We start from the raw sequence: 111423 nt of genomic DNA on the forward strand, positions 1-111423 counted from the left end.
ACTGCAAGTTGTTCCCTACAAGATATGTACATCCCTGTTATTGAAACCTAATTAGCCTGGAAAATTAAAACAAAAGTGAGTGAAAAACAGAAAGGAGTGAGCGAGTCACATACTAACATGATGGGTTAACCATCATGTTAACCATAGCAGAGTGTCGAGAGAGGAAGAGAGAGACAGGCACAAAACAAAAACAAACCAATGAAGCCCTGTGGGGCCAGCGAGGCAGACACAGGGACCATGACTTACGTGCTAACACTGAGATATTTTTCAGACTAGACTGAGTGTGTCATTCTAACTAATGTAACCCTGTTATCCATATTTCCAAAATAAAAAAAAATAACGGCAAAGTACTTTTCCTTTCTCAATAGAAGTACATTTATTTTTTATTTTCACAGAAAATTATTTAACACATCTAGCATCTGTTTCTGAATAAACACTAATACTGATGTGCTACTATGTTACTTTTACTTACAGTCCTGTTGTCATACATATAAAACATTACAGACATATGAAATATTATTTAAATCACATTTCTTGTGTAAATCCCCTCTTGCTAGGAGCTAACTTCCTGTCTTGCGTCCGTTAGAGCTGCCAAAAATGACTGAAACACCATATGGAGGGGAAAAGTACATTAAACACTTGAGAATTTTTTAAAAAACCTTTTTTTGACCAAAAATAAAAAAAACCCAAACAAACCAACAAAAACAAACCACTGAAATAAACAGAAATAAAACATTTGGATTCATTTAATGAGCTCAGACTTGTTTGAGATGCAGATGAACTGGTTCAAAACTGAGCTTTGGTGAAACACAACATATTGATATCCACTGTGAAGCTTTAACAAGAAATATGCACAAAAATCTGGAATAATCGTTATAATGAACTTCAACTGATTGAACTGATGAATCTGAATATGTTTCTGAGTGATAGAGACAGAAATATACAGAGTGTTAATCTAACAGGAGGACACTCCTTAGGCTGAAGTACACAGACTTATTGAGGAACCAGAAAATAAAAGTCTAAATCCAGGATAAAGAGGTTCAGTGAATGTGGTGTTGAAGGTGTGGAGGTGGATCAGAGTGTCATCAGAGGAGACTCTGTAGAAGGACAGAGTGCCAGCAGGACAGTCCACATACACTGCTGCTCTGTTAGAGACAGAGGAGGAGGAGCTGGATGACAAGAAAGTGAGTTTTCTGTTATTGTGCCAGACATAACGAGGACCATCATCAAAGCAGCTCAGACTCCAGGATTGTTCATTCCTCCCAAACAAACAGTCGTTAATGTTTCCTCTTCTTGTGATTCCTCTGTAACTCACTGATATATGAGCTTCTCCACTCCACTCAACCTCCCAGTAACAGTGACCAGTCAGACCATATCTACACAGCAGCTGAGGCCAGCGATCAAATCTGTCAGGATGATCAGGATATGGCTGATCCTCTTCCACATGTGTCACCTTCTTGTTGTTATCAGATAGTTTAAGTTCTCTGTGTACTGTGTTTGCGTCGATTGTGAGTTGACAGGAATCTGATGGAGAGAACAAACACAATCCAGCTGCAGTTATTGATCCGTCATCTGTTCATTGAGTGACACTTTGATGATGACTCCTGACATTAGAGATGTGAATAAGTGATGTGACAGTTTGAAGATGGTTGAATGTGTGCCGCTTTGTTTTCATGAATCACATTAAAAACACACTTACACTTCCTCAGACCTGGTCTCAACCATCGGACTCCAGCAGGCTCCACCCTGAAAGGAGGAGGGGGTCAGACCAGCACAGTCTCTTTCAGCATGCACACACGGACATTACATTACTCTCATACACATACTGTTAGACACCGATAAAGGAACAGTCAAACATTTTGACTCATTCAAAATGGGACAATATGCTTCAGTTTTAATGTTCCTGTATAAGACACTTTTTCATTGTTTATGTTGACCCCTGACTGCTTTATTCTCTATCACGTTTGTGGTACATTTATATTTTTTCATCTGTCATTTTTACCTGCATGCGTTATGAATTTATGTAGTGATGCTGATATTGCTAATATATATATATCAGCAATATATATATCAGCTATATATATATATATATATAAATCGGTTTCAAGAATCCTGATCAGCTTCCTCAGGTAACCCCCTATGTTCATCCCTGGTGATATGCCCTGTACTATACTATGTGGTGTTAGACTTGTTGTCATGATCCTGGAGCTTTGATCAAGAGTTTTTAGAGGTTTTCTTTTTAAGAAAATTATTATTTTTTATTTAATGTTTTTTTGGCTTAATTATTGTTTTAGTTGATTCATGTATTTTGATTCGATTTATATTGTGGTTAGAGCTTATTTAGTATAAGTGCTTATGTTATTTTATGTTATTTTTTTATTATATGCAAGCTTTTCCTAGTATTTGACTTCCTGTTTTATTTTGAAAGTTGTCTTCTTTGACTAGCACTCCCCTCCTTGCAAAGAGGAAACTTGAGTCTGGAAATTCATCACTGTGGCAGACCTTAGCTGGCAATTCTCTCGACCTCTCTGCATTTTTTTCTTCTGCTACTCTTTGGACGACCTCTTAAGAGGTCCTTCTTCCCTACTTTGACTACAGCAGGGTTTCTCCTCCAGTACTGGTTCCACATTCTGTCTCTGGAAAAGTCCCCCAGCAGTGATCCACCTCATGGACTGTCATTGTCTTCTCTCTAGCCTCAGGCTGCCTAGGCTATTTTCTTCTAAAATGTCACCTACAATCCTTCACTATTTGTGGTTTTCTTTTGGTAATTTTCAGTGTAAGTTTTTTTTATTTTATTATAACTTCTCTTTATTAGCTACATTTGTTACTGGTTATTATGAAAAATGACTTAACAACACTTTTTCTGACCTGACAATTGTACAATTTGGATTCTTAAGCATCTTCACACCAGAGTCCTCCAGGTTGTTGTTACTCAGATCCAGCTCTTTCAGAGTACAGGATTGGGAGCTGAGAACTGAGGACAGAGTTTCACAGCTTCTCTTTGAGAGGTTACAGCTACTCAGTCTGCGAAGACAATAATGGACAGAAAAATAACATGTTAAAATATCTGGTCTGAACTCTTGAGGTCCAATATTTTCTATATAAAATATCTATACATGGTGAATTATTGTTGGTCTTTTCTAAATAAAAACACAAAAAACCCCTATTTATTTTCACTGCAAAAAGGCACTATGTGAATCTAAACTGTGAAAAAACAATTCTATATGGAATAGCTTTAATTCATAAGTTCACAAGTTCAGGCAAATAGATCATACATCAAACTACAAAGAACATAATCCAACCTGAGTGTCTCCATTTTACAGTCTGGACTTTCCAGTCCAGTCAATAGTAGCTTCACTCCAGAGTCTTTCAGGTCATTGTCACTTAGGTCTAGCTCTCTCAGACTAGAAGACTGGGAAGTCAGGACTGATGAGAGAACTTCACAGCTTTTCTCTGAGAGGTTACAGACATTTAGTCTGAAAAAAAAGAACAAGTACACAAGTAATACTGGTATTAAAACAAACAATTTGGGGTTACGACTAGATTTAGCAATATTTAATCTCATTTCAGGACTTGCTGGAATTTTAATGTAAATATTTTAAACAGATTCAGAGAAATATTTAATATAAATTAATGCATGTGGAAGAACGTCTCCTCATTAGCCATGACTCCATAGGATTATTTTATTTATTTAACTTTATCTGACCTGAGAGTTTCCAGTGTACTGAGTGAACTCTCCAGTGCAGCAGATAGAAGCTTTATTCCAACATCAGTCAGGTTATTGTTACTCAGGTCCAACACTCTCAGACTAGAGGGCTGGGAACTGAGCATGGAGGACAGAGTTTCACAACTTCTTTCTGACAGACTACAGTCACTTAGTCTAGAATGACAAATAACCAAGTGGAAAGAGATTAATGTTTTTCTTGAAAGATATCAGTGTATGACAAATGATATATACAACTTTCAGTATACTTACAGAACTTTGTTGGAAGCCTTGACCACAGGCAGCAGCCTCAGAAGAGCTTCTTCTGAAGCAGAGTATTTCTTCAGGTCAAACACATCCAGATCTTTTTCTGATGACAGTAAGATAAAGACCAGAGCTGACCACTGAGCAGGAGACAGTTTATCTGTAGAGAGACTTCCTGAACTCAGAGACTGTTGGATCTCCTCCACTAGAGAATGGTCATTCAGTTCATTCAGACAGTGGAACAGGCTAATGCTTTTCTCTGCAGACAGATTCTCACTGAGCTTCGTCTTGATGTACTGAACTGTTTCCTGATTTGTCTGTGAGCAGCTTCCTGTCTGTGTCAGCAGACCACGTAGGAGAGTCTGATTTGTCTGTAGAGAAAAACCCAGCAGGAAACGGAGAAATAAGTCCAGGTGTCCGTTTGAACTCTGCAATGCCTTATCCACAGCACTCTGGTGGAGAAACTGTAGTTTAGGTTTATTAAATAATTTAGACCACTTGGAGATTGTATTTCGGTCATCCAGCAGATTAACTCCAGAGTTAATAAATGTCAGGTGGACATGAAGAGCAGCCAGAAACTCCTGAACACTTAAATGGACAAAGCAGAACACATTGTCCTGGTACAGTCCTCTCTCCTCTTTAAAGATCTGTGTAAACACTCCTGAGTACACTGAGGCGGCTCTGATATCAATACCACATTCTGTCAGGTCTGATTCATAGAAGATCAGGTTTCCTTTCTGCAGCTGCTCAAAAGAAAGTCTTCCCAGAGACTCAACCATCTTCCTGCTCTTTTTATTCCAGTGTGGATCTGTTTCAGTTCCTCCATCATACTTGACCTTCTTCACTTTTGCCTGAACCACCAAGAAGTGGATGTACATCTCAGTCAGGGTCTTGGGCAGCTCTCCTTCCTCTATGGTTTTCAGGACATCCTCCAGAACTGTAGCAGTGATCCAGCAGAAGACTGGGATGTGACACATGATGTGGAGGCTTCTTGATGTCTTTATGTGAGAGATGATCCTGCTGGCCTGCTCCTCATCTCTGAATCTCTTCCTAAAGTATTCCTCCTTCTGTGGGTCAGTGAACCCCCTCACCTCTGTCACCATGTCAACATACCTAGGAAGAATCTGATTGGCTGCTGCAGGTCGCGTGGTTATCCAGAGACGAGAGGAGGGAAGCAGGTTCCCTCTGATGAGATTCGTCAGTAACACATCCACAGAGGTGGACTCTGTAGGGTCAGTTAGGTTTTTAGTTTTGTGGAAGTCCAGAGAAGGTCGACACTCATCCAGACCATCAAAGATGAACATAACCTGGAAGTCTTCAAAGTTGCAGATTCCTGCTTCTTTAGTTTCAGTAAAGAAGTGATGAACGAGTTCCACCAAGCTCATCTTTTCATCTTTCAACACATTCAGCTCCCTGAAACTGAATGGAAAAATGAACTGGATGTCCTGGTTGGTTTTGTCTTCAGCCCAGTCCAGAATAAACTTCTGTGTTAAGATTGTTTTCCCAATGCCAGCCACTCCCTTTGTCAACACTGTTCTGATTGGTTCATCTCTTCCAGGTGAGGCATTAAAGATGTCTTCTTGTCTGATTGTTGTTTCTGGTCTGTCTGATTTCCTGGATGCTGTTTCAATCTGCCTGACTTCATGTTCATCATTGACCTCTGCAGTCACCCCCTCTGTCATGTGGAGCTCTGTGTAGATCTGATTTAGAAGGGTTGGGTTTCCTGCTTTAGCGATCCCCTCAAATACACACTGGAACTTCTTCTTCAGTTGAGATTTAAGATTATGTTGACAAACTGGAGCAAACATGTCTGAAAAGACACAGTAAATAAGTTACATAAATTAGTATTAATTTATTTGAAATGTTAAATAAAACGTCTTATAACTTTTTATCTTTTAGGAGGCAGAGCCTTGGGCTTTCAGACCCCTCTTCTGTGGAACAAACTCCCAGTTTGGATTTGGGAGACAGACACTACTGAATTTTCTACTTTTAAGATTAGGTTTATAAAGCATATAGTTCGGGCTGGATCAGGTGACCCTGAATCCTCCCTTAGTTATGCTGCGATAAACCCCCTGGTGTTTTTTCTTCACTCACCTTTCACTATGTTGTTATACCTCCCTTTCCATTTAATCATTAGCTTTTATTAATGCCTGGCCCCATTGCACAGCTTGTCTTTTGTGCCGTCTTCTTCCCCTCACCCCTAAGCAGTCGTGGAAAATGGCTTTCCCTCTCCGAGCCTAGTTCTACCAAAGGTTTCTTCCTGTTAGAACTGATCTTTTTCCTTCCCTTGTTACCAAGTGCGCTGTGTAAATAAAACTGAACTGAATTTAATTCAATCAAAATCACATTTCATCACTCAAAATGGTGAAATTGTTGGTCAGTTTCATTCATTTCATTCCCCTTAAAAAATACATGTTTGAGTACATACTGTCCCATACACTGAGATAATAAATAATTTAATTATCGTGCAGTTTAGAGATATCGCCTTACTGCTTTGAAGATGCTCAGCCAGCTCATCCTGCTTCATTCTCTTCAAGAAGTGAAGCGTGATCTTTACAAATGCCTCTGTGATGCTCCTCCTCTGCTCTTCATCATCACCCTCCAACATGTCCACAATGTCCCTCTGACCCTCTAAATATTCAAGGTCATGTGCACCAAGAACCCTTAGGATCTTATTCAGCTCATTCTTCACAAATGTCAAAATGCTGTCTTCTAGCAACTGTAACAAAAGCAGAGGTGGGAAGTATGTGTTTTGTTATATATATTATATATATTATAATATATATATTATATATTTCTTCTCAGATTTGAAGACAAATATCTGAACTTTCAACTCCTTACAGGCTCTTTGCTTTAGATTTAAGACATTTGAGGGAAGTTATGTTATATCCTATGGTATTCGCTTGTATTGTTTTATTATGACATCAGTATGACATGAAGTCCAGTTTGGTTGGTTAAAAAAAATCCCTTGAGACCTACTTTACTTTTATATTTATTTAAGTACATTTCACATGCTGTTGATTTCACTCCTAAGAAACTGAATCAGTACTTCAACTGTTGGAGTCAAATTGTTAAATGTTGTCATTGTGTTACTTAAATTTGTAAGTCTTAGTTCAAGCAGCATGATCAAAGACATTCCTTTGTCTCTGACCACCTCTCCAGCCAGTTTGTTGGTGGAGGAGGCTGAAGTGTTTTATTAGGGACATCTATGTGAGGGTTGTTTGTTGCTTAGCAAACTTCCTGCTTTTATGATCCTTTTGTGGGCAGAAGGTCACACAAACGCACCCACAATCACAAACAAACACACACACACACACACATTCTCGCACATGCATACACGTACACACACGTGCACACACATACACACATAGTGCCTTATCTTTTGTAGCCATTGGGGGGTTTTACAATGGGAGGTGCTTCTGTGTACTGTAACTGTTTTCAATAAAAGGCGGCAAGCGGAGGCCTAAGGTGGGGTCAGTCTGCGGTTGGATTCAGAGCGCTTTTCTGAGACACCATCTCAGAAAAGCAAGTAAAATCGATTGATCGCTGATTGTCTAGTTTCTTTCGTTAACGAGAATAAGTTTCTAAACCAGCGGGGCCTGTGGAAGCACAGACCCAACATCAACTTTCACCAAACACTATTTTAGTACCTGTACTTCTACCTAAGTGATTGTGATTGAACAGAATACTATATGAATGACTCAGTTGGACTGAATTCATGGAGACAAACATCATATCCATGTTGGACACTAAGACAATTCACTGGTCTACAATGTGTAACATGCAGATGGTTTTGAATAGAACAAATGTAAAAGGAGTTGTTGTACATGTACAGACCACAAATATGGATTTCAACTGTATTTTATGCTGCTGGGCAGACTGACCACAGGGAACCTCCAGGAACTCCTGGCCCACACTGTGGAGGAATCATGAAAAATCTGTTTACATAATCTCTCCACATTTTTTAGCTTTTTCAAAAATATTTTTAGCACAGTTTTTTGTGAAGTCAGAAATTAATCAAACACAACACGGAATAAAAATAAAACATTTTTTTCTGACCGGGAATGCAAGTCAATAACTAATAAAATAATTTGTACATATTTTTTTTATACACACACACACACACACACACACTTTTTACTTTCAGTTTTTTTCTGCTTTTTTTGCTAAACAGCAAATTTCAAAATTCATGGTTGACAAGAACAATTATATTTTAGTATGAAAAATATTTTGATAAAAGAACTTTATAGAACCATAAAACCATCATCAATTTAGGGCAGCTGTGGCAAAAACACTTACATTGGGTGGTGGTCCACTAAATTTGTTAGTCACTGTGCATCATTTGGTTCTGTGTCTCCAGGAAACTTATTTTAGGCAATAGAGAGATTGTTTTTTCTACAAATGGTACATGGTTTTTGTTTTCGCTACTGTAAGATCAATGTTGGGGAGGAACGGAATACATGTACCGGTGTTCTGGGAATCTATCCTACCTCACAAACCATCCTACCCGTTGTTTCTGTGCAAACGCTGTGTATGGGCATAACACAAACCCCTAATTTACATCATTTTTTTTAACCCATTGTGAATATTTCTTATGGTTATGGTTAGGTTTATGGTTAGGATTAGGGGTTGGATTAGTCAGAAGTCAGTACGGGTAGGACGATTTGCCAAAGTAGGACTGTTTCTCAGAACACCGGCGTTACATATTTAAAATGCAAAATATGAGTAACTGTATTTCGTTACATTTACCGGTTAAAAAGGTGATATTCAGAATACAGTTACTTTGTTGAAAAACATAGATTACACGTCTTTTCCTGTTTCATATCTTATGCTATGCCCTCTCTAAGTTTTCGGTTTATTCCACACCGGTGGAAACCCAAACAAAACATACATTAACAGGCTCTAATGCCTGTGTCTCAATCTTGCGGCCCATAATGAGGTGAAGAAATATTTTTAAAAATTATTATTCAAAAATTATTTAATATGAAGGCAATAGGCAGAGTGTTACAGGCATAGCCCTAAAGAATGTGGCCTCATGGGCAGTGTAGTTCGTGCTGCAGCGAGAATGGACTGCCATACCCGTTATGTGTCTGTGAGCGTGAGGGAGGGAGAAAAAGGAGAATCGAAAAGTATGTGCTGTCACAGGCCAGAAATGGGAGATGGAGGCATGTACATATAATAATACACACTGCAGCCAAAAATAGTGCCTGCCTGTAATCTGTTGTGGAATACATTTTAAAAGTAACCTTCCCAACACTGAATAAGATATAACAACCACTGGCTATCAATCCTGGCGATGGGTTTTGCCAGGGCCTCTGCCCTTGACTTCTGCCCGATATACATTGCACCAGACCTCTATGACACCACCTGTGGGTGGTGGGCCTACTAGAGGTGATGTAGGGATCCAGCCAAGTCCTACAGGGAGGAGGTCCTGAGGTAGACCCAGGACACGCTACAGAGATTATCTCTCTTAGCTGGCTGAGAGATATAATTCCTGATAAACTGGAGGAGATGGCTGGGCAGTGTGATGTCTAGGTTTCTCAACTTAGGCTACTACCTCCATGACCTACCCCCAGGTAACTGAAGAAAATGGATGGATGGATATAACAATAATCCTCCCTAAAGACAAACTTCCCAAAAAGACATCAAAAAGTGCTCAGGAAATCATCATGGTTGCACAGTGTTTGAACCAAAAGACAAAGGTGACACCCACTGGTCAAACCGGAGTCCCACTCCTACTCTTTCACTGCTGCATTTTTCCTACAGGTGTCTAATTTACTTGATTAAGGATTAACTAAATGCTGAGATATGCTGAGTTTTCAGCTCAAAGTTTTCTTGGGAATCACCTTGTTGGTGCAAAAGTAATATTTATGTCTGTCAAACCGTGTTATCAGTTGGTGCATTTATTACAGATTTGACAAAAGAAATGGAAATAAATGACATGTTTTTGCCACAGACTTTTTTTTTTTTTTTTTTTTTACTAAACTGTCTGCTATTTATAGACAAAACACGGGTTCACTCTTAGGTGCCTTTTTTATGCTTAAGTAATTTATAGGTCAGTTTTTAACTAAATTAACAAACTAAAAGAAAATAAATTAGGTGAAAATTAACCCTGTACAAAAACTGGACTGAGAATAAGTGAAAAAGCAGCCAATATCTGAAGAAAAACTTTGAAAGAGCCTCAAAAAGCTTGGAGAACAATTGTTCAGCACCACGCTTGTAAATAATTGAAGGAGTCCGTAGAAATAACATATATTAAGAAATGAGGAGTGGCGTTCAAACTTTTGCACAGTGTTGTAGACGTGAAAAATAGTGTGCTGGATGCATGTTACATTTAGACAGACAGATTACCTCTCTGCAGGAGAACGTTGTCCGTTAAAATGAACCTCAAAATCCTTTGAGCTGTTGCTCATTAAAGATGCACAGGTTGGTTCAGGTCCACATTTGATTTTCTGATGGATTCTGAAAAAATATTAAAACTTCTTCATTAAAAATGTCACTGCACATAAATGGATGATAAAACAGTTTTGATAGTTATATTAATTACATTTTATCATTTGACTGTCTTTGTTTAAATTTTGTAATGATACCCTTGGACCGGTCACTCTTTAAGGACACACAGCTGGGTTCAGGTCCAGGTTGGTTCCTGTGAATAATGATGGAGCAGTGATGTAAGTGCTGAGCTGTGACATGGAGAAGAGTCATGGACAGTTAGAGATGGTCATCTCACCTCTGAGCTTTGGTCTGGCTCTCATGTTCCCCACACAGAGTGGTTTTAGAGGAAGGCACTCCCTCCTCTCTGTCCTCACACTGATCCATGCTGCTGAATTCACATCCACATCAGCTCACACACACTTTCTACCTTCACCTGCAGAGGAAACACAAATCATTCATGTGCACATCAACTGAAATCCTCCTTTCCATCATGTGTGCTGTCCATTTATCAGCTGCTTCTTTTCTACTTCATCTCAGTGTCAGCTGAATGCAGTCAGACAGCAGTGTGAGGCAGAGGAAGCTGCCATCAGCGGCTCTACTTCTACTATCAGTCCACTAGATGGAGGCATGAAACACACACAATGCATTCACTGACACATTCGCAGATGTGATTTGTTTTCAGTCTATTAATATTCAATATTCAGTTGTGAATGTGTGTGTGAATGGGTGGATGACTGGTTGTGTAAAGCGCTTTGGGGTCCTTAGGGACTAGTAAAGCGCTATAGAAATACAGGCCATTTACCATTTTTACCAATTAAAGTTGTTCAAACACTGCTCGAATCACAGAAACAGATGGAGACATGGGGAACATCGTGTGACAGAGTTTAGTTTTCTTCTTCAAACAGGTTTAACAGGAGTTTTGAATGATTTGGGATGTTAAGTACTGCATAGTCATCAGTTATTGCAGACCTTCCCAAAGTGTGGGGCCCGCTCAAATCACGGACAAACAGTATCCCACATTCTTGATTTTTAGTTCACAAACACTTGTTGTAATGACTAACTACTCCTGACATTTTGGAGATGTTAGCTCTTTATACAGTAAAGTTACAGTGGGATACAAATAATATCAGGCTGATCCTGCCACAATTTGTTCCCCTGGTTCAAATCACGGACAAACAGTGTCCCACAGTTGTTTATGTTTTTGAGCCATTTGGCACAGAGAGGCATTTTTGAAAAATGTATTGATAGCAATGTTGAATATTATTACACAGGAAAAAAACAACTACACATAAAATAATCACACCGTGACGCCTCTGCCTTTCTAAATAGAGGGACAGTAACTGCGTGTGTATATGTAAGCATGTAAAACCTGCAGATAGTCAGATTAACAGTATTTTGTCTCTGTCTGCCATTGTAGAAATTCATCCCATGTAAACAATAACGTGCGCACAGCGTGACGTGAAAAAAGGCACATACCTTTGATGTTGCGTGACCAACTCTGTATTCCTCGTCCACACGTAAACGCAAAAAAGGAGTTTTAGAAAATCTCCGTTTTCGGTGATTTGAAATGCTGTTTACGTGTGGACAAAACAGCTGCGTTTTCAAAAATACCCGTGTAGGTGTGGACGTAGCGTAAAAGAGTTAGTAGTTTATTTTCTTACTACCTGTAATTTATTGCAGATTACTTGTATTTGCTTAATTGTTTACTAAATGTTTGAGGTGTGAAATAAACCGCAATGGAGCAAAATATGGGTGTGTGTGGTTGGAGGATGTGTGTGTGCGTGTGCGTGTGCACGCGGGGGGACGCGAACATTTTTCTTGTAAAACAAAGGAGGGCCCAGCAAAAAATGTTTGGGAACCACTGGATTATGGGATTTGTTTGTTTTTCAGGGTTGGGGTTCGGCTCCTTAGTGCTGATCCTGTGTTTGGTTTTCACAAAATTGTGTGGTATGACCAAAGGTCTCCACTTTGGTGTCATCCATTCAGAGTCTTGTGGTTTGTTTGGATGCAGCTTTACAAACCTAAGCTGTGCTGTTTTCTTCTCAGAAAGAAGAGCTTTCTCCTGACAACCCTTCTAAATTTGCAATATTTGTTTCTCCTTTTTGTAAATGTACTGTCATAAACTTCAACTCGTTTGCTAGCAGCTAGTGATGTGCGATACCACTGATTTTCTTTCCGATCCGATACCAAGTAATATTCAGGGTGGTATCGACGATACTGATCCGATACCGATACTTTGTACAAAAACTTATTTTATTTATTGTACTTCAAATTATAGCGTCATAATGATTACAGGACATCAGATTACGTGTTCTTATCACTTAATAATGCAGAGTTCATCATATAGAAATAAAAAAACTGAAGTTGTGCGCTATTTGAACACGTTGCCTGCCTGCAGGACTAAAGGACTCCATGAGAGAGGTCTGTCTCGCCCTAGCAGCACCTGTCCCTCTCCTCCTCTTCAGTTCACCTCTACATACGCTTGTCATATTCTGTGATATGATTTACTCTGAGGTGTTTGACAAGGTTGGTGATGTTGCCACAACTATACATGCCAACCCTCCCAATTTTTCCGGGAGAATCCCGGAGCCACCATTCTCCCGAATTTCCTCCCAGACAACAAAATTGAAAAACCATATCGCAGAATTCATAGCGCGGCCCAGCCAATTCCAGTTTCCAACAATGGCGGCAGCTACTTAGTTTTAATATTACTCTTATTTCTCTTTCTGGGTCGCAAAAAAACTTTTAACATATTTTCAGGTGAGAATGTAGCTGTGTAAACTTCAAATATCTGAGCCGACCGACACATCGTCTTCAAACCCCCGCGGTCTTTCGCTACTCGGGTTAAACATGATATATAAGTCACTCTGATAACTTAAAAATGTAATTGTTTGGCTTTTTCAGTGTTTTACCTGTTCGTGAGTAAATCGGTTTGGCTGAGATTAAAGCTATTAGATTAGATTAAATTAAATTTAACTTTATTAATCCCTTGGGAGGGTTCCTCCGGGGTTTTCACACAGCTGAATAAACGTCAAACAGAAAACTAATTAAACAAAGTGTGAGACGGTTGAGAGAGTCAGCGCCCGGTAATATTGTAGATAGCAAGGAGCAGACGGCAGAGTTTCACTCCACCGAGGGAGCTCCACCCCCCCAACAGCCCTTTTGAATATCTCCCTGGTGTGGCCACAACACCTCAGTTTTTTGCCACATGTATCGCAAACCACGTCTCAGCTGTTTGTGGAGGTAAAATACGTCCGCACAGTTACGCTCAGCCATTGTTGTGAGTGCGCACACCAAGGGGCTGCGAGACATTTATACAGCCGTATTTCGCACATGACTATGAAAGGCGGAAGAGGAAGTAGTTCCTTTGAATGTAGACAATTCGAATGTTATAGTTTCTTTCCACTGTGTTCCTGTTAATGATAAACTACAAATTTACTCTAAATTACTAAAATATCGATATTTTAATGTGAGAATCGATTCTAGAACATAAATGACTGGTATCGGAGGAATTGATATTTCAGGATCAATCCGCACATCACTACTAGCAGCTGACTTGATTATTTTCCACTTGTTTTCAACTTGCTTTAAAACTCTTCCCAGATTGATGGGTGTGAATGCCCACATGAATGCAGCATTGAGTGCAAAACAAAAGAAATGGTGTATGCAGACCTGCAGTGCTCAGCAGGAATCTTAACATTCCCTGAGACATTTTCCTCCATCACCAAGGTGATGGAGGAAAATGAAATAAACCGCAAACGAGCAAAACATGGGTGTGTGTGGTTGGAGGATATGAAAATCTGGTGATTCTTTGTTTTTACATTCATGAGGTCCCAATCAGCCCAAATATCAAAGAGAAATTAAAAAATGCATGCCATGGAAGAGTTCGGGTCTTAGGAGGTTAAGACTCTCTAAGTTTCCTAAGTACAGTACAGTGAAATGAATTTCTTTTTTTAAAAAAAAGACTGTGTCCAGGACCTTATTTATTTCCTTCCAAAATGGCGCCACATGAGGACAATCCCAAAAAATATGGAAGTGATTTGCTACTGCATGCCCACACAGCCACCAGAAGGTTGTCTGTTGAGAATCTTTGGATTTCTGCGCTGGGGTACAAAAGTAACAAGTTACATTCTTCCAGCAGAATTCCCTCTATGAGGGGGAGCTTGTTACTGACAAGTGCTGCATACAGATTTGATCCCATTCCTCTCTTGATAAGGTTAGATTGCTCTCTGTTTCCCATCTTGTTTTTACATTTTCTCTATCATGACCCTTTAGATTGGTCATTGATGAATATTATTTTGAGAGAAGTTTTTGATAGGGTGCATCCTTATATGCATTCTCGAATATATGAATAATTTCTTCATTCCCCATCAGTAACTGGATGATTTAATTTTTTATTCAGAAAATCCCTCAGTTGCAAATATAAAAAAAAATCTTGATTTTGCAACCCAAAATTATTCCTGAGGTCCTGGAAATTCATCACTTTTCCCTCTTTTAAGAAGGTACTGTATGTGGCGAGACCTTTATTAGCCCATGTTTTAAATGCCGAGTCAGTCTTACTAAGCAAAAACTTGTATGTGACCCACCTAGGGGGTCCAGCCCCCTGTTTTAATTGATACTTTTTAAGTAATCCATTCCATGTCTTCATCAAGCTTATTATCCAAGGGTTACCTGGGTTTCTCAAACAACTTGACATTGAGGGGTCTCCTATCAGTGCCCTAACAGGAAGGTTAACGCCCAAGGAGTACTCGATTTCCTTCCATCTTGAGTGATACCCAGGCTTACACTAGCCCACCACTGGCTTTATTTGAGTTGCCATATAATAGTCATGCAGGCAAGGAAGGCCTAGTTCTCCTTTATCTTTGGGAAGTTGAAGTGTTTTACACTTAACTCTTGGCTTTTTACCCGCCCATAAAAATCTGGAGAAGATTTTATTCCTTTCTGCAAAGTATTGATCCGGGATTTCTATAGGAACACACTGGAAGAAGTGTAACATCTTTGGGAGCGTATTCATTTTTATGCTATCCACTCTAGAAGAGATGTTTAGATAAGAAATTAATGTCCATCTACTAATATCTACGATAATATCTTTTTAAGTGGAGAGTAGTTAATTTCTTCCAAACTAATTAGATCCATTGATAAATTGATGCCCAAATATTTAATAGTTTTTTTGTCCAAACCTATTTTGTATTTGCTGCGCACATTTTGGGGGGGACTATAATGACTATTGAGAACTTGTGTTTTTTGGACATTCGGTCTATATCCCAAGTAGGACCCATAATCCCTTAGAACTGACATAAGCTCCGTAAATTATTTGGTAGGGTTTGATAAGTAAACCAAAACATCATCTGCAAACAATGCCAATTTCTGCTCGCTTCCAGCTATATTAATCCCTTTTATTGTGTCATTCTGCCTAATCCATTGAGCCAACGGCTCTATAAAAATAGCGAATAAAAGTGGATTCAATGGGCATCCCTATTTTGTTGACCTTTCAAGCTTGAAAGCATCTGAAAGTTCACCACTGATCTTCAATTTTGCGGTTGATCTGGTATATAAAGCCCTCAATATTGTAATAATCGACCCACTAAACCCAAATTTAAGCATTACTCTGAATAGAAATTCCCATCTCACGGAGTAAAAAGCTTTTCCAGCATCTAGACTCAGTAATATTAATAATAATAATAATAATAATAATGGATTGGATTTATATAGCGCTTTTCAAGGCACCCAAAGCGCTTTACAATGCCACTATTCATTCACTCTCGCATTCACACACTGGTGGAGGCAAGCTACGGTTGTAGCCACAGCTGCCCTTTGGACATTCGGTCTATATCCTATTGCCGGTATTGCCGGTATTTTATTTAAATTAATGTGTCAAGTAATTTGCAAAGTTCTCCTAATAATATCGTGGGTTTGGCGCAGCCTAACAAAACCAGTTTGATGTAAATGTATTATTTTTGGCATGATTAGTCTATATGCCAATTGTTTCATATATTTAGTTCCCTGCTCATAATATCTTTGTTTGGTCAACATTAGTTTTGTTTGGACGTCTTGAGTGTATATCTCATCAATTTGATTTCTGTCTTTTGCAATTTTTAATTTTGTCTTAGTATCAATAGTATTTTTGTATGTAGCCTCTAAGTCTAATAGTTCTGACTGCAGCATCAGAAGTTTTGCAACTTTGGATTTTTTAATACTAGAGCGGTGATGAGAGGAAGATATCCCCACAATATCAGTGGGGATATCTTATCTCTATCACTGAATTCCAGGTACTCGGTAATGTCTTTTGTTAACTGTTCACATGTCTGTTTATTCAGTATACTAGAATTTAATTTCTAGTTAGTAATTCTTCTCCTTTGAGAAAGTTTTAAAGCTAAATACAGAAAGTACTTAAAAAAAATCTAAACATGTACAGGACCTCAGGACCTTTAGACTAAGCAGGTCCAAACTTGTAGACCCACATAGTAGAAAGGTTATTCTCTTCTTTCTTCTCAGCTCAATGGTCATTTTTACCTGTACATTTGACACTTGATAAATTTTTTATTTTCATTTCTAAACTTTCAAGTGTAAGACAATTGGTAGTTGGTTGGTGTTGAAAACATCCCCTTTCCTTGTGTTTTTGTTAGAATGTTTTTCTGCAGTTCCAACAGGGACAGTATTTTCTTATCTGTTAGGAGAAGCTGATGAGCGTTGTGTTTATGAAGCGCCTTGAGGCGACTTTTGTTGTGATTTGGCGCTATATAAATAATATTGAATTGAATTGAAATTTATTTTCATGGGTTTGACTGCTTTGTGTCGGTGGCTTAAATTGCTAATTATTCTACTGAAGTTGCATATAGAAGAGCACAGATTCAGTTGTAGACAGATACAGGTCATTACTTTGGAGTATGTTTGAAATAAAGTCAAGTGTGCACAGACATGCACTGTATTCGAAGTTCAGTCAGTTTTTAGTCATGTGATCTGGATCCTCAGTACAACTGTAAGATGTCTATACGACTTGTGAGACCAACTTAACACTTAACACTTAATACTTCTCATATTTAATGTCATCAGTGGCTTCTGCCAAGAATTTCCTGGTAATAAGTGCCCAGAACAATTTTGAAGTACAGATCTATTTAGGATGTATAATTAGCCCATCTGGGATTAATCAGTTGATGAGTTATTCTTAAGTAACATTTCAGAGAGCAGAGAAGACATTTTCTTAGCATTTACACAACACTCACAGTAATTTAATTATACTGTCCTTCCTTCTCTATCACAAGAAATCCTCATATTTAACATCCATTAGTGTTAATATTAATTCAACATTAACACAATTTAGAACACAAAACTTGCTTATTGCAAACTCAATAAAACTGCAGCATAAGTTTGCTTTCTTGCATTATTTGTGCTTGGAGGAGCAAAGCAAAAGAACCAACAGACAGGCATGTAATGCACCTACAGCACTTTTCTAGTCTTAATGAACACTCAAAGCATTACTAGGTACATGTCCCACTTTATCGAGACATTCTTGCAACACTTTATCTCCGTCACTTCAAGGACCAATTTTAGAATAGCCAGTTAACCTAACATGTATGCTGGAGAGATTCAAACATGCAAACTAAACCCAGAAAGGTCCCAGACAGAATTTAAACCACAGACCTCGTTGCTGTGAGGCAGCTTTTCTAATCAGTCCACAAACATTGAGTGCTTTACCACAGAGCACCACCATGTCATCCTGTTTCAGATCTCGTGTCTGTGTCAAGACACTCTCAAGGCACCATGTGACTTTTGCATGAACTCTGCTCCTCATGTGCACTGCATGTGATCACTCCTACTCTGTTTTACTATTCCACTGTTTGGAGATTTCCCCATGATCTTTCAAAGATCAGCAGTGGTGCAAACACCAACAATATGAGTGAAAGTGTTAAGGGACCTCTGGAGGTCTGTTAACATTGTCTCATAAAAGAATGAAATGCACACAGACATGGCATGTAGAGTTTAAAGACCCCCTAAACACACCATTGTGGTGACAGCATAAAATTTTAGAATAGTTTCATTTTGTTTATTTTGAATCAGGTTTGGACAAAGACATTTTTCTGCAGCCAAAACAGGTCGAATTATCACGAGCAGTATGGAAGGGTTAAAGTGTCTTCCACTTTTGTTTTCCCCCTGTAAAAGCGTCATTGTTCTGACATGTTTTTATTGTGCAACTGCTTTAACTTTTAGTTTTTTTGGCTTTGTTTTGGACCAAAAACTATGAACTTCTAATGCCATCATAATAGCAAGATTTCAGAATATTGGAGCACATAAATAAGTAAGTCGTACTTTTGTAACTGGTTGAAGTAAAAATTGTCAAAGCACAAAAAGAGAAATATTCAAAAAAAGGCATAAATACTTTAAGAGAACAGTGAAGAACAGGAATTGAGTAGATGTTAAGTTATAGAAGCAGACCAGACATTTCTAAATAGAGCAAAAACTGCCTCGAACATTTTGATGCAAATGTGAATCATTCTCTTCAAACTCACACAAGATGTCAGACGAGCTGCTTAAAGGTTGCCTCCTTCTCGGGTCCAGCTGTGAGTCAGTCAGCATGATGTATGGAGTGGCAGATTTCTTTTGTTTCTGCTGGAATTAATGTGAACAAAGCTGGTGTTAACAAGAAGAACAACTATTACCATCACATGGAGCTTCACATGGAGAGGATCATCTGACAGCAAGTCCAGGAAAGTGAAGTGAAACTTTACAAAGAAAGAAAACACAGTGAGGAGCTTAGGGAGAAATTGTGAAAGAGGAAAATCAGGAACTGATCAGTTTGAAATGTTTGAGGTTTTACAGAAATCTGCATTTCTGTACTGTTATTGTTTGTACTGAACACATCCTCCAGAAATGTTCTATTTAAATTGTGGTGTGACAGGATACATGATGTTTGCCATTTGACAAAAAATTTGCCATGTTTTTTTTTATTCTTTATGTTTTGGTGTCTGACTGTGATATTTTTACCTGCAGTTCGTCTCTGTGACCACACGAAGACAATAAACACAGTTTTTCCCTGCTGACGTCAGTATTTCTATCAGTTTAATATCTGCGTTTACGTACTGCAACATTACCCCACTGAAGAACACTAGTGTTGAAACACTGCAGTAAATGTGTCATAAAGACAGTATATTGTATTTGAGTTGTAGTTACTGACAATGACCAGTGGAGGGCAGTGAATGGTCCATTTCATCCTCATAAATATGAGGCTGTTGGTATCAGTGTTGTTGAGGAGCCATCAGTACAATTATAACACAATATTAATATAAAATAATTTGATAATTTAAACACCAATGAAAGAATGACTAAAGCAACATCATGTAGTTTGTTCATTTATTTATTTGTTTAGTTTTAATAACACAAAGAAAGCTCCCTGACAAAATGGGAACACATAAACAAAGTTCCTTCAGAGATGGTGGAAATGATCATGTAATGTTGTCTTCACAAGTAAGCGAACAAGAAGAGATTAAAAACATCTAATCAGTGAAAGAAAATCCATAAATCAGTAAATAAAAAAACGAAAACATGTAAAACATGAACAGCTTGAAGTGTTATGCAAACACAGACAGAAAGAGTTCGACTTACAGGTTTGTATGTGATATTTACTCAAAATAAGTCTAAGGTTAACGGTGCATGAATATATTTAGCATTAGGGTTCTCCTTCAAAATTAAATGAGATATTAGTTTTGTTGGAGCTTCATAAAACAAAAAAGTTTCACTGTAATGAAACATTTAAGACTTGGTTTTTTATTTGGACACTGAACAGGCTCATGATAAAACAAAACTAAAGTCCAGAGAAACAAAATAATGTGAAAATGTTTTTTAACAGTTTGTTAATTCATCATTTAAGGCACTGCAGCTCAGTGATTCCTCCTTGATATCACAGTTGGTCACCTCTGTTTCAGAGAAATACAACATACTGATATTTACTGTGAAGCTTTGAGTGGAAAAAGACAGAACAACAACATGTAGGTCCTGGAATAATCGTAGCTTCCATCTTTAAAGGACTGAAGGGGAAGATGTTTACAAGGAAAGGAAAGAGCAGTTTATTAATCTTTTATCGGTGGAGTACCCTCCAGGTCATTGTGAAAATTAAATCCTGTTGAATTGTACTGTATTTATTTTACTTGACAGCCAGTTATTAACTATACACAGACTTTGATCTAACTGTTGTGCTACATTAAAATATATTGCACTAAATTATAATGAATGTGGAATTTTATGATATTCTGGACTTTTCTTGCTGTATTTTCTCTTGCTGGATGTTTAATTTGAATTGAATACCCCTACCTCATCCTAAACTGTACACAAATTCACTGAGGAAGTAGGAAACAAGACTGTAAATCCAGGATAAAGAGGTTCAGTGAATGTGGTGTTGAAGGTGTGGAGGTGGATCAGAGTGTCAGAGGAGACTCTGTAGAAGGACAGAGTGCCAGCAGGACAGTCCACATACACTGCTACTCTGTTAGAGACAGAGGAGGACGAGGAGGAGGAGATGGATGTTTTTTTATTATTGTGCCAGACAAAATAACAACCATCATCTGAACAGCTCAGACTCCAGGACTGATCATTCTCTCCAAACACACAGTGTTCTCTGTCTCCTCTCCTGTTGATTGCTCTGTAACTTACTGATATGTTAACTCCTCCTCTACACTCAACCTCCCAGTAACAACGACCAGTCAGACCATCTCTGCACAGTAGCTGAGGCCAATAATCAAATCTGTCAGGATGATCAGGATATGGCTGACCTTCCACCACACGTGTCACCTTCCTGTTGTCTTCAGACAGTTTGAGGTTTGTGTGCACTGTGTTTGTGTCGATTTCGAGTTGACAGGAATCTGACGGAGAGAACAAACACAATCCAGCTGCAGTTATTGATCCATCATCTGTTCATTGATTGACACTTTGATGATGACTCCTGACATCAGAGATGTCATGTGAGAGTTTGAAGATGGTTGAATATATGCTGCTTTGTTTTCATGAATCACATTAAAAACACACTTACATTTCCTCAGACCTAGTCTCAACCATCGGACTCCAGCAGGCTCCACCCTGAAAGGAGGAGGGGGTCAGACCAGCACAGTCTCTTTCAGCATGCACACATGGACATTACATCACTCTCATACACATATTGTTAAGTTTTTATTTTTAATTTTTAAGTTGCATTATTTAGTTCATTTAAATCAAACTGAGGTTCATTTTCTCTTTTGGAACAGTCAAACATTTTGACACATTTAAAGAAAATGTCTCTAAAGTCCCTTCCTGTGGTTGTCATGTAAGTATCTTCAATCAGACCGTTATGTTTTTTTTTTTGCTTTTATTACTTTTCTTAAATATAACCTAGTCAAATAAGTTTAGATATTGCATAAGTAATCAGATTTTCAACCTGACATTTTGGTATATTTTATTACTGATTAAATGAATCAAGAGGCCTCTCCCTACCTGAGAATTTCCAGTCTTAGCTGCTCTAATAGTTTTACTCCTGCCTCTTCTGGATGATTGTAAGTCAAGTCAAGCTCTCTCAGATGGGAGCGGTTGGCCTTCACAGCTGATACCAGAGAGGTACAACCATATTTTGTGATCAGGCATCCTGTCAGCCTGAAAAAACAACATGTGACAGATACTGTTAGAAAACAGCATGGCAGCTAAATACAAAGTGTATTCTTTATATGGCACTGTTAGGAGAAACAAAGTCGCTTTGATCTAAAATCTAACGCCACCAAGAGCAAGATCATTTGATGGTCACGAAAATGATCAATCTAAGGACAACTGAATTCCAAGAAAACCCCAAAAATCTAGTAAAAAAAAAGCAACATGCTAGTCCATTTTGTTGAAATTTCATTGCAGTAACTCAAAATGGTACTCTGTAGTGTGCGTTTGAGAGCATGTCTGACAATATCAGGTTTTAGATATTTGTTCAGGGGGATCTCCTCCCAGATCTGGACAAGGGTGTCACTGAGCTCCTGGTCAGTTTGAGGTGTAACCTAGTGACGTTGGAGGACCAAAACATAATTTCCCAGAGGTGGTTTATTGGATTTAGACCATACACCAAGAGAACCTAGTGTAGTGTCTGACAGTGGGTCCAAGTGGGTTCATTCTGATACCCAGTACAAGTCATGGTGCCGTTGTCTTGCTTGTAGAGGTCCTTGCATCCCTCAGTGAGATATCACTGACACACCACCTAAATGATCATGCTGAATGATGTTACATGCATAATGCTCTCTGTCATTTCTACAGACCCCTTTCATGCATTTTACACTTGCATAGGGAGAACTTGCCCAATCTACAAATACCAATCGGGCTTCTCATGCACACTTTGTAGGTTCCAATTTGTTAATTTCATTTCTAGCAAAGCAGCTGAAATTGATTAACAACCCCCTCTGCTACTTAACTGACCTGGATTCTGCTGTACTCGAGCAGTGAGTTGCTATGAGCCAGAGAACTGATCAGTATTAACTAGTTCATTTAGTAGGTCTGAAAGAAAATGGTACTTAGATAAAAGAGGTCAGTTTGATTTGGTGAGAAGGCAGTTTCCAGAATATTTAGGACACTTCTCAGTGTGCAAGGGACAAGCTACAAACCAGAACAGCTCTTCAGTCTCTCTTCCTATCCTCAAGAAGTAGACTGACTGAACTCAGGGGAATTGAATCCAGAGAACAATCCAACAGGAGTTGGTAAGAGTGGGTTGGGCTGGCTTAGAGTTGGTTCCAGTTGATTCAGAGTAGTCTAAACAGTTTAAGTACGGAACTTATTTGTAGATAGGAGAAAAGTGTGTCTGCCAGAGGACTCCAGGAAACATGCCTGCCACTGAAAAACATTGGTTGATACCACTCATATTCACACTCACACAGGCAGGGTAGAGAAAAGTTAGAGCAATAACGAAGAGAGAGAAAGAGAGGAGGGGGCTGTACCTGGAGGACAGGGTAACCATGAGAAGTTGTACATTTTAAAATCGCTGACCTGAGTGTTTCCAGTTTACAGTGTGGATTATCCAGTCCAGAAGACAATATGCTCATTCCAGAGTCCTTAAGGTCATTGTCACTCAGGTCCAGCTCTCTCAGAATAGAGTATGAAGCGCTGAGAACTGAGGACAGAATTTCACAGCTTCTCTTTGAGAGGTTACAGTTGCTCAATCTGATTGGAGAGTAATGAAAAAGAAAACAAACATAAACCATCTTACCTGAATTCTTGAAAATATATAATCTATGGACATTATCATCCCTCTTGCATGCCAAGTCCTTCTCAATTTACATAACTGAGAAAATGCTAATGATGAAAAATGATACTCGGTGCTGTACAAATGCAAATAGACTGGTTAAGTTCAAACTACTCCAGACTTTGCACATGTAAAAAACAAAATATGTGAATCTAAATATGCCATTGTAAAATCGAAATTATTATTTATGGAAGGGAAATTCAAACATTTGGCTGATAGGCACATAGATCTGACAAATATGATCTGACCTGAGTGTTTCCAGTTTACAGTATGGAATTTCCAATCCAGCCAACAGCAGCTTCAATCCTGAATCCTGCAGTTTATTGTTACTCACGTCTAGAGATCTCAGTTCACAGTCTTCTAATTTTAGAGAAGAGGATAGAGCTTCACAGCTTATATGTGACAGGTTGCAGCTACTGAGCCTGAAGAGACAACAATAATAAAATAGACCAAGTCATTGCAGTTCAATTCAGCTTTATTTATATAACAGCAAATCACAACAGCAATTGCCACTTTTATATTATAAGGCGAAGACCCTACAATAACACAGATAAAACAGAGAAAACCCCAACAATCATATGACTGTCTGATGCTTTCTCGAGTGGTAAGGAAAAACTTCCTCTTTTCTGTGGTTTTTTTTTAAAGGAAAAAATCCCTTTTAACAGGAAGAAACCTCAGGGAGAACCAGCTAGAGATTGATAATAACAAATTATTAAATGCAGAGTGGTGTATAAAAACATGGTACATGAAAAGGGTTGAAAGAAGGAGAAACACTCTGTGCATCATGGGAATCCCCTGCCAGCCTAGACCTATTGCAGTGTAACTAAGGGAGGACTCAGGGTCACGTGATCCAGCCCTAATTATATCCTTTGTGAAAAAGGAAAGTCTTAAACCTAATCTTAGAAGTAGAGATAGTGAACTATTTCTACTTCCAAACTGTTAGCTGGTTCCACAGAAGAGGGGCCTGAAATCTAAAGGCTCTGCCTCCCATTTTACTTTTAAACACTTTTTACACAAGTAAGCCTGCAGTCTGAGAGCAAAGAGCTCTAATGGGGTGATATGGTACTATTAAGAGAAGATGGGCCTTAATTATACAAGACCTTGTATGTGATTATAAAGATTTTAAATTTGATTCTGGATTCACCAGAGAGCCAATGAAGAGACTCCAATATCAGAGAAACATGCTCTCTCTTTCTAGTTCCTGTTAGTACCCCTACAGCATTTTGGATCAACTGAAGGCTTTTCAGGGAATTTATAAGCAAACCTGATAATAACAAATACAATTTTGTGTTCTGTTAAAGACAGGCATGTGTTTAAAAATAATTGATGATTTCATGATAACTTACAGAGCGTTTTTGGAGGCTTTGACCACTGGCAGCAGCTGCAGAAGAGCCTCCTCTGAATCAGAGTATTTCTTCAGGTCAAACACATCCATATCTTTTTTGGATGACAGTAAGATGAAAACCAGAGCTGACCACTGAGCAGGAGACAGTTTATCAGTGGAGATACTTCCTGAACTCAGGGACTGTTTGATTTCCTCCACTAGAGAATGATCATTCAGTTCATTAAGACAGTGGAACAGGTTGATGCTTTTCTCTGTAGATAGATTCTCATTGAGTTTTTTCTTGATATATGTTTTCTGGATGAACTGTGAACTACTTCTCAGCCGTGTAAGCAGGGATGCTAGTAGAGTCTGATTGGTCTGTGAACTTCTTCCGGTCGTTGTCAGCAGGCCTTGTAGGAGGGTCTGATTGGTTGGCATTGAAAGACCCACAAGGAATCGGAGGAACAAGTCCAGGTGTCCATTTGGACTCTCTAAGGCCTTATCCACAGCACTCTGGTAGAAATGTGTTTTATCAGACCTACTGGAGATTGTTTGTGCTTCTTCCAGCAAATTGACATCAGAGTTGATGAAGGTCAGACTGACATGAAGAGCAGCCAGAAACTCCTGAACACTCAGATGGACAAAGCAGAACACCTTGTCCTGGTACAGTCCTCTCTCCTCTTTAAAGATCTGTGTGAACACTCCTGAGTACACTGAGGCTGCTCTGATATTGATGCCACACTCTATCAGGTCTGATTCATAGAAGATCAGGTTTCCTTTCTGCAGCTGATGAAAAGCCAGTTTTCCCAGAGACTCAACCATCTTCCTGCTCTCTGGACTCCAGTGTGGATCTGTCTCCGCTCCTTCATCATACTTGACCTTCTTCACTTTGGCCTGAACCACCAGGAAGTGGATGTACATCTCAGTCAGGGTGTTGGGTAGCTTTCTCACCTCTGTGGTTCTCAACATTTCCTCCAGAACTGTAGCAGTGATCCAGCAGAAGACTGGGATGTGGCACATGATGTGGAGGCTTCGGGATGTCTTGATGTGGGAGATGACCCTGCTGCCCTGCTTCTCATCTCTGAATCTCTTCCTGAAGTACTCCTCCTTCTGTGGGTCAGTGAACCCTCTGATCTCTGTCACCATGTCAACACACTGAGGAGGGATCTGATTGGCTGCTGCAGGTCGTGTTGTTATCCAGAGATGAGCAGAGGGAAGCAGGTTCCCTCTGATGAGATTTGTGAGCAGGACATCCACTGATGTGGACACTGCAACATCAGTCAGAATCATATTGTTGTTGAAATCCAGAGGAAGTCGACACTCATCCAGACCATCAAGAATGAACATAACTTGGAAGTCTTCAAATCTGCAGATTCCTGAGTCTTTAGTTGTGGTTATAAAGTGATGAACAAGTTCCACCAAGCTGAACTTTTTATCTTTCAACACATTCAGCTCTCTGAAAGTGAATGGAAATATAAACTGGATGTCCTGGTTCGCTTTGTCTTCAGCCCAGTCCAGAATGAATTTCTGAGTTAAAATTGTTTTCCCAATGCCAGCCACTCCCTTTGTCAGCACTATTCTGATTGTTTGATCTCTTCCACTTGAGGCATTAAAGAATTCTCCATGTTTGATTGTTCTTTCTGGTCTGTCTGGTTTCCTGGATGCTGTTTCAATCTGTCTAACCTCATGTTCATCATTGACCTCTGTGGTCCCTCCCTCTGTGATGTAGAGCTCTGTGTAGATCTGATTTAGACGGGTTGGGTTTCCTGCTTTAGCGATCCCCTCAAATACACACTGGAACTTCTTCTTCAGCAAAGTTTTAAGATCATGTGTACAAATTGGAGCAAACATTTCTGAAAACACATAAGAAATAACTTAAGTTATTGTACAGCAAAGAGGAAGTGATGAATATACTAGCCATCAAACACCTGGGTAGTAGACAGAGGTGTCATTACTGAACTTATGCACAAGCTTCATTTGTGTCTTCAGCTTCCAGAATCCAACCTGCAACCTTTCACTTGCTAAGTAAATGTATAAAACACTACACTAGGGAATTATTCTCTTGAACTATTAGAAAATTTCTAATTTTTCCAGCAGATAAGATCTTTAGAGAAATACTCTTACTGCTCTGCAGTTGGTCAGCCAGCTCTTCCTGCTTCATTGTCCTCAGGAAGTGTAGTGCGATCTTTAGGAAGGGTTCTCTGCTTCTCTGCTGTTCATTCACCCCAAACACGTTCTCATCCTTCTTCTGACGCTCAAATGGTTCCATGTAGTCTGGAACCAGAACTCTTTGGATCGTCTTCAGCTCATTCTTCACAAAAGTGATAATGTTTTCCTCCAGTAGCTGGAACAGAATACTCTGTGATTCACCTGATCATACTGAAATCCCGGAGCCAAAAATTGGATCAATGTTAGACACACTGTCCTTACACTAGTCTAAAAGGTGCAGCATAGAGATCACTGTGAACAAAATAGAAAATAGCAAAAGTAGTTTTTGCACATGTACTGACCATAAATATTGAATTAAGTTTTATGTGGTGATGCTGCTGGCCAGACTGATCACTGGAAACCTCTGAGCTCTCCTTGTTCACCCTGTGGGGAAATCATGAAGACTTGGCTCATGTTATGTCTCTCCACACAAAAAAACCAGAAATAAATTAAAACTACAAGAAGCGATGAAACTGACTGTGCCCATTAGATTGTGTATAAGAAAACCAACTACATCTTATTTTGCTGTGTATTGTCTGGATCCAAAATTTTAAATTTCATATGTGATTTTATCAGTTAATATTGATTTCCCGGTGCCTGGAAGTAACATTAAGCATTAGCTAATATTGGCTTGTAGATGTCTCTGGACTCAGAATACCATCTTATATGTTAAATTTGGGATAGACTGGACAAAGTACATTTAAAATATGACAGTTTAATCTGATCAAAGTTTGACAATTCGTTGTGGACATACCCTTCGATGAAAACTCAAAAGCTTTACAATTTAGCATCACCAAAGCCTTTAGATTAGGCTTGTTTATTCATTCCAATCTCTAGGAGAAGTTTGATAAATACAAGACCAGAAAATGGCAAAAATTGAACCAAAACTTGCATCTTAGATTGAAAATGACTGACTTCCTGTTATGTTTAGAATAGCTGTCAATAGATAAAAAAATTAACTAATTAATCTCACAATTTTCTGTAATTAATTGCGATTAATCACAATTACTTGATCAATAGCCTGGCTGCAATTACACTTTTCAACTTTATATTTAAGTTTGTAACTGACATTTATGCAATATAAAGAAGTAAATGGAGAATAAACACAAAGAATGTATGCTGCAATTCAAAGAGAATTTAAATAGTTTTCTTCTGTCTTTTAGCACAGTTTCTCTCCTGTGAAATACAACTTTTTAAAAAACATATATAGTAATAGTATACACTAATATATAATATATATTAGTGCTCTCAAACAATCACAGTTTTTAATCAGATTTATCACAGGGTTACTGTGGATTCATTTTGATTAATCACAATTAAATCTCATTCATTTTTAATCTATATTAATTGCATTTCATTTTCCATGAGCAAAAAAAGCAACATCCCCAGCTAAGGTATGCTTCGCGTCAATGTGATATTTTAAGCTGGAAGTGCTTCGGTGAAAAGATAATTCCTTCCAGCACTATGTGCATAATACTTTATGTTGGTCGACTCTTCCGTCTGGTTATTTTTTTAATACTCAAATTTCCCATCGAGAGGGCCAATGTGTGTTTATCATCTTCCATATTGAGTTGATTGGTTCAGCTGCCCGTCACTACCAGATCAACTGCCCATTTGCACATGTACAAAGGTAACTCTACATGGGCAAACTGTCTGAAATGCGTTGACAGAAAAATTTCAGGGATTTTGAGGCATTCTGCACTCCAGATGCGTTAATAGCATTAAATTTTTTTATCGCGTTAATCGTGATGACAGCTTAATCTGCGTTAATGCGTTCATTTTGACTGCACTAGTTTAGAGTATTGATCAAAAAGGTTTTTTTTTCTTGAGCTATTACATCAGGCTATCAAATTTCATATATGTAGATGAAACAGTTTCGTGGATGCCTCATTGAGATTCTGTAGGTGGTGCTGTAAACCCAATTTAGCATCTCCACCATTAGGACCAATTATCACAAAAGCTTCATCATGTCAGAGGTTTTAAGTTATGATTTTTTAAAGCTTTCCTAACTTCTTAACAACAACTTCCTGTTTCATTGGGGAGTCATTATGCCACCAGGGCAATGAAAAGTTTTAACTTTCATCATTAATTTATTTAGACCACTATTGGGGTGGTTGTGATCAACTTGTGAAAACCCCCCCTAAATATTCCTAGCACTCTAACTATCGATCAGTATTGGCCAGTGTTGGGGAGTAACGGAATACATGCACCGCTGTTACGTATTTAAAATACAAAATATGAGTAATTGTATTCTGTTACAGTTACCGTTACTTTGTTGAAATAAATGGATTACACGGCGGTCTTTTCCTGTTTCATATATTAGGCTATGCTCTCTCTATTTTTGGTAATTCCACCCTGGTGGAAACCTAAACAAAACGCGCATTAAGAGGCTCTAATGCCTGTGTCCCAATCTCGCGGCCCATGTTACCTCTACTTGCAGCCTGCATAGTGACGTGAAGAAATACTAAAAATACTACTAATAAACGGAGCACATGCAGTGTGATCTTTGCAATGTCAGTGCTTGGGCCTTGATGACACATAAGTATCCTGTTTATCTTGCTATCATGTCAAAATGTGAGGCTGCTTTGGGGCTTGATGTCTATTTCTTCTCTAGTTCTTGTGTTGACACTTTTAGAAGATGAGACCAGGTAAGAGAATACACACTTTATGTATTTAAAAAAATGTGATAAGGACAGCTCACATTAAATCTGCCCACACAGAGACTTGAGCCAAAGGTCCATGAAGTGATGTGTGGAAATGAGCACTGAGTCATATCATTGTGGTAGTAAAGGTTTAGTTGTCCTGATGATGCCATTGAGAACCACCAACAGAGTCTAGAGCTGTTTGAAGACTTCAGCTCAGTTTGGTTTATTGACAAATACCTCATACATCATAAAGCTTTCACATGCTTCCCATGCCATGTTTCTGGAAAAAAAAAACCTCACTCAAGACTTCATACTACATTTGATTATAGATACGTGAAAAGCTGATCTGGCATTAACCCTGTTTGAAAGTTTACTGAAAAAAATAAACATATATACAGATTACCTTTCCACAGCAGAGTATTGTCCTTTAAAATCAGCACCAATACTCTTTGACCAGTCACTCTTTAAGGATACACAGCTGGGTTCAGCTCCAGGTTGGTTCCTGTGAATAATGATGGAGCAGTGATGTGAGTGCTGAGCTGTGACATGGAGAAGAGTCGTGGACAGTTAGAGATGGTCATCTCACCTCTGAGCTTTGGTCTGGCTCTCATGTTCCCCACACAGAGTGGTTTTAGAGGGAGGGACCCCCTCCTCTCTGTCCTCACACTGATCCATGCTGCTGAATTCACATCCACACCAGCTCACACACACTTTCTACCTTCACCTGCAGAGGAAACACAAATCATTCGTGTGCACATCAACTGAAATTCTCCCTCTGCATTGTATGTTGTCCAAACACTGAGATGAACCAGAAAACCAGCAGTGTCAGCTGAATGCAGTCAGACAGCAGTGTGAGGCAGAGGAAGCTGCTATCAGCTGCTCTACTTCTACTATCAGTCCACTAGATGGCGCCATGAAGCACACGCGATGCTTTCACTGACACACACTGATTCACTGTGACTGGAAGTTTTATTCAATTAATGTTCAATTAAAAACAGAAACAAACAAACACATGACCTCAGATCTCTGCCTCAGATTCTCTTCTTAATAAGAAAAATGACTTTTCACTCACTAAAACTCAACTAACAAAAGAAAAGCAACCTGTTGTTTTAGTTTGTTTTGTGAACCTTTTATTTTTGTTTCCAGAGATATTTCATCAAAAGGAAACATACACCGAACATAGCTTGATGATGCACATTAACTATAGAGGGAAATAATCCTCATAGAGGTCACAAATTTGTATCATATGATCTACAAACCTGAACTATTCAAAAATTCATACACAGATTTTTTTGTGATTTTAAGCAGTCACAACATGTCTCACAACACAACATGTCTCACAACACAACATGTCTCAGTCCATGCACACTGCAATTTCAACATTAGATACTGAAGGCTACATTAGAACTGGACTCAGTACTGCTAATACACACACACACACACACACACACACACACACACACACACACACACACACACACACACACATTTTTAAGGTTAACCTATCTGATATCTGATAATTTTGATAATATCTGATTATTTTCTCTTTCAAAAAGATTCTTAAACCTATAATGTTAGCAAGGAAAACATTACAGGCTTCCGTTACCTTAACACAGAGCTTCACATGAAGAAAATCATCTGGGACACCAAGTTCAGGAACGTGAAGTGAAACTTTTAAAAGGAAGGAAATGCTTTCTGTAAAGTTCTAAATGAGCAACATCCGAAGCCCACTCACATGCCCTCTGTACTGGAATCAGAATCTGGAGATGAGGGGGATGACCCACTGATGTACTTTACCAACTCTCCAGTTGTTCAGCCAGTGCAATGGATTCACTCTTAAGGCTGTCCTAGTGTAAATGCCTGTACGATGCCTATAGGACATTCCGGACACACTAGGAGAGCTGACAGGGTGGTAGAAGGGCATTAACCCAGCTGCAGGATTGGTACTTGGACCTTTGTGCAAAGAGGAACAGAAGTTACACTCTGAGATCCTTCAAAATGACCTCCAGCAGGCTGTTTATGTTTCTGACCAAACTGTTAAAAACAGAGTCCATGAGGGTAAAACGAGCACGAAAAATGTTATTACATAAGTGCCAATGAATATCTGCACCCATTACATTTTTCTTCACGCATGTGAGTCTTGACATAAATATAATGTCATACCACTGTCTCTCCACCTCATATCAATCCATCTTTCAGCTTCCTGCCAGGCTCATGCTGACTGATTTTCATCATTTATATACCTGTCAGACAATTTTTCCACTCAATTTCAATGGTTTCTGTGTGTTTGTGTGTTTGTAGCAAAGAAACTTAACAGGCACAAAGGGTAGTGGCAGGGCTAGAATTAAACGTGTCTTTATTAAAGTCAAAAACTAAAAATCAAGTCCTCCCAAATCCAGGAAACCTTTAACTTTAAGTAATTACACAATGAAACACAATGTACACAGTGAAACACACAGCTCCAAACATAAACTACTTCACTTCTTTACATATTTAGGTAGCTGATAACAATTTAATTTAACTCCCAGAAATGTTTAATATCTACTAATACAGATTTTAGCAGGATAATATTGTGACTTCAAGAAATCACTGTTAGTATCAGTACAATTACAAAAAGTAGAATGAAAAACAGTTCTGTCATCTGCGTTCATTAAACTGACTTCATGTAATTCATCTTCCCACTAACAGAGTGCAAGAAATGACCATCAATAAAGAGTTAAATGAGATGTTAGTTACATCAGACCTTTTCACATTTATCTGATTAATATTAGAAGTTATTGTTTCTTTCATTAGATTATTTTTAAAAGCAGTAATTTTTATAGAATGGCAGAGACATGAGTGGTCATGAATGATGAATATCTTCAATTGAGTTAGAATTGTTGAATGTCCATTTATTTAGTCATGGAACATCCACACAGGCTGGTTGTCATTATTTGGGAGAAAATAAAAACAAAACCCAAAATGTCCTCTTATTGTGAAAATCTCCCTTAATTCCTGTCCTGCTTCAATAACAGTAATAATATGTGGAGAAGTTGAAAATGATTTTTTTTTTTTTTAAAGAAATAGCAAACAACAACGACAACAACAACAATGAATGAGCTCAGGCTTGTCTAAGATGCAGAGGAGCTGGTTCTTGACTGAGATTCATAAAAAACGCTACATAATAATATTCACTGTGAAGGTTTGAGTGAAAAAAAGACAAAACAAAATCTGCTTCATGAAATAATCCCAGCTTCCATCTTAAAAGGACCGAAAAAACAAAGAAGTTGACAAAGAGTCATTGTTTAAAACTTAATTTATCCATGCGTCTGAAAACATGTTTCTGATTGATATACTACACCAATCAGATGAATATCCAGGTGTGCTAAACTTCACACAGACTGACTGATGAACCAGGAGACCAGAGTGTAAATCCAGGATAAAGATGTTCAGTGAGTGTGGTGTTGAAGGTGTGGAGGTGGATCAGAGTGTCAGAGGAGACTCTGTAGAAGGACAGCGTGCCAGCAGGACAGTCCACATACACTGCTACTGTGTTAGAGACAGAGGAGGAGGAGATGGACATTTCTGTTTTACTGTGACATACAGAACGAGGAGCATCATCAGAGAAGAGCAGACTCCAGGACTGGTCATTAACTCCAAAAACATATTCAAAATCATCTTGTATCCTTCCAGCTTTGTAAATCACTGCTACATTAACGGTTCCTCTACACTTGACCTCCCAGTAACAACGACCAGTCAGATCATTTCTACAGAGCAGCTGATGATAGAAGTAAAATCTGTCTGGATGATCAGGATATGATTGAACCTCCTCCACATGTGCCACCTTCCTGCTGTTGTCAGACAGTTTGAGGTTTTTGTGCACTGTGTTTGTGTCAATTGTGAGTTGACAGGAATCTGATGGAGAGAACAAACACAATCCAGCTGCAGTTATTGATCCATCATCTGTTCATTGATTGACACTTTGATAACTACTAACATCAGAGAAATGAATGACTGATGAAAATGTTTCAGTGTTTTTTGTGTTCATTAATCATATTAAAAACACACTTACACTTCCTCAGACCTGGTCTCAACCATTGGACTCCAGCAGGCTCCACCCTGAAAGGAAGAGGGGGGGGGGGGGGGGGGGGGGGGTCAGACCAGCACAGTCTATGTGCATGCTGAACATGCATTTAGTGTGTGTATGAACAATGTATGTTCATACACACAAGGACATTACATTGTTCTAATATGCATACTAGTCCCTGTTAGCTCACAGATTATCCCTGTAGAGGATTTCTGGACTGACTTAGCAAGAAAACAGTAAGACTGGAAGGTTCATCCAGGAGAATGAACTTCTGTTGGACTCCCTGGCTGCAGAGGCCTCTTGCAATCTGGACAACCCTATGCTTCCATATCTTGGTGCCCCAGCAAACACAGATTTGGTTACCTCCATTCACGAGGAGGATCAATTAACCAAGCTTGAACCCAGGCCAAAGTGAGCTGAAGACCATCAGCTATGTGTCTCACCAGTTAATGTCCTGGGTATTTCACCAATAGGTTGAGAAGCAAAGAATCCACAAGATTTTGCCCATAGGAGGTGACAACTCTCCCCACTGGTGACTGATTTGGTCCCCCACATGTTGTCCATCGGAACGAGCTGCCCAATGGCTTGAGGTCTATTACAAATATCTCAAAACCCTTTTTAATCTCACAGGCTTACAATTAATAAGTGTGTGTATCTAAACTACAGTTTAAAAGGTCATAGTTTTTTTTAAATTCTATGGCAAGCACCTTAATTTAAAATTCATTTAAGTGTGAAATATAAATCAAACTCACATTGACATTTGTTGTTATTGCTAAACTTGACAAGTTTAAATGAATAGTCATAACACACACACGCATGAAACAGGAAATAAGTGAAGCACTTTCTGCTCTATTAGACATTCTTCCCCATACCTGAGAGCTTCCAGCCTCCACTGTGGATCATTCTGTAATGCTGATAGCATCCTCGTGCCAGAGTCACCTGGATGATTGTAGCTTAGGTTCAGCTCTTTCAAATGGGAGGGATTGGAGCTCAGAGCTGAGGCCAGATAAGTACAGCCTTGCTCTGTGATCAGGCAGCCCGACAGACTATAGACACAAAACAACAATCTATCTGTGAATACTTCACTCAAGATTTGCTTTCATTGGTTTGCGTTTGTTTTTCACATACAATGTCATACATCCTTTCAATCTCCAATTCAATTTAGCTTGATTTAGAACATGACAATCCTCATAGATGACAACAGTTCTCAAGTAAGGCCTAACAATATTAGAAAGTTAATTCCAGCAACTGGATGAGCCCCAGAGAAAAGCTCTTGGTGATTTAACATGCCAGTGTCTCTGGGCCAGCTGTCCAATTTCAAACTACATACTTTGAAGCAGACCTTTAGAAATGCAGTTTCAAACAAGAGATATACAGGCATCGTACAAATAAAATCTATGTGGTACTTTGGACTGAAAGTAACTAACAATAATTTGTCCTAAAGTGGTATATTAAGGAACCTTCAGGGTTAGATACCTTTAACAAATCATATCTTAATATGCTTCTTTTGGCTGCTCTCTCAAGTGGTCACCACAGCAGATGAACCTACATATTTATTTTGGCAAAGATTTTTTTATAATGGAGTTCTAAATGAGTTTGCAGTTTATCCACTGATAAAACTCAGCTTTTAAATTGTTGTGGGTGAAAAAGTCTAAAGCCTGACCTGAGAGTTTCTAGTTTACAGCGTGGATTTTTCACTCCAACAGACAGCAGCTTCACTCCTGAATCCTTCAGGTCATTGTTGCTCAGGTCCAGCTCTCTCACACTGTTGGACTGGGAGCTGAAAACTAAAGACAGAGCTTCACAGCTTTTCTCTGAGAGCTGACAGTCATTCAGTCTGAAAAAAAAAATCAAATTAAATCACCTTTAATGTTGAATCTGCACAATTAAATGGAAAAACAAAACAATAAATACTGAGGACAAATGTGAAACACTTCAAATTTGCTTAGCAAAAACGAATGAAAACCAATGCGGAACTGGTAGATTTAGTTGTACTAGGTTGACCAGTATCCAACTAGACAGGTCTGTAGTGCCATTTGTGACTTTCCAAATTTTAGTATGTATGATGTATGGAGGTAATCGTACACTGAAGTAGCTCAGACAAGCAACAATGCACCCATTCATTTAGCTGATAGCTTCATTTAGGAGCTTTTGCAGAAGTGACGGTAGGAGCAATGTTTAGCAATCATTGTGTGAGCTGAATGAAAATGTTGTGCTGAAAGTTTGCTGTGTTTTAAATGTTTGGTAACTTAAAAATTAGTATAACAATCAGCATGTGCAGGGAGCACATGGGGCAGGACTGAAAGAAGATGAGTGGAGGAAGGATGATCGCAGACGACATGGCAAATAAGAGAGATGATGTGTAAGTAATTTTTCCAGGAAGACTACAGCCTATACACTCAAAGGATATTCAACTGTAACTGCAGCATAAACAGGGAAGGAGGGGATGAATGGACTTGAGAAAAATATAGCATGCCAGTGAAATTTATAGTTCTCACAAAATAGAAAACCTGTCAGATAAGAGGAAATAGAGGAAAAAGTGAAACAGCGATGCTGGAGGCAGTCATGAATCATTGAGTGAGATGTTACTCAGATCTCACATGGAATGACCAAAGGAGTATGATTCAGTTTGACGGCAGCTGCAAAGGATGTTCAGCCGTGGGTGGGGCACTTCTGTATGGAGATGGCATGTTTCTTTGGTTCTTGCTTCCTCTGGAAGCTCCAGTTTACATCAAAGAAGTGAACGTTGCCTAACTGCACCCAAACTCTCAAAACAGTTTAAATTTCTGGTTTAACAGTTTTCTTTTTGTTTTCTATTTTCTCTCTCTCTCTCTCTCTCTCTCTCTCTCTCGCTGTGTGTGCGTGTGTGTGTGTGTAGATGTGTGTTTATCACAATAGTATCAAATAAATGCTGAAACCTAACCTCTGCAGTGTTACGGTTTACTGTCGTAGAACAGTTAACAAATTAACTTTAATTATTTAACTTCTGAATACAAATTGCGCCAAAGATAGAAAGTGATGCCAACACCAGTGATGCACCAGTGAAAAAAATAAATCACTGACTCAAATTTATTTTAAAACTTAAGGTATGAACACACACTCACTTACATGACTTTTTTGGAGGCTTTGACCACAGGCAGCAGCCTCAGAAGAGCTTCCTCTGAAGCAGAGTATTTCTTCAGGTCAAAAACATCCAGATAATTTTCTGATGACAGTAAGATGAAGACTAGAGCTGACCACTGAGCAGGAGACAGTTCATCTGTAGAGAGACTTCCTGAACTCAGGGACTGCTGGATCTCAACCACTAGAGAACAATCATTCAGTTCATTCAAACAGTGAAACAGGTTGAGGCTTTTCTCTGTGGACAGGTTCTCATTGAGCTTCTTCTTGATGTACTGAACTGTTTCCTGATTGGTCTGTGAGCTACTTCCTGTCTGTGTCAGCAGGCCTCGTAGGAGAGTCTGATTTGTCTGAAGTGAAAGACCCAGGAGGAAACGAAGAAACAAGTCCAGGTGTCCATTTGGACTCTGTAAGGCCTTGTTTACAGCACACTGGTAGAAGACTTTTTGCTTGTGTTTAATTCCAAACAGTTTAAATGACCAAGATTTCTTTTCTTCCAGCAGATTTACTCCGGAGTTGATGAAGGTCAGATGGACATGAAGAGCAGCCAGAAACTCCTGAACACTCAGATGGACAAAGCAGAACACCTTGTCCTGGTACAGTCCTCTCTCCTCTTTAAAGATCTGTGTGAACACTCCTGAGTACACTGAGGCTGCACTGATATCGATGCCACACTCTGTCAGGTCTGATTCATAGAAGATCAGATTTCTTTTCTGTAGCTGATCAAAAGCCAGTTTTCCCAGAGCCTCAACCATCTTCCTGCTGTCTGGACTCCAGGGTGGATCTGTCTCCGATCCTTCATCCTTGACCTTCTTCAATTGGACTTGCACCATCATGAAGTGGATGTATAGCTCTGTGAGGCTTTTAGGCAGATCACTGCTCTCATTATTTATTGTAAGAGAATCCAGAACTGTAGCAGTGATCCAGCAGAAAACTGGGATGCGGCACATGATGTGGAGGTTTTCTGATAACAAGATGTGGGAAATTATAATACTGGCCTGCTCCTCATCTCTGAATCTCTTCCAGAAATATTCATCCTTCTGTCGGTCATTGAACCCCCTGATCTCTGTCACTATGTCAACAAACTGAGCAGGGATCTGATTGGCTGCTGCAGGTCGTGTGGTTATCCAGACATGGGCAGAGGGAAGTAAATGGCCCTTAACTAGGTTTATCAGCAGCAAATGAACTGAGGTGGCCTCTCTAGGGTCAGTCAGGATCTTGGTGTTGTTGAAGTCCAGAGGAAGTCGACACTCATCCAGACCATCAAAGATGAACACAACCTGGAAGTCTTCAAAGCTGCAGATTCCTGATTCTTTGGTTTCAGTAAAGAAGTGATGAACAAGTTCCACCAAGCTGAAAGTTTTCTCTTTCAAAAGATTCAGCTCTCTGAAAGTGAACAGAAATATGAACTGGATGTCCTGGTTGGCTTTGTCTTCAGCCCAGTCAAGAGTGTATTTTTGTGTTAAGACTGTTTTCCCAATGCCAGCCACTCCCTTTGTCAGCACTGTTCTGATTGGTTCTTCTCTTCCAGGTGAGCCTTTAAAGATCTTGTCTTGTCTGACTGTTTTTTCTTGCCTGTCTGATTTCCTGGATGCCATTTCAATTTGTCTGAGCTCATGTTCATCAGTGACCTCTGCAGTCCCTCCCTCTATGATGTACAGATCTGTGTATATCAGATTCAGAAGGGTTGGGCTTTCTCCTTTGGTGCTCGCCTCAAATGCACACCGGAGCTCCCTCTTTAGTTTAGATTTGAGTTCTGACTCACACTTTAGAGGACCATCTGAATGACAAAACAACATTATAAGATTATTTGACAACTTGTAGTCAATTGTTGACCTTCCAAAACATTTCTTTAATTCACTGGGAATCTGTGAGTCAATTAAGAAAGTATTCAGATCTCTTATTTTTATGCCGTAAATTCATTTTAAATGAATTAAAAAACATCGACACACAGAAACAGTGTCTCATCAGATCCAAGAACCCTTTTCCTCTCTGAAGTATTACTGCTGGTTAACAACCTATCTGAAGCGTATCTGACTCAAAGGAGTTTAAAAGATTCATTGGTAGAAATTGTGAGGTGGCCCTTCCAGCAAGTTCTCTTTGAAAACAACAAGAGCTCTCATCGATCAGTGTATACATGTTTCTGTGTTAATGACAACTCCTCAGACAAACTATTGATATCCTACCTGTTGGTGAAGCCTCTTGAGTTGAATTGTCCATCTGTTTATACTCAGTAGGTTTCTCCATTCTTAATCTATAAAAAAAGAGAGAAAACATGAAGCACATTAAGTACTGGAGATGTTTTGGCATAATGCATAGTTACATATTTGAAAAAGCCTACACACAGCATATCAGCACAAAAAGCTAATACCAACTATCAGTCACAGTGGTGGAGGGGTGATGGTGTGTGCTTGTTTTGGCCACCTTGAAGTCACTGAATCAAAGTCAAAGTCCAATTCTCAACCTGACCGAGAAGAGAGCTGTGCACAAACAAGTGTCCACAAACATCAATAAACTGAATAAACACTGTAAAGAAGAATTGGCAGAAAATACATAAAATATTTACTTTAAGTTATTACTGCTTAACGTTTTTCTATAAGTTGAAGCATAGGATGTAGTTTTTCACACACTGTGTCTGCATTTTGCCTTATATGACATAACATGTCATTTGATTTTTATCTCCAGTTGTTTTTATCTGGCACATTTCATAACAAGGTTATTATTTTATTTCATGTGAAGAATAATGACCAACATTATGAAATAAATACCTATGTCATGCAGAATTACTGCATAAATACATGTCATACCAGAGTAATAAACACAGTAGTATCATCAAAATACTATGCACACCAAGAAAAGAAGTCAAATTTAATATTTTAGAAATATGTCAACATCTGATTTCAACTTAGATAATCAAAGTATGATTATATTTAAAATATATTAATTTTAAGTATTATAATTAATTATCTTAAAATGGTTTGGATAATTTTAGACAGAGGTTAAAAATATCCACTTTTGGTTGGTCAAACCCGGTTTGGCTGTGTAACAAATGCACCACATGTTGCAACAACTGCTCCAAGTATTGGCACAAACTGTTAAAATTACTTCCTCTTGGAGGAGAGCCAACAGTATTTATTTCGAGTAAGAGGTCTGCATATTGAAACTATATCTGCAGGAGATAACAAATGATCATTTACAAAGCTCAACCTGTCCTCCATCTACCTTTTCTTCTGTGTTTCTACAACAGGCTGACTGATTCAGTCATCCATTCAGATCCAACACAGCTTAAGAATTATAGGCCTATCTCTAAACTCCCATTACTGTCAAAAATTCTGGAAAAAGCAGTTGCTGATCAACTTACTGCTTTTTTAGAAAAACATAAAATTTATGACAAATTTCAGTCTGGTTTCCGTAAGTGTCACTCAACAGAAACCGCATTAATTAAGGTCTCTAGTGACATTATGATGTCAGCTGACTCCGGAGCATCCACAGTCATGGTTTTGCTGGACTTAACATCTGCCTTTGACACCGTTGACCATACCATCCTGATTAACAGGCTCCGGGACATAGTCACTGTCAGTGTGTCCGGTCTTGCGCTGGAGTGGTTTCAGTCATACCTTTCCAACAGATCTTTTAGTGTCTTTGCAAATCAGTTTATGTCACACTCTAAGGACCTGACATGAAGGGTCCCACAGGGTTCAGTTCTGGGACCGATTCTTTTTCTCCTGTACATGTTACTCCTAGGACTTATAATTAGGCAGTTCCCTAATTTGTCTTATCTACTGCTCTTTTAAGCCAATGGAAGTCCATAAAATGTCCTTTTTTCATAAAATGTTTAGCTTCCATTAAACAGTATCTTGGAGAAAACTACTTGCAGTTGAACTCTAAACTCTAGAAACATTAATTATTGCCCCTGAAAGCCAGATATCTATAATCAAAAAGCATCTTGGTTCTCTTGGATCATCTGTTCACCTGAGCCTCAGGTATCTCGGTGTTGTTTTTGATTCTGCCATGTCTCTAGAGCAACACTCTAGATTAATTAGTAACTGCCTTTTTCAGCTAAGAAATATTTCCAAACTGTGAACTTTTTTTTGTCTAAATCAGAGTTAGAAATGATTACCCATGCTTTTATTTCTTCTCGCTTAGATTATTGTAACAGTCTTTTTCTTTGTTTGAGCAAAAGGAATCTTGACTGTCTCCAGTTAGTCCAGAATGCTGCTGCAAGGCTTTTAACTAAGACACGAAAAAGAGAGCACATTACACCAGTGTTACGCTCATTACACTGGCTTCCAGTACATTTTAGAATTCATTTTAAAATCTTAGTCCTGACTTTTAAAGCTTTGAATCATGACGCTCCTGCCTATATTTCTGATCTTTTAGAACCTCACACTCCCTCTCGCAGCCTGAGATCATCTAATCAAAGGCTGTTGGTAGTTCCCTGACCATGTTTTAAAACCAGAGGTGATAGATCTTTTAGAGCGGTGGCCCCCAGGTTGTGGAATTCTCTCCCTCCATCTCTACGCTGCCTGGATTGTATTTATTCTTTTAAACATCATCTTAAGACTCACTTATTTAGACTAGCTTTTAATTAGATTTGCGCTGTATGTTTGATTGTACCGTATTATGTTTATCTGTTTTATATTATTGTGAAGCACTTTGTGTTTTTTATCCTGTGAAGAGTGCTCTATATAATCAATAAAGAATTGATTATATAGAGTAAGTAAAGTAAAGTCATCAGTAAGTGGATCTGCAGCAACAATGACTGAGTAACACTTCTGCTGCTCTAATTCTTGGATTGTACACACACACACACACACACACACACACACACACGGACACCACTTTGAGAAAGGGTAGGATGGGGAGCTCTAGAGTTTCATAATCAGATAACTCTGTTCTTGCAATAACTGAAAGTTACTGTGACGGTCTGTGGTTGTGCAACTTTGTGCTTTTACAAATGTTACGCAACTTAGTCTATTTTTTTCTGATCTGAGCTGGTGATCTGAAATAGATCAACAGCTTTAAAAGTTATGTAACACCATGTATTGTTTTATAACTTCTAAAGTTACAATAGTGTTTTAGGACAAACCTTAAACTTCATTTTCATTTTCAAATCCAGCTGTAACATAACATTGTACAAAAAGTAGCCCGTGAGATTCCCTTAACTCTCTTATTACCCAGCAACTAAGCATCTTTTCAAGTACAGGTATACCTACACTGACAAACAGCACAAAATAGATCCAGAATTGAATAAGTGAGTGAAGAACAGTCCCGGTACATTAAAAAATAAGCAGGAGTAATCAAACATGCAGCAAATCAATCAATAGGATGATGAAGCGCAGGTGAAGACAATCAGACAGAGCAGACACAAAAGAAAGCAGTAAAACAAAGGTTTTCAGTAAAACATGAAATAACTAAAAGACAGGTAACACAGGATAATAACAGGAAAGGGACAAACATTCAGGAAAAAATTAAGAAGGTAAGAAAACAGAACAGAAGCATAAAAAAACAAGAACAATTATAAAACAGAGAAAATATGAAAACTGTGAAAAGTTGTAGAGTAGAAAAAAGGAACTATTCAAATAAAACAGAAGAATTTCAAGAAAGTAGAAATTCTCAGCTCTTTAGATCGAAGCTTAAAGGCAGTGACAAAAAACAACAATGGACTCCTCACACATTGGTGAAAACTAAACACACACTGAAGTGGATGTAAATGTCAGTCGCCTTCAGCCCACATTCACAGGTCCAGCTCTGACTCCCTTAACATGAACTACAGAGCTGTTAATGAGAAAAACAAAACTGTCTTCATTACCGTCACATGGAGCTTCCCCCGGAGACCATCATCTGTAACACCGAGTTCTGGCAAGGGAGGGAGGCTAAACGTTATAATAAGGAAACACCCAAAGAGGCATTTTTGGGGGAAGTTTTGCAAAATCAGTCCATTTAAAATCTTGAAATCACTGTTTTGTTACTGAAGGTAGTTTAGTTTGAGTTGTTTTTGGCTGAGCTGTGCCCTTAATCACTGATGTGCAGGAAGCAGGATACACCACTCAAGATTTAGGTAAATCTTGGTTTATTTTCCACAAATCAACCAATCAATAAAAAAAACAAAAAAAAAACAAACGTTAAAACCCACAGGAAACACAAAGAAGCAGAAAACACTGTAAATATAGATGATTTTTAGACTGTAATTCTGTTTTGTTTTCAAGTTTAATTGACTTGGAAAAAAGTCCAAATGTAACACACTAGAAGTTCATCTCTTCCAATTACAGGTATGTAGGAATATTTACAAGAATACCAAAGTTGAGAGTAACATGGGAACATTACTGTTATCCACCAAATCAATTCAACATCATAGGAAATAAATGAAAGTGTCTAAATATTTAAGGAAAGCCAGTAATGAATCTTAGAGTGTAGTTTTACAAGAACAGAGAGACAAACCATCAACTTCGAATCAGACACATTTACAATTAAAGAAGACGTTTGTTAAAATTATTTTCAATCACATGGTGGAGAGAGGCAGCACGGTGGCACGGTGGTTAGCACTGTTGCCGCACAGCAAGAAGGTCCTGAGTTAAATTCCACCATCAGGCCGGGGTCTTTCTGTGTGGAGTTTGCATGTTTCCCCCTTGTCTGTGTGGGTTCCTCCCACCGTCCAAAGACATGCAGCTTGTGGGGATAGGTTAACTGGATAATCTAAATTGCCACTAGGTGTGAATGTGTGAGTGAATGTGAGTGTGAATGGTTGTCTGTCCTTGTGTATTAGCCCTGCGACAGACTGGCAACCTGTCCAGGGTGTACCCCGCCTCTTGCCCTATGACAGCTGGGATTGGCTCCAGCGCCTCCCGCGACCCTGAGAGAGATTTTCTATGTTCTTAAAACAGGAGAGTCTCGCCGTAATGTGCCTTGTAGTCAGGCTCAGGTTTTTTTTTATGTGGACACTGAAGAATGAAAAAACTGGCCCTGCTGCTGCATTCCTGCTACATTTACTGACTGACTCTTTAAACACACTCATATTTAATAAATACACCGCATGAAAGTTTTTAGCTATTTCCCCCAAATTGATAACATTCACAAACACTAATGTTGCATGGTTTGGTAAACCATTCCAGATGATAATAGTCACATGCTTAAAATGCCCTGTCTTTGGATTTGGAGTATTGCTAAGCTTTGTACAGTGTGGGCCATTTATATGGATACACCGTAATAAAATGTGACTGGTTGGTGATATTAAAGTCCTGTTTGTGGCACATTAGTATATGTGAGGGGGCAAACTCCTCAAGATGGGTGGTGACCATGGTGGCCATTTAGAAGTCGGCCATTTTGGATACAACTTTTGTTTTTTCAATAGGAAGAGGGCCATGTGACACATCAAACTTATTGGTAATGTCACAAGAAAAACAATGGTGTGCTTGGTTTCAACGTAACTTTATTCTTTCAAGAGTTATTTACAAGTTTCTCTTCGTTCACAGCCATTGACATGTCGAAGAGGTTAAGACGTGATGAGCAGATCGAAATTGTGTTGATATCTGGTGAACGCAGTAACCGGGTCATTGCAGCAGATTTCAGTGCAAGACACCCTACGAGACCACCCATCTCCCATGCTACAGTTAGCAAACTGCTTGCTAAGTTTCGTGAAACTGGTTCAGTGTTGGATTTGCCAAAATGTGGACGCAAGAAAACTGTCACTAATGAAGGAACATCAGTGGCTGTCCTAGCTTCATTCAGCAAGAGCCCACAGCGTAGTACTCGCCGCATGTCACTGGAGAGTGGCATTAGTCGAACATCCCTTCGGCGGATATTAGCTACTCACAAATGGCACCCTTACAAACTCCAGCTACTGCAGCATCTCAACGAGGATGACCCAGATCGGCGCACAGAATTTGCAGAATGGGCAAAACAAAAATTGGAACAGGACCCTCAGTTCACGCAGAAGATTTTGTTCAGTGATGAGGCAAACTTTTATGTGAATGGTGACGTTAACAAACAAAACCACCGCTATTGGTCTGACACTAACCCACATTGGATGGATCCCTCCAAGACTGTTAGAACAACAAAAGTGATGGTTTGGTGTGGTATATGGGGTACAACGATAGTGGGTCCATTCTTCATCAATGGAAACCTCAAGGCCACTGGATATTTGAAATTGCTACATGATGATGTGTTTCCCTCTTTGTGCACTGAAGCTGGCACTTTCCCTGAGTTTTTCCAGCAAGATGGTGCACCACCACATTATGGGTGCCAGGTCCGAGCATTCCTAGATGAACAGTTTCCTGGAAAGTGGATTGGTCGTCGTGGGCCAGTTGAATGGCCCCCAAGGTCTCCCGATCTGACCCCCTTAGACTTTTATCTTTGGGGTCATCTGAAGGCAATTGTCTATGGTGTGAAGATACGAGATGTGCAGCACCTGAAACTACGGATACTGGATGCCTGTGGTAGCATTTCTCCTGCGGTGTTGCTATCAGTGTGTGAAGAGTGGGAGAAGAGGGTTGCATTGACAATCCAACACAATGGGCAGCACACTGAACACATTTTATAAGTGGTCAGAAACTTGTAAATAAATGGTAAATGGCCTGTATTTGTATAGCGCTTTACTAGTCCCTAAGGACCCCAAAGCGCTTTACACATCCAGTCATCCACCCATTCACACACTGGTGATGGCAAGCTACATGTAGCCACAGCCACCCTGGGGCGCACTGACAGAGGCTCATGAAAGAATAAAGTTACGTTGAAACCAAGCACACCATTGTTTTTCTTGTGACATTACCAATAAGTTTGATGTGCCACATGGCCTTCTTCCTATTGAAAAAACAAAAGTTGTATCCAAGATGGCTGACTTCTAAATGGCCACCATGGTCACCACCCATCTTGAGGAGTTTGCCCCCTCACATATACTATATACTATCAAAAGTTACAGCCCAGAGTAACACCAAAGGCAATAATCCTCATTTAATCCGACTAATAAAATAAACTGCACAGTGTTTTTCCCGGTATCCAAAACTTAAATGTAGCTAAAAGCTAAGTAGACGTCCTATTGGCAGCTGAAAAGCTACCTGCTAATAGGCGGTGGGTGCAATGACTGTAGAAAACATGGATGATGCGACAGCTCCCCAAAAAGTATAGGTTATAAACCCCGCCTCCTCCATGTTAGCGGATGTGTCACGGACCCGGCTCTGGACGACTCGGGGGGGTCCGTGAGCAGTGTGGTCTGTTGTTGTTATTGTTATTATTATTATTGTTATGATTTGGTGATGTGGGTGTTTTTCTGCACAATGCTGTGTTATTCTGTGTTCCACTCATTATATGTATAGGCAGGGTGTGGGTGTGTATATGTGTGTGTCTGCGGGTGTGGCTGGAGGATGGAGGGCAGCCACCTGCAGGCCTAATGGCTGTGGCCCTGCGGGAGGACTGGCCACACCTGAAGTTCCTGCCACACACCTGTTGCTGATCAGGGCTCATCGGGGGAGCTTTAGAAGAGTGTTGGAGCTCCCACCGGCGTGGGATCATTGCGTTGTCATCCCAAGTTAGTGTGTGTCAGCGTATGACAGTGCAGTTCGTGTATGCCCGCGGGGGTCAGTGCTGACGGCTGTTTCTGTGGTTTTCCTGCAGGCGGAAGAGTGGACCAGAAAGGCAGCACGCTCGGGGTGTGCGGAAACACGACAGCGGGGAGCACAAGCACAGACGTCAGAGGGGAGCACACACACGGGAGTCTAGGGAGCAACGGGGATGTATTGTGTTTACAGCTTTCACTGTAAATAAAGTGCACTGTTTGCATCACAGAATCCTGCGTTTTGGGTCCTCATTTCCCACATCCCCACGGTTTGTCCTGGCAAACCGTGACAGAATGATCCCGCCAACCACCATGGACCCAGAAAACTCAGGAGTTGCCACGAAGGAGGGATCGCTCGCGTAGCTATGGGATTACTGCCAGAGCGTAATCCAGGCTGTAGATCCACACAAGAGACATATACAGGTAGTGTTTTTGGACAATTACCTCTCATCCACTACCTTCACCGCAAACTTTTTGGACATTAACAAACTTACGCTATTGGTCACTAGTTTAAGGGATAGCTCTAGTTTTGAATTATTTGGCTTGGGTGGCCTGAGCAAGGAAAGTCCGGCTGCTCTCCTAGAGGCTCTAGCCGCCTGGTTTTTCATGCATCGGCGGTGGGCTTTCCCGTCGATGCTTGCGGCACAATTGCTTGACCCTCCATTACAGAAGAGATGTCGCCCTCGCCATCATCACCCCATTACACCTCCACCCACTCCTGCGGTTTCGGCCCAGTCAGCCTGCGATGGACCGACAGCACTCATTACCGCAGTGGGTAAACCAGACTCAATTGTTTCAATAAATCCTGTCATTGAAAATCAAAACACAGATGAACAGCAGAGGATGGTTTCCATACACACGGCCCCGCCTTCATGGAGGAGAAGGCGTCCTCGCAAGCAGCGTTCAGCCATATCTACACTCGCTCCTGTGCTTGTTGAAGACTCAGGACCAGCGGCTCTGGACGCCACAGTGAGTAAAATGGACTCTGCCAGGGTTGTAAATTCCCTCCCTGTGAACATGGAAATAGAGACTATAGCCGCTACGGCAATTAACAATGGACAAACTGTGAAAGGTGTAACTGAAACCCCAGTGGAGATTTTTGGACCACCGACACATGAATGTGGCCTGAGTACTAATTCTGGGGCAGAATTTTGCATAGTCAGCCCTGAAGTAGTTAGCTCAGAGTCGGTGGGGTCAGACACTGTTTGCTTTACCTCCAAACACTCAGAGAATGTTCACTCTGAGACTGTGAGCTTGGAGCTAGGGAGCTCAGAGCATGCAGACCCAGATGACTTTTTGGCCCAGTCTGGCCACATGGAGACGGAGGTTCTCCCCAGGGCTTCCCCAGAGGCCAAACTGGAGGCCTCAGATGCCTCTGGACCCCTGGAATTTGTTGAGCCAGCTGTAACATTATCATCCTCTCCACCCTTCATGTTAGCCATATCACCCTCAACTCAGTCTGCTGCTCAGCGTGTAGTTCAGCTGTCATCTGTTCCACCATCCACATCCACTACTCTGCCACCACATCCACCGCCTGCTGCTGCCGTGTCACCGCATCACCACCAGATGAGGAGCTCAGCGAGCTGGAGCAGGAGCTCGGCGAGCGGGGGGAGCGCGCACCGTTGGCAGAGCAGCTCGGCGAGCGGGAGGAGCACGCACCGTCGGTAGAGGAGCTCGGCGAGCGGGAGGAGCACGCTCCGCCAGCAGTGGAGTTCACCAAGCCTGAGGAGCCTGTGTTGGCCTCGGATGAGCTCAGCAAGTCAGAGGGACCAGCACGGTCACCACATCTACGTCCGGCGCGGCCACGTCCTGCATGGCCAGCACGTTATGGATCGTGTGTCATGTTACATTGTGGCTCACTGGAGCGGCAGCACCGCTGCTGCCGGACCCATGGCAGGCCGCCAGAGCTGCGCCGCCGCTGCCACCATTGGACGTGTGGCCGCTCTTCAGAGGTGCAGCACCGCCGCCATTGGATCCGTGGCAGGCTACCGGAACCGTTACGCCGCTGCTGCCGGACCCGTGGCAGACCGCCGGAGCTGCAGCGCCGCCACCACTGGATCAGTGGCACCAGAACCTTAAAGACAAAAAGTCAAAAGGATTAATCATCCATGTAACTGTGTCACTATATATCAGCATTAACAGGACCTCAGTTTGGTGTTACAGAGCTGCTGATCTCAGACCTGCACAGATTCTGTTTTAAACACTTGATGTACTCCGCTGCATGAAGAGCACATTTCATTTTCTCTGACACAATTAAATAAAACCTGATGAAGGTCAAAGGTCGTCACTTGTATGTCAAACTACAAACTGGTGATCTGGAATTCTTTCACAGTTTTCTCCAGATAGTGTGTTATTTACCATTAAGTAATTCAGAGTTATTCTTACCAGAGTAACCAGAGAGGATAATATATTTTAAATATATAACTTTCTACAGGACTAAATATAATATCTTTATGTAAAAGTCCGGAGCCTCTGGGGAGTATCCGAGTATTTATAACATTACACAAACCAAAGGTCTCCATCACAGTGTTTATGAAATGCTGGGTTTATCTATCTTCTGGAGCGGGCCTACGAAGGAGTGCTGAAGATTTCCCTGTTTGGGAGCTGCTGGTGAAGATCATGAGTCCTGCTTGATCAATGCGATGAGCTTCAGTCTTCCTGGTGTTTCTTAAATGAAGCCTCTCTCAGTGGGTCAACAGAACTTCTGGCACAGGACAGCTGTGATGAAAGAAAGTGAAGAAGTTTCTCCAAACCTCTGGACCCAGGAAACCCAGCTTTGTCCTCATGGTCTCCCTCACTAGTTTCTCCCCAGGGTGAATTTAGCTGTTGATATAATATGGACTCTATTATTAATAAATGAAAAGAACAAATTAGACTACACTACTGAAACCTTCTGCTACTGTTTTTAAAGTTTCCATGTTACCAGGCTGTAGACGGCTCTGAAGATTTAAACAGTTTTAGGGCCATTACACTCACAGTCTTAAATGTTAAAGTCTTAAAGGACAGCATTATATTTTTGACATTAATAGTAACTCTGGGCCTCTGTGGAGTGTGCTGCTGATCTCATCCTGTCTAAAAATGGATAACAACACCTAAGAAGTGCTGACTTATTCAATAATAGGCGTGCAGCATCGCTAACTAGCTAGCAACAAGCCTCCAACACAGTACATATCCTAGTGGGTAATCTAGCAAACGAATTAACAACAGAGTGATTTTAGATATTTTAGAACTATAAGATGATAAGCTGTGTGTCTTTTTTATAACAGTGAATTATTAGTTGTATTTATCTTAATTAAACGAGTTGTCAGTTGCGGTAAACCCATCAGCAAAAAACTGGAGCAGACAGGCTACGTAAAAAGTGTAGGGGGGCGTATTTGCGGTCATGTCCAGCGGGTGTGTGGGCGCCGGGAGCGTGACTCAGTCGCTCCACCTCAAGTCACTACCGCGCAGAATCTGGCTCCAAAAATGCAAGATGGCAGCCTCCACAAGCGGGATATTTTGGCTTCATTTTTGCACAATGGGAGGAGGTGCTGTCGTGTCGTCCATGTTTTCTACAGTCATTGGTCTAAAATGGAGGTTGTTGACGGAAATGGCTCTGGTGCGGCTAGTTAGCCATGGTAAATGCTGATAATCACATGGCTACCGGCGAAAATAACGGAGGAAATCAGGACGGTAAGCCAATTTCTGTCTTAGCGCATTTGCGCCGCTATGTGTTTTTGTGATCTTTTTTGCGGCTCATTCTGTGAATTTTGGTCAGAGTGTGCTGAAACTTGGTGTTTGGAATTGGTGATAGCTCTGGAACATAACCAGCCTTTCTTTAGCCGGTTAGATGAAGTCTAAAGAATTTCTGGTACGGTTTTGTTGTTAAGCGGACCTGTGCGCATTTACGTAACTGCTCGTTCAATCTAGCTTGTTTTCGTTGTGTTTGGTGGTTGTAGAAAGGGTTTATATGAGATTTTAGCAAAGAGTCAGAGGTTTCTGTGGATACCACACATGTCGGGACTTATATTTCTGATCCCGTGTTATAATCGATTAAACGTGATCTCCTCCTTTTTCCCCCGGTACCGGGGCCGTGGGGCTTAAGTGAACATGAACTGATGGAATCCATGAATATGAAACATATTTCTCAATAAAAGAGACAGACATGTACAGACTGAACTATCTGAACTATAGAGCAAAACAATAAGCTAACATGGGCATAACTTTAGTAAAGAATTCATCTCAGACAGCACCCTCCAAAGGACTGTAGCATCAGTGATGGGAAGAGAGAGGTTACAGATGGCCGAGAGGCAGTCATGGAGCATGTGCATTTTCAGGTGGTTGTTTTCATGTCTGCTGACAGCCAAGCAAACACTTTAAAAGCAGGACATTCAGAGTTGGAGAGTCAACCACATGCAGTACAGTGAATTATGTGTAAAAATGTACTCAAGGTCTCTGCTTACTTCATGCAACCATTTAGCTAATGCTAGCCAAGTTAGCTAAGACTAAAATGTTTAGACCATGGTGTTCTGTTGCTGATGGCCCTTTGTAAGATAAAGTAAGCTGTTATGTGAAAGTTTATGGTAAAATATTCCATGTCATCATCTAAACATCTGACTCTGTCTTATTGTTTCATTGCATAGTTAATTGTTGTTTTCACTTTCTTCTCACAGTCAACCATCCACATGTGAGGCTTTCTAGGAGCAAATTGAAAATCAAGGCTGCAGTAACATAAATGGTATAGGCAAGTCTGTCCTTCACCCCCTATGTTTCTCCATCTTTCCCCCTCAGAAACAATGCTGTTTAGGAGCTCAAAAATGTTTACACGTTCTAACAGTGAATCACTCAGAATACAGATTTTCCCCCCATTGTTTATATTAGAATTAGAAGTAATTACTATTATTATGCTATAGCTATTATGGTGCTACAGGTGTAATAGTGTATAGTGCTATATAAACTAGATAACTCACATAAAACTTTTTCTTTGCATTCCTTTTTGCTACAAAGCTCTCATTTCTTGTCATCTTGATATTATAAATCAGCCACACCCCTAATCAGTTTACTGGAGCCAATCCCAGCTATCATAGGGTGATAGGTGGGGTACACCCTGGACAGGTCATCAGTCTGTCACAGGGCTAACACACAGAAACAGGCAACCATTAACACCTATGGGCAATGTAGAATTAGAATTTTATTATTATAAACTTTAAGTAATTTCAATTTCAAACCCCTTGTAGTCCCACACTTGGGATATTTTGTCCTCTGCATTTAACCCATTCACTCAGTGAATCAGTGGGCAGCTACCAATCCAGCACCCGGGGAGCAGTGTGTACCTTGTACGGTGGATTTGAAACCCCGACCTTCTGATTATGGGGGAACCACTCCACCTACTGAGCTATCCCTGCTCCCTGCTTTGCTGATTATTTTAATTATACTTAAATTTCGAGGAATTCCCCTGTAAAAAGGTACACTTCAACCACAGCAAGATCCTTGTTAACTTAATTCAGTACAAAGGACTAGATGTTACAGTCCCTGATAATGCATTGCTTTAGATGGAGAGCCTCTTGAGGGATGACTGTTTGGCAGCAGCACACATCGTTGTGTGCCTCAACTTCTGGTCTTTTACCCAGGCTAATCTGCCATTTTCCTTCCTTGGTCAGGTTTAGGGATTAGAGATCTGATCTAGATTATAATTTTAAAATTTGGGACACATCGTCAGTAGTGGACCTTGGATTCATCGGGTGTTTCGGCCATTATCACTAGACACCCTCATCAAGGAGGCCCTGCCAGGGTTGATCAGGCCCTGGAGTATGTCACTGGTTTATGTTAAATTGTTATTTCTCTTCTTCTTTTTTCTGTTTAGTTTCCTACAGTTTATTTTCTATCTATTCACTGCAACTGAGAAATAATACTTACCACGTTAGCATTTATGGAGCCTAGCTTCTTTAAAGGGATAGAAAAGGTGATAGAGAAAAGTAAGACAAAAGGGACAAGATAGGAGAGAGCAGAGAGGAGAGCCAGAAGGGGGGCGCCCGATATGGCTTCCCACACCTCCCTGCCGGATCGGGCTGTACACTCTACCTCCCCACTGCCTCCCAGAAAAGGGAAGAAGAGCAGAGGGGAGAAGAGCGGAATATTTCTTTTCTCTCGCGGTTAGCTGACTGCCTTAGCTGCCCGAGTGATGTCAGCCCTTTTTAACCATAGCCAGTAACTGGCCCTCTCAGCAGTGTTAGCTAGTTCTCTTATGGCCTGCCATTGCGCCTGTCCTCTGATCCCAATCTCTCTAAAGCTGGGCATACACTGTGCGATTTTTTTCAGTCGCGTTATTCAGCTATTCTGCTCAAACTGCACGATTGACTCGCAGGGGTTAGAAGTTCGCAGGTCACGATGCAGGGTCTCACACTATACGGCCCGATGCTCTGATGCGACCTGAGTGCTCACACTGTGCGTCCTTAAAATGAAGGTTATAACAGAAAATCTGTCGCTCGCTCTCCCTTTCTCTCCCTCTCTGTCTTTCACTCACACAGACACACCACCACCATCAACTTTGCTAAATTGCTAATGAAAAACATTGATCAGGCAGTTGTGATTGAGCAGCAATGTAGATCCAACTATTTTCACGGTTGTTGTGATAATTTTGTGAGGCCACATCGAAAAGGCTCAGATGAGCTTTCCAAAGTTCTACAAGTTGTGCTTCCATCGCTTGTGCCCAGATCACATGCTGCACTGCTGTGCTACTCCGTCTTTTTCGCCGACATTTATGTGTTTGTGCGTGCGCAGTGTGAGCGGCTGCAGTGACACCCTCACGACGGTCGGGAGGATTTCAAACAGAGACCAAGCGATTAATGATGGTCGTAAGGTGTTAATCGCTTCTCGTTACCCCACATATACTACACGATGCATGACGAAGGCCAAACTTGGGCCGATCACCAAAACGGTCGCACGACTCAAAAATCGGCTCAAAATGGGCCAAAAATCGCACAGTGTAAGCCTAGCATAAGCATTTTTGCTGTTGTACTGGCAACAAAGCCCCTGCACCCCACGTCCACCGGGTGCACCTTGATGTTCCAGCCTCTATCCTCTGCCTCAGCTGCCAAGTTGGCATACCGCAGCTTCTTACACTCAAATGCTTCCTCACATGGTACCGTCAGCTCAATGACGTACGCAAGATTTCAGGAGTTAGACCAGAGGACGAGGTCTGGTCGCAGAGTTGTTACGATCTCTGTGGGAAAAATTAGCCTCTGATCCAAGTCCACTTGCATCTGCCAATCCCTGGCAACCTTCAGCGGGCCCAGGTCTGGGGTTGAGGGGCTTGTCCTCGGCTTGTCGCCTTCCCGGGCAAATGTTGATGAAAACTGACGCTCCTCTTGATTCATGAAAGGTGAGCGTTAATGGATTTTCTTTTGCACTCAAATTTCTCAGCTAGACACCTGAGAACCTGGTTGTGTCTCCATGTGTATCTGCCCTGAGTAAGGCTATAATAAATAATCAAGATTTATTTGCGACTAATATGATTTTGAATGTTGATTATATTAGCTTGGATGATCCAAATCATTGTTGATCTGATTTATTTATTTCACAGTTTAAGTGGTGAAGATTTTGCAACAGCTAAAATTTGACAATAAGGTAACTTATGATTTAGGAAAACTCAGTTTACTCACATTAGATATTGTGTCACTGCAGTTGTTGAGAGAGATTAAGAACACCTTCAGAGATCATTTCAAACCACTACACCAACGTCAAGAGTTTTAGTGTAGGTTTTGGAAAATTTCCTGTGTCTGCATTGGTGTTCTTCAGGTCAGTCAGTGCAGAGATGTAGCAGGCAAACTGGGAGCTCTGTAAAGTGACCATGAAAGATTATCTGTATATTTGGTCTGTGATGGAATACCTTCTCATAGAGTGCACATGTGCCTCTCACCCAGTGAACTCACACATTTCAAATCGGATGAAAATGTGAAGTGATGCTGGTAAAATCACGGGCAAAATACAGATAATGTGCACAACTTTCAAATAAGCAAGAGCAGTTCTTTAGGACATTTAAATTGTCATTCTATGATTACCAGAAGGTGAATCATATTATCAAATACAGTGAAGACTATTGTATGTGTGCATGCATACAAGATTACACACAAAGCATCACATTTGAGTTCTCAGTATTAGCAGAGTTTTTTTTTATTTGCAATTTCCATTTTTATTTAGTTTTACATTTTGTTTATTGGTGGTTCAGTTTTTAGCACTGCCACCGAAAAACAAGAACGTCCTGGGGTTCAGATCCACCAACTATCTATTGCCCCTCAGTGCGGAGGTAAACTTTGCAATACATTTTTAGTTTTGTAAATATAAAATAATCTTTTGCTTTTTGTATTTGTCTAAAGTTTAGCTATACTTCACTGTACTTACAAAACATTGCACATGCATTCTGGTATAATTGCAATAGCAGATAGGTAATGTGCAGTGCATTTGGATCTTAAGAGGTGTTTTTGAAAGAATGTCTTACATTGACGTTGCCTTTCGTCATAAAAGATCTTGCTATAAAGCATTAATTCATGAATTACATTATTCATTATGAAATACATGGGACTGTGTAATCATCACTGGGTGTGTCATTTCTGTTTTAGTTAGTGTTATTTTAGGTTTCAGTTTTATTTTATACTGTTTTCCTGCAGGTGACCACAATGCGGCAACAAGACTGAATTAAGACTAGAAACCTGCACTATCATCTCATCTTTGCAGCTCTCAGTTTGGAAAGTAGACCTACACAATTGTCTCAAAGGTAAAATCTTCTGTTGGATAATTTATTAGTGTGCATAGCCTCCTCTGTTAGTTTTTAACAAACAGATGACACGTCAGTTGTCAGCAGAAGTGAAGAGAGGACAAAATCTAAAAGTTGAGAACTTCAGAATCTGAGGTTTGTCCAGATTTGTAGAGGGACAGATCAGATTTAATTTTGTTTATATCATGCTCAGTCTTTCAAAATTAGAAAAGGCAGGATTCATACTGATTCCACAAAAAGACACAAATGTGAAATTACCTAGCTAACATGTTAGAGAGCTACAGGATGAAAATTATATGTGAAGAGATCTGCTTTTTTAAAATATAGCTACATGCTTGTATTTACATCTGTGAACATCTGAGGGCAGTAAGCACACATTAATCAGTTCCTCTTTACTGATATCAGTGTTTCTCTCAGTTTAATAATATCTGTTTTCAAATATGCAGTGTTATCACACTGATTAAGTTCATTATTCATTGAAATGAAGTTATACACTGAAATGAACTTCAGCTGAGATGATGAAGTTCATTTCAGCTGAGATTTTCAGTTTTTGTTTTTAAAAAAAAAAAAAAAATAATAATCACGTCCACATGTAAACGCAAAAATGAAGGAAACGCTGCTAGGAACATGCCAAAGCAACAGGTGATATATTCCTAACCGTGTAGAAATGTTGGCGAATCAGAAGTCTAGAAGCCTGGGTGGGAAAGAGTAAACAAAGATGGCGCATAGAAGCAGAACTGAGTCCTATGTGTGGAGGCACAGTAACTGTGTGTGTATATGTAAGCATTTAAACACTGCAGAGAGTAAAATTAACAGTAACAGTATTTTGTCTAAGTCCACCATCGTAGAAATCCATTTCACCGAAACAATGTGGCGCACAGTGTGACGTCAAAAAAGGCGCACACCTTTGATGTTGCGTTTTCTCCGTTTTCCTTGTCGAAAATCTCCACCCTGGCAGGAGCTTTTAAAAATCTCAGTTTTCAGTGCCGTTTACGTGTGGATGAAAGGTGCAAACGCGTAGAAAAATCTGCGTTTTCAAAAATACACGGGTACGTGTGGACGTAGGCTGATATTCAATGTGAAGCTTTGACAGAAAAACAGTTTAAAACATCAACTGATTGAATCCATGAATCTAAAACTGTGTTTCTGAGTGAAAACACAGACATGTATAGACTGAACTATCTGTTCAACAATCAGAATGTTACAGGACACTAACAAGACACTCTTTAAACTAAACTACACACAGACGCACTGAGGAACCACATGAGACTGTAAATCCAGGATACGCAGCTTCAGTGAATGTGGTGTTGAAGGTGTGGAGGTGAATCAGAGTGTCAGGGGAGACTCTGTAGAAGGACACAGTGCCAGCAGGACAGTCCACATACACTGCTACTCTGTTAGAGACAGAGGAGGAGGAGGAAATGGATGTCTTCTGGTTATTGTGCCAAACACAGTAACCATCATCTCCAGAGCAGAACAGACTCCAGGACTTATTATTCTTTCCAAACACAGTCTGTATGTTTCCCCTTCTTTCTGATTGTTCTGTAACTCACTGATATATAAACTCTTCCTCTCCACTCGACCTCCCAGTAACAGCGACCAGTCAGACCATCTCTACACAGCAGCTGAGGATAATCAAATCTGTCTGGATGATCAGGATATGACTGATCCTCCTTCACACATGTCACCTTCCCGTTGTTGTCAGACAGTTTGAGATTTCTGTGTACTGTGTTTGTGTCAATTGTGAGTTGACAGGAATCTGATGGAGAGAACAAACACAATCCAGCTGCAGTTATTGATCCATCATCTGTTCATTGATTGACTCTTTGATGATGACTTCTGACATCAGAGATGTGAATGAGTGATGTGACAGTTTGAAGATGGTTGAATGTGTGCTGCTTTGTTTTCATGAATCACATTAAAAACACACTTACACTTCCTCAGACCTGGTCTCAACCATCGGACTCCAGCAGGCTCCACCCTGAAAGGAGGAGGGGGTCAGACCAGCACCGTCTCTTTCAGCATGCACACATGGACACTACATTACTCTCATACACATACTGTTAGACACTGATAAAGGAACAATCATACATTTTGACACATACACTTGAAGAAAATGTCTAACGTTCAAAAGAGCAAAAATCATAATCACATGACATCATAACCTCCATTATTAAGCATATGTTCAGGGAGCAGTTGACACATGCCACAGTCAAAATTCAACACACTGACATACATTCAGGGTGTCAGGAAGTGGTTGCATATAGTACATGTAAAGGCTGTACTAAGTGCAAACAATGATGAAGCATAGGTACAGACCAGCCGTCAGTGTAAGACACATTTTGGGCAAATGCAGCAGTCTTCATAGCATATACTGCTTTCTGCGTGAAAGAGGCCTTTAGGTTTCAATTAGGTTTTTTTTTTTCTTTGTTTTGTTTTTTTGAAGTTGACAGCGTTTATTGATTCAGTTTAACAAGAGAATCAGCATCTTGTGATGAAACGTCACTGCAAATAAGACTGTTTCAAATATGTATTTACATCACATTTAATTCATGAAATAGAAGTCTCAAACAAACAAAAAAAAAACCCAAAAGATAAAAACAACAACAACAACAACAACAGAGAGAAAAAAAACAAAACAAACAAACACAATAAGCAGTCTGAGACATGTAAACGAAAAACTAATACAGTATATATAATTCGGTCTACCAGTCATTTACACATTTGTCCTGACAAACTCAACCCGCCATTGGAGTGGGGCTGCCCCTCTCACTATGGTTTTCTTCAGATCATCAGGTAAGTAATCCAATAGCGGGCGCCATATATCCAAAAAAATATCTTCATTGGCACTTAATTTTGCACTCAGTCTTTCCATTGGTAAAACTCTAAAGATTTCTTTATACCACTGAGTTATTGTTGGTGGTTTTTCATTAATCCAACTGAAAAGAATACATTTTCTTGCCAAAAACAATAATTTACATAATAGTATATATTTGTTTTTATTTGTTCAGAATTGGCAGCCCCAATAAATACTGAGCTGGATCTTTTTGTATTCTGCTTTTAAATATACCTTTTAATTCTTTTGTTACACAGAGCCAGAATTTTGAGATTTTTGAGCAAGTCCAAAGACAGTGCAAGTAGGACCCCGCCGCAGATTTACATTTAATACATTGTGCAGACCAATTTTATTCAGAAAAATAGGCGTTCTATACTGTCTATGTAAAATTTTATATTGTGTTTCTTTAAATCTGTTACTAAGAAATATTGTTGCATTGTATTGTGTAAAGTATCAAAACTTGAAGTAATTAGGTGACGAGCCTGTAAAAATGCAAAAAAATCCATTTGATGTATTCCATATTTCTTTTGGACCTGCTCAAAAGACATACAGACATTACCATCAAACAGATCACCCACCACACGTATTCCTGCACCAAACCATCTCTGAAATATTACACTTTTCATTCCCGGTGTAAAGTGCCGAATATTTATACAAGGTGTTAGATAACTTAGTATAGGATTACTTTCAGTGTATTTATTCATATCATGCCATGTTTTTAAGTAAGTATCAATCATTACTTTATGTTTTTTAATATATTTACTCACTAGTTCGCTTAGGAGATTAAATGGCGAACATGTCCAGGCTTCAAGGGGATTCTCTGTCTCTTTTAGACATGCGTGGATCCATTCATGTATATCTCTACTATGACCAGTTATACAGCAAAATGTTAGGAAAGGCAAGACCCCCTTTATCTTTGGGCAGCTGTAACGTTTTCATACTTAATCTGGGTTTCTTACCCCTCCAAATATACCTTGACAGATCTTTTTCAATTTATTTTACAATTTTTTTGGTAAGAGTTATTGGGAGCATTTGTAAGGGATATAAAAGCTGTGGCAACACATTCATTTTAATTAAGTTTATTCTTCCCATCCAGGAGACCGGGAGATCCATCCATCTAGAAAGATCTTTTTTGACGCTTTTATGAACTATGTCTATGTTCTGTTTCAATATACTTCTTATATTAGGTGAAATGTGTATCCCCAAGTACTTAAATCCCAAACCCGACCAGGTAAATGGAATATTGCATGTCATAGGCAGATTTCCCAGTGGCATAGCAATAGTTTTGTTCATATTAACCTTATACCCGGACAAATATCCAAAAGTTTCTATAATAGATAATACAGAGGGTATAGAATCCTGGGGATTGGTGACAAACAGCAGAACATCGTCTGCGTATAGTAAAATTTTAAATTCAAATCCTTGAATTTGGTATCCAGATATACTTTGATTATTTCTAATGGCCTCTGCCAGTGGTTCAATTACTAAAGCGAAAATTAATGGGGAAAATCGGTTCCCCCTGTCTTGTTGATCTCTGTAAACAGAATGCTGATGATCTAATACCATTTACTAAAACACTTGGGGTGACATAACAGTCTGATCGGGTTTTTTTTTTTTTTAATCATAAAGTGTGCCTTACAAGGGTAGCCTCTGTTTCCTGCTGGGATGGCTCCCCAGCAGTCTCTCCGAGGGTGCAGACGAGTGTGAATCAAGGACCAAAAATATTGTACGAGTTCAAATCTCAGTGACCAAAAGAAACCAAAAGAAAAATGAAAAAAAAAAACAAAACAAAAAAAACCCCCCACATACTTTTTTATTTTTTATTTTGTTTTGAGTGACTTCCCCCTTTCTTATTGCTGGAAAAATGAACCACATGAGCCAATAACAAAATTATAAGGCAACATGTAGTGTTTGGTTACTGAGGAAAAGGTAAAGTGTTTGGTTTTTTTTTGCAAATCTGCTTTTATTAGCATTTTTTCCTTTTTAACAAACAGAACATACTTAAAGGACATTGTATAGTAATCATAGAAAGTAAAAGGAGGCAGTGGAGGAGTTACATTGAGTAGGAGATTAGTTCAGTTGCAGAAACCTTATTCCAAGTTAGAATTATAAAATAAAATACTGTAGTTTAAGATTCCTATGTGATACCAAAACCTTCATGTTAAAAATTTGTTGAAACTAGGACGTTTGTCCAAATAAAGGACAGTAATAATAGTGCAGTACAGTCCTCAGGAACCTTGTAACCTAATACTTTTTGTAGAGTATCACCCACTGTTTTCCAGAATGAGTGAATTTTAGAGCAAGACCAGAAGATGTGAGAGTGGTTAGCTGCCACTTCACCACAGTTTCTCCAACAAGGCTGCTGTGTGCCCAACTGCCTACTCTTAATGTAAAGAGTGATAAAAAAAAAAAAAAAAAACTAATAAAGCATTTCCAATTAAATTCCCGCCACTGTAGGGAATTTGTAGATGTTTGAAGTGAGCCACATACCTGGTACCATATTTCATCTGTAATTGATAGTTTTAGTTCCTCTTCCCATTTTTGTCTTTACATATGAGGTAAATTTTTGGTTCTTCATCAAATTGAGGTATAATTTAGATACTAGTTTGGTAGTTTTTTGTTGGCAGGCATCACACATTTCAATTAAAGGGTTAATCATCTCAGTCTCAGCTATCTCTTTATTGTAATAATCTCAAAGTTGTAGATATCGAAACAAATTCTGTTTTTTTCCATTCAAACATGTCTTTAAGCTCTTGAAAGCTCCTAACTTTGTCCTTTCTGGTAATTAAACAGAAAGCAGTTAGGCCCTCGTTGGTCCACTCTTTGAAAGCCTTGTCATATTGTCCTGGTTTAACACTATTGCACAAGGCTATCCATCTCAACTTTTTGTGGCCACCTTTCAGTTTTAAATGTTAGAGTACCACATTTGAAGTGAAAACTGGGTTATGGGGTTGAGTTTTGATTTAACAATGTCAGGTAAGGTATCTTCTCCTAACAGTGTTTGGACATTATAATCCGTGCTATTTTGTGTCTCAATCTGTTTCCAATTTGCAGTGTATTAATTATCACACCATAGGCATAAAGGGTGTAATTGTGCTGCCTGAAAATATAATTAAAAATTAGGCAAAGCCATACCCCCTTTGTCCTTTGGCAACTGCAGAGTGGAGAAGCGTATTCTTGCCTTTTTGCCTCCCCATATGAATCTCAACAACATTTTATCCCAGGCCTCAAATTATTGAGATGGAATTTCAGCTGGCAGTGCCTGAAAAATGTACAGCAGCCTTGGCATTATATTAATTTTTTTTAATCACATTTATTCTGCTGATAAAGTCCAATGGGTATGTGAATCAGTTGTGTTTTTGCGATATTCAGTTTATATCCAGCGCATTCATGAAATTCTGCTATTAATTCCAAAAGCTTAGGAAGGGAGGTGTTCAAGTCCCTAAGATACAACATTACATCCTCCGCAAATAATCCTATTTTATGTTCCCTTTTACCTATAAAGACCCCTTTTATGTCTACCTCTTGTCATATTTCTTGAGCCAGAGGTTCAATATATAATGAGAAAAGTATGGGACTTAATCCACATCCCTGCCTTGTTCCGCGTTGAAGGCTGAAGCATGGTGATAGTGACCCGTTTATTTTAACTTTAGCTACAGGTTGGTGATATAATGCCCTTATCAATTGTATTGAGTCTTGAGTGGAAACAAATCTTTCTAAAGTCTGACACAAGAATTCCCACCCAACCCAACCCAAGCCAAGCCTTTTCGGCGTCAAAACTAATAAGAGCTGCATCCCATTTATTACTATCAATTTTGTGAAGTATGTGTAGTGTCCTGATATTGTCCTGTGTTTGCCTCCCTGGAATGAATCCACATTGCTCGTCCTCAATTAGATCTTTAATGAATAGTTAAATTCGTTTAGCTATAATTGAAGTATACAATTTGTAATTTACATTTAGGATGGATATTGGTCTATAATTTGCACAGTTATCTTTTCCTTCCTTGGGGATCAAAGACACAATAGCATCATTTCACGACAGGGGGTATCTGGCCATTCTTTATTATCCATTTGAGTTCTTAGCAGTGATGGGAATAACGGCGTTACTTTTTTCTGTAACGGGTAATCGAACTAATTGCTATTTCTATCGTTACAACGCCGTTACTGTTACTAACAAGAAAATGTGGTGCGGTCGCGTTACCATTTTTCAACAAACGGATGGTTGAAGCTGTCTTCAGCTTACCGCATCTTATATCAGTTGCATGGAAGTAGCTGTAAGTAATCTGGGTGCTACAGCTGTAAGCAGCTGCGCACGCTCCTGTGGGTGACAATTAGGGGTGGGTTTTAATAACCGATTCATCGATTAAAATCGATTCTGGCTTGGATAACGTGATATCGATTCATTAAAATCCTGAATCGATTTTTTTATATAAATGTATTTTGCCCAAAATTCCAGAATCTCAGGTGAAACGTCACAAAATTTTGACAACCACCAAACATTTAAAACAGTACATGAGAGCAGGTACACGGCTTCTGCACAAAGACGTAAACACAAAGCGCGGACCCGCGGATCAGAATCAGTGAGATGTCGCCTTTATCACCCAACGGCACGGACACGGTCGGGGCTGAAAGCCGACAGCTCTCTAATTCTGATGTTTCGGTGGGTCCGCGCTTTGTGTTCACGCCCTTTTTGCGCTGATTCTAAAGCTGTTAGTTTGATCTCTCTCCAAACAATATTGACTGAACCAGCAGCAAAAGAAGATCCAAACTAAGCTTCACATAAACATCGTCATGAATTCACTCTGACTTTTGCTGTTTTGCTTCCAACACGATAAAATCACACGTGATGCACAGCTCTCTCTCTCTGTATAGGCTACTTCAAGAACAGTTTCCTGTCTATCCCTGAAATCTGTTTTCTGCATTATTCGCTTGCTTGTTATGCACAAGTCTACCGTTGTTTACAGCGCTGTCGGCCAATGTTGTTTTTTTTCCTTTTACTTACTTCCAAAAACAAAACCTAATTTCTGCCGTTCAATAGGCTACTGAACAAATTTAAACTTTTTAAAATTATACAAAATGCAAAATGCTGTGTCTCTAATAAAACCGCTGTAACTTCAGAGGTAATGTTCATAAGTTGATTAATGGTTTTCTTTTGTTTGTGATCTACTGCAGAATATTTTTATAAAATCCGATGCCAGGAAAATCACCGTCATGTTTTTCCGTGTTTTATCTTCAGCTACTTTGACACAAAGGCATCTGCTGTGACGCTTACACCTTTGATAAAGTCTGGAAAGTGTCAGCTTCCTTTTTATAGATACAAAAATATGTAAATGTACTGATCTGAATTATAATATTTCTGACTGTCTGACGCTAAATTTCCCAGATTCAAATCGAATCAAATTGAATCGAATCGATTCAGGACCTTGTGAATCGGAATAGAATCGATTATAGAAATCAGTGACGATACCCAGCCCTAGTGACAATCACTTTTTGGGACAACACCTGTAGCTGAGGGGGCAAAACAATTGCATGAATGCTGCTGTTTGACTAAGGAAGAATAAGTTGTCGTGGTAAGCCAAACACATGACCACTTAAAGACAAAGCAACAAGGTGATATATACCAGTTTATAAATTGTGTTGATAGGCCACGTAAAACCAGAGTCATGATAAACAATACATACGCGGCGTTTTTTCCTCAACAGTTTCGTCATGTTTACTGTCTAAGGACAGCGCTAGCAAGCACTCTCTGCTTGTGACCAACAAAATAAAAAAACAAAACAAAAAAAACTGCCCATTTGTGTTGGTGGAAAAATGCACCATGTCGACCAATCAAAAAAATGATATGGCAACATGACATTTGGTTGTTTAGAAAGAGGGGGAAATTTTAGAAGTGATGGGAGAGAGAGAGAGAGAGAGAGAGAGAGAGAGAGAGAGAGAGAGAGAGAGAGAGAGAGAGAGAGAGATTTGTGACGTTTAGCGTGTTTGGAGTGTGTAGTTAGTGTGCAGTGTTGTGTAGTTAGTGTGTAGTGTTGTGGATAGTTTTGTGTTGTGTGTCAGAACAATGAGGTGACTGCTGTTTCCAGGTAAAAAACAGGAGTGATACACCTGCTGTCAGACCTGAAGGTATCAGGCTGTGATGAAGAAATTTTTGGAGTGGCACAAATAATTTGTGTGGCATCTTATTGAATGCAGAACACCTGATTGTTATGCAAATAGTTTGAAATGGTTATAAATAAAAAGGGTAAAAGGTAAATGGCTGCAAATAACTGTTGTTTGCAAAACGTGTGCAAAGGATTTTAAAATTGACAATTTATATTTGCATTTAAAGTTATGAAATATGATTCATTAAACATGTTTGTGGTTGTTACAGTAATAAATATAACTTTTTCTACTCTGATTTTATGTTTTTTGTGTGATTTTAGATCAATTGTGTTAATACAGTATGTCAAAATGAAAACATAACTGTAAATTCAGACACATGAGGTTGTGCTGAAAAGGATGATACCAAACAAGGCAAAGTAAATATTTTTTAAAGGTGAAATGTAGAGGGAAAATCAAATGTACTTAAAAATGGCCAATTATACCCTGGACCCCAGGGGTTAGACATAATGCAATAGTTACTTTTCAAGTAATTAATTACTTTTAGAATCTTGTAACTCAGTTACTAACTCAGTTACTTTTTTGTAGTAGTAAATAGTAACTATAATTAATTTTTCAAAGTAACTTTCCCAACAGTGGTTCTTAGCAAGATAGGGTTTAGTTTCTCCCGAAATACCTGATACCATTACACAGGGAACTCGTCACTGCCTGGGGTTTTGTTGGATTTCTCTCTCCTGATTGCCTTGTTCAGTTCTTCTATTGTGATTTCCTTAGTAAGTACTTCGTTTCGGTTTTTCCCGATGCTGGGTAGATCTAGTAAGTACAAAAAATTTCTTATTGATTGTACATCTACAGTTCCTTCTTGCAGATAGAGTTTCTGGTAGTAATTGTTAAAAATATTATCTATTTCTTCTGGTTCAGTTTCCAACTCTTGAGTTAAGGAGTTTCTAATTTTGTGTATTGCTGTATCTGCCGTTTTCGCAACTAATAATTTCGTGGATTTAGGGCCCAGTTCGTAGTAATTTTGTTTCAAATATCTTGCCTTTCTTTCCACTTCCTGATTCAATACATTTTCTATTTGTATTTTAACCTCTAAAAATTGTTTCTGTATTATGAGGTCCTTTTTAGTCCTGAAAATTTGTTCCAACTCTTTTCAATTTTTTGTCAGCTGATTATATTGTTTTTTTTTTTTTTTTTTTAAACAAAAGAGGCTTTTGCTATCAAGCTTCCCTGCAGAACGGCTTTCATTGAATTCAAAGAATTAGAGGATTCACTTCTCCGTTGTTATTCCCTTTAATGAATGTATCTATTTCTTGTTTAACATAATTTGTAATGGTTTCGTTATGGAGAAGCCCTACATGAAGGTGCCAAACTGTGTTCCTTGGAAGTGAGTCCAACTGAATTGTCAGAAAAATTGCTTTATGATCCGAGACATCTGCTACCCCAATTTTACAGTCTAACACTCTGTGACATTCTTCCTTTTGCATAAAAAAAATAATCAATCCAGGTGTGCACTGAGTGCGGAATTGAGTAATGTATGTAATCCCTTTGTGAAGGGTGCAGTAATCTCCAGACATCCACTAGTCCCATTTCCTCAAGTGTCAAGTTTAAGTGTCTGTTTATATGTGTTTTGTATCTAGTTTGACTAGTTGTGTCCAAATTATAATTCAGTATTACATTGAAGTGTCCTGCATAAATACAAAGTCAAAGAGATCTTTAAAGAATGTTTTGGGGCTATTGGGTGGTGCATATATAAAGACAAGAGTCAAAATACTATTTTAAGTTTTGCCCTTCACAATGATGTACCGTCCTTCTTTATCTTTTATTTCTTTAAAGAGGTCAAACAACAAATTGTTCACCATAAGAATGGCCACCCCTCTTTTATGGCTGTTGATATGGGAGCTATAATATGTTTTTCTATATCCAAATTTCTTTAATTTCCATTGTGGTGACAAATGAGTTTCCTGCAGAAAGATTACATTCTTATTTTATTTTTCAATTTTTTTTTAACTTTTGATTTGATTTCCCAGGCCATTAACATTAAGCAACATTATTTCCAGACACTATGACATAGTATACTGTTGTGAAAATGAAATGATCCTCCACCACTGACCTTTAAAACAAACGAAACCTAAACGCGGTAGAACTAATAGATGAACAATTAAAGAAAGCTGCAAAATCCAAAACTTGAACAACACTGCAGTATGACTCCCAATATGAAGTAAATGAGACACCCCCATACAATTATGAGAGAGAAAGCCTCACAAAAAGTGAGGGCCCTCTCTTAGAATCAGTGAGAACCACGATCTGAGTCACACTCATCCTATCTTAAGTTGTTGGCTACCTCAAAGTAGAGCGATTATATACACAACTTGAACCGTAAAGAACATATTAATTATTTGGGAGAGCCAGATACCTATTTGGAGTTTTCTGTCCCCACACTGATAGAGTAACTATAAAGTCAAACCTGTCATGGTTGGCTGTGTGGCAGGCAGGCAAGCAGGAGTGGTGGACCCAAAATGCAGAACTCAGACACGGAAGTGAAACTTAAAGCGGAGCTTTATTGCTGGGAAAAACCTCGTACTAACTAAACTCACCAAAAGACAAACAAAAGTCTGAACAGAGGAACTGACTACTGAAACGCTGGAAAAGAAATACTAAACTGGAGCAGGTGACTAAACACTAGAAACACCAAAGCAGAACACACAGCTAGTTGAGGGTACTACGCAACAGGGAACACAGGAAAACACAGGGCTTATATACACAGGGGAGTAATCAGGGAATGGAAAACAGGAGGGAGACACAGCTGGGAGGGTTTGGGCTAACGAGACATGGGGAGCAAAGCTAGACACACTGAGATGAAGCACAACCTTTCACAATAAAACGGGAAACAAGAAACAGACACAGACTTGACACTGAACTGAACTTACACTAAATGAGAGACACAACTTAAGAACTAATCCCTCACAAAGAATAACTAAAACATAGAATAATACTAATAAACAAAGCATGACAAAAGGATCAGAATACAAACCATAATACAAAGTGCTGGGTCAAAATGACCCAGGACCGTGACAAAACCCTCCTCTGAAGTTAAGTTGTTCTGCGCTGGAACACTTGTAGTTTTTCGCGCACTGAATGGCTCCGTCATTGCTTCTCCGGGTCACGGGTTGCCATGGTGACATTTGCTCCAGTGGCTCTATCAGAGACGTAGGGTCAAATCCTCCTCTTTCGCGTGGCTCCTCCACACTAAATCCTCTCCGCTGCATTTCTCATACCGCTTCGGCCGGACTTTGGTACACCTGAGGGCCCGTGTCCCTGTGAATCTAGAGTTTTGTTAATGGAGATCGTATGCCCTTTTGTTTAAGTGTGCTTTTCACTTCTCTATATGCACGGGACTGTTGTACTACCGTAGCAGTATAGTCATGGTCAAAACCAATGGGCTTGTCTTTCACAAGGATCTTCTTCTGCTATGCGTTTCTGAGGACTGTTTCCTTTGTTTTGAACTGAAGAAAACAGACGACAATGGAACGGGGAGTGGCATCAGCACCTGGCCTAGGACCGAGAGACCGGTGAGCCCGTTATATTTGTGGGTCAGTGCCATCAGATATTAGCCTCTCTCTTCAGATCAACAAAGCTTGTATTTATTCTCGATCTACACTGAAGGTCTTCTAGCTTTTCGGTCAGTTTCCTCTGCTCCGTTAGCAATTGTCTCAGCGCGTCGTAGGCCACCGCTGACCAGCTTTCGAGCCCCGCCACTCGTGTTTCGGCTTCCTCAAGTTTCTCGCCGTATTCTTGGACCGCTAGCTTATTGGCCGTTAGCTGTTGGTTTGTGTCTTCTTGAATTTATTCAGGTCTTCTTTCAACTCACGCCTCAAATCTTCTTTGAATGCGTTGAAGTCAGCTTTCATCTCTGTCCAGAGGTCAAAGATTTGTTGGCTGATATTTTTAATGCCCTCTTGCAAAGATTTGAGTTTGGCCCCCTCACCGTTTTCTTCATCTGAGTTAGCCATATCAGCGTGCGTGTCCTCTCGTTCTTCTGAAAAATACTGTTCAGTTGGTTCATGTATCTTCTTGTTCTTTTTCTTTGTCTTTGTCCCCCCGGCATCGTTTTAAACATAGAAGTAGTAAAAAAAAAAACTTGAATTTGAGGGGGAATTCGCTCGAGGGGGTATGCACAGAGATGAAAGTTGAATTGATTAATGTCAGAAAGTAAAAATTCAAGACTGTTCCTTTGCATGGATCAGATTGAAAAGCTTATGCCACTGTTGTTCATGGAGATTTTTGGATATATGCAGAGTAAGAAGATTCTAGCATTAAGTAATCAGACAGGGTCAGAGTGAATTACAATTTCAGACACTCACATCATCTGTGGCTGCAACAGCCATCTACATACCTGACAGTGTTTGGTCTCAGCTGCATCACCAGCTTCATTCCTTCCTCTCCAGGATTATTGTAGCTCAGGTCCAGCTCTCTCAGATTGGAAGGAGTTGAGCCAAAAGCTGAGACCAGAAAACTGCAACCTTCTTCTGTGATCAGGCAGCCTGACAGCCTGTAGACATGAAAAATGCTCTTAAAAAGAAAAGAGCTGCCACAGCTTTCATAATTTGACAAATCATAGCTGACACAGTCCTACATCAATCAAACACTAATGTAAACCAGATATTAAACAGTCATCAGTTGAACATTTTAAGAAAGCTGACCTGAGTGTTTCCAGTTTACTATGTGGACTTTCCAGTCCAGAAGACAAAACTTTCACTCCAGAGTCCTTCAGGTCATTGTCACTCACATCCAGCTCTCTCAGACTATTGGATTGTGAACTGAGAACTGAAGAGAAACTTACACAGCTAGTTTCGGAGAGGTTACAGCCACTCAGTCTGAAAAAAACCCAAACCCAATAGAAAATTATTTTAAAAGTTGAAATTCAAACTTTTCATTCAACTTGATTTGTGTGAAATGTAATCTCAAATGCTAAATGTTTTGTGATCTACTGTTAGAAATAAATAAAGCCCTCCATTGACCCTGTCAGACTGATCAAGCACTACATTTCTTTATATGCGGATGATGTGGTTTTGTTCCTGTCAAATCCTGAGCGATCTGTTCCTCTGCTATTAGAAAATCTCGGGTTATACAATTAATTGGCAGAAGAGTGAGTTTGTGGCTTTAACTGATGGAGATTTTTTGAAAACTTTGCCTTTTAAATTTACATACAGACTGAAATACCTGGGTGTTATTTTGCCCAAGGATCCTAAATTGATCTTTAAGTTGAATTATCTTGAACAAGTTGAAAAACTGAAAAAGGACATTGAGAAATGGAGGGCTCTCCCTATTTCCATGGTAGGTCGCATCAAGCCAATCAATCAATGCTACCTTTTAATCACTCTGATAGCTCCTTGATTATACACTTGCTTGATATTCTTAGCAATGTTAAGTCATGGATGGCTCTAAATTTTTTAAAAATTTTACTGAACGTAAAATGGAAGTAATTCTATTCGGTCCCAGTCATTTCTCTAGTACCTCATATGTTGACTTTGCTGCTCTGACCCCTGACTTGAAGAGCTTGGTTACTAATCTTGGGGTAAAAATCAGTACTGCACTTAGTTTTGATGACCACATAATGGCGCGATGGTCCCGACGATATATTGTGTAACTGACTTCGAGCAGTAGAATGCACGCTTACAAATACAAACAATTATAGAAGATAGCCTAGGCCGAAGGCAGAAGAGTGAGTTTGTGGCTTTAACTGATGGAGATTTTTTGAAAACTTTGCCTTTTAAATTTACATACAGACTGAAATACCTGGGTGTTATTTTGCCCAAGGATCCTAAATTGATCTTTAAGTTGAATTATCTTGAACAAGTTGAAAAACTGAAAAAGGACATTGAGAAATGGAGGGCTCTCCCTATTTCCATGGTAGGTCGCATCAAGCCAATTAATCAATGCTACCTTTTAATCACTCTGATAGCTCCTTGATTATACACTTGCTTGATATTCTTAGCAATGTTAAGTCATGGATGGCTCTAAATTTTTTAAAAATTTTACTGAACGTAAAATGGAAGTAATTCTATTCGGTCCCAGTCATTTCTCTAGTACCTCATATGTTGACTTTGCTGCTCTGACCCCTGACTTGAAGAGCTTGGTTACTAATCTTGGGGTAAAAATCAGTACTGCACTTAGTTTTGATGACCACATAATGGCGCGATGGTCCCGACGATATATTGTGTAACTGACTTCGAGCAGTAGAATGCACGCTTACAAATACAAACAATTATAGAAGATAGCCTAGGCCGAAGGCCTGGAATTCATTTAGCTTGAAATTGCATTTGTGTCCTGCCCAGCAACAAGTGACGAAAGAGGAGTTAAAAAACTTGTAAGTCAACAGGAAACATCTGGAAGATGTGAGGGTTGAAACAAACTGCCATATATGGTAAAATGTTGATGAAAAAGGGAACTTGTCTAACTGTTTTTAGCTTTTTAGTTAATCATTTACTGTAACTGATGTATGTCATACTCTTTGCTGACGCATGAAGGGGCTGAACCCTGACATATTAAAACCATTTTGAAGTGTGCTTTTGGGCGGAGATCTATGCTGATGTGTTGCAGTATACATCTTCCCATGCGTGTGTTAAATAAAATCATCGTTTGACTGAACTCTTCTGGGCCAGTGTTGGTTTGTTCTTATCCTCAATATTAAGAATCGGGACAGTATTGGGTGGTGAAATTCTTGTTCTATCACCTAAGACTCAAAGACTCTCTCAAAGGTTAAACATTTTCTTTCCAGGTGGGACTTGGAAACTGTCATTCATGGTTTTATAATGTCCCGCTTGGATTAGTCCAATTCCCTTTTAATAGGGGTTGGCCAGGGCACTCTGTCATGCATGCAATTGGTGTAAAATGCTGTGGCACTGGCTTCCAATTGAATTTGGGATCTATTTCAAAATTCTTTTTATGGCTTTTAAATTCTTAAACGGTCTGGTGCCTGTATATTTGTCTGATCTTCTGCAGCCCTATGTCCCCCCTCATTCACTCTGGAGAGCTGAGCAGCTGTTGCTCTCAGTCCCTAAATCGCAGCTGAAGCTTAGAGGAGACCAGGCCCATGCAAAACAGGGTCCATGTCAGCAGCAATAACAATGTTAAGATTTACTCTCAACCATTTCCAGACTTGTTTAAATGAAATGCAACTTGCAATTGTCAACCGGGTCTCAAATAAAACCAAATGTAACATTTCCATACCTCAGCATTTCCAGTTTACAGCATGGATTCTCTAGTCCAGCAAACAGCAGTGTCACCCCTGAATCTTTCAGGTCATTGTAGCTCAAGTTGAGAGCTCTCAGTTCACAGTCTTCCAGTCTGAGAGAAGACGAAAGAGCTTCATAGCATCTTTCTGACAGGTTACAGCGACTGAGCCTGGAGAAAAAAATTTAAGTCATAAGAAATTTGGTTTTGATTTCAATTAAAGCCAGCATAGGGTTTAAATTAAAGTTTGGTACTTACTGAGCTTTGTTGGAGGCTTTGACCACTGGCAGAAGCCTCAGAAGAGTCTCCTCTGAAGCCGAATATTTCTTCAGGTCAAACACATCCGGATCTTTTTCTGATGACAGTAAGAGGAAGACCAGAGCTGACCACTGAGCAGGAGACAGTTCATCTGTGGAAAGACTTCCTGAACTCAGGGACTGTTGGACCTCCTCCACCAGAGAAACATCATTTAATTCATTCAGACAGTGGAACAGGTTGATGCTTTTCTCTGCAGAAAGATTCTCACTAAGCTTCTTCTTGATGTACTGGACTGTTTTCTGATTAATTTGTGAGCTACTTCTCATCAGTGTCAGTAAAGGTTGTAGGAGAGTCTGTCGGGTTTGTGAACTCCTTCCAGTCTGTGTTTGCAGGCCTTGTAGAAGGGTCTGACTTGTCTGGAGAGAAAGACCCAGGAGGAAGCGGAGGAACAAATCCAGGTGTCCATTTGGACTCTGTAAGGCCTTGTCCACAGCATTCTTATAGAAGTATTCCTCTGCAGATTTTCTTCTTTCAGACTGATGGGATGTGTTTTGTTGCTCGTTAAGCAAGCTGACTCCAGAGTTGATGAAAGTCAGATGGACATGAAGAGCAGCCAGAAACTCCTGAACACTCAGATGGATGAAGCAGAACACCTTGTCCTGGTACAGTCCTCTCTCCTCTTTAAAGATCTGTGTGAACACTCCTGAGTACACTGAGGCTGCTGTGATATCGATGCCACACTCTGTCAGGTCTGATTCATAGAAGATCAGGTTGTCTTTGTTCAGCTGATCAAAAGCCAGTTTACTGAGGCACTCAATTATCTTCCTGCTCTCTGGACTCCAGTGTGGATCTGTCTCAGCTCCTCCATCATATTTGACCTTCTTCACTTTGGCCTGAACCACCAGGAAGTGGATGTACATTTCAGTCAGGGTTTGGGGCAGGTCTCCCCTCTCTCTGGTTTTCAGCACATCCTCCAGAACTGTAGCAGTGATCCAGCAGAAGACTGGAATGTGACACATGATGTGGAGGCTTCGTGATGTCTTGATATGGGAGATGATCCTGCTGGCCTGCTCCTCATCTTTGAATCTCTTCCTGAAGTACTCCTCCTTCTGTTTGTCAGAGAAACCTCTGATTTCTGTCACCATGTCAATACAGTCAGGAGGGATCTGATTGGCTGCTGCAGGTCGTGTGGTTATCCACAGGTGGGCAGAGGGAAGCAGTTTCCCCCTGATGAGGTTTGTCAGCAGCACATCCACTGAGGTGGACTTTCTAGGATCAGTTAGGATTTTAGTTTTGTGGAAATCCAGGGGAAGTCGACACTCATCCAGACCATCAAAGATGAAAACAACCTGGAAGTCTTCAAAGGTTAAAATCCCTCGTTCTTTGGTTTCAGTAAAGAAGTGATGAACAAGTTCCACCAAGCTGAAATTTTCCGCTTTCAGCACATTCAACTCTCTGAAAGTAAATGGAAATATGAGCTGGATGTCCTGATTGACTTTGTCTTCAGCCCAGTCAAGAGTGAACTTTTGTGTTAAGACTGTTTTCCCAATGCCAGCCACTCCCTTGGTCAGCACTGTTCTGATTGGTTCATATCTTTCAAGTGAGCCTTTAAAGATGTCTTCTTGTCTGATTGTTTTTTCTGGTCTGTTTGATTTCCTGGATACTGTTTCAATCTGTCTGACCTCATGTTCTTCATTGACCTCTGCAGTTCCTCCCTCTGTGATGTAGAGCTCTGTGTAGATCTGATTCAGAAGGGTTGGGTTTCCTGCTTTAGCAACTCCTTCAAACACTCACTCAAATTTCTTCTTCAGCTGAGATTTAAGTTTTTGCTGGTATGGATGCTGAATGAGAAATTCTTTAAGAATAGAAAAGACATATTCTTAAACAAAATAAACTTTACTACTTCCTACTTTTAAAAATACATTAAAAAACCCACAAATTTTGAAACCTGAGATTATTCTTTCCCATATTTCAAATCTTTACAGAAATCATCTTACTGTTCTGCAGATAGTCAGCTAGCTCCTTCTCCTCCAGTCTCCTCAGGAAGTCCACTGTAATCTTCACAAATGCCTCTCTGCTGCTCCTCTTACATACCTCATCCTCACCCTCCAACACTTCCTCATCCTGACTCTCCAAACAACCTAGGTAATCTGTACTCAAAACCTTCTGGATCTTCTTCAGCTCATTCTTCACAAACGTTACAATCTTGGCTTCCAGGAGCTGGAACAGAATAATTTATGAAGGACCTAGTCAGGTATCATGGAACTAAACATCAGATCCATGGTTGACACAGTAGTCTAAAAAGCATAGCATGGAAAATGGAGCAATAATGCAAGATTGAGATCACAGTAAAGGGAAAATGGGTAAAAGCTGCACATAAGTAAAGACCATAAGTATGGAGTCCAGTTTTGTTTGATGTTGTTGGGCAGACTGACCACTGGGTATCTCTACAGTCACCTGGTCCAACCTGTGGAGGAGTCATGAAGAATTAGCTCACATTAGATTTGAGTTTATGAGCTAAAGGTCCACAAAGTGATCTTAGTAGCAAGTATATCTTATTTATATAGCATTTTTCCAAATAGTAGTTCCAAAATATGTTTCAGTAAAAAAAAGAAAGAAGAGAAAACAGAACAGAAAGATCATTTAAAACAGGAGTGTCAAATACCAGACAAACTGAGTGGATGTGGCAGTTCCACAGTGGATCAACTAAAATGGAAAAAGTCTTGTCCAACTGTATTCTGACTCTATATGGTAGGACAAATCCGTTTTGCAAGGGTCCACATGATAAACCATTCAAACTTATTTTTAATCACTTTATTAACTGCTACACGTAAAAGTAGATGTATATATAATACAATTATATTATATGCAATTAGGCAATGAAATGCAAAAAAGGTATAGTAAAAATGCCAACATGGTATCACTTTATAAAAATCAGGATTTTCAAAAAACATTTTGCACAAAATGCACATGTTTTTACATAATTTCAAAGATTCCAAAAGTCCACCCAAATCTGACATTTTTGGGTGAACAAACATCTGCCAGTTTGCACATTAAGCCTGAGTCAATCCAAGCACGCGGCTTCATGAGCAAATCAGTCTTTTAGGGCTGTCACGATGGTATTTCAAACTCGTGTGCTGATTCCCAGGAAAATACTCGATATGCTCTCACATCTATCGTTCACACGGCTCTGCATCAGTATGCAGCTCTTCATGTCCTCAGCTCTGCTTATCAGGCCTGAAAGCCTGTCTGATTCTGCTCTGGATTTCATTCTTTGCTTTATAGTTCTCCAAACTCCAGACTCTCTGCTTAGTTCAGCTATGGGTTCCTTATCCTTAGCTAGCAAACCACTTGGTTCTCCATGTTCTCCCTAATCTGCTCTGCCATATTCAGCCCACGACCCATTCAGTCTGCCATAATTATTCATCTTTGATCTAACTACAGTACACTAGCTGCTGTGTTAATAATAACAGACAGCTAATGTGACTCAGGTAATTTCTAACAGTTAAATGGCAATTCAAACCCCAGTACTTAAACAGAGCAATATGCTCTCCACAAACTAAACACACTGCTTTAGTTCTAACTTGATTAAATAGATACTTCAAAATTCATGGTTTGATAAAAACTCTGCATTCTGCATCAGTTTTTTTTATTTTTTCCCTTTTTTTTTTTTTTTTTTTACATGTGAGCTGACATCTATCAAATTCATATGTGTCATAAAAGTCTGTCCCAATGTATTTACAATGAAGCTTTTTATGCTTGCACACATACGTATGTACTCTAGAACTTTCTTATATTCCTCCCGATCTTAAAAGTTAATTTGCACGAAGGGCCAAACCAGGGGCACCACACAAAATAAACATTTACATGGAAATGCTTCAAATTTCTGTTTCTGTCAACTGAACTGTTCTCCAAAAGGTTAAAGATCAAACTTTCTATTCAACACTTTAGCAGATAAGAGTTTGATTTTTATTTGATTTTCAGAGTTAAGATAGAAATTTAAAAATAACCAGTGTTTGATTCATTTTTGATGCTCTGAGTTTTATGAATAAAAGTGAAATCTGTGCAGCAAAGTTAGTGTTACCTCCTCTAACTTCCTACAACAGCATCACTTCCTGTTTGCTGAAGTGGATTTTCAGTTGTTTGGAAACCAAAGGCTTGTTTTTAAGAGGCAGTTGAAATGGGATTGAGGGAATGATGTTTCCATTGCAGTTTATATCCAGCAACATCAAGCAGTTAAATCATCTCTCAAAGAGTTCAGAGTTTACATTTACATAAATCTGTTGCACATGCCTCACCACTATTCTTTTCGTAAGGTTAAAAAAAGGTGAAAGAGCCTGTCCAGCATCTCATTTTCAGTTCATTATTTCTACCTCTTAGCAAAGCACTTCATTTTAAGAGTCGTTTAACCCTCTTGAGTCAACAGATTCACCGATGGCATGATTTTAGGTCAGTTGTGCTATTTGTAAAAATGACGCTCAGCTTCTTCGCTACAGAAACACATCCTATAATATGCCTTCTTTAAATCTTGACTGCTGTGTTTAAGAAATAAAAACAAACCCCAAAAACACAGTTTTACATATGAACATAGAACTGTGTGTGAGAAAGAGCTGAGCTGTGACATTAACCATGTTTGAAAAATATGTTCAGACAAACTGTTCAAACTAAGTCAGTAACAACATTTAAAGACGGATTACCTCTGTGCAGCAGAAGAATTTTCTTTACAATTAATATTGAAATCTTTTGACATGTTGCTTTTTAAGGACACACAGCTGAGTTCAGCTTTCTGATACATCCTGACAGAGAAAAATAAACAAAAGGACACTTTAGGTTAAAATTCAGATTTTTTTTCCAACAATTAATTGCGAAACTAAAATAGTTTTGTATAATCTAGAAGAAAGCAAATTACAAACATGATGAATATGATGGAGCAAACTATCAACAATTTGTCCTCTGAAATATTTTTCAGCCTCATTTTAATACTGAGACATACTTACTCTGTGTCAGATAAATGTCTTTCTCTAAAATTAATACGAAGATCCTTTGACGTGTCACTCTTTAAGGACACATAGCTGGGTTCAGCTCCAGGTTGGTTCCTGTGAATAATGATGGAGCAGTGATGTGAGTGCTGAGCTGTGACATGGAGAAGAGTCATGGACAGTTAGAGATGGTCATCTCACCTCTGAGCCTTGGTCTGGCTCCCATGTTCCCCACACAGAGTGGTTTTAGAGGGAGGGACTCTCTCCTCTCTGTCCTCACACTGATCCATGCTGCTGAATTCACATCCGCATCAGTTCACACACACTTTCTGTGTTCATGACCAATCATGTGGCTGGAATAGAGTTAGAGCAATTCTATGTTAGGTTGATGCAAACAGAGTGTAGGAGGAGCCAGCAGCAGCAAGGTTGCTTACTCCCTGCCAGCTTTTCATTCTCGTTTTGTCTGACACTTCACTATTATGGTAATGCAAAGTTAAACATCACAAATTACTGTTCAATGAAACTTTGCCTTCATTTGTAAAATATCATAAAGTAAATCACTCATAGGTGTCGTCCTGACTCCTGTGTATACACCACTTTCACGTACATATGCATCATCTGTGTTATTTGTTTTTTAACAGATGTTTTTAGCTGCACACAGTGATGCTGCACACAGACATAAAAACACACTTAACAAGTTGTCAGAGACAAGGAAACACAAGCGGACTGAGGCATTAACACAGAAGCAAGACAGAGAGAAGAACAAATGGATAAACCCCAAGGCATCTAATGTTAGTTATTATAGACAGACATGAACCAGAACACAAAATATCACAGAAACTGTAACTCATTACTAGAATGACCATAAAGTAAAAACAGGAACCAAAGACCTAATGATACCTACTGATATAAGAACTAAAGCTCACATAAAACATGTTCAATAAATATTATAAATATTAAAAATAAACTCCGGGTTGATTTAACTCTGAGAAGAAAAGAGTCATTTAATCAGCTTGGTCCACTCAGTCATCTGTCATCATCTGTCAGGACACTTTCAGATTTCCAATTCTGTCATCAATGTTTCACAATATTTCACTTTTGAAGGATGAGCAATTTTTAAATAGAGATCATCTTGGGAGAAAATAGATAGCTGTGACCTGAAAAATGACTGGAACTGAACTAGATATGAGCCTGATCGGACATAAATCTGTTATCCTTATCCAACCTGCCGGCCTGGACACAGTTTGCTGATTAATCATGAAGCCTATGATTAGCTTTGACAGCAACTTTATGAATGTGGAAATGAAACTGAGTGTCAGCTGAATGTCGAGCAGGAGAAGAGGAGTCAGAGAAAAGTGTAGTCGTGACAGAGCTGCTGACTAACAAAGAAAGGTAAAAGTATATAATGGGAATTATGTGAAGAAATTAAACAGATGATACAAGCTAAAAATCAAACATGTGAGTATGTGTGACAGAAGTTTACTATTAAAAGTAAACTTCTGTCACGTTTGAAAGGTTTTGGTCCGTGACACTGAAAAATAGCTGCATAAGTTACCATTGGGAACATACCCCTGTAAGAACCCTGACATTACCTGGATAAGATCAAATCCTGCTTCGTAGTACAGACCTCAGTAATTGGACGTGGTCCAGTTGGATTCTTATATGTTGTGAGTAGAAGGACTAAGAAGGACTGGTGTTTCCCAGTCTGCAGTCTGTGTGCATAAAATTAACCAATGGAACAAATTACAACTGATTATTTCACACACAATATTTCAGCTCACAGCTTTAAAATTACAACATTCAACCGTTGTTACCACAGAGAAATCTAACATCATTTTTAAAAACACACGTTGATTTAGTAGATTTTTGAGAAAGATCGACAAAGATCCATGAAAAGGACTCTTTATCATTTTAATTTCAAGCCGATAATGTCACAGTAACTCCTCAAAAATATATTCAATGCTGTTTAGAATCAGTCATGTAGGGACAAAGTTGCCCTGATGAATCAGTATTTCTAAATATGTAGCTGCAGCTAGTTAGAGCAAGTCACATATTAATTGGAAGTTTGGTGGTTTGATCACTGTCTGCAACAGTCTGCATCTGAAACAGCCAAGATACTAACCCGGAGTTGCTCTCTGATGCATCCATCGGAGTATGAATGTTGGATAGAAAGCTCTTCTGCATAGAAAAATGAGTCATTTGTATAAAGCACTTTGAGTGCTCAGAGTAGAAAAGTACTATATAAGAACCAGCCCATTTACCATTCTCACCCACTCGTACTACATTATAGCAAAGTTTCATCTCCAACCACTGCATTATCCTTCATTATTTGTTAGGATCTCTGGGTTTTTTATCCAGGGTTTTGTGTTTTGTAATTTCTTCATGGAATTTGGATTTTGTGATTCCTCTTTGATTTTGAGAGTCTGCTGTGCTTTAGTTTGGCTCTTTCTATTTTAGGATGGTTAATAGTTTCCTTTAGGATTTACTATATCCCAAGTAGTCTCTGTTTAAATTGTGGTTTGTCTTTTGGGTCTTTTAATACTAGCTATCTGCTTTAGTGATCCCTTTCTCTTCAGTCAAGTCCCTGTGTCTGTCTTGTGTGTGTTACGTACATGTACATACGTGTGTGTTAGTTCCTCTTTTTTAATCATCTCATGTCTCATGTGCTTAGTTTTGTGTTTTACTTCCTCCATTTGGTTAATCCTGATTTGTTCCCATCGGTGTTCCTTGGTTTCCCAGTCTCGTTTGCATTTACCCATCCCATGTTCCCCTGTCTAGTCTTTTCTCCTCTATGTAATTTAACCCTTGTTCCCCAATAGTCTGTGTTTTCCTGTTTCTACTGTTGCTTCTTGTGACTTGTGTTGTTTACTTCCCCTGCATCATCATGTCTGTATTTTCCACCCATGTCTCCCACCTGTTGGCTCTCTTCTCATTATCCAGTGTGGAGTTATTGTCCCCATCTTCTGCTGTACTTTGTCAAGTCCTGCTGTCATGGTTGTGTTTTCTTGCTCCGTCTTCCCAATGTTATTTTTTTGGGGGGCAGTGGTGTGGGACTGATTAAGGAAAAAGGCAAGGTGTTCAGCAATACTCTATATACTAAATAACATACTTGAAAATGAAAACATACCACACTGGTAAACTTGGAATGGTTGGGTTACTAGGAATGACCAAAGTTAGAAAAATAAATTGATCTCCAATAAGAGAAAGGATTATTGTAAGAAACAATATTTTTGATGGGTTTTTAGATTAAATAATGAAATATGAGCATACTCTTTTGTTAATCACTGTTTATTAAATTAACCTTGTTGAATTTGAGCAGAACTAATTTTTTAATTTGGCAGAAATATGGCCGCAGTTTGAAATGAAACTATGCCGGCTGTAGAGTAGGCAAGAATCAAGAATCTACTGAGATTTTCATTTAGACAATTAAGAAACATTTTTTTAAATGAATTTTTTATATGTAGTAATAATATTCCAATGAGCTTGTTGAATTTGTGGAGAAATGTCTGTGGAATCACAGAGTGGGCTGAGATGAAAAGAGAAATCGGTTAAAAATTTAGTGTCAACTAGTAAACATGAATTTTTAAAATTATTTTTCCAGATATCAATTTTTTTCTGTAATATAAAACTGTAATTTATGCTAGAAATAATTTCCCAGTCCAATCAGGTGGATCATCAATTAAGAAGTGCACTACAGCAAAATTCAGACACACACACAGACACACAAAAACACAATTTTACTGTGTCTTAACACAGTATCATAAATCTAATTATGATATGTGATAGTCTATTAAATAACAATTTAACTATGCTTCAAAAACATATTACAGCTTTTTTCAGTCTGTTGAACAATAATCACCAAAGAAGGAGAAGCACTACCATAAAACTTAGTGTAAAAGCGCAAGAAAGTTTAAGAGGCTTACAAATGATTGCTTACATAAATGCCGTGTTACAAGTCGACGTTGTTCATATGAGTCCGTCATCATGAACAATGCTATGATTTGTGCTGTTTGTGCTGGAACTAAGCTGCACACAGGTGATATTAATCCGAAAAAAATAACACACTGCTTCCATTACCTTCACATGGAGATTCACACGAAGACAACCAGCTGCACCACCAAGTTTAGGAGACAGACAGTAAAACTTTAAAAAAGGAAACAGTGAGAGTAGGAGGAGTTTGTGGGAAAGCGGGGGCTGGGGAACATTAGTAACTGATTAGTTTATAATCAAGTTCTGTGTTTAGGAGTGGAAATGTTTCTAACCATCTGTAAATGTTTGTTGGGGGGTTTATAGAAGCTGAATCATTTTGTGTGACAGTTAAAGTCAAACATACTCGTAGTAGAGAGAGACTGTCTCTGCTGATCAAACAGGTCTCACTGTAATGTCTCTTTAGTCAGACTCTGTCTCTGCTACATTACTGACTGCAAGCTGTCACATTTACATTTAGTAAATACTCCTTATACCACTTATACACTTTTATTTTATTACACTACAGATTTTCTGATGAAGAAATACGGTATATATATAGGCAACCTGATGAAGCAGTATTTCACTTCAAAAAACTAAGAAGGAAGCACTGCAGTGAAGTTACAGCTGAGTTTACCTGTGATGCAGAAAATGTTTTATGTTTGAAATATAAAGTCTGTTTCATACTGCTGGAGTTGCAGCTGATAAAACATTTTAGTGACTGTGTATTACGACCCTGGAAATTGTGGTAAAAATTATTAATATCTGATTTCTGATCTTTTTTGTGACCAAATCCTACAGACTCTTTATGGTTATCATGGGATGGTCTTACAGGTGGAGGATGCTGATATTTTTCCTCCTCATCTTTTCTGATAGTTTGAATGTTTCCAAGAATGAAATTCAAATTGCGAAATCTCCTGGAGGTGAGTGACTGTTTTCCTAAAATTGTTTCTTTGGATTCTAAATCACAGTTTCATGTAGTAAGACATTAGACCAGTATTAAGTAGAGGTAGAGTATAGTTATTTTAACATCAATTCTGACTAATGGAATTGTTCAATTTCAGGCACCAAAACTGAAAGTGGAATACAGAAAACTACTGTGAGAGAAGAGTGTGTGTTTCGACTGGTATTTTTTGATGTGTTTGTCATCTATCTATTTATAAATAATAACAACTGTATTAATTAATAATTGAATTGTATGCTTTAAGCTCTTCCAGATGCTAAAAAATAAACCTGTCATGGTTCTGGGTCATTTTGACCCAGCATTTTAAGTTTCTTATGTTTTGGTTTGATTTTGTATTATGGGTTATATTCTGATTCTATTGTTGTACTTTGTTGGTTATTATTATTATTATCCTGTGTTCTGGTTTCTGTTTTTGTATTTTGAGCCCTTCTATTCTGTGTGTAGTCTGTGTCTCTGTGCCTGCCCTGGTCCCATGTCTGTGATGTCATAGTGTTTACTTTAAGTTTTGCCTGTCATGTTTCTTGTTTTACTTTGAAAGTCTGTGTCGATGTGTCTAGTTTTGCTTCCCTTGTCTTGTTAAGTCTGATTTCTCTCAGCTGTGTTTCCCTCCTGTCTTATATTCCCTGATTACTCCAGTGTGTATTTAAGCCCTGTTTTCCTTACCTTGTATTGTGTTGTACCCTCTTCATGCTGTGTTTTTTTTTCCTTGTACTCCTGTTAGCTTTGTAGTGTAGGTTTCTTAGTTCCTGTTACCAGTTTAATTTCTAGTTTTGCTTTGAGGTTTTGGTTTGTTTTTGTAAAGTCTATTTTCTCAGCAATACAGCTGCGCTTTAAGTTTAACCTCCCGTCTACGAGTCCTGCATTTGGGTCCAATCCTTCCTGCCACACAGCGAATCATGACAAAACCAAGGAAAGTGGAAATTTTTCAACTGGTTGAATGTATTGCTTTGCATATACTAAAAGTCTGCAAGCAGAAAACCTGTCCAAATTTGAACTGTGTAAAGTGAATCACTCATAAATATATATTATGTCTGCAGGAGACAGCAAAGAGGTTTGCCCCTGGAACTGGTCTCCATACAGAGATCGCTGTTTCATTCATGTTCATTTATGTACAGATGAAAAGTTCTGGGATGATGGTGAGTGCAGGTCTACTCAGCCATAGCGCAGACAGATGGAAATCACCATAAACGCAGACACCTAAATGCTATTGCATTTAGGTGTGGACGAGTAAAACAGATTTACTCACGCAACGTCAAAGGTGTGCGCCGTTTTTGACGTTGCGCTTTGTGCCATGTTATTGTTTACATGAGATGAATTTCTACAATTGGCAGATACAGACAAAATACTGTTTCTGTTAATCTTACTATCTGCAGTTTTTACACACTTACATATACACATGCAGTTACTATCCCTCCATTTAGTTTTAGGGACATTGGAGAAAAAAAACATGAAGATGAACTTTTGCGACTTAGGCCGTATCATCCTTCGGAGGCCGCATTTGAAGGCCAATTATGTCACAGTCAGGCAACGAAGGCTGTCCCAATTCGAAGGCTGCTCCAAATGCATCTTTCATTTTCCCAAATTTGACTGATGAGTCGGGTATATCCTTCGTGGCCCAAGCTATCCCAGAATTCATAGCACGGCCAAGCCAATTCCAGTTTCCAACAATGTCGGCAGCTACTTAGTTTTAATATTACTCTTTCTGGGTCACAAAATAAATGTTTAAAATATTTCCAGGCGAGAATGTAGCTGTGAAAACTTCAAATATCTGCTTGGTTTATCAAGACATCACATATTTGCAAAAGTCCTCAGACATTTTTGGAGACATCTGTTAGCCACCATCCTTTGGAGGCTGCCAGGTCGAAGCTGATCAGGAGGTCGAGGCCCACTAGAGCCGGCGAGAACACTGCACTCCCAGCACATCGTGCCTTGACCTCCCGGTCAGCTTCGACCTGGCAGCCTCCAAAGGAAAGGATCTCGCAAAAGTAACTCGGGATCTCGCAAAAGTTCATCTTCATTTTTTTTCTCCAGTGTCCCTTGCGGGGCTCCGTACATTACAGTTGTGAGTCTACACCAACCAAAATACTGTCTTTAGTTATACATTTGACATGCAAAGGGAAAGGGACAAATTATCAACTTGGAGTCAAACTCTTTTACATTTAGGCATTCCCTGAAAATTCATCATATTTTGAACATGTATAAGACAGAGATGGCACGATACCACTGTTTTATGTCCGATACTGATATCACAAATTTGGATATCTGCCGATACCGATATGAATCCAATAGTGTATTTTATATTGAATAAAACAGTTTTTTTTTAAATATCTTGCTGCATTTTGTAGAAGTTCATACTCAGGTTTTAAAAAACAAAACACTAAAGCTATTCTGTTAAACCTTTATCCAAAAAATACACTGCACCCAAAATATTCCATAGTTCATCAATACTGATCAATCTAATAAACTTAAAACTACACCATCCTCCCTATTTTGGTATTTTCCAAAGTACTTAACAGAAACATTAAACAGCCTAACTAACAGGGTTGCAAACTCCCAGCAAAAACAACAACAAAAAAAAAAAACAGGGAACCACCCCCCACCCTCCGCCTCATGATGCTTAATCAGTGTAACTGACTTTAATTTCATGCATGTGTAAAACAAATTCACAGAAATCAATTATTTTTCTACAATAATTAAATAGATTCAACATCTTTCTTCAACAGAATTGCAGACTGCACAGATGGTACCTTCCCAAAGGAAAAAGTACTGTAGCTTACTAGGGTATATATTAGACTTAATAGTTACTATATACAATAATGTACTTCTAGGGCTGGGCGATATAAACGATATATGATAGAAACGATATAAATTTGGCAAACGATAGATAGCACATGTTGATGATGTCATCAAGCTGCGCCTGTTTTGGTCGAAAGCATAGCTGCGGCTACAACCATTATCATCTGCAAATTATGTCGGGCGACAGTCGTAGCAAAGAGATGAAGAACTTTTGAAATATGGGGAAAGCGAAAAACTGCACTTCCTCCACTTCCGTAACGTTGATTCATTAATGTTGAATTCTCTTGCAGCTGCTCTGTTCCCATGTTGTTGCAGTATATTAATAACTAACCTCGTATTGTGGATGAATAATCTCAGTTGTTCTCCTGACTGAAGTTTGGCCCATGTATAGCATCCTGCTATATGATTGCATTTGTCCCTGACCACCAGAATCCCTCACGTTAACTTTCGAGTGGAAAAAAAGTTGGCGTTCATCCTCCAGCTTCACTGTGCTAATGTTATGCTAACATAGCTGTGTAGCAATCACGTAGCACAACATTATATACCAGGTAGTCCAACTTCAATAACCCTGCAAACGGCACTGCTGTTTAGTTTTCTGTCTTCATTTATTTTGGAAGTGGTAGCAGAGCTGTACGTTTGAATTAGTTTCAAAAATCTCAGTCAGAACATGGTATGTGTATGTCATGTTTAGGTGGAAACTAGCGAGCTAACTTCCTGTTAACTTCTAACTCCGTTAAATTTAATAAATTCTGTTTTCATGGATGCATGGATGTTAAACTTAATTGTTACACCCGATAAAGCAGCAACACTGATGATTTTATTAAAGATGAAAGAATTTAGACCGTTTTTAACTCTCTGTGTTCGTTTGACTTTGGGACCTGAAACAGACGGAGTTTTGGACCCAGATTACTCCGCGAAGCTCCTCACTACGGCAGCCGTAATGCTCTGGCAATCCATCAAGCAGTGCGGCTTACCAAAGTTGTACTAAAACATTTTTTAACAGATTTCTGCACGCCCAAATCGGTTCGAGGTCCTTAAGCACAACCAGAATTCATACATAAGGCACACTCTCGTTTTTTGAGAAAATTAAAGGATTTTAAGTGTGCCTTATAGTGTGGAAAATACGTTATACAGAAGAAAATAATATATCGTGACATATATCGTTACCGCACGTGCTTCAAATTATACCGCGATATGGATTTTAGGCCATATCGCCCAGCCCTATGTACTTCTATACATTTTACATCAGATGAAAACTTTGGTTGTAAGATTCAGATAATTATTTATTAAAAGCTAGACATTTTAAATGATAATAAGAAAGAAAATTATTTCTTTGTGCCCCCCTTTCCCTGTTAATGCCCTATCGGCCCCCCTGGCTAAACTTTGCTAGACCCGCCCCTGCACAGTTACCAGCCGTCAGCTACGTAGAAAAGGATCCTGATGTAGAAAGTAATAATAAATAAATTATAACAACAGCTTATCAAGATTAAACGTGCCGTTATTGTTTATCTGCTGGTTTTCTGATGCAAAGTGGGCAATAAACAAAAAAGAGACGGGACTCACGACAGAAAAGCCGATCAGCTGATCATTGATCAGTTTCATGATTGAAGTAGCAACAGGTGAGGGAGGGGGAGAGAAGAAGAGACAGTCGGTCCATATATAGGTTGGTAAGCTTAACGTGGGAAGGCTTTACCAACATTCAGAGATAAACTTACACACTTGCTTTACTTCTCTGGGATACCTTTCTCTGAGATGAAATGGCGGTTTGGTAGCAAGGCTCCAAATGCTCAACCAGACCGCCGACAGGTCTCGCATGCCACAGCCGCTCTATCACATGACGCATACTCCTCCAACGTGCTAAGGTCATAAGCTGGGTTACACTATGTTGCAAGTTTTGTGAGGTGCTTTTGTGATAGTTAATGGATCGGATTACATTTTTTATTTCTCTCCAGTATTCGATCCAGTAATTTAGGTCAGTATCGGACCGATACCGATACGTAATATCGGATCGGTCCATCCCTAGTAAATGATATCTATTTTTTCTGCTGATCAAACAGGAAAGTCAAACTGTAACGTGCAGGCTAGTCAGACAGTTTTATTTTTAGATTGGAAACCGAACAGGCTTACAATGAAAGTAGAAAACTGGAAACCAGGAAGACAAAATAATGATTCAGCAATGTACAAAGCTGGGAACTAATACATTTATAACTGTTTTCTAAAGGATCATTTATTGCCATTACAGGCTAGCTAAAGTCTAGCTATCGCTTCATCATTCTAACAACAAAAGTAAAAATCAAAAGTAAAAAAGCCCTGGATGCTCATTAAACTTGGAACCATAGACAATAATGTGTGAATGTCTCTGAGCGGTTTGTAAATTCATCTTTTGGGTAACTGCTGTTCAGTGATTCCATAATTTAAAACAGTTTAAAACATTAACTGACTGAATCCATGAATCTGAAAACGTGTTTCTGAGTGAAAGAGACAGACATGTACAGACTATCTGTTCAACAGTCAGAGCGTTTCTCTAACAGGAGGAAACTCTTTACACTCAACTCAGCACAGAGTAACTGAGGAACCAGGAAACCAGACTGTAAATCCAGGATACAGAGGTTCAGTGAATGTGGTGTTGAAGGTGTGGAGGTGGATCAGAGTGTCAGAGGAGACTCTGTAGAAGGACAGAGTGCCAGCAAGACAGTCCACATACACTGCTACTCTGTTAGAGACGACGGAGGAGGAGGATGGGGGGTACAGATATGTTTCTCTGTTACCGTGAACGACAGAGTAACCCTTAACATTAGAGGAGAACAGACTCCAGGACTGATCATTCCTTCCAAACACACAGTCTTTACTGTCTCCTTTTCTTCGGATTGTTCCATAGCTCACCGATATTTGAACCTCTACTTTCCACTCGACCTCCCAGTAACAGCGACCAGTCAGACCATCTCTACACAGCAGTTGAGGATACTGGTAATCAAATCTGTCAGGATGATCAGGATATGAATGAACCTCCTCAACATGTGTCACCTTCCTGTTGTTGTTAGACAATTTGAGATTTCTGTGTACTGTGTTTTTGTTGATTGTGAGTTGACAGGAATCTGATGGAGAGAACAAACACAATCCAGCTGCAGTTATTGATCCATCATCTGTTCATTGATTGACACTTTGATGATGACTCCTGACATCAGAGATGTGAATGAGTGATGTGACAGTTTGAAGATGGTTGAATGTGTGCTGCTTTGTTTTCATGAATCACATTAAAAACACACTTACACTTCCTCAGACCTGGTCTCAACCATCGGACTCCAGCAGGCTCCACCCTGAAAGGAGGAGGGGGATCAGACCAGCACAGTCTCTTTCAGCATGCACACATGGACATTACATTGCTCTCATACACATTGTTAAGTTTTTATTTTTTCATTTTTAAATTGCATTATTTAGTTCATTTAAATCAAACTGAGGTTCATTTTCTACGTTGGAACAGTCAAACATTTTGACACATTTAAAGAAAATGTCTCTAAAGTCCCTTCCTGTGGTTGTCATGTAAGTATCTTCAATCAGACCGTTATGTTTTTTTGCTTTTATTACTTCTCTTAAATATAACCTGGTCAAATAAGTTTAGATATTACATAAGTAATCAGATTTGCAATCTAACATTTTGGTATATTTTATTACTGACTAAATGAATCAAGTGGATGAAATTACTGTTCATTTCAACTGTTCCTGGATAGAAATACACATCGATACAGAAATGATTTAATGCCACGCTGAAGAAAGACTACTAGTTACAGCAGCAATTAGAGATATATTAGAAAAGTAAAAACAGAAAAAGGTAAATAATGGGGCTCTATGGGTGTAGGTGACTGGGCAGGACAAAGCTGGCCCTCTTTAACAGTCTACCAGTTTGTGGTTTCGAAACAGTCCCTCAGCATCTCATTGGGTTCTGTCAGGTCGCATATTTTAACAATTTTGCTGAATTTCTTCAGGGTGAAATGATGTGGATTCAGGCTTTTAGAAATCCACCACATCCCCTCCGACCCGATCTACAGAGCTCACTGCTGATGGTGTTTTATTCACTTTGGGGATGTAGTCTGAAGCAAATGTTGGAAGCTGTGATCTGAAAAGCTGAGTGGGGATGACCGGTGGCATGGGAATCGATGCGTGGAGTTGCTTATTATCAAGTCAGTCTGATTGACATTTCTAGATTAAATAACTCTGTGAGTTAGTGTAATGTTCATCTGAAGTGAAATTAGTCTGTGGAATTGGAAGGTTTCTTTGTAATGATGTAATTAATTCATAATTCATTAATATTAAGTTGAAATTCATGGGACCACAGGGCCCAGCCTTTGCTCCACATGTGCATCAGTGAGCCTTGGTCACTCATAACCCTGTCACTGATTTACCACTGTTCCCTGGACCACTTTTTATAGATACTGACCACTGCAGACTGGGAACACATAATAAGAGCTGCAGGTTTGAAAATGCTCTGATCCAGTCATCCAGCCATCACAATTTGGCCATTGTCAAACTCACTCAAATCTTTAAATTTGCCCATTTTTCCTGCTTCTAACTCAATGTTGAGGACAAGGTATTCACTTGCTCCCTAACGTATCCCACCAACTAACAGGTTAGTGTTATTCACTTTAGCTGTTAGTGGTTATGATGTTGTGCCTGATCTGTGTATAAACACAGTATGCAAAATAGACTGTTCAATGTGAGTGAAGTTAACACTTTGATTTTCTGTCATTGTTTTCTGAATTACTGTGGACACATGGCACTGTGCATCAACATGATGCACACCAGTCTTCAACTGAACAGGGCAGAATATTGACCTCAGAACCTCTGCCCTCAAAGAATAGGTATGTTGAATGACACCCTTTTAAGCTGGAATACTTTATTCTCCTCTGAACTATTCAACGTGTTTTGAGCAGAGAGACTGTCACAGAAAGCAGAGCACAGACTTTTACAGAAGGCATCAAAGGCACAGGTGTTCATGAAACAGTGCTGTCCTTTGCCAAGCTTGACTGGCTGTTGATTATTTCCATTTTTAACAGCCCTAGCTTTACTTCTTTCTTTTTTTACTGGATCTGAGTGGAGCCATTCAGGATCAAGGGAGAAGTATGAAGTCAATTTCCTCTTCTTTGGTGGGACTGCAAGACCTCTCCAGTTTGTGGAGGCCTGGTGTGGATTCTGAAGCTTTACTTTACCATCCTGTCCAGCAACTTCTGCTTCTTTTCACAGCAAAGGTCACACACTGGCCCTTGTTTTTTACTTTGGGTTTAAATATTGATTTTATTTGCTCTGAGGACGTTTTTATTTCTGATCACTATGTTATTGTTTTTAACTTTTCTTTTAATGAGCCTTTGTCCCCCGTTATACGGATGGTTAGCTCTCACATCTTAAACTCCTCCACAGCGGAGAAATTTGTGGATGCTTTTAACTTACAGCTATCTCCTCAAAATGGTATTGATTACTCAACCAGTCTTTTTAATAATTATTGCCTTTCTATTTTAGATGAAATTTGTCCGGTTAAGACGAGGAGTGTTTCTGCCTCCAAATCTCCTCCTTGGCTAAATGACAGTATTCGTTGTCTAAAACGTGATTGTCGTAAAGCGGAGTGCAGGTGGAGGAAAACTCATCTAAATGTTCACCTCCTCTATCTTAAGGACCTTTTAGCTTCTTTTAATAATGCGATCAGAGATGTGAGGGCTGCCCATTTCTCACACTTGGTTACAAAGAGCAGAGGCAAGCTTAAGGTGCTATTCAACACCATAAGTGACATCCTGTTCTGCCTGCGGCCCCTATTTTTTCTAATGAGGACTGTGAAAATTTTCTCTCTTTTCTGCTTGCAAAAATTCATAACGTGAGAATGAATTTTACACACTCAGCACCTGTTATCTCGATCTCTACCCCATCTCGGCCCATTATCTTGGATACTTTCTCTCCTGTTTTACTACCTGAGCTGGTAAAATTAGTGAATTCAGTGAAAGCATCCTCCTGTTCACTTGACATTGTACCTGCATCATTATTCAAAAATGTCTTCCAGTCTATTGGCCCATGTGTGCTCACTTTAATCAACTCTTCACTGGCATCTGGTATAGTTCCGGTTTATTTTAAAAACGCTGGTATTCTCCCACTTTTAAAAAAACCTCAGTTAGACCCTTCTCTTTGGAGCAGCTACAGACCTATCTCTAAGTTACCGTTAATTACTAAGCTTCTAGAAAAGGTTGTGGCTAAGCAGCTTATGGCAGCTCTAGATAAACATGGCATTTACGATAAGTTTCAGTCTGGTTTTCGTCAATTTCACTCCACGGAGACAGCTCTTCTTAGGGTCTCAAGTGATATCTTGATGAATAATGATGCAGGAAAATGCTCTGTTCTACTCATGTTGGACCTCACATCAGCTTTCGACACAGTTGACCATCACATCCTCATTGAAAGGCTGAAAAATTGGGTTAGTGAATCTGGAACTGCATTAGAGTGGTTCTCCTCTTATCTCCATCACCAATCCTTTTCTGTGGCAGTCTCCGATTTTAGGTCATCCTCTACCTCCCTTACTTATGGTGTCCCTCAAGGGTCAGTTTTGGGGCCTTTATTGTTTTTAATATAGCATATAATGGGCTCTTTTGAGGACATTTCTTATCACTGTTATGCTGATGATATTCAGTTGTACGTTTCTTTTATGCCCAAGGATTTATCTAAGCTTCGGCATCTGAATGATTGCTTAGATTTGATCAAATGTTGTGTTTAATTTAACAAAAGTGTAAAGTGCTATTGGTGTCATCTTTTCACCAAGTTCTTTGCACAGATTTTGCCATATTTCATCACTTGGAGTTGAAATGTTTCATTTTTTTGACTGCTTCTTTTGAAGCACCAAGGACTTCCAACACTGCAGTTTTGTTCACCACTGATTTCTTTGGCATCTGTTAAGCAAAATTAAAAAATATATTATATTACTGCTTTAATTTGGTTATAACTGTAGTTCAAATAATTAAGTGAAAATAAAATTACTTACTTTGATGCACTGCTTTGAAATAGTGAACTGAAGTGTTGATGATTGCTGTTGATCATGATATCTAGCTTAAAATGGCTTCTGTGCCAATTTTAAATTCCTGTTTTGTTCAGTTCAGCTGTTTATTTCATTTAATTTAACTTTTTATTTTTGTGTTGCTTTAAATAACATTATTCTATGTTGTGCACTAATTTAGAAAAACACTTCCTTTTGTTCATAAAAAGTGCTATGAATAAAAACTTTTTTTTTTTTAAATTCTGCAAGCTTGCATGCTCTAAAATGTACAGAAAAAATGCCTGGTGCTTGTCAGGTTCTACCACAGTTTTAATTATAAACCTTTTCTAATGATTTATTTTTGATCAAGCCAGGCTGAAGGTTTCCCCTGCGTACAGTCTTTCTGCTAGGATAAACAGGCCGTAAACCTGTCTCTATACAAAGAATACAGAAATACTGAAAATGAGTTAATAGTTAAACCTACAGAGATCAAAATGATGAATAAATGGTGCCCACCTACATAAATACCTCTTGTTATTGTACAGTTAGACTGGTGTTTTTGTTGTAAGCAAAGGAAAGATTGTTCTCAGTGTGTTATTGTCCATGTCACATCTACATGAAACAAACAAGAGCTGAGTGAAGTACACAGAAAATGTTTCCAGCTCTTTCTCCTCTATCAGATATTCTTTCCATACCTGAGAGTGTCCAGGCTCAAGTGTAGATCCTTTAGCAGCTTCATTCCTGAGTCTCCTGGATGATTGTAGCTCAGGTCCAGCTCTCTCAGATTTGAGGGGTTGGAGCTCAGAGCTGAAGCTATAGAAGTACAGCCTTCCTCTGTGATCAGACAGCCTGAAAGACTGCAGACACACAAAATAACAATCCATCTGTGAACACTTTATTTTAAATGTTTTTTAGTTTTTCTAAAAAACACATCCATATTCATTTTCATCCATTAAATCAATGTATCTTTATTTATAGTGACCACATGCAACAGACAACAACAGCTGTTTCAAGTTGTTAAATTGTGTAAGGTGTAAGGCGTTTATTCTAGCATGGCTAAAATGTGGTTCAGTCACCTGATCCAGTCCTAACTGTAAGCTATAAGTATGAAGGGCGTCTTTTTTTCTGAACTTCTGGTTCCATAGAAGAGAGATCTCTATCCTAGTTATACAAATTCTAACAGCCATAAGTAAGTCTGCAGTCTTAGTGTCAAGTACTCTATTTGAATGGATAAAGTAAGTACTGAACACAGCACCAATTTTCTAAGTAAAGTTATTTCTAAAGGTGCTATTGGCATGAAATTCTCAAAAGATATGTGTAATAACCCATCCAATCCACACTTGCAAAGAAATTAAACCATAGATGTCCTTAAATTAAGTTTTGTGTAATAAACTTAATTTAAGGACACAGGAAAAATGTTTTCTAGTGTTGAAAATTTTAGTAAGAGTTCTTCTTCTTTTTTCTTTTTTTTTTGTCTAAAAGCTTTTGTTGGCGGTGACAACTTCAAGATGTCTCCTGTATGGAGAAATTAGTCACATGCATCGTTCAGGTGTGGTTCTTCATCAAAAATAATCTTAAAATCTGGAAGGCTCCATTCTACGAACTCTGACCTTTAGATCTTGCTATAGATTTTCAGTTGGATTCAGTTTGGGTGATTGGCTGGGCCAATCTTTACTTTCTTTCTCTGAAAACAATTGAGAATTTCCTTGACTGAAACATCCACTCTCATTTCATTTTCATCATCCTGGTAGATGGCAACAGATTTTTATCAAGAATGTCTTGTTGCATTTTTCCAAACATCCTTCCTTCAAGTATATGAAGCATGCAAGTGCCCTGTGCTGAAAAATACCAATACACTATGATGTTCCCACATCTAAACGTCACTGCTGGTGTTTTGTGGGTGAAATGCAGTGAAATACTATGGCATCCAAAGATTTTAATTTAGGTCCAATCTGAACAGACTATATTCTCCTAGTATTTCACAGGCTTGTCTAAATATTTTTCAGCAAACTTTAAATCATGGTGTTTCTTCAGTAATGGAGTCTTGCACGATCAGAGTGCTAATAGGCCATGGTGGTTGAGTGAATTACTTTTCTTAGCAACAATTATACCTGCTGTTTCCAGGTCTTTCAGTAGCTCCTCACAAGTGGTTCTTGGATCTTGGATAATTCTTTTCACTTGTCTGTCTGGCATTTGTGGGGAGCACCTTGTCATTGTCAGTTTATTTTGAAATTATGTTCTTTCTACTTCTGGATTATGACGCCAACAGAGCTCACTGATGAAAAACCAATATGGATAAAATTTGATCTCTCTCTTTCTAGTCACTCTCAGTACTCCCACTGGAAGGTTTTGCTTACGCTAAAGACTCTTCAGGGAGCTTTTAAAGCAGTTTAACCTCAAAGCAATAAATGCTACCCATCAGCACTACTCTGAGACTTTGTTTCTAATTCTAGAAACATTAAATAGAGCAATTCCAGTTGTTTGTTAAATGTGCACATCAAAGAACATATCATTAAAAAAGTGTATTCAAGTTTCATGACAGTGTTACCAGAAGCTGAGGTAATGCCATCTAGAATAAGTATAAATTAAAAACCAAAAATTAATACATTCTTAAACATCAAGTTAAAGGTAGTCACCCTCGTACTAAATACTCATTCAATTTCAGATTTTTATTTTTCGGTTGTAACTTCAGTAACGATTTCAAACTATTCCAAAGGCAATAAGTTCAATTCAATTCAATTCAATTTTATTTATATAGCACCAAATCACAACACATGTCGCCTCAAGGCGCTTATCAGTTAAACCCTTGTGAGCTAAGAAAACAATTGATGATTATTTGATTTAAAATGATATCGGAACAGGCCTTGCATTACCATAAAAGGGCTGACTGGATATATTACTTTGATTTGTAGACTGTGGCAAACTTGCAACAAAAATAATTAGGCCCAGAGAACAATTAATATTTGATGTGTTTGTGATATTCATTTTATATTTAAGGTAAAGGGGTTGCAATTATAGGGAACAACTCGGAGTTAGCATTAGTGTAGGATGTGTTGGCTGCAATGGATTGTGAAAGTCAAGAATAAATGTACTTATAGGACTAAGGAATAAGAAGGAAACTTTGAAATGAATTAGTCTTCGTTTATTAATATGGGTTCTGCTCAGTGTTTAACTCAGTCTAATCCTCATGTGTTATCCATCCATGAGGTTTCAATACTATTAACAAGACAATCTACCTGTGTGAAAGTAAAGTTTAGGTAGCGTCTATAAATTGTGGTGACACATGGCATCGAAGAAAAACAAAGTCAAATCACTTCCATCTAATTGAGATTTGCAGGGTGTGAAGTGTATCACAGTCAACATTAATTGCTGTGACATTAAATTCCCAATACTCTCATTTTGAGAAATCAACCTTTGAAAGTCCATCCATCCATTCGCTTCTGCTTATTCTTTTCAGGGTCGTGGGGGGTGGATGGAGCCTATCCCAGCTGTCTTAGGGTGAGAGGCGGGGTACACCCTGGACAGGTCACCAGTCTATGACCTGACCATAGACATAGACAACCATTCGCACTCACATTCACTCCCACATTCACACCTATGAGCAATTTTCAAATTAACCTATCCCCACTAAGTGAATGTCTATGGACTGTAGGAGGAAGCTGGAGGACCCAGGGAGAACATGCAAACTCCACACAGAAAGACTGAAAATATATATTTTAAAATTCCAGAATCTTTCGTTGCAAAGAGTGAAAAGAGTAAAAAATAGAAATACACCTGGACATGTAATTCTCTGGATTTAAACTAGCCTGGTAACTGGTGTATGTTCAAACCAGTGTCATGCATATCAGTAATTGTTACCAGTTCAAAAACAAAAGAATTTGAAGAAGAAAAACCTTTTCAGACAATATTCCAACCAAATTTAATTCAAAGTGACTAAAGAATTCTGTACAGGTAGTGGCTTATGCACTAATATGGTTCAGATTTTAAGTGGTAATCAGTGTAAAAGTCTGAAACCTGACCTGAGAGTTTCCAGTTTCCAGTATGGACTCTTGAGGCCAACAGACAAAAGCTTCACTCCTGAATCCCGCAAGTTGTTGTTACTCAGGTCCAGCTCTCTCAGACTAATGGGCGGGGAACTGAGAAGTGAGGACAGAGCATCACAGCTTCTCTCTGAGAGGTCACAGCCACTCAGTCTGAAAAACAATGATAATAGTGGTTAAATTAAATCACTTAATATTGAACGTATTAAAGGAAAACAGAGTGTGCACTACAGTTCTTGGTTATTTAAAATAAATTAAAACATGTCTCAAATTTGTCAAATATAAAACACCTTAAATTTGCCCAGTAAAAACACAACTATGCCTATATAATTAAATCTAAACCAGTGAGGAGCTGGTAGATTTAGTCATACTTGTGTAGTACCCACTGACACAGGCACACTAGGCACAGTCTGTGTTTTGTTTTCTTTTTTTTTGTTCTGTTTTGTTCAGGTAAGTAGAATAAACATTTTAAACAGACACAGATGAGTCCATTTTACTTACAGAGCTTTGTTGGAGGCTTTGACCACGGGCAGCAGCCTTAGAAGAGCCTTCTCTGAAGCAGAGTATTTATTCAGGTCAAACACATTCATATCTTTTTCTGATGACAATAAGATGAAGACCAGAGCTGACCACTGAGCAGGAGACAGTTTATCTGCAGAGAGATGTCCCGATCTCAGGGACTGTTGGATCTCCTCCACTAGAGAACAATCATTCAGTTCATTTAAACAGTGGAACAGGTTGATATTTTTCTCTGCGGACAGATTCTCACTGAGCTTCTTCTTGATATATTGAACTGTTCCCTGATTGGTCTGTGAGCCACTTTCTGTCTGTGTCAGCAGGCCTTGTAGGAGAGTCTGATTGGTCTGAATTGAAAGACCCATGAGGAAACGGAGGAACAAGTCTAAGTGTCCATTTGGACTCTGTAAGGCCTTGTCCACAGCAGTCTCATAGAAGTATTCATCTGTTTCACACTGATGCGATGATTTTTGTTGCTCGTCCAGGAGATTAACTCCAGAGTTAATAAATGTCAGGTGGACATGAAGAGCAGCCAGAAACTCCTGAACACTGAGATGAACAAAGCAGAACACCTTATTCTGGTACAGTCCTCTCTCCTCTATAAAGATCTGTGTGAACACTCCTGAGTACACTGAGGCTGCTCTGATATCGATGCCACACTCTGTCAGGTCTGATTCATAGAAGATCAGGTTTCCTTTCTTCAGCTGCTCAAAAGCCAGTTTTCCCAGAGACTCAATCATCTTCCTGCTCTCTGGACTCCAGTGTGGATCTGTCTCAGATCCTCCATCATACTTGACTTTTTTCACTTTGACCTGAACCACCAAGAAGTGGATGTACATCTGAGTCAGGGTCTTGGGCAGCTCTCCTCCCTCTCTGGTTTTCAGCACATCCTCCAGAACTGTAGCAGTGATCCAGCAGAAGACTGGGATGTGACACATGATGTGGACACTTCTTGATGTCTTGATGTGGGAGAATATCCTGCTGGCTTGCTGTTCATCTCTGAATCTTTTCCTGAAGTACTCCTCCTTCTGTGAGTCATTGAACCCCCTGATCTCTGTTACAATGTCAACACATTCAGGAGGGATCTGATTGGCTGCTGCAGGTCGTGTGGTTATCCAGAGGCGAGCAGAGGGAAGAAGATTCCCCCTAATGAGGTTAATCAACAGCACATCCACCGTGGTGGACTTTCTAGGGTCAGTTAGGATTGTAGCTTTGTGGAAGTCCAGAGGAAGTCGACACTCATCCAGACTATCTAAGATAAAAACAACCTGGAAGTCTTCAAAGCTGCAGATTCCTGCTTGTTTGGTTTCAGTAAAGAAGTGATGAACAAGTTCCACCAGGCTGAACTTTTCCTCTTTAAGCACATTCAACTCTCTGAAAGTGAATGGAAATATGAGCTGGATGTCCTGGTTGGCTTTGTCTTCAGCCCAGTCAAGACTGAACTTCTGTGTTAGGACTGTTTTCCCAATGCCAGCCACTCCCTTTGTCAGCACTGTCCTGACTGGTTGTTCTCTTCCAAGTGAGGCTTTAAAGATGTCTTCTTGTCTGATTGTTGTTTCTGGTCTGTCTGGTTTCCTGGATGCTGTTTCAATCTGTCTGACCTCATGTTCTTCATTGACCTCTGTAGTCTCTCCCTCTGTGATGTAGAGCTCTGTGTAGATCTGATTCAGAAGGGTTGGGTTTCCTGCTCTAGCAACCCCCTCAAACACACACTGGAACTTATTCTTCAGAGAAGATTTGAGTTCATGTCGAAAATCTGGAGCAAATATTTCTGAACACACACAATAAATACATTTAATTATGGAATTATTATTTAGTAAATACGCTTACATTTTTCTTGTCTAAAGAATAGGTTTTTGAATCTATGTTGGTCCATTTCTTGAGACATTCCTAAATTTCCCATTTATGCAGCAGCTTAAATCTTTAAAGACATCCTCTTACTGCTCTGCAGACAGTCAGCCAGTTCCTCCTGCTTCAGTTTCCTCAGGAAGTGCAGTGTGATTTTCAAAAATGCTTCTGTGCTGTTTCTGTTCTCCTCTTTATCTTCACCCTCCAAGACCTCCTCATCCTCTTTCTGGCTCCCTAAGGATTCTGGGTAATCTGAACTTAGAATTTTCTGGATCTCCTTCAGCTCATTCTTCACAAAAGTGATGATGTTGTCCTCCAGTAGCTGGAACAGAAGATGATATGAATAATCCAGCCAGACTGAAATTGACCAAAACCTCAGATGATGGACACATTAACAATTCAGTGGTCTATAAAGTCCAGAATGGAGTAAACAGAACAGATGTAAGAGCTGTTTTTCTGCATGTACAGACCATAAATACAGAGTCCAAATGTGTCTGATGGTGTTTGGCAGGTTGATCAATGGGAACCTTTGAACTCTTCCGGTCCACTCTATAAAGAGTCATAAAGAATTAGTTCACATTATGACTTTCCACACAGAGATGCTTTGCTGTTTGTCTTGGTGTCAAACTGAGAATCTTCTCTCTGACATTTGAGAAGATCAGATCAGGTGACAAGTATGAAGAGTTTTGTTTTGGATTTTGTTTATTTTCATTTTTATGTTTCGGACTAGTCAGGTCTTAAATTTTAAAGCCAAAATAATAAATTTATCTTAAACCCTCTATGAAGTACTGAGATGAAGAACTTTGTGAACATTCTTCCCAGAGCTTGTCATCCATCTTCATTATTGTCCTTTTTGATAGGTTTTTGTGGCTGATGTTAACTCAGAGTTAGAAATCATGGCTGTTATGCTTGTCTTAAAGAAAGAAATAATTAATTAATCTACTTGACATTTTTATGACTTAAAAACGGGTTACCCTCCCAAAATAAACCATATATCTCACTAATTAGGAATTTCTTTAGTATCAAACAATTTGCACTATCAAAAGAGCCATAACTAATCATAATCACCAGGTGAACCTCTTATAAAATAAAAACTATAAAAACGAAAACTTTCTAAACTAACCATTAGTACTAATTAGCTTGCAAAACAAACACTCTTCTTTAACAGGTGTTCATATAGTAGTATAACATATGATATAAATGTACTTAAAACGTGTAAATAGGTCAGCACAAATCCAGTACATAGGTACAAACATCTAGCATAATAATTCCCACTCCAGCTTCATGGCCTTCCAGTGTATTTAGGTCAATTGTGTTAATACAATATGTAAAAAGTACACTCACTATAGAAACACATCCTACAAATACTCATTCTTCAACCTTTGACTGCTGTATTTATGAAAAGAAAAACTCCCAAAACACACAGCTTTACATACGAACATAGAAATGTGTGTGAAAAGAGCTGAGCTGGCATTAAACATAATGTAAACATTTTAAGAAACAGCATTTAGTGACACATTACCTCTCTGCAGCAGAAGAATTTTCTTTGAAATCAACATTAAAGTCCTTTGACTCATCACTTTTTAAGGACACACAGCTGGGTTCAGGTTGATGTTTACGTTTAGTTCCTCGTTTCTTCCTGTGAATAATGATGGAACAGTGATGTGAGTGCTGAGCTGTGACATGGAGAAGAGTCATGGACAATTAGAGATTGTCATCTCACCTCTGAGCTGTGGTCTGGCTCTCTCTGGCTCTTTTAGAGGGAGGGACTCCCTCCTCTCTGTCCTCACACTGATCCATGCTGCTAAATTCACATACACATCAGCTTACACACACTTTCTACCTTCACCTGCAGAGGAAACACAAATCATTCATGTGCACATCAACTGAAATCTTCTTTTCCATCACGTGTGCTGTCCAAATGTCAGCTGCTTCTTTTGTCCTTCCTCTCAGTGTCAGCTGAATGCAGTCAGACAGCAGTGTGAGGCAGAGGAAGCTGCCATCAGCTGCTCTACTTCTACTATCAGTCCACTAGATGGAGCCATAAAGCACACATGATGCATTCACTGACACACACTAATTCACTGTGACTGGAAGTTTGACCAATTTACAACTTAAAACACTCATAAATATTGTGTTTTACACCTGATTACCCACTGAATGACCACTGAACGACCCACTGAACTGAATTTGGTGGTGAAAAATGTTTGTTATGCTAATTTAAGAGCTGTTGAAATAGACCAGTCAACACTAAAGTAAGGGGTGGGAGGTGAACATGACAGGAGGGCTAGATGCAGGAAACTCAGTCGCTTCCTTTGGCAGATCTAAATCTCAGACTAAACAATTTCACTCTGGCTTAGTGAACAACTGTTAACAGAAGAGATACTAGATGATGGATCTTCAAATTCCTTATCACTAGAATGTTGTGCATCTGGAGACAATGAAAAAAAGTGATGTCATAGAGCAAACTGCATTTAATTTTTGAAAGTGCTGAAGAAGAATCTCCACTCCACACATGGACTGACACACAGGTGAGCTACTTCCTGGAAGGAGTCAAGACTCCACCTGAAGCAGGACAGGAAGGAGATGCTCAGCAGGAGCAGCAGACTTTAACGTCAAAAGTAAAGGTTCCCTCTTTTCTTCTTTTTCCATTTCCTCACTTTAAACATCTCTGATTTTCCTGTAAATATCACTCTCCCAGGTGACACAGGAACATCTCTCTCCTTTCCTTCCTGTTGGCATTGGATTAAATCTGCCCTTTGATTTCCCTCCCACCAACATGTTCAGGAAGCAGGCACAGCATAACTTCACAAAACCTCATTTGATCTCATGAATAAGATCAAATCAAAGTTTTTCTGTGTCTCTACACAAACAGAAAGCATTAAAGTTCAAAGCTCCATTCTTACTGAGGATGAGCCATTTTTAAATACAGATCATGTTGGGACACAATAAGTAGCTGTGAGCCAGGAAATGACTGGAACTGAATTGGATACAGGCGTGATCAAATTTAAATTCGTGCTGCCGCCGCTTTCCACGCAGCCAACCCCTTGAACTTTGAATTGTGGACTTTTATGCCGTCTACCTCTGGGTCAACCCACTGAAGTGTTTGGCCTGTAGGGAAAGTAACACACCTTCTAAAGAGCACAGATGGCCACATAAGAACAGTAAAAGTCGCAGTGCGGATAAAACGTATACAAAAACCTGTAGCATGTCTCATCCCCCTGCCTTCACTTCCTGAAAAGGACTGTTGACTATGGTAATTTAAACATATTTCCAACTAGAAATATGGGGGTGGCTGTTGTAAAGATTCTTGTTTTTCTTACCATTTTTTCCTCACTCTCCTTCAGCTCACCAAATTGACCTTGTTTTCCTTTTCTCACCATTGATTGGCTCTGGACTTTGTCCCTTAATTGCACTCACCTGGCACACGTTATATAAGGACTGCACTCACTTACAGCTCACTCATTTCACTCTCACATGGGGTGGGAGCTGAGGTGAGTTTGATTTGGTCTCTTGAGTTTAAACCTTTATTCTTAAGTTAGGTTAGTGACTTGTAGTCCAACCTTGTTTTCTCATTTAGAGTTTAGCAGTCCATGTGTGTCTTCCTTTAAGTTGAGTTACCACTGATTACAATTCAATCAACTGAAATATACTTCAACAGATTGATGGCTGTTTTTTTCACATTCTGACCAGATGGTGATAACAACCTCAAACTTCCTTTGAACCTCTTCATTAGCACAATAATGAACTCCTCCATAAAACAATCTGGCCATCAAAATCAAACTGGAATCCGTCACGTGCACCAGTGTCTCATATCACATCTCCAGTTTTATAGTTTGACTATGAGCCCCGAGCTTCAGAGTCAAAGTGAAAACTGAGTCCTAATAAACATGTCATCACACTCAAACTTCACTGTTAAAGAGGAACAGACAGTTCTAGATGTGATGTAAAGTGGATGGTGAGAAACATTTCATGATGTTGAAGCTAACCTGCAGTCTTCTGATTAAGACAGACAGTTATTCTGATGTGAGGAGAATACATCTCTACCTACAGACTCTACAAATATCAGCTCACAGACTTTTACAGTTTATTGTTGGAGGAACTTTGTGGTTTGATTGCCAAGACATTAAAGATGAAATAAATCTGTTCTCTACATAAACACGCTAACAAAACCTCAGAGAATCAATTAATCAAACTTCTGTTCTGAAACTCCACTTTCACAACAAAAGCTGCAGATGTTACTGAGGTTTTATCAGAGACACAGCAATCAAAATAATCCTGAATTAACATCTATGGAAGATTTCTATGAAAATAAATAAATAATGGTGGTAGAAATATAGCCTCCGGGGAAGAATAAAACATCACATTGTGGCAGTTAGCAGAGTTTTTAAATGGTTTTGAAAAAATCAATTATTTATTTATTTAATGCAAGTTACTCATGATTCTATACATGCACATTTTGTGATTATTGAAACAGAAGTTTATTTAGATGAGGATAATAAATTAGTTTTCATTAACAGAACATAACAATGACATCTTTCTAGTTTTATCATTATCCCTATTACCGCACATTATCAGCAATGAGTGAGTCAGGCTATTTAATTTTACCTTTTATTTATTACTGATTTTCTGTCTATCTATCCACACCTTACATGTCACATATGTGATCATTCACACTACCTGGTCTCCCTTACAATCTGTTGGTATTTTGTCTTGTTTGTAGGCACTATAGAACTGGTGTAGCTCGTATCAGTGGCACTGCAACTGATTATGTAGTTGTGAGGGACTAACTACAGCAGGACTGCAGTGAATCCCTCAAAGCCTCCATAAATCCATTCTGCAGTATCACTGTAGACTGACAAGCAGCACTCAGGGGGAACCAGCAGGGGGCGCTCACTGATTCCTGTTAAATATTATCCACGAATTATGGAGAATATTTAACAAATGAACATGAACCTTGATGCCCATAAAACAACTTGAGTATCAGTCAGACTGGAGTCCAGCATTTGAACCATCTGAACTCAAATCAGAGCTCGTTTTATAGTTTATAGTTTGATTTGTGAGCCTCTATCTAATCTAATCTGTTCAGAGTTCACAAGAAAACTGAGTCTTACTAAATATCACATTACAGTCTGATCTCCTCTGTTAAAGAGGCTCAAACAGTGGCAGATGTGATATGAAATACAGAATGAGAAACATTTAATGAAGCTGGTTAAAAACCTGCAGCCATCTGAAGACACTGACACAGACTGTTTGCCTGAAGAGAAGAGAGTAAACCAAATATCTACTTGTAGATTTTGTCAAGTTTATATTCAAGGCACATTATGGTTTTGAGTCTTTATCCAATGTATCACAGTCCTTATCAGTTTTCTGCATAAACACACTAACAAAGAGCAGCAGCTGATTTGTGATGAAGACAAAACCTCAGAGACACTAATGAATCAAAGTTTCACTTACTCAGCTTCTTCCAATGAACTTCTTCACTCTTTGGTTCTCCACTGTGTGGACCAGGTCTGTTTAGAAAAACAGAAAATCCTCTGCTTCTTCTCTGTGATCTGGCTGCCGCCACATTGAACACTTTAAATCATAAAAGAGTTTTAAGATGCATCTCAGAGCTCAAAGATCAGCTGCTCTACCTTAATATGTCTTTAAACTTATCAATGATTACAACAACAGCAACAACTTCCTGCTGTGACTCTGATGCTGTAAAACAAACAGACACAGCCACACCCAGCCTGCTTGCTTTATTTGAAATATGAACATTTGTACTGCAAAGGTTGAAATATTAACAAATCTGTTTACAGACTACTTCTTCCAGTTAGTACAGATACCAGCATTACTTCAGACATCTGGAAGGAATCATGTTGGATAAATATAAGTAATAAATAATGGATGAATCTGATTATTTGTGAAAGAAAAGTGTTCCTGCAAACAACAACAACAAAAAACAACAACAACAACAAAACCCTAGATACTGGGCAGTGAAATGTGCTGCCCAGTATCAGAAAGCTTTGTCTCAGTCACAGGTCACAGATCCTCCAAAAGGATGATGAACCAAAACAGGGCTAAAAACTGAAACATGATTGTGCTGAACCACAATTAGTACATTTTCAGTAAATTTTTAACTATTTCTAGTTTTGTCAGTTTTAAGGCAGCATGGTGGCTCACTGTTGCCTCACAGTGTGAACATCCTGAGTTCGACTCCACCACCAGTTCAGGGCCTTTCTGTGTGGAGTTTGCATTTTTTTTCCTCCCACAGTCCAAAGACATGCAGCTAGTGGGGTTAGGTTAACTGATGATTCTAAATGCCCATAGATGTGAGTGTGAATGACTGTCTGTCTGTTTGTGTTAGTCATATGACAGACTGGCGACCTGTTATAAGTTGCTCAGAACAAAAACCATAGTCTGAGCAAAAAAAAAAAAAAAAAAAAAAAAAAAATATATATATATATATATATATATATTTATTTATTTATTAATGGGCATTATGATGGTGTAGACATGAGGAGTCAGAGAAGAGTGTAGTCGTGACAGAGCTGCTGACTTTACAAAGTAAGGTAAACCTATATTATAGGAAGTATATGAAGAGATTAAACTGATAATACAAGCTAAAAATAAAACACAGGACAGGAAAAGTAGTGAACAGAAGTTTACAATTAAAAGTGCGGCATGTTTGAAAAAGTTTGGTCTGCATAAGTTACCATTGGGAACATACCCCTGCAAGAACCCTGACATTACCTTGATAAGATCAAATCCTGCTTCGTAGTACAGACCTCAGTAACAGGACGTGTTCCAGTTGGATTCTTATATGTTGTGAGTATAAGGACTAAGAAGGACTGGTGTTTCCCAGTCTGCAGTCTGCCTGCAGAAAATGAACCAATGGAACAAATTGAAGCTGATTATTTCACACACATATTTCAGCTCACAGCTTTAAAATTACAACATTAAACCGTTGTTATTACAGAGAAATCTATCATAATTTTTAAAAACACTTTGATTTAATACATTTCTGAGAAAGATCAACAAAAATCCATGAAAAGGACTCCGATTTATTCACAGATTAATTATTTATCACTGGAAACATTCTTCATGTGATCATGATTCTGTTTGCCTGTAGACGTAGTTCACGTTAACATCGATCTTTTTTAAATTTAATGTTTTAGCAACATTTTATCTGTACTTAAGAGTTTTGAATATTTCAGTGTAAAATGCTGTCAGAGCACATCCAGACTCTCTGTAGATGTTCAACAACTCCCCAAAAATATATTCAGTGATGTTTGGAAGCAGTCATGTAGGGAAAAAGCTGCCCTGATGTCCACAAACTCAGTATTTCTAGATATGTATAGATCTTACCGAGATCACCGGCTCTGTCTCTACTTTGATGACAGACTGATGACATCAGCACTCATGCTGAACAGACTGTGGGGAACTGATGAACTGATGTCTAACTGGGACTTTAATGTCTTTGAACACAAACTTGTGCAGATTAATTGTACTCTGATATCAGCTTTAGGAATAAGGTAATGATTTACAGACAGCTGCTTCAGGCTCCCCTGGGCGTGTCAGTGAGAAAGTCAGTAACAATTGTGATTGATATGTAATCAGCTTTAAAGGATTATGTTTAAATTTAATAAAGTTTAATAAACAATAAAAGTTCATAAAAACGTTTGGTCCAGTCAGTCTCTGAGTAAGACCACTCTTCTGTGGGTGTAAACAGTGAACAATAGCCTACTTCCTGTTAGAAGAGAGCCAGAGGTTTGTGACGCAGTATTTGTATTTCGAGGTTTATGTCGAATTTTTGTTACATCTATATTAAACAATAATTTACACAGACCTGTCCCTCTATCCTCTGAGTTAAGCTGCTGACCATCAACTAACTGTTTCTGCTCTCATTCCCGGACTCTGATCACACACACAGAAAATGGCGAACAGGTTACCAGTCGCTTTGTTCGTGAGTCCGTTACTGTGAACTATGCAGCAGCAGATTTGTGCTGTTTGTGCTGGAACTAAGCTGCACACAGCTGATGTTAACTTAAAAAACAAACAAACAAACAAAAACAAAAAAACCCATCACAGACTGCTTTCATTACCTTCACATGGATACTCACACCGACAAGATCATCTGCGACACCAAGTTCAGGAAAACGAAAGTGAAACTTTAATAAAAAGAAGAAAAAAAAAACTGGGACAGGACGGGTTTGTGAGAAAGCTGGTGCTCGGAAACATAAGTTTAGAATCACTTCCTTTGTTTAGGAATAAAAATGTAAATGTTTGTTGGAGGGTTTAAAGAAGCTGAATCATTTTGTGTGACAGTTAAAGTCAAACACTTGTTGTAGAGAGAGACTGTCTCTGCTGATCAAACAGGTCTCACTGTAATGTCTCTTTAGTCAGACTGCCTCTGCTACATTACTGACTGAAAGCTGTCACATTCTGTAATGTGAATGCAGATATATCTTACACTACATATACTCTTGTTTTAATACTCTGCTGAAGGAATACATTTTCTATCTGCAACCTGTTGAGTCTTATCTGACAGAGAAGGAAGCAGTGCAATAAAGCTGACATCACAGTTTTTCTAATCTGCAGCAAAATAACTGCAGGCAGTGGCGGTTTTTGATACGGGCGGCACGGGCGGTTGCCCAGGGCGGCATCGTGGTGGGGGGCGGCATCACGGGCATCAGCAAAAAAAAAAAAAAAAAAAAAAAATTGCTCGTACTCATGCTGCCGCGACGTCATGCCAGCGCATATTGGGAATGTCATAGGCACCGATCGGTTTTCTATCGCCCATTTGCTGGGAGTAAGGGCGCCCTTACTCCCTGTGCCGCTTGTGGCACAGGGAGGAAAGGGCGGGGCGGCGGGGGATTCTCTGGCTGGCTGGCGCAGCATCTAATAACCAACTCGCAAAATAAAAACAAACCAACAAACACGAAAACACCAGATATTATGATACAGACTTATAATTTGCACCGATGTTTTTTCGAAATTCTGTACGCGAAAAGTGAGCGCGAGAGCCCTCGGTGCGCCTGCTTGCTGCTGAAGTCAAAGTAAACTTTATTGTCATCTCCGCTACATACAGTACAGAATATAGAGACACGAGACGACGAGGCTCCAGTTACAGCAGTGCAAGTAAACAAACAATATATATAAGAAGAGTAAGAAAATAAATATGCGCTTTAGGACTCGGGGTAAAGGGATCAATAACAATTTAAAATGTATATTTTACAGTTTGATGATTTAAAGTCTCACACACAACCTGTCGAAAGGGGAGGGGGGCCGGCTGCTTCCAAATAGAGCACATTTCATTCATAATGTTGTAAATCCAAGCCCATTATGTATTCATGATTTGAATCCTGGGTTGTGTGAAATCCCAGAAATACACCTTAGACAAAGTGAATCTGTGAACTAAGGTGTAGGTCTATTAGGTTATGTTGTGGCGATCCTCGAGTTGGGGGATTTGTGTTCATACTGGAGTGCAAAATTAAAACCAATGGAAGATGGACAAGAAAAGTTCAAAGCCATCAGGTGCTCAGTTTAGAAAAAATAGAAAAGAAGAGGAGAAACGAGCAAAAGATGCAGGTAAGCAGATGTGTCATTGGATAATGGCAGGTCATGTATCCTGAAACAATCAGAATCAGAATACTTTATTAATCCCTAAGGAAATTATGTGGGAAACAGGCTAGGACCGCCACTGACTGCAGGCGACATGAACTGAATATTCTCAGCTGAACTGAGCTTCAGAGAAACACAACATACTGATATTCACTGTGAAAGTTTTACAAAGACAGACAAACAACATCTGAATCATAGTGTTGTGGAAGTTTTCCATTTAAATAAAGCCTGCAGATGAGCGGTGAGCGGTAGCTAACATTCTTTAATCCAAACACACAAAGAACAGAAAACCAAGCTTGTGGAGAGCCTACATGACCGCGGGGCAGGTCAGCAGAGTCTCACTGAGCCTAGCATGGCTCTCAGTTAAATACCTTCTCCAGGAACAAAAGGCAGTACACAGCTGTTTCACACCTTAAGGTTCACACTCCCTTGCTACCTCCCAGAGTCCTCGAAGAGACAAAAGACTCTTCCTGTAGTCCTTCCTGTGGACAAAAAAAACATTAGCCAGCGGTGTGTCCTGCTGTAAATCATGTGATTAGATCCCACGATTAACCCTCTGCTGTGGAAAAAGTGATGTAGATGTTAGCGCAGCGCATCTGTATGAACACTTTCTCACAGTGACCTCTGCACTGTAAACAATACAAGGTCATGAATAACACACTGCTGGTAAATTCACAAAGACACAGAAAGTGGCAATTAAAAGGTTAAGTCAGCACGGCCCAAAAGCCCATGCAACCTGTTGCTGTCACCTTTCTGCTCCTGTAAAAAGAAACATACATACATCCACCCTTTTGTCACTCTGGGTGGAGGTGCAATCTTGCATACTGGTGTCAAGTCAGCCAAAGCTTTTGTCAGTCCAGTCAGTCCCCATTTTTTATTTGCTGGCAGTAGAACCTCTCGTGACGCAATGAGTTTCTATTGCCAGCAATGACATCATTTCAAAAAAGAAAAAGAATTTAGACTGGATTACCTCACTGAATCCTTTTTGACAGGGACTTGTTTTCTGATTGTCCCAAATAAGTGGCTTTCTCCCGAGCCCATTTTAATTTTGGAGAAGCTCACTTGCGATTGTTCAACATGTTGTGTAGCGCTTTCGATTCCGATCTTGCAGGCCTGCTTGAAAAAGAGAAAATTGCCAAACAAAAAATCTCAGTGCACTGTTAAAAATCAAAAAATATGAAGGCCTCTTTTTAGAAGTTGTCTAAGCGTACTCTCTTAGAATGATAGATCAAAACACAACTAACTGGTAGGTTAAAAGTGGTACCAAAAGAAAATACATCAGCCACATAAATCCCCAAAACATTCATCCACCAGTCACACACCTCACACAACAGCAATATTCTATTAGATGATGAGTTTTTGCAAGGGCGTAGATTTGGTTTTGGCATTGGTGGGGACGGATGATTCAACCACTGAACCCTGCCCTGTTTCTTTTTCTTTTCCTTTTTGTTTTTGCTTCTTAATAAAAAGAGGAGAAATATACTTGCCTTCTTATGCTATTCTACATGCTTTTAAACCATTTAAAATCAAAATTCATAGTTTTATATGTGAATTATATAATGTTAAATTACTATTAAACAAATGACTGACTAAGCATTTTAGGCTTTAGTTTACTTCAGCCATATTCCATATAAATCAGGTGTCATACAAAAATAAAAATAGCTTCAAATACAGTCATGACAATAAAAGAATATGACTTTAAGGACTTAACAGCATTACTTCAGTTATAGTACACCAACATCTCTGACACATTAGCACTAAGGGAAAACTGACTGACCTGGTGGTTTTTGGCCATAAAACTACTCATGTAAGATGACCACAAAGTAAAAGATCTCTCAGCAAAATTATGCAACATTTTAGGCACTATTGCCCTCTATCAGATCAGTGAGCTGGGATCTTTTATTCTAAACATGAACTACTGTTACAGCAACAGACATGGACTACTGGTGCCCAACACAACAACTCAATGTCCACTATGTGAAGCAGCCAAACACATGCCTGCTCCTCTCGTTAGCTGAAATGAACTGCTGGCATATTGGTTTTACATCTATACTGTCCAGTCTCTCCTGGTGGACATGGCATAGAGCAGCATTGTTTAATCTCATTTGAGTCATTGTTGACCTTAGCCATGTTTTTAGTCTTCTGAGAGCACTGAAGCTTCTTTCAGCCTCAGTACCTCAGATTAAAATTATTATTCTGTGCTTGATGTGCCTCACCTTTGGCCCTGGCTCTTCCCCCCTGACTGCACTAGGACATATTGCCACCTGATAAAATAACACATGGATTCGTGCCATATAAAAAGTGAGACATGTCAATTCAGATTCTTTGTCAAATATACACTAATGAATCAATTTACATCAGCAGCCTAACAGTTGTCATGATAATAAATACTAGTTAATCTATAGCACCAAATCATCAGTCAGTCACCTGTGACCTCGCCTCTTCACCTCTGTCCGAGCTACAACATGGCAGAGCTGCCTCTGTCACCTGATAAATAACAATGAGACATTCCAAATACATGCAGTCACACATGTGCTTCAAATACAGTAATGAACCACCAGGTCATCATCCAATTTCACCTGTGATCTTGTATCACCATTGCTCTCTAAGCTCTGTGTTGGTTCTTCTGTCACCTGACAAACAGGACATACATGACAATAAGAATAAAATGTGGAGCTGCTTCAGTGTTTCTGTCAAATTGTGCAGATCTTGACTCATCAGTAATGTTTGTAGGGTGAGTGCATTTTTAAAACAATTTGTGCAACTGCACTACAAGGTGGATATTTGCAAAATCATGACTACCTCATGACATTTTGTCTCAAAAATTAACCCTATGAATATGTCAGTACCATTAGGATGAAATTATTGTGTCACCAACATTTTAACATTAGACATATACGTTTAACAGCCTGTGTAAACTAATATCCTGGCTTGCTCAAAGCTGCCGTTTTCTCTGACAGTTTCAATCAAAATTAGAAATGCTACTCTGGGAGACTGAGATAACTAACAGTGCCGCCTGTTGTCGGGTTTGTTTTTCTTTACTCGAAGAGATCAAATTATTGGTGGGGACAATTCAATAATCGCTGGATATTGGTGGGGACACGTCCCTTCCGTCCATGCCAAATCTATGCCCTTGAGTTTTTGTTTCCCCCATGTACCCAGATGTGTGTCATGATATGACCTCCCCCAAACATCAGAAGCAAGAAACTCAATAATCTATTAGTCTCCACTCATCTGACCCTCCTGCAGCATTCTGTTCACCCCTGCAATGATTCAATCATCCTTCCCCAAAAATAATAGTTCACTAGTCTGTGTATCACCTTTTAACCTACTAAGTGAACCGGACAAGATGATGGTAACAGAAATGCATGCTTAAAAATACTGTTTGATCTTCATGAGCTTCATTGCATGTGTGTATGTGTTAGTAGGATTAATGCATTTTTCTGTTTGTGTAATTTTTGTGTACCTCTCCTCTTTGCGGTGCTCCAGACACTTTTCAATTCTCCACACAAGGCAGTCGTTTTTTCTTCCCAGTTTCTTAAACCCAAATTTCATTTCCCACACTAAAACAGCCTTCCTCCATGTCCTCCCCTTCTCCTTCCACTGTGGTCTCATCTCATCTCCCCCCCTTGCAGCAGTCCAACTATTCACATTTCATCTTTTAACTATTTAAATTTTCAGCTTTTCCCTTTTAAACAAATTTAAAGTGAAACAACACAAAACACTGCAAACCACAACACAATTAAATATAAATTAAAATATGAAAACAAAAAGAAGATGCATATTCTCTGTCATATGGGCCTGCATGAATAAACTTTCTGAATCCTTTATCATCCGCAACTGAAAATAGTTGTGGATGATTACTATACCTTTTTAATGTGATGTTGTTGTCCCTGGCTCTCTTTCTGTCTCTTTCCCTCCAGCTCTGTTCCTGTGCTACTGCAAGTGTAACTACCGCCCCTCCCCCCTCTGCTC

At 39.2% G+C, this 111423-nt stretch overlaps 4 protein-coding genes and 1 pseudogene across 7 annotated transcripts; all 5 read right to left on the reverse strand.

Annotated features, from left to right (window-relative positions):
• Positions 1–351: 351 nt before the first annotated feature.
• LOC146361492 (protein NLRC3-like) lies at positions 352–19082 on the reverse strand. 3 transcript variants are annotated; one of them, XM_084920703.1, is made up of 12 exons: positions 18910–19082; positions 10698–10835; positions 10515–10613; positions 10319–10429; positions 7805–7883; positions 6458–6686; positions 3977–5777; positions 3707–3880; positions 3303–3476; positions 2869–3024; positions 1700–1746; positions 352–1524 (listed from the first exon to the last, which is right to left on the reverse strand). In XM_084920703.1, exons 2-12 carry the CDS (start codon positions 10784–10786, stop codon positions 974–976), a joined length of 3510 nt encoding a protein of 1169 aa, XP_084776829.1. In that variant the 5' UTR covers positions 10787–10835; positions 18910–19082; the 3' UTR covers positions 352–973. The 3 variants fall into 3 exon arrangements, with proteins under 3 accessions (XP_084776829.1, XP_084776830.1, XP_084776831.1); XM_084920704.1 differs by lacking the exon at positions 18910–19082 and having other exon boundaries at positions 10698–11559; XM_084920705.1 differs by lacking the exons at positions 352–1524; positions 1700–1746; positions 2869–3024; positions 3303–3476; positions 3707–3880 and having other exon boundaries at positions 3973–5777.
• Positions 19083–19762: 680 nt separating this feature from the next.
• Positions 19763–30535, reverse strand: LOC146361493 (protein NLRC3-like). The gene is made up of 10 exons (XM_084920779.1): positions 30397–30535; positions 30214–30312; positions 27468–27549; positions 27082–27301; positions 24980–26810; positions 23882–24055; positions 23378–23551; positions 21860–22015; positions 21423–21469; positions 19763–21255 (listed from the first exon to the last, which is right to left on the reverse strand). Exons 1-10 carry the CDS (start codon positions 30483–30485, stop codon positions 20714–20716), a joined length of 3414 nt encoding a protein of 1137 aa, XP_084776905.1. The 5' UTR covers positions 30486–30535; the 3' UTR covers positions 19763–20713.
• Positions 30536–32168: 1633 nt separating this feature from the next.
• On the reverse strand, positions 32169–39586 carry LOC146361494 (protein NLRC3-like). Its single transcript, XM_084920714.1, has 6 exons — positions 39183–39586; positions 36985–38776; positions 35540–35713; positions 34749–34922; positions 33862–33908; positions 32169–33704 (listed from the first exon to the last, which is right to left on the reverse strand). The coding sequence occupies exons 1-6, from the start codon at positions 39304–39306 to the stop codon at positions 33175–33177; spliced, it is 2841 nt and encodes a 946-aa protein (XP_084776840.1). The 5' UTR covers positions 39307–39586; the 3' UTR covers positions 32169–33174.
• Positions 39587–55689: 16103 nt separating this feature from the next.
• On the reverse strand, positions 55690–80820 carry LOC146361495 (protein NLRC3-like; annotated as a pseudogene). The gene is made up of 13 exons (XR_014799392.1): positions 78829–80820; positions 78299–78418; positions 76908–77059; positions 76725–76823; positions 76425–76523; positions 74116–74194; positions 73711–73947; positions 71728–73568; positions 71467–71640; positions 68937–69110; positions 68630–68785; positions 57233–57279; positions 55690–57057 (listed from the first exon to the last, which is right to left on the reverse strand). The product of XR_014799392.1 is annotated as a protein NLRC3-like (transcript).
• Positions 80821–83444: 2624 nt separating this feature from the next.
• LOC146361496 (NLR family CARD domain-containing protein 3-like) lies at positions 83445–106012 on the reverse strand. The gene is made up of 11 exons (XM_084922357.1): positions 105930–106012; positions 104578–104701; positions 99563–103416; positions 99362–99478; positions 98310–98388; positions 97933–98161; positions 95977–97762; positions 95455–95628; positions 92131–92292; positions 87703–87749; positions 83445–83596 (listed from the first exon to the last, which is right to left on the reverse strand). Exons 3-11 carry the CDS (start codon positions 99637–99639, stop codon positions 83445–83447), a joined length of 2823 nt encoding a protein of 940 aa, XP_084778483.1. The 5' UTR covers positions 99640–103416; positions 104578–104701; positions 105930–106012.
• Positions 106013–111423: the final 5411 nt, after the last annotated feature.

Source organism: Perissodus microlepis, chromosome 23, assembly GCF_051167445.1.
Source record: "Perissodus microlepis isolate ML-2025 ecotype Zambia chromosome 23, ASM5116744v1, whole genome shotgun sequence".
Lineage (NCBI taxonomy): Eukaryota > Metazoa > Chordata > Actinopteri > Cichliformes > Cichlidae > Perissodus > Perissodus microlepis.

Excerpts from the sequence above, each read along its gene's own strand:
- LOC146361492 (XM_084920703.1), bottom strand. The coding sequence starts at position 10,786 with ATGGATCAGTGTGAGGACAGAGAGGAGGGAGTGCCTTCCTCTAAAACC. Across the intron at positions 3,881-3,976 it reads AAGGCTTCCAACAAAGTTCT|ACTAAGTGACTGTAGTCTGT; the intron begins GTAAGTATACTG and ends TTGTCATTCTAG. Across the intron at positions 1,747-2,868 it reads CCAAATTGTACAATTGTCAG|GGTGGAGCCTGCTGGAGTCC; the intron begins GTCAGAAAAAGT and ends TCCTCCTTTCAG.
- LOC146361493 (XM_084920779.1), bottom strand. The coding sequence starts at position 30,485 with ATGGATCAGTGTGAGGACAGAGAGGAGGGGGTCCCTCCCTCTAAAACC. Across the intron at positions 27,302-27,467 it reads AACTTAATTCAATATTTATG|CTACTGGAGGAAAACATTAT; the intron begins GTCAGTACATGT and ends ATTCTGTTCCAG. Across the intron at positions 26,811-27,081 it reads GGCTGACCAACTGCAGAGCA|AAATGTTTGCTCCAATTTGT; the intron begins GTAAGAGTATTT and ends ATGTGTTTTCAG.
- LOC146361496 (XM_084922357.1), bottom strand. The coding sequence starts at position 99,639 with ATGGATCAGTGTGAGGACAGAGAGGAGGGAGTCCCTCCCTCTAAAAGA. Across the intron at positions 98,389-99,361 it reads AATTCTTCTGCTGCAGAGAG|AGTGGACCGGAAGAGTTCAA; the intron begins GTAATGTGTCAC and ends GACTCTTTATAG. Across the intron at positions 83,597-87,702 it reads GAGACCAGGTCTGAGGAAGT|GCTGCCAGGTCGAAGCTGAC; the intron begins GTAAGTGTGTTT and ends TTTCCTTTGGAG.
- LOC146361494 (XM_084920714.1), bottom strand. The coding sequence starts at position 39,306 with ATGCCAAAACATCTCCAGTACTTAATGTGCTTCATGTTTTCTCTCTTT. Across the intron at positions 38,777-39,182 it reads TCAAGAGGCTTCACCAACAG|ATGGTCCTCTAAAGTGTGAG; the intron begins GTAGGATATCAA and ends TTTGTCATTCAG. Across the intron at positions 35,714-36,984 it reads AAAGCCTCCAAAAAAGTCAT|ACTGAATGACTGTCAGCTCT; the intron begins GTAAGTGAGTGT and ends TTTTTTTTTCAG.